General features: G+C 37.0%; 7 protein-coding genes and 1 non-coding gene across 11 annotated transcripts; 5 read left to right on the top strand and 3 right to left on the bottom strand.

The window, feature by feature from the left end:
* The first annotated feature begins 24,884 nt into the window (after positions 1 to 24,884).
* Positions 24,885 to 32,736, top strand: LOC120423519 (connectin-like). 4 transcript variants are annotated; one of them, XM_039587362.2, is made up of 5 exons: positions 24,888 to 25,197; positions 25,268 to 25,393; positions 28,427 to 28,528; positions 30,669 to 30,731; positions 30,857 to 32,736. In XM_039587362.2, the coding sequence occupies exons 1-5, from the start codon at positions 25,169 to 25,171 to the stop codon at positions 32,685 to 32,687; spliced, it is 2,151 nt and encodes a 716-aa protein (XP_039443296.1). In that variant the 5' UTR covers positions 24,888 to 25,168; the 3' UTR covers positions 32,688 to 32,736. The 4 variants fall into 4 exon arrangements, with proteins under 4 accessions (XP_039443298.1, XP_039443300.1, XP_039443299.1 ...); XM_039587364.2 differs by lacking the exon at positions 30,669 to 30,731 and having other exon boundaries at positions 24,885 to 25,197; XM_039587365.2 differs by lacking the exon at positions 28,427 to 28,528 and having other exon boundaries at positions 24,887 to 25,197.
* Positions 32,737 to 39,313: 6,577 nt separating this feature from the next.
* LOC120423517 (leucine-rich repeat-containing G-protein coupled receptor 4-like) lies at positions 39,314 to 45,225 on the top strand. The gene is made up of 3 exons (XM_039587360.2): positions 39,314 to 39,605; positions 39,662 to 39,787; positions 43,299 to 45,225. Exons 1-3 carry the CDS (start codon positions 39,550 to 39,552, stop codon positions 45,136 to 45,138), a joined length of 2,022 nt encoding a protein of 673 aa, XP_039443294.1. The 5' UTR covers positions 39,314 to 39,549; the 3' UTR covers positions 45,139 to 45,225.
* Positions 45,226 to 45,262: 37 nt separating this feature from the next.
* LOC120423515 (zinc finger protein 1-like) lies at positions 45,263 to 52,380 on the bottom strand. Its single transcript, XM_039587359.2, has 5 exons — positions 52,213 to 52,380; positions 51,355 to 52,150; positions 51,182 to 51,294; positions 50,288 to 51,117; positions 45,263 to 45,551 (listed from the first exon to the last, which is right to left on the bottom strand). The coding sequence occupies exons 1-5, from the start codon at positions 52,284 to 52,286 to the stop codon at positions 45,310 to 45,312; spliced, it is 2,055 nt and encodes a 684-aa protein (XP_039443293.1). The 5' UTR covers positions 52,287 to 52,380; the 3' UTR covers positions 45,263 to 45,309.
* Positions 52,381 to 59,040: 6,660 nt separating this feature from the next.
* On the top strand, positions 59,041 to 64,520 carry LOC120423507 (uncharacterized). The gene is made up of 3 exons (XM_039587348.2): positions 59,041 to 59,552; positions 63,658 to 63,948; positions 64,125 to 64,520. Exons 2-3 carry the CDS (start codon positions 63,673 to 63,675, stop codon positions 64,431 to 64,433), a joined length of 585 nt encoding a protein of 194 aa, XP_039443282.1. The 5' UTR covers positions 59,041 to 59,552; positions 63,658 to 63,672; the 3' UTR covers positions 64,434 to 64,520.
* A 468-nt stretch (positions 64,521 to 64,988) lies between these two features.
* On the bottom strand, positions 64,989 to 83,962 carry LOC120423506 (2-aminoadipate transaminase). Its single transcript, XM_039587347.2, has 7 exons — positions 83,792 to 83,962; positions 75,479 to 75,652; positions 66,744 to 66,862; positions 66,524 to 66,678; positions 66,309 to 66,458; positions 65,653 to 65,932; positions 64,989 to 65,434 (listed from the first exon to the last, which is right to left on the bottom strand). The coding sequence occupies exons 1-7, from the start codon at positions 83,945 to 83,947 to the stop codon at positions 65,005 to 65,007; spliced, it is 1,464 nt and encodes a 487-aa protein (XP_039443281.2). The 5' UTR covers positions 83,948 to 83,962; the 3' UTR covers positions 64,989 to 65,004.
* LOC120423505 (cactin) lies at positions 69,902 to 71,682 on the top strand. Its single transcript, XM_039587346.2, has one exon. The coding sequence runs from the start codon at positions 69,952 to 69,954 to the stop codon at positions 71,590 to 71,592; it is 1,641 nt and encodes a 546-aa protein (XP_039443280.1). The 5' UTR covers positions 69,902 to 69,951; the 3' UTR covers positions 71,593 to 71,682.
* Positions 83,963 to 92,630: 8,668 nt separating the features above from the next.
* On the bottom strand, positions 92,631 to 143,630 carry LOC120423504 (LIM/homeobox protein Awh-like). The gene is made up of 6 exons (XM_039587345.2): positions 143,145 to 143,630; positions 113,564 to 113,745; positions 93,603 to 93,817; positions 93,311 to 93,532; positions 93,029 to 93,250; positions 92,631 to 92,964 (listed from the first exon to the last, which is right to left on the bottom strand). The coding sequence occupies exons 1-6, from the start codon at positions 143,199 to 143,201 to the stop codon at positions 92,903 to 92,905; spliced, it is 960 nt and encodes a 319-aa protein (XP_039443279.1). The 5' UTR covers positions 143,202 to 143,630; the 3' UTR covers positions 92,631 to 92,902.
* Positions 123,278 to 123,349, top strand: Trnac-gca (transfer RNA cysteine (anticodon GCA)). Its single transcript has one exon. It is a non-coding gene; the product is annotated as a tRNA-Cys (tRNA).
* Positions 143,631 to 144,179: the final 549 nt, after the last annotated feature.

Raw genomic sequence — 144,179 nt, 5'->3', positions numbered from 1 at the left:
ACATTTTAACAACTATCCCCATATAAACTTCAACGATAAAAAGCTACCCCTTAACATTAACCAATCTGGCTCAAAATTGGCACAGATCAGGATTGGAATAATCGCATAAACAATCATTCTCACTTGCGAACTTTCTTCACCCGCGAAAGAGAATCGCAAAGAAAATCGCTTCCGAAATTCTCCAAGAAAATCAATCTGCTGATGATTTTTGTGAACCACTTTAAAACATTTATTTCACTTTGTTTACACACATTTGACGTGTGACATTACACTTGTAAGTGTTGTAGTGAAAAAAGATGTAACGCCGAATAATCAAGATGATAGATGAGCAATTCTCTACCAAAACCGGAAATGGATTTTATTTGTATTTTTTGATTTGGCTCAAACTTTGTGGGGGCCTTCACTATGACCAAATATGCTATTTTGTGTCATTGGTTCACCCATACAAGTCTCCATACAATTTTGGCTGCTGTCCATACAAAAATGGTATGTAAATATTCAAACAGCTGTAACTTTTGAGTGAATTTTCTGATCAATTTGGTGTCTTCGGCAAAGTTGTAGGTATTGTTGAGGACTTTTGAGAAAAAAATAGGCACGCGGAAAAAAAATTTGCAAATTTTTTTATCAACTTTTTTTTCACTAAAACTCAATTTCCCAAAACAGGTATTTTTTGATTTTCGAGATTTTTTGATATGTTTTAGGGGACAAAAATCTGCAACTTTTGAGCCATAGAGAAACATGGTCAAAAAATCTGCCGCCGAGTTATGAATTTTTGAAAAAATAGTGATTTTTGGAAAAAAAATCGAAGTTTTATGCAAAAACAAGTTTGACATTACTTTTTAATGCAAAATTGAATTTGCAATCGAAAAGTACTTTACAGATGTTTTGATAAAGGGCGCCGTTTTCAAGATATAGCCACCGAAAGTTTGATTTTAGCGAATTATTTGCAGTTTTTCAATTTTTAAAAATAGTGACCATGACTGACAATTTCTAATTTTTTTTTTTTTTTGAAAAGTTCAGAAAATTTGCTATAAAATTGTCTAAGAGACATTGAAGATTAGACCACTGGTTGCTGAAATACAGCGGCTTAAAGAAAAAGAAACACGAAAATTGAAGTTTTCTAAGTCTCACCCAATCAGCCCACCATTTTTTAATGACGATATCTCAGCAATTAATGGTCCGATTTTCTATGTTAATCTAATCTAATCTAATCTAATCAGACCCTAGCGCAGCCAATCTTTCGAAGGGATCCTGGAGAGTGCCTTAGGTTAGATGACGCCTAGCACTCTTCTTGTCATTTATTAACATTTGTAGTGCGCCATTGCATCGGAATGCATTGAAACAACACAAGCGTTAAAGCGGCCAGGCCTACTGCGTAAAGCCGTATCGCAGAGATGACTCGTAATTGGGTTGAGTTTGAGCACGGAGTGTTCGAACAACAACACAATTCTGAATCGACAGGGGAGGAAGAAGCGTGGGGACACACCACCATACGCTCCGAGATTTGGTTGTATTCGTTGGGAGCACCATGCTAAGAAGGTTTGGTACTCCGGGACCCTCTGGGATGGGACATTGTATTTCCACGAATGCCCTGGACACTATTTGCCGTGGTTATAGCGCCACAACCCGCTCTCTGTAATAGTATTCCTAATTCCAGTCCAAGCTCACCAAGTCGTCATGGCCTAGTGGTTAGCATTTTTGCTTACCAATCCATAGGACGGGGGTTCGAACCCCGCCTAGAGCGACTATGATATTTCGTTCAATTTCAAATTTTATGTGTTCTTAACTTTCTCGTTGGGAGCAGATGGGCATCGAACCCAGATCCATTCGCTTACAAAGCGAACACCGTAACCAGTCAGCCACAGCCGCTCCCAATGGTCCGATTTTCTATGTTAATATATGAAACATTCGTGAGATTTGGGCGTAATATTCAATATTTGGCCCTTTTAAAATGTTAGTCTTGATTTAAAGATTTTCAAAATATTTTTTTCGAAAAGATCGGAAAATTTCACGAATGTTTTATATATTAACATTGAAAATCGGACCATTTATTGCTGAGATATCGTCATTAGAAAAAGGTGGGTTGTTTTGGTGAGATTAAGAAAACTTCAATTTTCGTGTTTCTTTTTCTTAAAGCGGCTCTATCTCAGCAACCCGAGGTCCAATCTTCAATGTCTCTCAGACAATTTTATAGCAGATTTTCTGAACCTTCAAAAAAAAACATTTTTAGAAATGGTCACTCATGGTCACTATTTTTAAAAATTGAAAAACTGCAAATATTTCTCTAAAATTAAACTTTCGGTGGCTTTATCTTGAAAACGGGGCCCTTTATCAAAAAATCTGTTGAGTACTTTTCGATTGCAAATTCAATTTTGCATTAAAAAGTAATGTCAAACCTGTTTTTGCGTGAAACTTAAATTTTTTCCAAAAATCACTATTTTTGCAAAAAATCATAACTCGGCGGCAGATTTTTGACCATGTTTCTCTATGGCTCAAAAGTTTCGGATTTTTTTAAAACATATCAAAAAATCTCGAAAATCAAAAAATACGTATTTTGGGAAATTGAATGTTAGTAAAAAAATGTTGATAAAAAAATCTGCAATTTTTTTCCATTTACCTATTTTTTCTCAAAAGTCCTCAACAATACCTACAACTTTGCCGAAGACACCAAATTGATCAGAAAATTCACTCAAAAGTTACAGCTGTTTGAATATTTACATACCATTTTTGTATGGACAGCAGCCAAAATTGTATGGAGACTTGTATGGGTGAACCAATGACGCAAAATAGCTTATTTGGTCATAGGGAAGGCCCCCACAAAGTTTGAGTCAAATAAAAAAATACAAAAAATAAAAATGGTCGAAATCGGCCGATTTCGTAGAGAGTTAGTTGCTCAGATTCCTTTTAACGATCATTCGTGCGCGAGAGAGGAGAGCCAAGCACCCTTCGGATTTTTTCTCTTGATTTTCTTTTGATTATTTCATCACTGGCACAGATACTTATTATTGCCTAAAGAATCGAGTCACCCTAATCCACATGAATAAAGAGTATACAAAGCAAAAACTATTTATAAGACGCTTTAAAAAAATCCAGAAGTTAAGAATATTTATCCGGAATTGCTAAAAGTGTTGAATTCAACTCGTTGCAAAACATGTTTTTTCAACACATGCCATGTTTATTCAACTTGGTAAATCTTGTTAGAATCGTGCTCAAAAAAAAATCTTCTTTTTGCATATTTTTGCAAAAAATACTATTAAAGCAGCAATTCGTTACGAAATCGGCCAATTTTGTGCATTTTTTTCATTTAGTATTCCTGTTTGTTTTTCTTTAAGCCGCTGTATCTCAACAACCATAGGTTTAATCTACAATTTTATCTTAAACAAAATTTTAGGAAATTTTCTGAACCTAAAAAAAATGTTTTCAGAAATGGTCAATCTTGGGTATTACTTAAAAAATCGAAAAATTGCAAAGTAGGGGAAATTCTCGTATGTTTGGCAGGTTAAGCACTCGCTCCCAATTCCATCCAATTTGCTGATTTTCACTATTTAAACAACTAATTTTGCAAAACTTTTGATAGAAACTTGCTTGCTCACTTGTTATTGAGCTATTTATCATTCGATTTCAGTTGAGAACGCTTTTAATTAGCTTTAATTGAATGTCAAAGTTCTGACCTGCCAAAATTAGAGGCACGCTGGAATTAGATGCTGTTCCCCTACTCTAGTACTTTTCAATTGCAAATTCAATTTTTAATTTGGAATTGCAGCCAAAATTTTGTTGTCCTCTAAACAAATGAAAAAAAATCACAACAAAATTAATATATTAAGATTTTAGGACATAGAATTAATGTAAAAAAACTAAGAATATATTAGCAAAAATGAAGCAGTCTATCCCCCTCTTACTTGACGTGAACTGTCCCTTGAGCGAAAGGGATAGACTGTTTGTTTACAAACGCAGATACGCCCTATTGAACTGCTGCTACGGAAATACAATTGCATTTTTTCCTGAACTTATTTTAAAATTCCATTTATATTTTTTTCTAAAATCTATGACGTGTTGCGTTTTGGGATATTTTATCAAAATTGTCCTGATTTAAATAAGGATAATAAGGAAAGGAATCATAAATATGGCTGATACAATTTAAAAAAAAATTCTGCAAATTTCAACTAATCAAAATAAACTAATGGCAATGAACAATTGTGTGCCAGAAGAAGATTTAAGAGTGCCATGAAAAACCTGTGATTTTTTTTGGAATTTGCATGTCACGATTTTAATTTGCTGATGATAAAACATCTTTTGCAAATAAGACGAGTTTCCGATAAAATAAAACATAGCAGAAGAAAAAACAATTATGTATTCGTAAAAATACCATGGTCGATATAGTTAATCTATTTTAGCGATACAATTGGTTAGTGAGATTCAATTTATTGAGCAATGACTTAAAGTATCTTAATTATAAAAAAAAAACAATTACATAGTAACAAGTTTGTGAAAAAAATTATCATCATTCGTATTTGGGTGAAAATTCTTAAATCTTTAAACACTATCTGAAGAACATATTTTGTAATGATTCGTTTCCAATTCTCGCGTCTAAATTTTTGAATTTATACTCTTCACCAAAGAAACTGATTCCATGCGATATCTTCTCCCCTTATCAACACAAAGAAAACAAATTGTCCTTGTCCACTCTAGAATTGTTATCGTAGAAGGAATAAAGAAAATATATCAACCTTGTATCACTTTCCCCACAACGTTCCTTCCCTAGCGCTACTTTTACTAAAATAACAAAACAGAACCCTACTCGTTCGGCCTATTCACTTTCCCCATATTTGTAACACTATAAAATGCAGAACTTTGCGTTCCCAGCCCGAGCCCGTAGGGCTATTCTACGACGTATTTTTAGTGCCGCCGTAAATATCGAACGCAGACCTTCCATGTTTTTTTCTTGACGAAGCAAAAGAAACACACAAAGTCCAGCCAAATTAACTTTTGCTTTCACCCCGTGGCTGCTGCACCCACGTGGAAAGATGCACATAAAACACACGTGTGCAAACACGATTCGATTGCCGGTTGATGAGGCGTGGAGTCGTCATTTTTTGGGAGGGAACGACCTGCCTCTGACCTTATCCAACATGGGAATTGAGATTTCGTTCGTTCGCAATACTCTTTCAATAAGATTTCGTTTTGTCATCTTTCATATCTTAAGGAGGGGGATCATATTGGGAAAGCCACTCGCGCTGTAGCTGTCAGCCGTGGGTAGAATTTCATTTCTCAACGGCAAACAGTCGAAAAAAGAGAAGAAGCAGTATTCAAAGCTATCAAATCCATGATTGAATTTGTCCCGCAGTGTGCTTTCGAAGTGCTGCTGCTGCTTCTAAAGAACAAAATCCACAAGAGTTCCCAGAGTCAAGAAGCCATATTTTCACACGTTTGCGCGCCTATTTTGTCCTCCCCCCTGGGTGGCACCGTAAGCATTTTTGCGTAGGGGACATTGGGGAAAATTGATACAGGGGAAGAAAAATGTTGCACGACTATGTATAGTATAGGTTTACTTTTGACTTTAAAATTGATTTAATTTTTTCTTAGAACTTTACTTAAATGTCATTTTCAAAGACATTTTTTTTTAAATTGGTTTTGAAAAGATTTAAAGGAAATAAATAGATTATTAACAGAAACCGGGAATGGATCCCATTTCTATTTCACTAGCCACCAAAGACAATATACGATTGGCATTTTTTTTTTTGTTTTTTTTTTTAATTTTTTGGCTTAAACTTTGTACGGGCCCTCCCTATGACCAAAGAAGCCATTTTGTGCCATTGGTTTACCCATACAAGCCACGAAAACTAGGGGAAATATACCCATTTTAAGCCTAATAAGCGGTTGTGTTTGAATGATGCTGGATAATCTGGAGTGTTGCTTGAAATTTACTCAAACCAAGTACACCAACGAGTAGCGCAACTTTTGTGAACATTTCTGTTTATTTTCACTTTTATTAAAAGTTATGCTTTTTCTTTTACAAGCATTTATAAAAAATATTTCCCAAATGCATTCTAATCAGTCGAGTGCCACGCCCATTTTTGTATTTTCAGCTTAGTTCTTTTTTTCTTCCAGCGCTCTTTTGGGTCTGCTTCGTGCTGCCAAAATTGATGGCTCAATCCAACAGGCGCTGCACCAGCATGTTGGTGGTGTTGGTGGCCACCCTTTGTTCCTTATTTGCCTTCGCTTCTCGCTCGGTTTTTTTCAGCCTTCGATTGGAATGGGTAGTCAAAATTGAAACGTCAAAAAACTTGGCGCGTTTGTTTTGTGGATGGCGCTTGCTGATTATTTACATGTTTTGGGATTATTTTTCAAGTGAGTGACTAAAGAATGTGCAAAAGAACATGTTGCCGGTAGTTGGAAGCAATTTTATATCTTAAGCGCTTTGAAATCGTTAGCGCAAGTGAAAAGATATTGATGGCAACTTTCGTTAAGCAGTTAACCTCTCATCTTGCGTGTGGATGTGTGTGCCACCAAAATGATGAGAAATAGTCTCGCAAAATACAAATTATGATCAAAAGTGCATTAAATTTGATCTTTTCGGCCAGTAAATGGCATAAATTTGCATGCTTATTCTAGGCGGTGCCGTTTGCTGGTATGTTTATATTCTAAATAGTTTTTTTGGAGCTTTAGTCGAGCATCAAACTCTTCATATGACGAAGATAGGTGTTTGATTAGAAAGGGTATATTTCCCCTACTAATTAAAAAAATGATACGTAAATATTCGAAAATCTGAAACTTTTGAAGGAATTTCAGATCAATTTGGTGTCTTCGGCAAAATTTTAGGTAGTAATGAAAATTATTCATGAAAATTAAAACACGGAAAACAAGTATTTGCCGACTTGTAAATGAAGTTTTTTTCACAAAAAACATATTTCCCAACATCAATGTTTTTTATTATTTTTTTTATTTTTTTAGGGGACCAAAATCCGCAATTATTGAGCCATTGAAAAGTATGGACACAAATTTTCCTCCGAGAAGAAATTATTTTGAGAAAAAATTCTCGTCTTTCAAAAAGTCACATTTCATTCCAAAATGTCAATTTAAACATCAACAAAAAAAATTCGTTCGCTCAATTTTCGAATAGTCCTCAACAATACCTACAACTTTGCCAAATCAGAAAAAAAATCTCTCAAAAACTACATATTTTCGAATATTTACGTATCATTTTTGTACGGCCAGCTGTTAGAATTGTATGGAGACTTGTATGGGTAAATAAATAACACAAAATAGCTTCTTTTTTCATACAGTTTTAGCCAAATCAAAACATAGAGATAAAATCCATTTCCGGTTTTGGTGGAGAATTGCTCTATACTATATGGGCAACTATCCTAAGAAAATGTAGGTTCAAATTCAAAAATCAAAAATCTTTATCTCTGAAAGGGATTTTCTGTTCGATATGATAAGGTTCTAATAGATGATGATAACAATATAGAAAAAATAATTTGTTTTAACAAAATTTTGATGTTTAAATTTAATAACAATAAAAAGTGTCAAATAACTTTAAATTGCAAAAAAATCTATGTTTTGGCGATGAAAAATTATTTTCCATTTTTTTAATAGCCATGGATGTAAGGGTGCCCAGAATATAGGACTTTTGCCAGTAGGTGACGCTGTTTCCATTGAAGTATTGAGATTCTCATTTGAATTTTAATGCTCTACATTTTTGTCCAACAAACTAAAATTGTACAATTTGACCCTGACAAGTAATAAGCGAATTAGAAAAAAGTCAATTTTATATGGATATCATTTTTCATATCATCATTATTTTGCCTTCCTCACTGAGGTAAGGCTATAATCCTGCTCTAAAATTGAAATTTTTATTAAAAGCTCGAAAACCCACCTTGATTTATACATATCGACTCAGATTCTAAAACTGAACAAATGTCTGTGTGTATGTGTGTGTGTATGTGTGTGTGTATGTGTGTGTGTATGTGACCAATAATGTCACGCAGTTTTCTCAGCACTGGCTGAACCGATTTTGACCAAAGCAGTTGCATTCAACTTGGTTTAGGGTCCCATACGGTGCTTTTGAATTGTTTGAAGTTTCGATAAGTAGTTCAAAAGTTATGTATAAAAATGTGTTTTCGCATATTTTCGGAAGTTGAATAAATGGCAGTAAACTGAACCAAACATCATCATGTTATACATCGTTAGTTAGGTAATTGAAAGACCTTTCCAAAGAGTCTAAAACATTGACGATCTGGCAACCCTGTCTCGAGTTCTGACCACTTAAGTGATATTTATGTACTTTTTTTGTAGCCGGATCTCACTTAAATGTATGTTAATAATGTCCGGATCCACCATCCGACCCATTGTTGGTTAGGTAATCGAAAGACCTTTCCAGCGAGTCTAAAACATTGAAGATCTGGCAACCCTGTTTCGGGTTCTGACCACTTAAGTGATATTTATGTACTTTTTTTGTAGCCGGATCTCACTTAAATGTATGTTAATAATGTCCGGATCCACCATCCGACCCATCGTTGGTAAGGTAATCTAAAGACGTTTCCAACGAGTCTGAAACAATGACGATCTGGCAACCCTGTCTCGAGTTCTGACCACTTAAGTGATATTTATGTACTTTTTTTGTAGCCGGATCTCACTTAAATGTATGTTAATAATGTCCGGATCCACCATCCGACCCATTGTTGGTTAGGTAATCGAAAGACCTTTCCAACGAGTCTAAAACATTGACGATCTGGCAACCCTGTCTCGAGTTCTGACCACTTAAGTGATATTTATGTACTTTTTTTGTAGCCGGATCTCACTTAAATGTATGTTAATAATGTCCGGATCCACCATCCGACCCATCGTTGGTAAGGTAATCGAAAGACGTTTCCAACGAGTCTGAAATAATGACGATCTGGCAACCCTGTCTCGAGTTCTGACCACTTAAGTGATATTTATGTACTTTTTTGTAGCCGGATCTCACTTAAATGTATGTAAACAACGTCCGGATCCATCATCCGACCCATTGTTGGTTAGGTAATCGAAAGACCTTTCCAACGAGTCTAAAACATTGACGATCTGGCAACCCTGTCTCGAGTTCTGACCACTTAAGTGATATTTATGTACTTTTTTTGTAGCCGGATCTCACTTAAATGTATGTTAATAATGTCCGGATCCACCATCCGACCCATTGTTGGTTAGGTAATCGAAAGACCTTTCCAGCGAGTCTAAAACATTGAAGATCTGGCAACCCTGTTTCGGGTTCTGACCACTTAAGTGATTTTTATGTACTTTTTTTGTAGCCGGATCTCACTTAAATGTATGTAAACAACGTCCGGATCCATCATCCGACCCATCGTTGGTAAGGTAATCGAAAGACGTTTTCAACGAGTCTGAAACAATGACGATCTGGCAACCCTGTCTCGAGTTCTGACCACTTAAGTGATTTTTATGTACTTTTTTGTAGCCGGATCTCACTTAAATGTATGTAAACAACGTCCGGATCCATCATCCGACCCATCATTGGTAAGGTAATCGAAAGACCTTTCCAACGAGTCTAAAACATTGACGATCTTGCAACCCTGTTTCGGGTTCTGACCACTTAAGTGATATTTATGTACTTTTTTTGTAGCCGGATCTCACTTAAATGTACGTAAACAACGTCCGGATCCATCATCCGACCCATCGTTGGTAAGATAATCGAAAGACGTTTCCAACGAGTCTGAAACAATGACGATCTGGCAACCCTGTCTCGAGTTCTGACCACTTAAGTGATATTTATGTACTTTTTTGTAGCCGGATCTCACTTAAATGTATGTAAACAACGTCCGGATCCATCATCCAACCCATTGTTGGTTAGGTAATCGAAAGACCTTTCCAACGAGTCTAAAACATTGACGATCTGGCAATCCTGTCTCGAGTTCTGACCACTTAAGTGATATTTATGTACTTTTTTTGTAGCCGGATCTCACTTAAATGTATGTTAATAATGTCCGGATCCACCATCCGACCAATTGTTGGTTAGGTAATCGAAAGACCTTTCCAGCGAGTCTAAAACATTGAAGATCTGGCAACCCTGTTTCGGGTTCTGACCACTTAAGTGATTTTTATGTACTTTTTTTGTAGCCGGATCTCACTTAAATGTATGTAAACAACGTCCGGATCCATCATCCGACCCATCGTTGGTAAGGTAATCGAAAGACGTTTCCAACGAGTCTGAAACAATGACGATCTGGCAACCCTGTCTCGAGTTCTGACCACTTAAGTGATATTTATGTACTTTTTTGTAGCCGGATCTCACTTAAATGTATGTAAATAATGTCCGGATCCACCATCCGACCCATTGTTGGTTAGGTAATCGAAAGACCTTTCCAACGAGTCTAAAACATTGACGATCTGGCAACCCTGTCTCGAGTTCTGACCACTTAAGTGATATTTGTGTACTTTTTTTGTAGCCGGATCTCACTTAAATGTATGTAAATAATGTCCGAATCCATCATCCGACCCATCGTTGGTAAGGTAATCGAAAGACGTTTCCAACGAGTCTGAAACAATGACGATCTGGCAACCTTTTCTCAAGCTATGACCACTTAATATGCCACTTATGAGCCCTTGAGTGATATGTGTGTTTTTTTTTTTTTGTATTCCGGAACTTAATGAAATCAGACGAAATTTGTATCCAAACTCATCATATCACATATCACCCATTGTTGGAAAAGAGTGAGGAAGGCACCAACCACATAGGTGGATTAAGTTAGTTTTTTATTGGATCATTGGAAAAAAGCATCAGCAGTTGGCTGAATTTGGCTAATTTGAAAACACAAAAAAATATCATAATTTTAATTGTTTGCAAAGTTCAACATCGGCATTTATTTTTCAAATTTGCTGGAATTTAGGGTACATTTTGAATGAAATCAAGATTTTTCTAAATACCATAATCCGTGAAAATGTTTGGATTTTTAAAATGTCATAACATCTTTATTAAAATATATTATAAAACTAAGTCTAATTCCTCTTCGTCGTATTGAAAGAACTGTCACTCTCATAAGCTATTTTTAAATACAGGACTTCAATAAACATATTTTGAATGTTTTCTTTAGAACCTTATGAATCATTTTAAAGGATAACACGGAGAAAAAAGAGTTCCCAAAATCGTGAACAAGGGTTCATGAAAATGGGAACTACGAACAAAGCGTTCAAATGCCATGGTACGTTTTTCAAAGTCGTACCATGAGATTTGAACGATTTTGGGATCTCTTTTTTCTCAGTGAAATAAGGAGACAATTTTTCAAGTTTTGTCGAACATGATACAAATACCGAATCAAACACAGCGCCCACTCTCCCCCTACAGAGGTGTCAGTCTCTGTCAAGAATTTCCCCTCTCCCACTCCCTCAGATGTTTCACCACCATTTTCCGCGCCATTTTCACACTCCTTACAAGGTATTGTGTGCGACGACTTTTCACTAAAAGTGTCACGCGGGAACGAGCACATACATCCACTCTCTCTCTCTTTCTCTCCCTTGGCGCCAAATAAGATTTCCACTTAATCCCTCGGTACCAATTCAATTTGCAAGATTTTTCCGCCGTTTGCAATCTGTTTGGCTGCCACCGGATTTGACTTTTCCCTCCTTCCCTTCCATCAAGGACCCCACTCTTGGGCCAAGTTTGTTCTTTGAACACTGTTTGAGTCACAGTGTTCACTCGACAGCTTTTACGACCCCACAGACGACGAAACTCGGTCGTGGGGTGTAATGATTATCACACTAATTAACACTGATTACAGGTAAACTTCGTCAGTATAATAAAACGCGTGTGGTTAGTCTTCTATCAATCAAGTTAATAACATTTATTTCAACCACATGACAACACACAGTAAACAATGACGCGCTGTCAATGACAGTCGAGGCTCGGCATTCGGGCCGAGTTCGAGTCCAGCGCCGAATGCACAGTGGGCACATTCGCAATTCCAGTCGTCACAATACCAGCAAAAGCAGCACCCCTCAACGAAGTTTCCTTCTTGGCAGGTTTCGGAAGCTGTTTGTAAGGGCACAAGCATCGTGAAAAAGAAGAAACCTGCTGACTGCCTGTTGTCAATCACGCGGTGTCAAAGCCATACTTTATTGCCATCGATGGGATTCTCGATACGGTTGTTAGTGGGTGGTGTAAGATACTTTGCCGAGCAAACTTTTTTTGTAAAAAAGGTATTTGATTGGATTAAAATTAAAGCAATTATGAGAAAGAATAGTTTACCATTAGTTCAAACATAAAAAATATTCTTTTCAATAAAAAAAAATTAAACTTCAAGATCAAGCCAAACACTCCTTAAAAAATTAAATTTTGTTTCATTTAATTAGTGAAATAGTGCAGAACTAAACATATTTTTTTCGATCAACTTATTCACATACTAATTCAGAATAATGTATTCCAAAACAAACTTTAAAGCCCCTCGAAAAAGTAATTATAATCGCTTTTCGACGCACAAAGTCTATTTCAACAACAAGCAATATTTGCAAATTTTCCCGGCACCACACTCGACAAACTTTGCATCCGAGTCGCAAATTTTCACACAGTTTCCAGGGGCAACTCAAAATTTCCACTTTCCATACCGGAACAGTTTCCACCGCACACCGCTCAACGGGGCTTCACCACCATCTGCCAGATTTGCTTGGGGAGGGGACCACTAGCATGGAATGTGATATCAATTCAACAAATAAAAAAAAATTCAAAATGAGGTTTCTTAAAATGCTCCGAAAGATGATGAAATCTCACAATTCCTAAAAATAACAAGATTTTTAAATAAAACACAATTCAATGCTCACAATTTATCAAAATGGTGCGGCTTCGTCCCGTGCTGGCCGTTTTGGAGTGCCTTCTTCCGGCTTCACCACAATAAAATGATGAAAACTCCGGAGCAGAAGAGCGCGAAGTTTGGTGCCAATTTGGGCAGTCGGGCGAATAGTTTGCTTTTGCCGCCCGGCTGGTCGCAATTATTCAGTTTGAATAAATTGTTTCAAATTTTGCATTGATAATGTGGGCGTTTTCGTGACTATGGGCATTGCTGCAACTGGATGAAATTTTAGGAATGATTTTTATATTGCATATTTGTAAGTTGTTTGAAAAACATTTATTCTACTGCATGAATAATTCAACTATAAGAAGTTGTTTCAATCAGATTTTGTTCAGAAAGATAATTTACATATAGATTAATCCATCTCAATTGCACTCAAAATAATGCAAAATTATAATCAGCGTTATTATTAAACTTAATCATAGTTGATAAGATATTTTGTAATTTTATCTTAGGGTAATTCTTCGCCAACTCACACAGCAGTTGCCTCGAACCCTCTTCGATTTGCGTGAAACTTTGTCCTAAGGGGTAACTTTTGTCCCTGATCATGAATCCGAGGTTCGTTTTTTGATATCTCGTGACGGAGGGGCGGTACGACCCCTTCCATTTTTGAACATGCGAAAAAAGAGGTGTTTTTCAATAATTTGCAGCCTGAAACGGTGATGAGATAGAAATTCGTTGTCAAATGAACTTTTATGTAAAATTAGACGCCCAATTTGATGGCGTACTCAGAATTCCGAAAAAACGTATTTTTCATCGAAAAAAACACTAAAAAAGTTTTAAAAATTCTCCCATTTTCCGTTACTCGCCTGTAAAAAAATTTGGAACATGTCATTTTATTGGAAATTTAATGTACTTTTCGAATCTACATTGACCCAGAGGGGTCATTTTTTCATTTAGAACAAAATTTTTCATTTTAAAATTTCGTGTTTTTTCTAACTTTGCAGGGTTATTTTTTAGAGTGTAACAATGTTCTACAAAGATGTAGAGCAGACAATTACAAAAATTTTGATATATAGACATAAGGGGTTTGCTTATAAACATCACGAGTTATTGCGATTTTACGAAAAAAAGTTTTGAAAATGCTGGTCGTCGTTGATCATGGCCGTTCATGGTCACCCGCGACAGACACGGACGACGAAACAAAAAGAAACGCAAAAAGTAACATTTTCAAAACTTTTTTTCGTTAAATCGTTCCATGTTTATAAGCGAACCCCTTATGTCTATACATGAAAATTTTGGTAATTGTCTGCTATATAACTTTGTAGAACATTGTTACACTCTAAAAAATAACACTGCAAAGCTAGAAAAAACCCGAAATTTTAAAATGAAAATTTTTGTTTTAAATGAAAAAATGACTCTTCTGGGTCAATGTAGATACGAAAAGTACATTAAATTTCCCATAAAATGACATGTTACAAAATTTTTTACAGTCGAGTAACGGAAAATGGGAGAATTTTTAAAACTTTTTTACGGTTTTTTTTGATGAAAAATATGTTTTTTCGGAATTCTGAGTACGCCATCAAATCGGGCGTCTAATTTTACATAAAAGTCCCTTTGACACCAAATTTCTATCTCATCACCGTTTCAGGCTGCAAATTATTGAAAAACACCTCTTTTTTCGCATGTTCAAAAATGGAAGGGGTCGTACCGCCCCTCCATCACGAGATATCAAAAAACGAACCTCGGATTCGTGATCAGGGACAAAAGTTACCCCTTAGGACAAAGTTTCACGCAAATCGAAGAGGGGTCGGGGCAACTTTTCCCGATTTCGTGTGAGTTGGTAGAGAATTACCCCTTAACTCTGCTGGCTGAGTCAAATTCAACTAGCGATACGTAGACTTCATTGATCGTTGCTTGATTTCTAGGATTTTTATTAGGGTGGTACTTTTCTCTTGAATATCAGGCATTTTCAACACAGTAAAAAAGTTTGATTTTTGAGGGTTGAAAACTTACTGGTTTGTATAATTTTTCAGAAATTCAACAAGCACTGATGAAAATATCGCTAGTTCCAGATGTTAAATTACCCGTTTCTTTGGTTACAAATCTTTTATGAAAGATTTCTGATCAAATCAAATGTGTTATTTTCCATCAAAATTTAAAAAAAATTAACTAGTTTCAGCAGAATTTGTCTTTTTTACAAATATTTTAGAAAAAATATACAAACATAGAGAGAATATTTAGTCAACAAATTTCCAACCTTCCAAATTAAACATTTTTCACTGAGAATACAGATGCGAGTGGGGAGTAGGACATCCCTAATAAATGAAAAGTTATCAAATCTTTGGTGCCTCCAGAAAGATTGATTAGGATGTCAGAAACAATGTTTTCATGCAACAAAAAATTCCCAAAAATGGTTTACATCTCGCGCGCGGAACTTGAATGAAAATTGTGCATTTTTCGAGTATTTTTCAGAAACTCGCTTAACAATCATGCTAAAGTCATTCAAATTTGGTCACCTTGGGCTTCAAGTTATAGTTTAATGTCTCCTGAATAAATTCCTGTACAAACATAGTCCATAAAAACTTGTGTTAGGACATAGCAGGGCATTTCAGGGAGAAAAATATGTATTTTTTGGCTAAAAAATTTCAAAAATCGCTCCCCGAAACAAGGCAAAAAAATTGCAGCCAAAACTAATGCATTCAGCTTAAAGGAAATTTCACGGAGATCAATTAGCATTTTTTAATATTCAATTTATGTTCACGCAAAGAAATATTTGCATTTCAGAATTTTTTTTTTTTGAAGAATTTTCAAAATTCTTTGAATATAAGCATTTTTAGCCTTTTAGCATACAAATGGGCTACTATGATTACAAACAAGATGGCTTATATTTTGGATATTTTTATTTTGCTCGCTTGAAAAAAGATAATTGAGCAATTCTCTGAGATTTCGGTTATTCGACCTTTTTTGTATTTTTTATCCGGCTGAAACTTTTTTGGTGCCTTCGGTATGCCCAAAGAAGCCACTTTGCATCATTAATTTGTCCATATAATTTTCCATACAAATTTGGCAGCTGTCCATACAAAAATGAAATGTGAAAATTCAAAATTCTGTAACTTTTGATGGAATTTTCTGATCGATTTGGTGTCTTCGGCAAAGTTGTAGGTATGGATATGGACCACACTGAAAAAAAATGATACACGGTAAAAAATTGGTGATTTTTAATTTAGCTTTTTGTCACTAAAACTTGATTTGCAAAAAAACAATATTTTTATTTTTTTTTATTTGTTGGTATGTTTAAGAGGACATCAAATGCCAACTTTTCAGAAATTTACAGAATGGGCAAAAAATCTTTGACCGAGTTATGATTTTTTGAATTAATACAGATTTTTTTCTAAAAATCGAATATTGGTCGCAGAAATTTTTCAACTGCATTTTTCGATGTAAAATCAAATTTGCAATCAAAAAGTACATTAGTGAATTTTTGATAAAGTGCACCGTTTTCAAGTTACAACCCTTTTTAGGTAACTTTTTTGAAAATTGTCGCAGTTTTCCATATTTTAAAATAAGTGCACATGTTTGCCCACTTTTGAAAAAAATAATTTTGAAAAGCTGAGAAAATTCTCTATATTTTGCTTGATTGAACTATGTTGATACGATCCATAGTTGCTGAGATATTGCCATGCAAAGGTTAAAAAACAGTTAAATTGATGTTTTCTAAGTCTTACCCAAACAACCCACCACTTTCTAATGTCGATATCTCAGATTTTTTTTTCTGTCTGAGTAATCTACCACTGAAACCTGATTATAGGTCTATTGTAGGATTGCCCAATTTACTGTTGTTGGGCCTTTCTGTTGACTTCGCACGCAAACACCGTTGTATTGGGTGAACGCGTGTGTCGACCAGCCGAAAAGCCGTAAAGCTAAGAACAAGATAGTCCGTTCGACGCAGTGGTGAACGCAGAACGCTGTGCCAGTTCGATTTTTCCATCAACTGTCAGTCGAACAATCTGCAGGGGTTGCTTTGTTCAATGGTCGATGACTGGCAGGCTATGATGACAGGCGCAAAATTTTGCGTTTGCGTTCAGGCTTGACGGACAATCTTGTTCTTACCTTAACTCTTGTAGACCACCTTCCATGCGTTCTTCTTTATATTGTGCATCGCTAGAACCAGAGCAGTATTGTATTTCTATATAAGCTCTTCTCAGCGCGCGGCCAAGCTTCTTACACAGCACTGCTAGGTTCTGAGCACAACCTTTGCACCGGGTGATAAATGCTAGGCGATTATTTGCACTCGAAAAACGCTTGGAAGGTTGGGCCGGGGAGCCAAGGATTTGAACCCGAGTTTTTTCACAAGCAGGAATTTGCGTTGTAAAGCAACCGCCTTACTCGCACGGCTGTGGCTCCCTCTGATATCTCAGATACTATAAATCCGATTTACAATGTTAAAACATGAAACATTCGTAAAATTTTCCGATCTTTTCGAATACAATATTTTCATTTTTGTTTATCAAAACAAAGTATATGAACGTTATGACTAATCAAAAAAGGCAAAACATTCTTATTGAACTAATGGTTTAATTATTTTCCTTAATTTTAAAGAAAATTGTTGTTTGTGAGCAATTTGTGAGTATTAAAAATCAAAGAAATCTGAAAATGCAGAAATTTTTAGAATTTTATTTCATACTTCCAAAACATGATTTTATACGGAAGAAAACGTGGTTTCAAACACATTTCGAAGCATTTTCAAACAACTGTACCAATAGATTTGAAGAAAACGAGTTTTTGTGTTTTCAAAAAATTGCTCATCTTCCTGGTGGTGCTCTGGTGCACCACTTCAAATTCAACTTTTTGCACAGATTCGATTATTGTGGGTAAAAGGAAAGTATTTTCTTTTTGTACCAAAATTTAACCATTACCCATTTTTACGCAAACTGCCCTGGGCTTTAGGGGGTATGTTAATTTAATATGCTTGTATTTTGTAATTTGAAAATTTATTTATGTAGCATCGTATCGAAAAGTGCATAGTCAAAAAGTTCGTCTTTTAAGTTTGAAAGTTGTATTTTAAAATGATGTCACGATTTTTCTTGTTCAAATTTCATTAAAAAATAGCCTAAGATGTTACAAAGAGACTCACGAAAAATGCAGGATATCTCTCCTTATAACAATTTAAAAATCATTAAATAAAAATTGTTTTTTTTATTGGTATATACGTAATAAAAAACCAATGATGAGAATCGATTTTCCAGGCAATTTTACATCAAAGTCTCCATATTGACCATTGTCCTTAGTCCAATCCTTGTTAAGATACAGCGGTTTTAAAAAATAAAAACTAACTTAATCCACCTATGTGGATGGTGCCTTCCTCACTCTTTTCCAACAATGGGTGATATGTGATATGAAGGGTTTGGACGCAAATTTCGTCTAATTTCGTTAAGTTCCGGAATACAAAAAACACACATATCACTCAAAGGCTCATAAGTGCCATCATAAGTGGTCATATCTTGAGACAGGGTTGCCAGATCTTCAATGTTTTAAACTCGTTAGAAAGGTCTTTCGATTACCTTACCAACGGTCGGATGATGGATCCGGATATTGTTTACATACATTTAAGTGAGATCCGGCTACAAAAAAGTACATAAATATCATTTAAGTGGTTATAACTCGAGACAGGGTTGCCAGATTATCTATGTTTTGGACTCGTTGGAAAGGTTCAATTACCTAACTAACGATGTATAACATGATGATGTTTGGTTTAGTTTACTGCCATTTATTTAACTTCCGAAAATATGCGAAAATACATTTTTATACATAACTTTTGAACTACTCATGGAAACTTCAAACAGAAAAGAAAACTGAGTGACATTTATGATCACATACACACACACACACATACAGACATTTGTTCAGTTTTCGATTCTGAGTCGATATGTATACATCAAGGTGGGTTTTCGAGCTTTAAATAAAAAGTTCAATTTTAGATCAGAATTATATGCCTTACCTCAGTGAGGAAGGCGAAATGGGTTTCGGCAATTATTTGACCTTTTCTATATGACAGAATTGTTTTTTCAGTCTCGTAACTATCTTTACCGGTAAGTTCGTCCAATTTCACACAAGTTTGTTCGTCGAAAAAAAAATTAAACTTAATAAAAAATCGTAGAAATGGCGAGTACTTTTCTTTCAGTGTATTTTTTTAAAGACCGTCCAATTTCCTATTAGTTGGTCTTTGACCACTTTTTGATACGATGCAACGCCTTCGAGATACAGTAATTTTTAAATTGCAAAATACAAAAAATGTTTAAATAATTGAGAAGGGCGTATGTCATTTTCGAGAACAATTCTCTCCATATACACAAATATGGCTTATAAAACCCTACGATAACATGTCTACAAAGTTACATTGAAATCGGAGAGGGTCGAGTAAAACGAACCAGAATCATGCCTGATTTGAGCTAGGAATTGTTCACATGATGCAAAATGTATTGTCCTTCTATTTATCAAATCAATTGTTACAAAAAGTACCTTTTTGCAATTTCGTCGTGAAACTACTTACTTTTCCTGTCATTCTTGAACGACGAAACAGCCTGCTCTTCTGTACCAAAAATAACAGAATCGAATAGTAACCCTTTTCAAAACAAATGAAGAAAAGTTCTACTTTTCAGCACAGAAATGGATGCTGAAAAGTTGAACTTTTCAGCACTTGTTAGGAAAAGTTATACTTTTCAAAAAAAATTGATTTGAACGATTCATCGACTCAATGCATGGACATTTGTCCTATAATTCTGTCCAAAGGGTGTTTTTCGGAATTGCAAAAAATGTTGCATGGAACTCGTTGCAAAACTTGATTTTTCATCACTCGTCGTGTTTTTGTACGACTCGTGCTGAAAAAATCCTCTTTTTGCAACTTGTTGCATAAACTACTATTATGAAGACACAACCCCTGCATTTTTACAGTCACTGGTCGGTTTAGTTTTCAACTCATGCTAAAAGTTTATAGTTTTGTGATAAATTGAGAATGATGCTTGATACAAAAAGCACAAAGTCTCCCCACCCTTTTCTTAAATGTCTCAAATTTAAAGAAAAACAATCCGAGATTTTTTTTTTGGCGTTTATAGTGTTCAATCTTTCCTATGAAACCAAATAGACTAAAGCTTTTTTTAAATTAATTTTTACTTGAAATGTTTTGTTTTACCAATTAGTTTAAAATTGTTTTTTCACAATCGTCATGCTCGTTTTTCAGAGCTCTGAAAATTCTCCCAGCATAACTTTTCTATAAAACTTAACCCTAAAATGCTATGCTAAATACTAAGTTTTGAGAATTTCTGATGCTTTTGATATGATTAGTCGTAAAAGGTGAGATGGCGAGTTAAAATATAGTGTCTTTGACAAATTTGCTTGAATTGACATCCAACTATCAAACGAGAGATAAAATCCCAAAAATATTGCTGAAAAGATACACTTTTTAAAATACCTTTAAAGCTAAAAGTTGCCCCTTTCCATTTGCAACAACGCTTTCCAAGCCACCAAAGTTCCAAAATTGCACAATTTTTCGAAAAATCCCATTTCCACTTTACTTTGACCACTGTGCAATGGCTGCTCAAGTTTGAGTGTGCAAACGACGGAACAATCAATTTGCGAAAATATAACGAGGAACAATTTTCGAGTATGATTCTCCTCAACTTCTAACACATTTTTTCATCATTTCATTTTCTAATGGTGCAGAATCAATCAATAATAACAAAAAATAATAATTTTTGATGCTAGCAATACTTGTTGTATGGACGACACCACAATTTTCCAGAAAATATGATTGAAAAATAAAAAAAACGCAATAAATTGTCGGATAGTTGAATTATTTAAATCTAAGTCCACCAAACAAAAAACAGTTCAATTTAGATAAACACAATTAAAATCACTACTTTTTGAAACAAGTAATTTTCAATAACAGCGTATTTCATTGACCAACAAATGGTGGCAATTAACGATTTTTCAATATTCAATTTCCCTCCCGTCATTAAAACGGTTACGATGGATACCAACACCCTGTGCTGGGACGAGCTAACGAGCATATGACATAATTGTAATTACTGTAACGTATGGAAGAAAGAAACGCTGTGATAATGATATTTTACCGATAATGACGTTGTATTTTGTTTCGATGGGCGATTGCATTCTGATTTAAATAAATCATTTGAAAGGAATTTAAAAAAAAATTCACGCATTTAAATTGACAAAAATGTTTTGGTAAAAATGTAATAATACTTCAACTACTAATTTTGCTATGAAATATCTCCTTAATTAACAATTTTCTCACCTGCTCATACAAAAAAAAATCCCCTCACCGGACACGATGCTCGTTCACGTGTCATTCGGTGCCACTTCTGGGAAGCATTAATCTTGCTCACATCATCCAGCCTTCAAGGACCTCCCCCTCCCCCGCCGGACAAGGACATACCATCAGGACAACGGATGTCACTCGCGCGCTGAACATCGTTCGGCTCGCGACATCCGAGACAACATTTATTATCGCCGTGTGTAAAGTGACGTCCCATGAAAGATTTATACTCACTTTGAAGAGGTCCCTTGTAGTGAGTGTTAACTCTCAGCTGCCTTATTTCGTCTTATTTTTTTAGTTTAATTGTTAAACTTCTATCAAATATATGACTATTAAGTTATTATCATAACTCAAACTAGGGGAAATAATTTTAATTCTAAAACACATATCTTCATCATATGGAGAGTTTAATGCTCGATTAAAGCTCCAAAAATATTATTTTGGATATAAACTTACCAGCAACAGCACCGCCTCAAGTAAGCACGCAAATTTATGCCATTTACTGGCCAAAAAGATCAAATTAAATGCACTTTTGATCATAATTCCTATTTTGCGTGACCATTTCTCATCATTTTGGTGGCACACACATCCACACGCAAGAAGAGAGGTTAACTGCTTAACGAAAGCCGCCATCAATATCTTTTCACTTGCGCTAACGATTTCAAAGCGCTTAAGATATAAAATTGCTTCCAACTACCGGCAACATGTTCTTTTACACATTAGTTAGTCACTCACTTAAAAAATAATCCCGAAACATGTTAATAATTAGCAAGCGCCATCAAAAAAACAAACCCGCCAAGTCTTTTGACGTTTCAATTTTAACTAGGGGAAAGTGGGGCTAGTGTAACAAGCTCAGGAATGCTTGTTAAAATCCATTAAAAACGTTAAAACATCTGTCGGATTTTTTCATAATCATCTTATTTCAGGTCTTGACTAAGACTTTGATAGAACAAATTTTAAAAAAATCCTGTTTTTTAATGTAAAAGAATGATTTTAAAATTTTTGATTTCCGTACTTTCTACTCAACTAGTGGGGCAAGACGAACAACCCGTTGGGGCAAGAAGAACGATGCATGAAACAACATGTTAATTTGCTAATAATTGAACTGCTATCACTTTGAAACATAAGATTAGAATGTATTTGAAACGTTTCTTTCATGTTTAGATTAAATAATAATATTTTACTAAAAATTTGATCGTTTTTACAAAAAAAAATTACTTAGATGATTAAAAGTAAATTTCCATAATATCACTTAACTTGGTATGGACAATTTTTTTACAACCGTTTATCAATTTTTTAGATCTTTTATGTATTTATTTCCCAATAAAATATGTTGTTGGAGCAATTTGTAACTTATTCCATACTAAAAATCCATATGGTACACTTGCCCCACCTGAACAAGATTTTTAAAAAGCTCTCAACAAAAATAACCAAAAATTAAATCATACTTTATAATAGGTGCAAATCATTGGTTAGGACACTATTGATCTGGGAAAAATAGCAGCTTGATAAAATGAGCCTTAAAACGAAACCAAAGCCTTATTTTGTACATTCCAAATATTATAAAGAAACAAAGGTTGTGAAAAAAAACTTCATCAAATCTTATGGCCCGTGGCGTTTACGTCAATTTGGCGGTTATGTGGTAGTAGAATCAGCTAATTGCACTGCTAGCAACAATCCCTTATACTGGAAATAATCAAAATTGTAAAAATTGCGGTCGTACGAGCGATTGTTCCTCTTGCCCCATATGGTCGTCTTGCCCCACCTTCCCCTACCCATTCCAATCGAAGGGTGAAGAAAACTGAGCGAGAAGCTAAGGCAAATAAAGAATAAAGGGTGGCCACCAACACCACCACGGCGCCTGTTGGAGTGAGCCATTGATGCCTGAAAATTTTCTCTATAAATGCTACTTTGCGTGAGTGTTTGCTTAAAATTTCATCAATTTTGGCAGATCCAAAAGAGCGCTGGAAGAAAAAAAGAACTAAGCTTAAAATAGGAAAATGGGCATGGCCCAATGCACTCGACTGATTAGAATGCGTTTGGGAAATATTTTTTTTTAATGCTTGTAAAAGGAACAGCATTACTAGAGCGTCCAATTTTCCCGAGTTCTGAATTTCCCGGGATCCCTGGAATTTTTTGTAGCAGTCCTAAAATCTATGTTTTCATTATATTTGTTATCTTTTTCATAGAATAAGCTCAAAACTGTTAACAGCAGTTTTAGATAGTTTGAGACACATTAAAAAAAAGTTCTTTGATGTGCTTTGGAATTTTAAAAATGAATCACATTTTTTTTATATTTCTGTTATTTATATAACATGACTACAAAAGCTTAAACAATTTCATTGAAACTGTCTACAACTTCAAGAAATTAAATTATGGCAGGCAATGTAACACTTTGGATAAGTTTTGAATTTTATGTTTTATATTTAAAACATATTTGAAAAGGTACAGGAGATTTTAGAGCTATAAATTTGGAAATCGGAGTACTAATTGTTTTGTTCTTTTCCTGTTGTAACCGAAATTAATCAAAACAATCAGAACAGCTATCTTAATTCATTATTTTTGTCCTGATTTGCTCCAGAAGCTGGTTTTTGACGAAAAGTTATTTTTTTAATATAATAGTTTTTTATGTTTAAAGTCATAACTTTACGTGAATATAATACTAAGTCTTTTTTTATAAATAAAATTTCCATTGAAAATACTTAAGCCGCAAAGCATTAAGCGGCTCTGTAAACTAAAATTTTAACAATTTTCCCCAAAAAGCCAAATTAATGCTAGTATATGCCGAATACAAATTTTAATGCTTTAAAATTCGTATGGATTACTAAGTAGTCAATTGTTGATCTTTTTCCACAACCAAATCTGAATTTCTAGACCAAAATTTGATTTGCTTCGAATTTCGGGAATTCCCGGGACAAAATATGAAAAAAAAATCCCGGAATTCGGCAATTCCCGGTTTTGGAAAAATCCCGGGATTTTTGTCCCGGGAATTCCCGGGATGGACGCACTAAGCATAATAAAAGTGAAAATGCTCTACTCGTTGGTGTACTTGGTTTAACAAAATTTCAAGGAACACTTCAGATTATCCAGCATCATTCAAACACGACCGCTTATTGAGCTTAAAATGGGTATATTTCCCCTATAATGATTTTCAAATTAAATTTAAAAAAACAAATATGATACGAAAACTGTTCTTATCAACTATTACAACTTTTAAGTTTATATTTCAGCAACAAAAAATGCTCAAGCTGAGATCGGATATTCGAAGGTTAAGGAGGTTGGTCCACGAAGCAACGTGACGCCATACAGGTTTGCAGCATCAATACACCTCCGGTAGACCGTCAGTAATGTGCTAAGAGAGCAGGTAAGACAAGTGGAATGTCACTTTATCACGTGAAAGAGGTTTAATTGTAGTCACAAGTTATTGCCGTTACATTTTTTAACATAACATATTATTAGTGGCTCAATTAAAACACTAAATTTCAAAAAATATTTCAACACTCAAATAAATAAAGCCCTTATATTATAAGTTTTATAATAAAAATCGAAATCATGCTAAAACAAGGAACTATTTAATGCCAAAATCAACACAAAATGTAACAACACGAATTCGAACCAACAATCTGACGAGAGGGGAATTCCCAGCTCGAGAGATAGAGGCAGCGCTTTCGTTGGTTGTTCTGTTACGATCAGCGGCTTCTTTTTGCACTCTTCAACGTAGAGTCGCGGCGTTCAGAGTTCACGCGATCTTTCCCGGGGATTCCCTCGAGTTGAGTGTTCGAATGGTTCACAAAATGTGTTTTTGAATGCGAACAAAAAAGTACAATAATTTAAATATTTGTTTCAATTAAAATTAAATACAAAGTTATTGTTATTTGCCACCTAATGTTTAAAATATGTTTCAACACCATTTTCCATGAAGTCGCCTCCTTATCGCACCGGCTTTGCCGGCTCATGAAGCATGATTGAAGCAGAGGATCGTTTAGTCTGGTCCGAGCGGTTTGATTGAACACATCCTCGGATGTGTCTCGTCCAGTGAAACAGTTTAAAACAAAATTACAAGATGCGTCACAAGTGGTTGCTGCTTATGTGGTATTATGATCTATCGTGGAATAAGACGAAGAACAAACTAATTATGTGATTGTTTGGTTCTGTGTTTTAGTGTTGGTGTGATCTTAGTACAGGCAACGTTGGCCAATGCTGAGGATGGTTCAAACAGCCAGAATGAATCTGAAGAAGGAGCAAATCAAGCTGAAGTTTCGGACCAGCAATCAACTCAATCCCCAAGGTAGGGGATTCCCTAGATTTAAAAAAGTTGAATTGCCTGAGTTTTGATTTCAAAAGAGTAATCGGTTTAGGAGAACAGAATGTAATTCAATCTAAAATCAAGTAATGAAGAGCAAGTAGAATTCACTCAAAACAAGTTGATTGAACAGTGGTAATCGGCGAACTGGATGGACCTTATTGGAATTGGGACCGAATCCTTAACCTGTCAAACCTATGAGAAATATGCTTACATTTGAATCGTGCTCGTGCAATCTTGTCGAAAGCACTTGTTTAACATTCCGAGAAAAAGGCGTTTCAATGTTTGCCCTTAAATAATTTCTGAAAAAAAAACGAAAACACATAGTGTAAACAATCATTAGAAAAATCTGTTGTAAATATTAGACGTGCATTAGGGTGCCCAGATTATGAGACTTTTTCTCAAAACCTCGCTCCACAAGTTGACTATTGTTTCTTGGACTATTTTAGGACTCTGGGTCAAATAAGAGCAAAATCGGTCAACATTTACCCATTGATACACGGAGATGAAATTTGTATCCGGGAAAAATCGAAAAAAAATATGGGAAACCCAATTTTCTTACGGTTTGGTCTGAACGGTGCGCTCCTTGTGTGTGTGTGGTCCAATCCAATACCCGCTGGCCGGCAGCGAAATTATGGGAAAGTATAGTTTGTATCAGACTTGATTATGCTGATACAGCTTATCTCAGTACCGGGTGTTAGGTGGTGTCAGCCCTCGCGCTGCTTCCAGCGACCCTGCCGTAATTTTTACAATTTTGATTATTTCCAGTATTAGGGATTGTTGCTAGCAATGCAATTAGCTGATTCTACTACCCCATAACCGTCAAAACGACGTAAACGCCACTGTGCATAAGATTCAATGAAATTTTTTTCAATACCTTTGTTTTCTTATAATATTTGGAAAGTACAAAATAAGGCTTAGGGTTCGTTTTAAGGCTCATTTTATCAAAATGCTATTTTTCCTAGATCAGTAGTGTCACTACCAATGACTTGCACATATTATGAAGAATGATTAAACTTTTGGTTATTTTTGTTGAGAGCTTTTAAAAAATCTTGTTCAGGTGGGGCAAGTGTACCATATGGAAAACGAATTGCTGCAGCAACATATATTATTGAGAAATAAATTCATAAAAGTACTTTAAAACTGAAAAACAATTGTTAAAAAAATGTCCATGCAAAATATTATTATGAAAATTTTCTTTTTTTTATCGAAGTTATATTTTTTTGTAAAAACGATCAAATTTTTAGTAAAATATTATTATTTAATCTAAAAATGCAAGATACGTTTCAAATACATTCTAATCTGATGTATCTAAGTGATAACAGTTCAATTGTTAGCAAATTAACATGTTGTTTCATGCATTGTTCCTCTTGCCCCAACGGGTTGTTCGTCTTGCCCCACTAGTTGAGTAGAACGTACGGAAATCAAAATTTTTAAAATCATTTTTTTACATAAAAACAGGATTTTTTAAAAACTTGTTCTATCAAAGTCTCAGTCAAGACCAGGAATAAGATGATTATAAAAGAATCCGACAGATTTTTTAAACGTTTTTGATGGGTTATAACGAGTATTTCCTTAGCACTTGCCCCACTTTCCTCTACCATAATCAAAACAAGCACTCATATTTCCGAGAGAAAGGTGAGTGTCATGATCGTGAGAGCTCAAAATTGCCCACGCAGCAAAACTGACGTTTCAACGAAATATGCCAAGGAAAGCTACACGAAGCACAATAGACAAATCCAACGAAAGCTCAACGCTACTTTTTGATGGTGAGAGATTTGACAGCTCCCATACTAAATGTCTCGATTTTCATACTTTTTGTTAATTTTCTTCTAAAATAAAACACTTAACATATGAAAACTATATATTTTTGGTGCCCAAAATTCCTGCTGAATCGAATGGTGTACTTATCTCAATTGCAAATTTTTTGAACAGTTTTTACTTTAATAATATTCTAGACACATTTTGTGCACCTAATCAATCAATACTTTTATCATAAATAATCATTTTATTGCTTAAAAATTGAGTTTTCCTGAGCTCCCATATTCATACATGGAAGCTGTCATTTCTAACACCATTGGCCACCTAGCGGCCATTTCAAACTGGATACGTCTATAGCAAAACAAACAGTAAGAAGAAAAAATTGCATTAAATTGATTAAAATGTTTAAAATTGTCTACAATTTGCACTAGATTTCATTGAATATCTCTTCTTTATGTCAGTTTTGATCGTTTCCCCACAACGGAAACTGATAAATCCACTGAAAACACGCCTAAAATTCAAATTATCGAGGACCGACCGAACGACGAACTTCTTCCTTACACAGACAAACAGACTCTCTTCTAGTCTGAACGGTGCGCTCCTTCCATCAAAATATTACCAAAAGTGAGATTCTCATTGGAAATTTAATGCTCTACAACTTTGTACAACATACCAATGCTGTAAAACTCAATCCTGAAAAGTTATTAGCGATTAAAAAATGACATTTTGTATGAAAAACATTTTTTTCGCCTCGGGTATCAATGGGTTAATCTCAGATGCTAAAAATAACCCAAAAACCGTTTTCCGCTTGTGGAGCAGGGGGTCATTTTTGCTGGGCACCCTAACATGCATGCGACTTTGACACAGTTGCCACGTGTGGCAAAGCAGCAAATCTGACAGTTCAAGTAAAACAATGCAAATGGGCCAAAGACGAAGTGTAAACATTTGTTTTAAACTTACCTATTATTATTGATTTTCATAAAACGGAATCGACGTGGCCCTCTTAAACCTTGCGGTTTCGTCAACGGATCCACAGGCGTGTATCGTTCTTTTTGCGACAAGACTCCGCCTCCCGGGTCTCCTAAGTGTGAAGGTATGGCACGGGGAGAGGGCACCGAATGCCTACATTATTAACACATAGATTTGATTTTCATAAAGATTGGTGTAAAAATGTATTTATCAACTAAGTTTTTCATTATTTCATCTTTTCAAAACAAACCTTTCAAAGTTTAAACCGACTGTTGATATTCATTCTAGCGTTGATGAACAAAATGCAGATAAAGACTTTGAAAATGATTCCATGAACCCAGAAAACAATTCAACTGATACTGATACAGCTACTGCAAAGCCCCAGAAAGAGTGAGTTTAGAATAGTTATTCTGCATGTTTGCATGTTTAAATTGATCAGATAGTGACAATCAGTTAATCGGGTGGAAATAGGACCGCATATTTAATCCGTCTAACAACACAGAATTCCCCAAATATTTTGAAACACGGCCGAAGCTAAACGTAGAGAGTATTGTTATCAATCTTTTTTTTCAAGAATAAAAAATGTGTGGCTTTTGAGGACCTGGAGTTGCAGTCAAGTAATCTTAAGAAAGTTGAAGGCGAGATCGTCATTTTTTATAATTATGAATGGAAGTTGTTAATGGTCGATGCGGTTGTATCCATCCAGAACTGTTTTATTGAAAATCTTCTCTGTTTGTTGAATCAGCTTCGCTAAAATTAGCGATGTTTTTTCGCTAAACCAGGAAAAGCTTCAGGATTTCAAAATCAGCTTGAGAATTTATCCACGGCATCGCAAAATGACACTCTCGCAGCAGTTTTTCGTCACCCGTAAAAAGAAAAACCTCTTCAAACTTTAAAACACACACAATTTTCCAATCAAAAATGACAAAAACTATACAAAATGAAACACACACTACTGATAATAAAAAAAAACTCATTTACAAGTAAGAAAAAAGTCATGCTTGTGCTTGAACAGACTCCTACTTTGTAGATGTAAACAAAGTGGGATCATTCTAAAATCACGTCACGCATTCTCTATATTCATCATCCAGGGCCGAAGTTGACGACAAAAAAATATTTCCCTTTTCAAAACATTGACATAATCGCATTGAAGAAGTAAATTTACAAAACCAAAGATTGAAAAAAAGAGTTCTAATATCAATGCTTTTTGAAGATAAAAAAATTACAATTTTTTTATGAACTGTTGGATCGAAGCCCTTGTATGGACCCCAATGCATAGTAACAATAGGAACTTGTTTATGGGCGCTTCCCTAGAAGTCGTCAAAAGCCTCACACTATTTTATAAAGTTAATTTGACATATCGTTAGCTGTGTGATACCTTGTGACAACGACCATTTAGTACTTTTCGAGAAAATCGATTTTAAAAGTTTGATGATAAATATTTTCAATACTATGAATGATAGAGCCAACATTTTTGAAGCAATCGGTTCGTATACTATCGCTTAACAAACGCTCCAAGTTTCAACTAATTTGGTTACACCAGTTAAAAGATACAATAAATTAGTAGTATTAGTAGTAAATCTGAAAAGCACGTGTCACAAGAGTGTTTCGAAACTAAAATTGTACTACGTCATCATTAACTCGTTTTCGACCAAAATGCTCTATGTCACAAGATAGAACACAGCTGAAGATATTGAGCTCATTCAACAAACAAATGCTGTAAAACCAAAAACGAACGGACATGACACGGGGTTTCAAAAAGTGAAGCAGGGTTTCTTTTACTTCTTCTTGGCGAAAACCTGAGCAAGCGAGATCGCTTATGTCAAGATCTTCGCGCAACGTAAACAAAGCCAGCTGATGACACAAACTCAACGGCATTTTTTGAAATGGTCGTATGAATTTATATTAAAAAAAACCATTTCTATCAATTTTTCGGCAATTTTAGTATCCATGATAAATTACAGAGACTCATAAAGACAAACTTAATGCAAAAAAAAACTGTTTCTGGCACCATACTAATGCTGATTGTTTTAATTAATTATTGCATACGACATTTTGAAAAGTCATGCGTAATCGCGCGATGCTACTTCGACAACTTGAATGTAGATGGTGCAAGTGATAGTATGCTTCGGAAATTTGAAGAAAATTTGTTCCTGGTGTCATGTCCGTTCGTCTGTGGTAAAACTAAGCAATGGTAAAACCACTTTGATAAAGCGATATGATTTTGCTCTCGATCACACAGATTTCTCTGGAAACAAAAACATAATTCAATCATTTAAAAGCAATTTGCTCAATACGAATAAATTGTTTTATACATGTTTGAATTTAGTTTTCTTTTTTCCAAAAATTCAGCGAAATAGAAACCATTATGCTATCGGATTTAAAAAAGCTTTTACTATACTTGGATCAATCTAAATATTACAATGCAGCTCACTAACATCAAAATTTAATTATGCAAGTTAGACTCAATAAATCATTGAGAAATGAAACAATTGATTAATTATATGATTATATGTTTTTATTTCATTAGGACTGCCTACGATGAGCATGTTCATTCAAACAGGGAATCTAAAGCCGTTATACCAGCAGTTGGGTGAGAAAATGTTACTAATAAGAAATAATTTGATATATTTATCCGTTTAAAAGAACATTAAAAAACAAAAACTTTATAGCAGAATAAAGAATATACCTTTTCTTTATTTTTATGATTTCTTTCAGACGAACCACAACCAAGAAGCCATCCTACATCTGTACCAAATCAAATCTCAACTACGATTGCATACTGCAAAACGTCCAGCTAAACCACAACGAACCCAATATTTTTGGTCTCGATTGGAAAAACAATCTTCAAAAGAAAGTCACTTTCACTAACTCCAGATTGCAGTTTTTGCCAAAACGATTATTTGAAGCATTTCCGGAGATGGAATTGTTGAATGCTGAAGACCTTCAGATAGAAGAAATTGAATATCAGGCTTTTAAACATGCCAAAAAGTTAAAAACGTTATACCTTAAAAGAAATTTAATCTCAAACATAGAAACCTTTAAAGGAGTACCCTTGTTAGTTCACCTGGATCTGTCTCATAACAGAATTACTCATTTTAATAAAGATGCTTTTGCAAAAAACAGAGAACTTGAACGGCTCTTGATGAATCATAACCACATTTCAGAGCTGCCAGGCTTCCAAAACATTGATAATCTTGAAGAGCTAAATTTGTCAAATAATGATCTTCAAGAAATATCTGACAACCAGTTTAGGGGCAATCCCAAACTGAATAGTTTAGATGCATCTTTCAACCTACTTAGACACTTTAATTTGAACCAACTCAATGATAAGCCAAATCTGTCTTTCATATCTGTAAGCTTTAACAATCTTGAAAGCCTTTACATTCCAGGACAAGTTCAAAAATTGGATGCTCGAAATAATTCTATTAGTAACATCAATGCCAATATCTGTTCACTTCAAAATTTATACTTATCAAACAACCAAATTACAGACATATCAGCATTGCGCAACTGTAGAAGCATGAAAATTTTAAATTTGTCACATAACAAACTCCAAAGCATTGATTTGATTGAATCTATGCCTGAATTAAGCAATTTAAATGTTGCACACAATCAATTATTTGAAATAAATTTTCCAGCAAAGGTGGCACATCCTCTACAAATTTTAGATTTATCATATAATCAGCTTAGCTTTGGGCCCACTAACAAATTTGATCAAATGAAAACCCTCAAGTTGAATAACAACAATTTTATTGAATTTAAATTTGGTGAAATGATGAAGAGTCTCAATTACGTACAACTAAGCAACAATGAGTGGAGTTGTGAGAAAATTACGCAAATTATGCAAGAAAAGAGAGAAATAATTTTCGATAAAAATGAAATCTGCGTCAATTCTCAAGCTAGATCACAAAATGGGATTTGCTGCAAGGACTACAAGCGTGCTTTTAATGATCGCCTAAAAGAGATGATTCAAGAAATTTATGTTCATGAAAATGTAAACAAAAAAGATCAAGAAAAATGTAAACCAACAAAACCAAAGATTGGAGTAAATAAACCTAACGTCCAAACGATGCATAACAAAATTGCTGAACTGGACAGTTCTACAAGAGAAATTCTCAATGAACTGGAGGGCGTGAAAAGTCAAATTACACATATCGAACAGGAAATCATAAGTAACACAACAAGGCAACATAAACTTCAGACAGCGAATCAAAACATTAAACAGTTAGTTGAAAAATATAGTGGAAATTACGGAATACCCAAAGAAGGCCTCATCAGTCCTTCCAAGACGCTCGAGAAAGTAGTAAAGTACACCCAGGATAGAAAAAGTAACAGCGAAAATCTGTTAGCACGTCGGACAAAAGAAGTTGAAGCCACTAATGCTCGCATGGAAAGTAAGAATTCGGAGAAGTTCACCTCACAGAGTGAAAATGAAGGACTCGAAGCAGTGCTGAAAAATATAAAAGCAGACGAATCTAAGCTAAAGAAGGAGAAACAACTTTTGGAGAAAACATTGAACAGAAACTCCCCAAGTGTACATGGTTAGCGAGGAAAGAGAATCTTGCAAAAACTAATAAATACTGATGTTTTTTTTTTTTTTGTAAAATTCCTTTGTGTATTTAATTTGGTGCACGGAGAAAAAAGTGTTCTCAAAATCGTGAACAAGCGTTCGTGAAATTGGGAACCACGAACAAAGTGTTCAAATTTCATGGTACGTTTTTCAGAATCGTACCTAGAATTTGAACACTTTGTTCGTGGTTCTGAATTTCATGAACGCTTGTTCACGATTTTGGGAACTCTTTTTTCTCCGTGTGATGACCAATTCCAATTGACTGAACGAGTAAGTTTGTTTTTTTATTGGTTTATATAGAAACATCTTCAATACTGACTACACTCTTCTCTTTAAATTGAATTGAATTAAAAAAAAAGTAAAAACAAATAATTGTCAAGCCACGGTTTCAACATTTTAGTGAAAAAAAGTGTTTTAAATGCATTATGCGCTTGTTCATTTGTTTTGCAATCATAAGTCTCCAAAGTATCTATGTACCGACGTACCATGGAAATTTAATTTAAAAAAAATCAAAATATTTGCCAACGAGCTAAACTAGCTTACCCCGACAAACTTCGTCTTGTCATTTTTCGTTTGTTGACGTTTTTTGATTTTTGGCTTATTCAGCCTCCTGTGATCAAAATATGATTATACGTAACTTTCTCCATACAAATTGCCGATGCTCCGGAATCGGCTCCAGAGTGTCAAGTGGTTAGCGTAAGAACCTTCCTTGGGCTTTTACGAACCCAAAACAACAAACACCTCGATCCGACGCTCCGTATTGAACTGATTCGCGTTCAAACAAAACCGTCAAAATTTTATATATATATAGATATGTTAAACAATACTGAAAAATGCATTCCTGATTGTTTTGAGTTTAAAGTCTCTATTAAAAAAAAATTTACCCCTCGGTTTTTTCGTGTTATTTTCCGTTTCTTTTGTGTCGCTGTTCGAGTGCATGTGGTGATTGGTCATTATAATTAAATAATGGCATCAGTAGTGCGGTGCCTGTGTGGACGCGCAGTCCTGTTTTTTTTTTTCGTTTTTTTCCGTCTCTTTTGTGTCGCTATTTGTGTACATGGGGTGATTGGATTTCTTCTTCTTCTTTTTTCATTTATTTTTTGTTCGCGCGTTCGTTGGCCGATGAATTTTATTTTTGTTCTCTTTATATAGTTTTCGATAGAAACGATCCGATTTTTGTTTTTTGAGACAAGCAAGTCGTATTGCTGGATTAAGTCCTTTCCATATCATCGAGGATCGGAAGGCACGTCGACGGATATGTTTTAAGGCTTATGATATAAAATAATTTTAATGAATGAAGCCCTTCCTACATCACCGTTGATCGGAAGGCACGCCGACGGAGAATTTCCGGAGAATCGCGGTCGAATTAATACTATATTTAAATCCCTAGATAGGTATCTTTCCGCAGCCGGCTGCCTAAGATTTTTAAAATTTCAACCGATAAACAAATTGCTCATGGTCGCATCACCTACCACAGTGAATCCTGACCTCATACCCATCTTACTAACCCCTCAAAACTCATGTGATACTTTGTCGGAGACGCAGTCGATTTGGCGGTCCCATCACTCAAGTATCGGCTAACATTCCCATCCACTTTCCCGTGTCTTACCACTGGTCGTGGCCGGCGTCGGTATTGATCAGCACGATAGGGACCTTTGAAAATTGCGAAGGGGTGATGATTGGTTCCTACTTTTCATCTGTGGTCCACGGAGCAATGTTTGGGGGTCCTGGTCAATAACGAAGTAGCAGCTACGGGTAGACACCAATGCTATGCTATGCTATGCATTATGCAAAATGGATTTTTCAAGAAGATTCCATAACACATTCTGTTATTTTAACAGTATTTGTTATTGATATGGCATGAATTCAGGTATTACCGTCTGTTCGGGTTATGCATGAATATTTGGTATGAAATTTTGTTTTTGTAAAGATTTGGTTTGTGCCGGTACAGGTACAAAAGTTCCTTATCTTCCTCGTAGAGCACTGGTGCACCACTTCAAATTTCAAAATTTTGCATGGATTCAATGTTCCCGGGCAGGGGTAAATAACACGAGAATACCAAATTTTTGTATTACTTGGGCAAATAACAGGGACCAAAATGTGCCCTTGGTTGCCCAGTAATAGATGGTAAAATAAAAATAACAAGATTGAAAAATTCAATCCTCATTTTCAATCTTGTTATTTTTCAGAATCTTCAAGTGAGTTCGATTTGCGATGCCTTTTCGTCGGGTCGCAAAATTTTTCGCGTCCGTCGCAGTGTGTTTTTCGTTCTTCCTTTCGCGTGCGTGTGAAGGTGCGGCTGGCTTTGACTGTTCCGATGACAGCTAGCCAGTTCGATTTGCGATGCCTTTTCGTTGGGTCGCAAAATTTTTTGCGTCCGTTGTCGGTGTGCAACAACAACAAAACCCTATCATACCATTTCAGTTCGATAAACATTGTAACTTGTCGTTCGCAACGTTAACCAGTACCTCACTAAACATCAATCATTTAAAACTCGTAAAATCATCTCAAGTTAAAAATTGCACTGTTCAATCCTTCATTCATTAATTTCAAATGATTTTGGTTCTATCTTTCCACAGCCGGCTGTCTAAGACTAAACCATTTCATTTAAAATTTAACAACAGATAAACGGGAAATGTCTCATCCGCAGCATCCGATTGCTTGCCTTGAGAATAATACAAAATACCGTTAAACAAACACTATGATTTTGGGTCGCATCATCATCTTCTATGATGAATCCTGACCAAACACCCTATCCTACTAACAAGTTTTCAGGTTCCTGGCGCTCGTGGGGTGTAAGCACAGAGTAAATCAGCTGCCCTAGTAGCAACCTGCGCTAACTAACATTCCCGTCCCTTAAAATCGAGGTCTACAAACTGACATGGCGGGCGCCGTTGGTGGCCAATGACTGTTACCTATTCGCAACTGATCTAGCTTTAGCAATCATGGTGTTTTTTCTTTTCAGCGCATTCATACATGCTGTTGATAAGGGAAACACCACTAGATCGTCGAAGCCTATAATCAGTAGTGCTGAAAGGATATTACGGTTCTGTTCAGCAACGGAGGGGCAACCATGGGTGATCTCTCATGCTCATGCTCTATTAAAAAAAAAATTTACCCCTCGATTTTTCGAACTAATTGTGGAAAGTACGACATTGCTCTTACGTCTATTTAGTTATCATCATACGCGTTCAAATCGGAAGACAGGCCGTAAGAGCAATGTCGTACCGCCCTTTCAAATGTTTCTCCAAAATTGGGCACAAAAATTAATCAAAAAATAATAAATAATTGATTGTAATGTGTTAAGTTGAAAGAATTTTTTTTTAATTTCCAAAAGCAATATTTTTTTTATATTTGTTAAAATGTTTGATAGCTTTTTATCTCTCATTGCGATTTTGATACAAATATGTTTAAACTTTTAATTTAAATTTCCTCAACATTCAAAATGCTTTTTTACAGTCCTAACTCGATTATCCGAATCCGAAAGGATAAAAGGTCGAACTCGGACAATTATCGAAAAGACTAGAATATTATGAGATATGTTTGGTTCGGGGATATTTTAATATTATATTACAATAATTTATTCTTGCTTCTGAAATATTTTTGTAAGTTTCCATATTCATTCAAATATATGCTGTTATCTAAAAGGATTTATGAGAGAATCTCAACATATTGTAGTTATTTTTGTTTATTCTTTCTAAAAAATATATATTCATATTTCATTTATAATTTTATTAATTAATTGTATGATACTTGAATAATACTCAAAATTTGTGGTTTGATTGAGCGTTTTACCAGCATGCATTACTATGAATACAAAGATACGAGTTGTTCTGTTCTGTTCAGTCGAGAACAGAACACTGATGAAGTCTGCAAGTAATAGACGAAATACGTATCTGTCAAGATATTAAAAATATATAGCGGAATTAAAAGGAACAACTCGTCTTTTTGTATTCATACTCAAAATTTGTTTTTGAAACATTGAGAGGTTTTTTGAGTTTTTCCTTTCGACAAACAATTTAGAGGTGAGCAAAACCGCTCTTTTTTTAGGAGCCGCTCATTTTCGTTCGCTCATTAAAAAGAGCCGCTCTTTTGAACGGCTCTTTCGCTCTTTTTACAAATTTTGTGATGCAATTTGTTCGAAATTCGTAAATTATATTTATAACGAGTCTAAAAATCATTCTATCTTGGAATGGTTCTTTCAAAAAACCGGAGTTTAAAAAAGAACCGCGGTTCTTTTTTGTGAGCCTTGGTTCGTTCGCTCTTTTTAGTGAACCGGATCTTTGAGCGGCTCGCTCTTTGTTTGCCCACCTCTAACAAACATGATGAGTAGGGCTAGTGATTTCCTCGCGATTCCACGGAAGCCGCGTAATCCGTGAAATTTGGAAAATTCCGTGAATGCCGCGAAATTTCACATATTCAATTGATAAATGGTTACTCAGTGCATTTAAGCTTATTTTTTTAAATTCAAGCATTTTACAAGATTTCTTACAAGTATTTTAAAAGCAGTTTGCAAATAAAAAAAGTTTTTCATACCATATCTAACACTGTTCGGCCAGGGGGGCGACTCAGAAAACTGCGGACGACCCACCGTTTCTTTTCAGGTTCCAGGATCCCATCGATGCAGCAGCGGACAACTCCAGCGGACGGTAAGTAGCGGCGGACCAGACTTCCAGGTAAGTAAAACTCAAGGGTTTCAGGTGCTCCGAGAGAGGCAACTTGCCTTCTCGGAGGTTGGATTAGAAGAGATCGTTTATTTTCACTTTTGCTTACAGGTTAATTATCACAGATTGAATTCGTAACAAATAACAATACTTCCCTACGTTGTGTTTGTTTTGTGTGTGGTGACAATGAGTTATTCACCACACTGCTTTGGCGAGGGGTTCTTTGTTTACTTAGAATTAGACCGTGGAACACTAGAGACGTTAGGGTTCCAACAAACACTATTCTTTGAAAATATTGTTCATTAGAATATTCAAAAAATGCAAATAGTTGCTTTATTCTACCAAATTCCAAACAAATTTTAAATGAACATTAATCAGCACTCCTCTGAAAGAAAACGCAAAAAAATGCCTTTTTATTTATTTTTTGTAATTTTTTTTTATTTATCAACTATATTAAACAACGATGAACAAATTGCAGTTTAATATTTTAATATAAATTGTGTGTTTTAATCAAATTGATTCGTAAAATATCTGGAGTTTTTTTTTTTTTTTGAAAATGTCCAATTAACCAAATTTCCAGTTTTTGAAACCGCCTTGAGTCAGAGGTATTAAAAAACACCCAAAAAGCAAAAACTGAAAATTTGGTTTGTTGGACCTTTTAAAAAAAACTCCAGATTTATTTGTTAACCATTTTGCAATGTATTACATTTTTTCTTGAATTTATCAATAAATGTAAAAAACTGCCTTTAATGCAGTTTTGCTTGAACCTTATTAAAATACTGCGATTTTTCCATTGTTGAAATTAAGGAAAGCAAAAAAACCCTTTCTTGCACTTATTTTAATGTTTCTAAGTATGATGAGGTTCGGGACGTACTTTTTTTTGAGGTATTTGAGCAAATTAATTCTATAAAATCTCAATAAAATTAAAACAGCTGAATCATAAATTCTTGACTTTTTTTTATTAGGTCCTATAAGCAAATGTTAACGTTGTTAACATACACACTTTATAATTTTGCTAAAAGAATACATTTTTACGTTTGTTTTGAGTAGTTTTTAAAGTGCCGTGAAAAATCACTAGCCCTAATGATGAGTTCTTTGAATAATTTGATGATTTTCTTTTTCATTGAAACACATTTCAATACTTTTCAGTAACTTCTTATTTCAATAAAAGTTTTGTTTGTTTCACTATTCCTATAAACAAGAACTCTTCTTTTAAAAGTTTAAAGTTCAATGTGGATAATTCTCTACCAACTCACACGAAATCGGGAAAAGTTGATACATCAAAATTTTTGTAATTGTCTGCTCTACAACTTTCTTGAACATTGTTACACTCTAAAAAATAACCCTGCAATGTTAGAAAAAACACGAAATTTTAAAATGAAAAAAAAATGTTCTAAATGAGAAAAATACCCTTCTAGGTCAATGTAGATTCGAAAAGAACATTAAATTTTCCTTAAAATAACATGTTCCAAAAAAAATATGGAAGAAAAGAAATTTGAAAAATAATTAAAAAAATATTCATGGCTAAAAAATAGGACCATTTCATGTATTCCATATATAAATGAAAAAAAAATATCATGGTTATTAATTGTGATAGGTATCAATTTTTCAGCTCAATTTTAAAAATTACTTTCATTGGTTTTGATAAGAAAAGAATTATAATAGTGTAATGAGCAATCCTATTTCCAAATTTAAAAATGTCCCAACCTTAACTGCATGACGATTCGACACCTTTAAAAATATAAAGAAAGGATTATTTATTCATAACGTTTCGAATTGATGTAACTATTTGAGCGCAGTCCGGACAGGCACAATTATCCTTTTTTTTTCTATGGTTATATGGTTTCATTCATTTTAACCAAAGCTTTTTAATGATGCCGTATGCAACACCAAACGATTCGTAACACGAACGACGATTACGGCGAGGGAATCCCACCGAACCAGTTTATGTTGATGCCATCGTTTAGGGTGATTTACCCTATTTATGATGCTTCACTTTACTTATTCCATTTTGTTTAAAAATTCCAATGCAAGCATACCAAAACAGGCCCAACAACCATAGTCCCGTGCTGATTGGTTTGAATCTTCTTATCAAGAGTTTTTTAAAACAGCATTTAGCTTCATTGGTCAGGGAGAAGTTCGCGGGATCTGTTCTTTAGAAAATAAGCTGTGCAATGGGTTCATTATTGAGAATCACAGGAGAGTTTAGAAAACTACAATTGATATTATGGTAAGCCTGATACCACCGACACTTTGTGCGTAGCTAATAAAAGTTAAAATGTTTAGCCTCTGGGTGCTCGTAACTCGAAATATAACACTGGCACAATACGATTTCGTAAATGGTTATAATAATCCAGGGCACAATGGTCAACAAAGCTGGGCACCAAATCACGCACAACAATCGCAACCTCGGTAAGATTGGAAATATTTTTCAACATTTCGTCACTTGTCCGCAATCTTGTGACACGTTTTATCGTTTTATAGCAGACGTGTCACAAGATAGCACACAAGCGACGATTCACCTATTTCTAGGTCTCGGACTGGGCTAACACGGTTATTTACCGTAAAATCTTATTCAAAAAATTCAAACTCAATTCAATTGCCTCGCACTTACCATAATACAGTCGACTCTCTGGCTGTCGATATTCTCGATATCAATATTGCTCCAGCTGTCAATAAATTTTTCAGTCCCTTCTAGAAGCATGCTTTGAATTTTTGTTCTCTAATTTGATAACTCCCTCTCTCGACGGTCGCTTCAATATCGACAACGAGAGAGTTCACTGTATCTTTATGTGTAAAATTGTATCAGGGTGTCAAGCGGGCCTAAAAATCAAAATAACAGGTCATCATTTCAAAATTATTCATTTCTATGACAACAGTTGTTTTTGGTACAATTGCAATGCATACTATACCCTATAATTTCATCTTTTTTTTGAATTTTATGTATTTTATTTGCAATAACTTCAAAACCATGTTCCATTGTAAAACAGGAAAAATATATTATAAAAAAATTTCATCGTTTTAAACTTATTTTTTAGAACAGCACACAATGGTGTCAAGAATCAGAGTTTTAATATATGTTTGAAAAAAAAATCGTCAAATTACTGATAAAAATTAATTTTTTTTTTTTTAGAAGGCCCGTCCAATTTCCTACAAGTTTGTCTTTGACCACTTAATTTATTTATTAAATATTTCATGAACAGCCTTAAGGGCCGGTCATAGAACTATTTTGAAAAGCCGTCGCGGGCCGGATGAAATGGCTTCACGGGCCGGATCCCGCCCGCTCTGACATGAGGCGTCGTAATTTTCAGCTAGCCGTCATAGCATACTAAGGACAATGCGTACATTTGAAGGGTGAATCGTTGATTCTGGAGACACCGGACATCGATCCAATGCGCCCCTTGGGGACAGAATGGGCAACCCTAATTCCGAGTGAATCCATGTTGTCCCCAGACTTGTAGGAACGATTGAACAAAAAGCATAAAAATCCCATAGTAATTTACATGTAAACTTTGAATTGCTGGGGACAGGCCAATTCTCAACCAAATGGGCTGATATTTGGCATGAGAGTCCATATGGGTATCCTCTACTAGGGGAACCTCTGTTTGCCTGATTCTGAGAACTTTTTTGTTTGGATTGAACACCCTAATGTCTATACAGGATTTTATTCAGGGGACATTAAACTATGACTTGAAGCCCAAGGCGACCAAATTTGAATGACTTTAGTATGGAAACATTGTTCCTGACATCCTTATCTATCATTCTAGGGGTGAGCACCGAAGTTTTGAACATTTTTCATGTTTTTTGGGACGGCTTAATGTAACCCCTTAATTAAAACACGGCATTTTTAGATCTTAGAAGAACAAGAGCAGTATGCTTGCTGTGTCGATGCACCTCTGCCTTGAAAAGGTACCGTAAACTGGGGTGACTTTGATATTTTTTTTTTCTTAACTTATTTTTATTAGGTCCTTTTAGGTGCTGTGACCAGGTTGGGCCCGAGGATCAGTAAAACAATATATAATAACAAAAAAAAAACACCTTAAATTCCATACTTCGAGATCATGTAACTGACGAGGGTTACTTGGTCCAAGCGGGTCTTGCAGGTCTTGAACCTGCCGATGTACTCGGAGAAAATCCCCCACAGCTCAGCCGAACTGTAGAGACCCTCCCCGGCTTCCTTCTTCGTGGCTCCACCGTCTCGGGGGCCACCTTGGCTGCTTCCTGCGGGACGAGGGCGATCCTTGGATTTTCCGTCCGGAACTGCGCCCGGCAGCGGAGGGAACTCCGCCGGCGTAAACGCCGGAACTGCTGGACTCTGCTTCTCCGCCTTCCTTGTCGGTGGTTTCGGTTTCGACGCCTGCTGGCGCCTCCGGATGAAGTCCGCACGCTTAGGGCAGCTGCGGTCCGTGGCTTCGTGGGCTCCAGAGCAGTTGGCACACCGCTTTGGCTGGGCTTCCTGGACTTCGCACTCGTCCGTCTTGTGGGGACCCCCACAGTTGTTGCACCTCCCCTTGAGGTGACAGTTCCTGGTTCCATGACCCAGCTGCAAGCAGTTCCTGCACTGGGTCACGTTCGGCCGCTTGTTCCGGTAGGCCTCCCACCGGATGATAGTGCTTGCCACAACTTTCATTGCAGAGAGCTTCTTCAGATTGGTGTATCCCTTGGGGAAGACCACAATGTACGGAGTTTCGTCCACGGTGGACTTTTCCTTCCGCTTGATGATATGCACCTCCAGCGCGTCCAGCTTGAGATCCCTCTTCAGAAGGTACTTGACCTCGTCCGGTTTCAGTTCATCAGGAAAACCACGAAGAACCACCCGATGATTTCGTTCGCTCCGCCGATCGTGGGTGTAGAATTCCACTTTCTTCTTCTTGAGTAGCTTTTGCAACTTGTCAAAATCTTTGACAGAGAAGCAGGTCATCTTGGTTCCAAATCGGGTTAGTTTGTAAATCGGTTTGAAACCTAATTTACAACTTTCCACTATCGCCACGAGCTTGTAAAAATCCGTGGTGTTCTTCACCACCAAAGGTGGTTGCTTTTGTTTACCTGCCGACTGGCCGTGTGGTGGAACCGCCGGGGCGACCCCTCCTATTGCTGGGCTGGCATTGTTGTTGTTTTTGTTATCCGCTAGCGGGCTGAACTTGTTGTTGTTGAGCAGGGTCTTCTCAACTTTTTCTCCTTCGATGCCGATTCCAGTGACCTCGCTGGACTTCTTGCGCTTCCGATTCCCGCGGACGGGACGAAAATCTTCCTCCTCGGAGGATTCCTCTACCTCCATCTGTCAAAAACTTCCAAGCACGCGAGATGACAACACGAGCAAAACACGTCTTGGGGTGACTTTGATAGCCCGGGGTGACATTGATAGAAATTTGATTATGCCACTAATTTTGATACATCCAATGTAACAGTCATATTTTTGCATATATGTTCGATAATAAGCTATCCCTTAATGCTTGCATACTCAAAATTCTCAAAAATGTTTAGATATTAATTTGACGGGCATTTGAAAAACCTATCAAAGTAAATATTTTAAAAACTATGAAGAATGAAGTTAAAAATTTTGACGCAATTGGTTCGTTGCTATCAATCGACGCACCAAGTTTCGACTGATTTGGTTACACCAGTTAAATGATACAGTAAATAATGTTAACAAAAAGCACTTGTTTATGTAAAACTTTACAACAAAAATCTGTCAAATATAATATAACAGTAAGCTGAGAAAAGCGCAATGCAAGTTTGTGCGGGGCAAGGCTCCATTTAAGTTTTCGCGAAAATAATATCGGATTTCCTCCAGATTTATTGAAAAAAAAAATACCAAATATGTTTGGACTTTTTGAAAGAGAACACGATGTTTAACCAAAATGCATCAATAAATGACCCTGTTAAACCGTTTGACTAATTCTAATATTTTATTCTATTTTAGGCCATTTTACTGCTTTTCACAAACCCGTAATTATGACTGCACCTTTCGGGGCGTTGTTCTAGATTACAACTCTGTGGCTCCCATTTTCGGCAACCCACAGAACACACAATACAAGAAAAGTGTAACGTTCGTTAACTCGCGCATGGAATATCTCCCGAAAAGCTTAATGGACGCTTTCCCGAACATGGACACTTTGGACGCAACATCTCTCCAAATTCGTTCCCTGCAATCAGCGGCATTTGAATTTTCAAACAAACTAGAAAGGCTGTATTTAGCGGATAATTTTATCGAGCAAATTGCGCGAGAATCATTCTACGGAGCACCTAGCGTTACCGTACTAGCTCTGGACCGGAACAGAATCAACTATTTTGAATATTATGCCTTAGGTTATATGCAAAATCTTAGAGCCTTGTTCATAAGTTCAAACGCGATCCCCAGCTTGCCCGGTTTGAGCAACAGTCCCAAACTAGAAATTGTCAACGCTTCCCACAACTCACTCACTCAAATCGATGATAATCACTTTTCTGACAATTCCGAGTTGCGACAACTCGACTTGTCCTTCAACCAACTAACATTTTTTAACATGCGGCAGCTTCATACCAAAACCAAACTAATTTCAGTTGATGTTAGTTCGAATCAATTAAGAGAGTTGGTTATTCCAATCCACGTGTTTAAAGTATTTGCCAAAAATAACTCAATCGATCACGTGATAACACACCAACAGCATTGTTTCATACGGGAACTAAGTCTTGCACAAAACAAGTTGCGTCAACAACCTGATCTTAGCGTTTGTGGAAGGTTGAATATGTTGGATTTATCTTACAATTTGTTGGAAAGTTTCAACTTTGGTTTACTGCAATCGATGCCCTATTTAACTCATGTTAACTTGAGAAACAATCACTTACTTCAAATTGATCTTCCCACTGAGTTTTACTATCCATCACCGATAACATCTCTTGATTTATCATCCAACATGCTAAGCATCGTTTCCAACACCAATATTCTTAGGAAATTAGACGAACTTTACTTACATAACAACAAATTGGAAAGGTTTGATTTTCTCAACAAGCCCAACTTGAAATCTCTAACTTTATCATACAATCAATGGGATTGTGCTGCGTTGGATGGAATTGTATTAAATGTAATGGATAGCCAGCAAGAACAATGCGGGACAGGCTCTCAAAGTCGTGGTATTTGCTGCCAAAGTAGTGGTGCACAAGATTCGCAAAATTTGCATAAAATTAAAGATTTGATCAGAGAAGCTACGATTCATGAGCTGCAAAATAAAAAATCAATCGACGAGCACTGTCGACCTCAAATTCAGCAGCAACTCGCCATGAACGAAATGAACAACAGACAAGCGACTATTTCGAGCTTGGAAGCATCCAAAGAGCCTCTTCTACACGAAATGTCTCAAGTTCAAGATGATTTAACCCAACTCGATAATCAGATCGCCGCTAGCCAAAGGGAAACACTCGCGAAAAACGATCAAATTGCACTGCTCGCCAAAGAAGTTGACCGATGGAGGGCCACCTACGGCATCGAAAAGGAAGGGCTTGTCGATGCTAGGGTGGTTCTGCGGAGAATCGTAACATTTCTAGAAGCTAGGAAAGGAAACAGCAATGATTTGATTAAACGTCGCCAACAAGAAGTGCATGCACGCAAAGGTGAAAAAGAAAACAAACAAAATTTGGCCATCGCAGGAAGCGTTGATTCAGACAAACTTAAGCAATTGCTCAACGATCTTAAAGTTAAAGAGCAAGCTCTGAAAACGCAACGAAATGCTCTGGCGGCTCAAGTTAACAAAAATTCGGCCTCGATTAGAGGTTCTTCAAACTGATTTGAACGTTTAAATGATCGAAAATCAATTACCAAATATACATATATACAAAAAAAAATATAAACAAAAATTACCAATAAATAATTCAAGAGCAAAAAGAAATCCTAATGAACACCTTATAAAATCCAATTATACTAACTCTTTATTATACAAACACAGTTGACCCCTCCACTAACTCAGCATCCCTTCCCCACCACCGTCATCGCCCTGCTCCGACGGCGTGATAAACTGTATCGAGTACTGGATCACGTTCACGTTGTCGTCCTCGCCGGAAAGCACGCTGACCACGTCCTCCTGCCGCCCGCTGGCGGCAATGAACTCTTCCGGCACGATTAGCCGGACGTCACCGTCGTCCACGCTGCTGCAGCTGCCGCTGACCGCCATCGGTGGCCGCTTGGTCGGGTTGATGAGGACTGCAAAAAATGAGTTTTTTGAAAAATTGTTCGCTTGTTAAAAGTGTTTATCATTTTTAATGTTTCTTTACTTTGAAAAATAATACACTCAAACCCCGATGGTTTGACACCAACTGTTGTCAAACGAACGGGGTCACTTTTTAGTTTGACACCCCTTTTACACGGAGTTCACACGCACTACCAAACGTTTGTTTTGATAGTGTGCGTGAGCGCTGTGTAAAAAGTGACAGTTTGTCACTTTTTAGTTTGACTTTGACCAACCAACGGGGTACAAACTAAAAAAGTGTCAAACGAAAAAGTGACCATCCACCGGGGGTTGAGTGTATCGAATATCTACTGCAAAAGCTTGTATTAGTTTAACCCTTCTTAAGAAGGTATTAGACAATGACAAACAAACAAACTCGCACTTTTTGACAATTGGCCTACTTTGTTTGTTTGTAGAAATCTGGAGTTTTTTTTTTTTTTTTTGAAAAGGTCCAATAAACCAAATTTTCAGTTTTTGCTTTTTGGGTGTTTTTTAATACTCCTGACTCAAGGCGGTTTCAAAAACACCCAAAAAGCAAAAACTGGAAATTTGGTTTATTGGACCTTTTCAAAAAAAACTCCAGAAATGCTTTCGAGTTTGCCGCAGATAAATTTGCGAGTTTGACAAACTGTCAAACTGATTGTTATTACAGTCTAATAACCGCTTTTAAAGCCACTGAAAGATTTTTAAATCAAAATTTTAACCTTTACCGTCCATTACAGAGATTAATTGGGTCCTAAAATGAAGCTTAGATTGCTGATATTATTGTTTACAGCGATAAAGCTTATTTTTCTGAGTACAATGACCCTTTGTACGACCACAAAGAGTTTAAAATGGATTTTTAAATCAATTTTGAAAAATTATCCTCGCGGTCCTTCTTGACAGAAATGCTCCTACTTGACAGCTTGTTCCAAGGGGACCTCGAAGGGGACCATAGTTGATCTATCGAAAAAATGTTGTCTTGCCAATATGTTTTGCATTAAAATGAAAAAAGTGATCAGAAGGGGTTTTAATCGTGTTTTTTACCGCTGTACATAAAAATTGACATAGGGCTTTAGTACCCAATTGTATGGATGGACTGAGCCTTTATCCTTAAATATAATTTGACGAAAAAAAAATGAATTTTCAGTGTAAAATGCTCGTTTTTTAACTATCGTAGGCTTTCTTACACGGAGGAAAATGAGTTCCGAAAATCGTGAACAAGCGTCCATGAATTTCAGGGGGTAGCGAAGAAGCCGCCATCTTGGAAGTTCAGATAACAAACACTCAGAATCAGTATTATTTATATTACTTTGGTAACACGAAGTGTGTTATCCTGGTTAAACTCAAAAGTCCCATGCAAATGTGTAAAACCAAACTAAAAAATGTGTAATGCCGATTCACAGTGTACGAGCGCACTGTTTGATCGACCAAAAGAAAAAAAGCAAAAAAAGGTAAACAGAAAAATCACTTTTTTCGACATGAATTTTCAGCCAATATTGGGATGGAATCTCCAAGGATATGATAGAATTTGCCATCAGCAACACAATTCACTTGTTTTTTCAGGTATTTATCGTTTGAATGGCGGGAAATTTTAAAATCAAAAACCCAAACAATGGTTTGTTATGGGCTACCATTTGACAGCTAGTGCTTTTGTTGTGGGCTCTCATTTGACAACCGTACTAATGTCGACTGTTGTCAGTTTGCTTTGGTCGGAATAGGGTTGCCATCCCCCCGATGAATTTACAGACCACGAACAAAGTGTTCAAATTTCATGTTGCCGTTAACTGGGGCGAATGGGGCCTACAGTCTGAATAAAGACAGCAGTTTTTAGAGCACTTGTAAAATTGAAATTTAGAAAACTATGCACTATTTTCTTAGTTCTATATCTATCGGAAACCAATCAAAAACATCCGAATGTTTTGCAGTGACAAGTCTAAAACAGCTGTCCCAATTCGCCTCATGTGTCCCAATTTTATTATTTTTAACATCAAATTCGAGTTCTGCGACCGTGTTTCACTCTAATTTGAATAGTTGATTGCCTATGTAATTACAAATTGCATTTTTTCAATATTTAATCACCGCCATTTTTGCCGACATCTTTCTTTATCTTTTATCTATCAAAAATAATACAACACCAAAAAAGTTTGTGATATGATTTTATTCCGATGCCTTCGGATATTCGAGTCTGGACTGTAGTTTATTAAATGTAGGTAACATGCAAAATATGAAAATTTTAGTAATAAAAAACCATATTTTGTAGAAATTGAATCATCTGATACAAAAAAAAACTAATCTAGTAAAAATATATTAAAAATTGCGTCGTTTGATAAGGGATCATTCACAAACCACGTGGACACTATTTCGGAAATTACTTATTTTTACCTAAAGAACCGAGCCTTGGCATTATAGTGGACAACCACCAACCAACCCTAATGAAATGTTTGGCTCGAAATAACCCTGCAAAGTTAGGGTATTTTAACCATTAGTGGACCCCCTAGTAGAACCGACGCGCATTTTTCACAATTTTTCAATATTTTAAGCACTTTTTCATAACCCTTTGTTCAAAACAATGAAATCTGAAGTCTTTTGAACAATTTTGACTATTTGTTTCATCAGTAATTTGTTTTTGAGCAGAAAAATAGCCATTTGAAAAAAAAAAGTTTTTTTGCCTGTTATGGACCCCTTTTTCCTATAGTGGACCCGGGTCCATAATCCGATAGTGGACCCGGGTCCACTATAGGAAAACTGTTATTTTTATACCAAATTTAACCGATATTTGGTGTTTTGATGCATGGTGGAGGTCTTATGATACATATAATGAATAAAAGATGGATTTTCCATCATAAACAAATATAATTTCTTAACAAATTTTACTTAAAACAACAAAAAACCTAACAGACATTTAAAAACATTTTTTTTTTTCCAAAAAAGATCAAAGAAAATGTTTCAAAAACAACTGTAAACATTAAAATGATCAAAACAAGTAATTTTGATGCACATTTTCCATATTAATTACATAAATAGTTGACCGAAACAAAACAATAGATTTGTTTACGATTGCTGATAAAACTACGCATGTTTATTTTCAAAAAATATTTTGTTATTGATTTATACTTATAAAATAACATTTCAAACATTAATTATGATGCTTCAATTAAGTACAATTAACTATAGTTTTTTAATAATCAGCATTTTTGATACTTTTAACATGAAAACAGCTGTATTTATACTCATAATTGAAAAAAATATGCAATTAGGTTGACTACAACAAGCATTTATTGTATGTTTAAGAGAAATTTTTGCTTAAATACACAGTTTTCTTGATTTTTGAAGGTTAAATTAACAGGGGTCCACTTTTGGAAAAGTTAGGGTTTTCGTTGTCCTATATTTGACCCCCAGCTCTTCGCTTTATTTTAGTATAGTTCCTTAAACTTACATTATTATGACTTACTGAAGTTAAATAACCAGTCAAAAAATGAGTGGATAGTTAATTCAATCATAAAATAGAAAAGCTGTTTTGTTGTGAAAATGCTAGTGGCCATGTCGGATTTCAGATGTCGAACTCAAAACACTGATTTTGGCAAAAAGGACAATTCAATGTCAGTCAACAAATAAAAGATTTGCAGACAAAAGCACGTTTGAAATTGGGATTTTATTAAATTTTTCATCAAAAACCCTTCAGAGGGTCCACTATAGGAAAGGGGTCCACTAATGGATAACGTACCCTACAAAACACGACATTAAAAAATGATTTTTTGAAAAAATGATACTGGGTTATTGCGGATTCGCAAAGTACATTAAATTTCACATAAAATGTGTCAGAATCTTAAAAAACGAAAAACGGCAGAATTTTTGAAACAATTTTTGTGTTTTTTTTTCGAATAAAAAATACGTTTTTCGGAATTCTGAATCAAGCGTCCAATTATTTTACAAAAAAGTCCCTTTGACACAAATTATCCAAACTATCACCATGCAAATTATTGAAAAAACACGTATTTTTCCGCATGTTCAAAAATAGAAGGGGTCGTACAACCCCGCCGTAACGAGATATCGAAACATGGACCTCGGATTCGTGTTCAGGGACCAAAATTAGCCCTTAGGACTAAGTTTCACGCAAATTGAAGAGAAGTCGGAGCAACTTTTCCCGATTTCGTGTGAGCTGGCAGCTACAGATTTTGACCCGGACATCATTTTCATCACAATGTTTGAGATCTAGCCTTCTGATAAGCGTTAAATTAACACTTAAGTGCTCATAACTTTTGATAGGGTTGTCAGATCTTCAATCTTTTGATCTCGTTGGAAAGGTCTTTCTAAAAATGTTTAACAAAACCACCCTCTTTACAATCTTCCGGACTTTTGCTAAAATCGTTTTTTTGGCATAACTTTTGAAATACTTAACTAAAATTTATAATTTTCAATATCGACTTATGGGGCCCCAAGACGGATCGAATGAGACCAAAACGGTCCAAAGCGGTGCAGCCAGTGCCGAGATAATCCAGTGCATTTTTTTTATCGACATCCCACACAGACATTTGCTCAGAATTTGATTCTGAGTCGATATGTATATATGAAGGTGGGTCTAGGAAGTCAAATTGAGAATTTCGCTTTTCGAGTAATTTTATAGCCTTTCCTCAGTAAGGTGAGGAAGGAAAAAATGTTTAAAAATTCAGGAATCACGTCTAACATTTCATTCGATATTACGGAAAAATATATGTGCAACAATACTCACTTGACTCCCCCCTGTGATGCGTCCGAATGTGCGTCGCCAGCGAGCTGTTCGACGCGAACGTCTTGGCACAATCCTGACACGCGAACGGCCGCTCCCGGGTGTGCGTCCGCAGGTGGTTGTTCAACGACGACGGCCTGTCAAACATCTTCGCACAGTGCGGACACGGCAGGTGCTTCTGCGCGAGCATCTTCCCGCCCCCAACGGTCGCGTTGTGCCGCTTCACCAGGTGCACTTCCAGGTTGATCTTTTGCGAAAACGACGCCTGACAATACTCACAGAAGAAGGGCTTCTCCTGGGTGTGCACGCGGGAATGTTTCTCCAGGAGACTTTTGTACAGAAACTGCTTCGGACAATGCAGACAAACAAACACCTTCGGGTGCATCTTCCGCTTGTGCTTGCGCAGTAACCGCTCCGTCCGGAACGTCCTCACGCAAACCGTGCACGTGTAAAAGCCCTCGTCCAGCATGGCCGCGTCCGGTTGCGCCTGTCCGCGCACGGCCTCGTCCTCCTCCTGCTTCTGCTTCTCCCCCTCGCCCGGCACAATCAGCTCGGCGTTTTCGTTCTGCGCAATCATGTCGATCGCCTCCTGCAGCGTCAGCTCGTCCTTGTGGACCGACTTGATGTGGTCGTAAAAGTTCGTCACGTCCCGGAAGCGTTCCGTGCAGATCGGGCAGGCGTGCGGCTGCTTGCGCCAGTGCGACTTGATGTGCTGCTTCAGCTCGCTCAGCCGGATGCACTTTTTCTCGCACACCGGACACGAGAACTTGCGCAGCGGTTCCACGCCCGTGTGCTTGCGCAGGTGGATGTCCAGGTTGACCTTTTGGGAGAAGCTGGAAGGGAAGGTTATTTTGTGGCGGTGAATTATTTTGGAGTTTGAACAATCAATCTCATTACCTTTTCCCACACGTTTCGCACTTGTGCGGTTTCAACCCGTTATGGACCAGCAGGTGCTTGCTGAGGCCACTTTTGTACTGGAAGCCCTTGTAACAATGCCCGCAAAAATGTTTCTAAAAGAAAAGAGAAATATTTTGAACTCAAATAAAACATCAATTTTGCACAAAACTTACAAACACTTTCATTCCCTTAATTTTAGCAGTTCCATCCACTTCCATCAATTCCTCCGTTTCCGGTTCTTCAGTTGGCGACAGGTCGACGAAATATTCGCTCTCGCCTTCCTGCTTCAACGTGACCCGTTCCCCATGCTCCTCGACAAACTCCGACGTCGTAATTAAGCTGTCCAGTTCCGTCAACACGTCCGGATCGGCGACCTCCGCTTCCTGAGTCTTCCGTTCATACTCTTCCTTGTCCTGACCAACGACCGCTTCCTCCAGCAATAAGTCACCGACGCCGGCTTCCCCCTGCTCCTCTTCCGGCAGGACTCCCAGCAATTTTGTTGGACTTGCAACCCGCTCCCCATCGCTTTCATCGTCCGACTGCAAAAAGTAGTACTGCCCGTTGGCGAACTCAATCCCAATGGTTTCCGCAATCTCCCCTGGCGCTTCCTCTACCAAACCGTCCTCCTGCTCCGGATCAAACTCAATAATCTCCGGTGGAATCTCCTGCTCCTCCTCCTCCTGAAACGTTATCAGCTCGTCTTCCTCAACGAGTCCCTCCACCAGTTGGGTCAAATCATCACCCACCACCGCCGTTGGTTCCGGAAGCAACGCCTCCAACGACACCGGAAACACGGACGGAATCGCGTCCGGCAGCAGGAACCGGTAGCCGTGCACCGGATGCTTCCCGAAGGCGTCCTCCGCAAAGTGGCAGCTGCATATTTTGGTGGGCGCGTCGCCGTGCTCGTCCCGCAGACTGCCGGCCAGCACGTCGAGCCATTGGGCGCGCAGGGAATCGTTCGATGGGAAGCTGCAAGGGGACGACACAATTTATGAAACAATCCCAGCGAATTACTCGATTGAGAAACCTACCCGACAAAGAAGACCGAGGTGCAGTTGACGACGTTTTCGTCTGTGTCGCAGTTTTTCACGCAGCAGCGGATCATCCTGGCAGCTACCGGGACATTGGAATTTACAGGAAATTACACGAAAACTTGATAAAAATCACTCAAAATCGCAAAAGGAACGACAATGTTTACCAATATTTTGGAACTGTCAAAACTTACAGCACATAAAACAATTGCCAGTGTGGAATGCTGTCAGTTTCAAGCACCGACCGAGGGGTAACCGGATGAAAAAATAATTATTTGTCAAGGAAAAAGGCGACATCTGTGTTTGAAAGTGCGAAGCAAAAATGCAAACGCGCATCGTGCGGTTTGAAATTTTTTGTGCATCGGTAAAAAACACGATAAAAACCCATTTCTAATCATTTATTATTATTATTTATTTTTTTTTCATTTTAAGGCAAAAAATAAATTGCCGAGACAACATTTTGTCGATGGATCAACTATGGTCCCCTTGGAGCGAGCTGTCAAGTAAGACCTTTGCTGTCACCCAGTCACGAAATATTCTAGCAGAGTTGGTTCTGTCAGAATCCTGCTAGAACGGTGGAACATTTCTGCTAGAATGCTCTAAGAATATCCAGCTCTCTAAGAATTCTGCTAGAATTTTGCTAGAATTTTAAATAAATTATTAAAAAATCCCACTTGAATCCTTTGCGGTACAGTCATCCCTCATATTCGGAACAGTTTACAGTGCGGCCAACGTTCTAAAAATCATAGGAAATCGATAATAATAATTTATTGAACATAATGATTTGCCACAGAGAGCAGATGTATATCATTGAACAAACAGCATTGAAAAACGTGTGTAAAAATTCAAACCAAAATACGTTGAAAAGAGCTAGGGTGTGCACCATCCGCCTAGATAGCGCCACTTCCAAAATCATGATGGCCTACAGTAGCAGAACGTTGGACCATCTAATCACTGCATAAAACATTCCGTACGAACGACATCAGACCAATGTCTGACTGCCCTTCATCAGAGGGTTGCAATTTTACGCGCCAAAGAAGGTAAACAAAACGAAATCGGACATAACATGTGTAAAGGGACTATTTTAAGTTGTCGCTTGAAAAATCATTTTTGAATGATTTTTTTTGTTATGTTTTTGTTTATGTTATTGCATTTTTGCATTATTTTTAGTCAACTGGAATTATACAGAAGTGAATTTTATATTTAAACAAGGTTAACATTTATTTTCTTTCGAAATTATAGAGTTATCTAAGCCCGCTCTCACGCACACTAGCACGCCATTTGTTTTGCTGGCTGGTACAAAATTTAACCTCAATCTTTTTCGTGTACATACACGCAATACATGCGCACGTAGATAACTCTATTGAGCCTTTTTCATTGTTAGGTCAAGTATTCTCAGCCGCGACGGTGGCGCCGCCAAGCGTATCCTGCACACTCTAATTTCTTTGATGCAAGATTGTATGCAACGCATTTTTTTAGTTTACACGGTTTACACACAAGTTAGAACCAAGATGTACATCTGTTCTCTGTGGATTTGCTTTTACCTTCATATGATATGACTGTAATTTTTTACGTTTTATATCAAATTTTCAAAGAAAAACATTGACTCTTGATATCCACAAATTCGGAACACTTTTTTCTTACAGATGTATACAAACTTTGGTTCACTCCAGGAGTAAACATTTTTTGTTAAAGGCTACTAGTACGCTGATCGGAAGGAAAGGGGTCAAGAAATGGCTGGGTCAAGAAATGGCTACGAACAGCAGATCAAAGGAGAGGGAGTGATTTCTTGGGGCTTTTCTTCATCCTCTCTGGCTTGCTTTAGCTGCCGCTGCTGCCCATTTGATTTTTTTCTTGACCGGTTTCTTCCGAAGTGCGTATACCGCTTAAATAATGACTTCACACACTGAAATCAAAAACTCAGGCTTAGTAATGTTTTATGAGTGGTCTGATAACTTTATTTGTGAAAATATTAAATTCAGGTGTTCCACAATTGGGTCCTAAAATGAAGCTTAGATTGCTGATATTATTGTTTACAGCGATAAAGCTTATTTTTCTGAGTACAATGACCTTTTGTACGACCACAAAGAGTTTAAAATGGATTTTTAAATCAATTTTGAAAAATTAACCTCGCGGTCCTTCTTGACAGAAAAGCTCCTACTTGACAGCTCGTTCCAAGGGGACCATAGTTAATCCATCGGAAAAATGTTGTCCCGCCAAAAAAAAATTTTGCATTAAAATGAAAAAAAGTGATCAGAAATGGTTTTTAATTGTGTTTTTAACCGTTGTACATAAAAATTGACATAGGGCTTTAGTACCCAATTGTGGAACAGGCAATTTGCAGGCAGTGTTTTGCTGCTCTGCATAAAATGGTCTCGAAATGCAGGTTTATGTTTTAATTAAAAGAACTACTTTTACAAGTGAAATAGCTAAAGAACAAATTATTACAAAAGTGTTCCAAATTTGTGGGTGTTCCGAATATGTGGGATGACTGTAGTACCGTAAACTGGGGTCAATCGGGACACATGGGGCGAATTGGGACAGCAGTTTTAACCATGTTGGAGCACATTATTTTGATTTTTCTGGTTGGTTTCGGTTAGAACAGACTCAGGCCAACAAAATGTGTACATCCATTTCCAAATTTAAAAGCTTTAAGTGCTCTAAAAACTGCTGTCCCTATTCAGACTGTAGTCCCGATTCACCCCAGATTACGGTACAAAGGGTGATTGTACTCAGAAAAAAGGTTCTATCGTTGTGAACAATAATATCAGAAATTTAAATTTAATTTAACCATGGCCTAATTAGTCTATGATTTAACAATAAGTATGCTGTATGCTAAAATGCCCCCAGGTCTTTTGTTGTGTCTATTGCAAGTTTCTGCTCGAACCTTGGAGTCCGAACCAAAGGCTTGAATGGGGAGATCAACCAATCCCCTTTCTACTCCAAGGAACCTTCCACCCCAGGGTTCGAACTGACGACCTTTGGATTGCGAGTCCAACCGCCGCCAGCGATTTTACCGGAGCAGGCTTGGTCTGATGTGTTGTTTGTCTTTTATAGCAGAGAGACGACTCCCACACCTGGAATGACCTAACGGCCTAACAACATCCAAGGCTGTACCGACGTTTCACTTCCCCATCCGATGGAAGGTTGGAGCAGATGGGAACCTTTTTGCCAAGCCTGCTGCTAAAATATAAATTTCATTTAAATAAAAATGAGTACAATCAATAGCAAACATTGTATTTTGCTATATAATTTAGCATGTGCACAAATTGTCGTGCACAAATTGAGTGCACAAATTGTCGCAGGTGGCAGCAAGAATCGTAGGCGAGGAACTTGACCATGGCCGCGGAACAGTTTGTGCTGTGGCAAGTAAGTACAACCTGGTTTATTTTGGCATAGGCTTCTGCCGCCAAAACAAAAAAAAACAAACGTCGGTGATAAAAAACGCTGATCCAGTGCAAAAAAACACTGGTCCAGTGGAAACATTCGCTGAACCAGCGGATTTTTTGCCGGAACCAGTAGAATAATCTCCTGGTTGATTTTGGTACGAGCTGCTGCCGCCGGAAAAAAACCCGGACGTCAGCGATAGAAAACGCTGATCCAGCGTAAAAGAACACTGGTCCAGTGAAGAAATCCGCTGGACCAGCGAATTGTTTCCCAAAACCAGTACAATAATCTCCTGGTTGATTTTGGTGCCCTGCCGCTTTTTCCAAACCAGCGAGAAAATTTTCTGATTCTAGCAAAACTGATCCCCCAAACAGCGACATTTTTCACCAAACCAGTGTTTTTTTTTCACTGGTTTGGTAGAATTTCATCGGTTTCCAAACCAGCGAAAAAAATTAGCGATTCTAGGTAATTTTTGTGCAGGCTGAGAAATTAGCGACATTTTTCGCTAGTTTTAGCGAACTTTATCGCGATTTGGCGATGGATCCCCTTTCCGTGTGGGTCATTCCAGGTAAACTGGGTACACTCTTTGACTCGACCTTCACCGATTTGGTCCAAACTTGGAGGGAACATTCATCTATCGATAGAAGACAGAAATCCCAAGTTTGGTGGCGATTGGACCATTCCTCTTTCTTTGGAACCGTCCTCTTTTTTGAGGATTTTCTAAACAAATATTTATTCTTTTACTCGTGAAATAAAAATAAGGAATGGGTTAAAATCATATTTTAAATCGTTAACTGCAAAGAAACTATATTGGAAAGCATTTGAGGGTTCATATTGATAATTTACTTTATTTTGATTAAACTCCAAGTTTGGTCCAAATCAGTGAAGGTCGAGTCCAAGAGTGTACACTTAAACCCCGATGGTTTGACACCAACTGTTGTCAAGCGAACGGGGTCACTTTTTAGTTTGACACCCCTTTTACACGGAGTTCACACATACTACCAAACGTTTGTTTTGATAGTGTACGTGAGCGCCGTGTGAAAAATGACAGTTCGTCACTTTTTAGTTTGACTTTGACCAACCAACGGGGTACAAACTAAAAAAGTGTCAAACGAAAAAGTGACCAACCACCGGGGGTTGAGTGTACCCAGTTGACCTGGAATGACCCGTAAACACAAATCTTTCCGGTTGTTTAACCAAACATTTTATAGGTCATTTTACAATTTTTAAAGCTCCGTGAAATTGTAGGTTTTCGGATAGTAGTCCTCGTGAAAACTGTATTTTTGAGCGTGAAAAATTACTGTGCCTGGTTTTTTACTCTGCATATCGGATCAATAGATTCCAGCCACATCTTAGCAATCAAAGATAGAATAAAAAATAAAAAAAAAGAAAATTGTGGAAATTAAGAAGAAAGGCACTGCTATTTTAGAGAGAAAAAAAGCCAAACATGGTTTTAACTTAAAAGTATCTTAATCCAATATACTCGGCAGTACTTTTCAAAATAAACTTTACATTTACATTTTCTAGCCAAAATGAACAAGTGGTTTTATTAAACTCCCAAAAATCACTTTTTTATTCATAACGTGGAAAAAATAAAAATGACGGTCATGCATGCACTATAGTTCAAAAGCTGGAGTAAAAATTTTGGCCTCGAGTCGATTTATGCTGAAAAATGAAAAAAATAAGGCGGATAGTTTGCCAAATTAAAATTTTTGCTATAAAATTTAAATAAAAAGTTTGATTTTTTTCTTGGTTCTTGGTAAATTCCCGACCCCGATCCAACTCCCGATTTCATGAAAAAAAAGGTTCGATTTTCAATGTTGAAAAGAAAGAAAACTTCAAAATAATGCAAAACATTTAAAAATATACAAAAAAGTATGTTTATATCTATTGCAGCGACCTCAAATTTAAAACATTAAATTTGTCCATTTTTCGAACCTTATCACAGTTCTGACCATGCGCGCTTACGCAAGCATAAATAATTCTACCCGTCGACTCGCGTTGCGCGTTGTAATCTTTAAAAAGTGTAATAGACAAATAAGTGAAGTTTACTGATCTGTTTTGACTCTGCAAGTAAATATCAAAAACATCCTGAAAGTCTAAACCGCTCGGGCCGTTCACTATATTCGAATTTCGAAAATTAAATGATCAAAACAGAAAACACAAATATTACATTTTTCAACATTTTAAATCGAATCTATAGTTTCCGAGGTATAATGAGCAAAAAATAGTGCTAATTACCTAGGTGACAATGAGGAAAACACAATTTTCAGAAAATTCAAGCTTTAGCAACAGTAAAGTTTAAAAAGGAAATTCATAGAAAATTTGCTCAACTTCTAAAATTATTTTATGCGCTGGTTCTTTTCCTTCATGAAGTATTTTTAAATTGCAACTGAACATTTTTTTCGAAAAAATACTCTAAATGCTTTTAACTTGACCACAGAGCACTTTATCTCAAACATTAATTAATGTTTCTGCAATCGGATAGTAAAATTAAGCTTAAATTTGTGAGACCATAGTTGATCCATCGAAAAAATGCAGTCTTGTCAATTTATTTTTTGCATTAAAAAGAAAAAAAAAGTGATCAGTAATGGTTTTTCATCGTGTTTTTTACTGTTGTACATAAAAAATTGCATAGGGCTTTAGGACCCAATTGCAAATTTGACTTTTGTTTTAAATTTTGTTTGACACTTTTATTTTTTTCCAAAAACTAGAAATTTGATAACATCATATCTCCGACATAAGAAAAAAGAATATAATGGTTAATAGTAATTGGTTACTTTTTAGTTTGACACTTTTTTAGGTTGTTTGTTGGTTGGTCATAGTCATACTAAAAAGTGACGAACTGTCACTTTTTACACGGGGTGAGTGAACTCCGTGTAAAATGGGTGTCAAACTAAAAAGTGACCCCGTTCGTTTGTCCAACCATCGGTCATGGTGTCGAACCATCGGGGTTTGAGTGTATCGGGATTTTTTCCAGGACACAGGGATAAATACAAAATTTAAAAAGCCGAAAACTATTGTATATCTCATTGAAAAAGGAACCCCAAGTTGGGACAAGCCTAGAAACAAAAATAAAAACAATGGAATAGATTCACGAAAACTGTGAAAAGGTATTTCTTTAAATTTTCCACCCCTCAGCTCTTTAAATTTTATCTGAATCTTTTGTTTTGTCCATAGATTAACCCAACAAAAGTATGAAGAATGGCACCTGATAACCACACTCACATCACAGGTGATTACCTCAAGTCTCGAAAGGGGCTGTACGCTATCAGCTCATTACAGGTGATGAAATCACCTACCAATTTGAGCAAATTTTCTCAACTCATCGTTGCACGCCGATAACAAGCCGTTTCTTCTTGCGCGCCAACAGTATAAAAGTACTGTGTGTTGGTTGACTTACGAAAAAAAAACTCAGTCCATGTCGAGCTTTCGCCTCCCATTTCGTGAGTCAGTCGTGATTTGTTCGTTCTAGTGACCGGTTTGTGGCACAGAGTGATTTCTAAACGCAAGAAAGGGCACAACTCCAAAGTGCTTGTCGGTAACCAAAAAAATGTGCTAATTATCTTACGGTTCTCAAGAAGAAGGAAAAAACCCAAACTTATAACATTTCTATAAATTATATCTTTAAACCAACAAACTTTTGTGAATGTACCCATCGAAACGTGGACTTTGGTGGGTGGAACCGGGTTCAAAATCGCCGACAAACGGGTAACAGTGGTCCCAAGTTCGGTACTTGAACTGAAATCCAGTCGAAAGGTGAAGAGTCTGCTGCTGCTGCGGTGGTAAATCCCAGCCTCTTGGAGTCAACAAAGACGTGGGATTGCGTCATATTCTGCGTGCGATTTGTGGACAGAAAAAAAGCTCATCAGAAGCTGCCCAGACAGAGGGAAAATAATTGCTCGAGCCCTATAACTATCGCGCCAGCGCTCTGTACTGTTGGACAAGTTACGGTAGGTTGATAAATAGGGCTTGTTGAGCCACTTCCGGTTGACTCAATAAATGACGCGAAACGATAATTATTGTGCAATTTGAACAGAACAAATAGACACAATACACAATCGCAAATGTTATGCCTTCTTGAATTATGACAACCTTTTAGCTACTGATTTAGGTAAAAATCAATTGCCTCAGAGTCAGTCAAAACATAATTTTGAAAACCGTGGAAAACATGTCCAGTATAAAAATCATTTTAAATTTGTAACATTCCTTAACTCTCTAAAATAAACTCAGAAAACATTAAAATATTAAATTTGAAGGCACTCCCAAATTTCTTTCCCATATCTTACGAGTATGCTTCCATGCAAGTGATGTCATTTGCTGGTTGAAGTTGATTGTTTGTCTATTCAATTGAATTTTCGCGAGTCATATCTTTGGGTTATTCATAAACCGGCTTTTTGAAATGTGCTCAATTCAGGGTACAGGCAACATAATCGACAATAGTGTTTACTTTTGCTTCTGTTTGTATTTGTATTTGAAAAAAAAAAGTATTTTAGAGAAAGTGACATGTTTTTTTTTCATTCGGATTTAGATTTTAAAATTTTTACAGTTTAATTAACTAGGACTTGTTTAGATGCATGGAAATTTTTAAAAATTTATTATAGCTAGTACATATTTTGTTGAAAAAAATTGTCCTTCGACAGTGGTAAATTGAAACCAAATTTGAAGCATGAATTAAAAAAAATACAAAATATCAAAGAATTTATGACATTTTATTTTTACAAAAGCTGTCCTTTCCGGTCTATGCACCTAGAATTCATAATTTGTTAAACCCCTAAAAAGCCATTTTTTATCTGACGTTACACATCTTTTTCTAAATCGATTGCTCATGATTTTCCGATGTAAATGTTTAATTTTTTGCAAGAAAATGTCAGCCCAAGTGAATTTCAATATTTTTTTCAGGGGCCCATCCATAAACTACGTAAATACTTTAGGGGGTGGGTCTACGCTCCAAACAAAAAAGTAAAAAAGTTAAGGGGGTAAAGATTAAAAAAAAGTGTCCACGTGGTTTTTGGAAGGTCTCTAGTTTACTAAATATTATACATTTCAAAACATTAATTTCTTTCTCGAAATAAAAAAAAGCTTTTGATATTTTAAATCAACCGATTTTATAACATTCTTAATTGTATCCTAAAATTAAGCTAAAATTTGTGATATTATTGTTCACAACGATAAAGCTTATTTATTTGAGTACAATGACCCTTTGTACGACCGCAAAGCATTCAAGGTTGATTATAAAATCATTTAAAAAAAATTACTTGGTGGCCCTTCTTGACAGATAAGATCCTACTTGACAGCTAGTTCCGAGGGGACCATAGTTGATCCATCAAAAAAATATTGTCTTGTCATTTTTTTTGCATTAGCAAAGCATATTTTGCTAACTATTGGCAGCAGCACAGCTGCAATCATGGAAAAAACACAGACTAACCGACAATGCTCTCTTTTGCAATCCACAAATCAACGGTGTTATACCGAATGAATGACCAATTGTGAACTCATCACAGCTCAGAAATGAATTTGAAACTTGTATGAAACTTTGGCTTTGGGCTCTAGTGAGAAGTGATGGATGAATTTCAACTAAAAGTGTTCAATGATTGACGTCTGTATGTCTATGTTACTTTAGTATTTTAAGGTACATTTTGCTTCATAGTATTGAAAATAAAAAAAAAAGTTTTTTTTATCTTATAATGCATACCAACAGAGAAAAGTTAAATGCTCAATACGCTTAGATATCAATGTTTTTTTTAATAATTTGCTTGGCCGAAAATAAATGTTCTAATTGTTTCAACAAAAGTTTAATATTTATAAAAATATGTTTCCTTCTTTGACGACTCCACCACGACATTAACAAAATTATTTGAAATACATTCTTTAAAAAGGGTTTTTTACGTAAACCACAAAAAAATTGTTTCAATTGTTTGAACATTTTTATTCAATAATCCTTCTATCACACCTCCCTGAGCCATCTAGTTGTGATCGTGAGCAACACATGGGTTGTATCGTTTAGATGAGCTATGGTGAGTAAACATTTGTTGTGGTGAGTTTTCAGTCATTCAAATTGACAGTTAATTTTTTATTTATTGCATTTTGAATATTTACTTCTATTTATCTGAGGCACAGTATTCACATACTGAAGGAATCCCTTTTAATATTTTGAATGCATTTGAAGCGTCTGCGATAAGACTGCTCTACTATTTTATACAAAGTGGTCAGCACAACTAACACAGTTAAACCAACGCGAACAAAACAATCTGTGCTGATTACAGCGCGCACAGTTTTGCAACTCATGTTTTGTGCACGTACGTAAACTGGTATTTTGTAAACATAGATCTGATTGTGAAATATAGTTTAGATTTGATCTTTTTGGTATTTGGTCTACGGTAATTTGGGATCAACATATTTTTTAGAGAATTTTGTCAGGGAATCTGAAAGCAAAACTATGTATTGTTAACGCAAATAAAAACAATTTCAGAAATTTAGCAAGGGCTCTTCAAGATAGCCACAGCAAAGCAATTTGGACCGCGGCAGGATAAAACACTCTTCAAGCAGTCTTCCAAACTGACCTGTTGTGATTTCACCACAAACATGTCGACGTCGTCGTGCTATCTTGTCGCACCCGCCATTTTGACGTTCCGAGAAAAACGCGTTTTAATGTTTGACCTTGAATATTCAAAAACGAGAGCACGCAATGTAAACAATAACAAACACGTTTTGTTTGGCTCACCATTCGGTGCATTGTCCCAAAGTTTGGTTGAAGTTGGTTGCTGGAGTCCCGAGTTATAATTACAAATGTTTACGGTAGTCTAGCTTGTACGTGCGACAAACGCATCCTGACTTTCCTGGCCTGAAATCCCTTTGGCCATTTGTCGCACTTACATCAATTTTCATGGAGTGACAAGATAGCACGACAAGATTGAAACTACTTTTATATGTAAAGTGACAAAAATGCACGGAGTTTTTTCGGTTTTTGTTGAATATCTCAGGATTGAAATCGAATTTTGGGGATCTGTGAAGGTCAAAAGGTGAGGCATTGTGAGCTGCACAAAATGGCGTTCTTAACTCAATTTGGCCCAAAATGCACGTACGACAAGTTAGCACGATGGCGACGATGTGCTCTTGCCACGCGACCTGGTGCTGTTCTTATTTGCACCTCCCTTTTGATTTGATAGCGCCAGATACGAGCTTGCTCGTTGATATCTCGAGGCTTGTTTCAAAAATAAGCAGCAAAGTATAACGCAAATTGTATTGACCAAAGCGATAACGAAACTTTGCTCGATGTGTGTTGTTCTTTCAACTTGGGTACTTGATCCGCGTTGCCGTAAAAGGCTGGAAACGTGATGAAAATTTATATTGAACTTGATTTTGATGAGTTATATCTGATTAAGGTTTGCTTTTAAAAGGTGATTGTATTTATTTTAAGAACTGCCACTTAACACAGAGTTTTTATTTTTAAGTAGATTTAGTAAACAGTTAATAACTAATTTAAGAGAAAACACTACAAAAATTCCACACATGATATTCTTACAAAATTCTGTTTACCCTCACGATTCAAAAATAGACTGTTTACGAAACACACATTGCATGCCGCGCATGGTACGGCGTTTAAATTTCACGACCTTTGAACTCCCCGGTCTACCCTGGCCGTCGTCGTCGTCGTCTTCGTCCAATTGAATAAATTTGCACCTCTTTCGCGTCGCGTTTTTTACTGAGACAGAGACACGTTGGAAAGCTTGATGCAATGCATCGACGCCGCATGTGTGCACTTCCGACTTTGTATTCAGGGTATCCCTGTGGGTTCTACCGCAGACAAACAGACGTAAATCTCTTGTCACCACGGTGATTTTAATTCACCACAACTGATTCAAACGCGTTTGACAGTTGCTATTTCGTTCAGTTTGCTGGATCATATCAAGATGGCTCTGGCACAGACAAACAGATGTAACTCATTATACAACTTTATCAAGAAATCATCACTTCTACCAGAGCCATCTGGTTGTGAATCCGCACACTCCACAAAATTGATAGTTTAATACAAGTTGTCTTCCTTTTTTGTTACAGACCAGTGCTGCCACCATGCTCAACAAGGAAACGGGCGAGCTGGAGCTGGACCCGTTCCAGGACGGAACGCTGTACCACGACCGGGAAACCGGCGAGAACAGTTCGTACCCGACGTACGAGCTGCGCCGCGAGCGGTCCAAGTTCTCCATCCCGAAGCAGTACCTGCGCAGCGGAGAAGTGTTGCCATCGTCGTCCGGGCACCAGTACCGCCGCAAGCCCGCGTGCTGCGTGGCCAAGGTCAACGCCAGCTACCCGCTGGCCAGCCGCGAGAAGATGATGCACCTGAAGGAGGTATTCGTAAAGCGATAGCCTGAGCAAATGTCAGTCGCATTCACTACCTTTACGTATTTTGCTTGTACGCGGGGATAAGAGAGTCCAAAACGAATCACGTGCTTTCCTTCACTAAAAAATCAACAAAAAGCTAAAATTAACCGGAAACGCGTCTGAAATTGGCAAACCCTTTTCAGGAAATTATCCTCGGCTACAACAAGACCAGCTATCTGCTTCTGCTGATTCCGCCGCTGTTCGTCATGCCCAAGCTCGCCATCATCCTGATCCTGCTGAGCGAAGTTCTGCTTCACCGGTGGGCTCACGCCAAGAACGACCGCAATCGCAGCCCGGACATCTACTACCGGTCACCGCTGCACATCGTGTCGATTCAGTTCTGCGGCATGTGTCGTCACGAGCGCCAGATGGACCGGATCGTGCAGCTGCAGGACAAGCGGATGAGGCAGATGCAGAACTACTTCCGCAAAGTTACGCGGAATATCGCTTAGAAGTGGGGTTTTCCCCCTATTTGGGTACGATTGAAGTCGTAGCGCCGTGGATTCGGAAGTTGAATAAAATCATCAATTGTCAAAGTATTTGGGATTTTCAGTAGAACGAAAGCCATTTTTATCCTATAAAATTAAATCTGTTCTGAAATCCACCAATCAACAATTTAGAGATCACCACAGCTCAATTACACGCATTTGACAGTTGAGTGGTTCGCGGGTTCACAACTAGATGGCTCTTGTCAACAGTAAATAAATAATACCTGTTTGTCTGTGGTTGAAGCTTATGTTTTCAAATATTTTTAACCAAGGGAGCTCAAAATTCGACAAACTTTACATCTTATGCGGAAAGTTTTGTTAAGATAGATGAAACATAATGATAAATATTTGATTATGGGCATAGACGAGCAGACTGGAACATATAAGTCACGGATTATCAAGGTTTCCTGTGCACAATGTTTCACGAGAATCGTGTTGAGTTTCGGATTTTGCAAAACGTGAGACATAGTTTACTTTTCAAGAAAATAAAACAAACCCACATTCATTGCTGGTACTTCAATCGTTTTCAAATCGTTTAATTGCCAACAGACTTTTCCGCCAGATACTGCTCCGCAGCCCGACACAGCTTCTCCACACTTTCCCTCAGATAATCTGCCCCGTGGAAGGCAAACGTGACCCGCACGAAGTTTCGGTGCGTTTCTCCAAAGGCGAACCGTGACCCGGCAATCGCCGTAACACCAAAATGCTTCAAACTGTACTGATTAAAGTCGACGCAATCGACGCCCTCGGGAAAGCGAATCCAAATAAAGTACCCTCCCTTTGGTCTCTCGAACGAACATCCGGCGGGGAGTTTCGCCTCCAGCACGTCCGCGGCCGCCCGCAGCCGTTCCGAGTATTTGGTGGAATATTTTTCCAACTGTTGCTCGGCCAGCCCCAGCTGGATCAGGCTCGACACGATTCCGCCGGTGTAGTTGTTGGCCGCGCCACCGCTTTTCAGGATGCCGCTGGAATTGGGAATACGCATTTTTACTTGTTCCACAACGGTTTCATAATGGTTGCAAATCTCTCTAATGAATTCAAATGATCTAAATTGAATATCGTTGATGATCTTAAATTCGTGTTTGTCTTACAAAGGTAACATAAGCGTTTCAAAGTGATAAAACCTTTGTGCAACATTTATAAAACCTTTGTACAACAACTATGCTACAAAATAATCACAAACCTTGCCCGAAACACCTCCAAGCACCGTGGAGGGCACTCCATCCAGCCAAGGCGAATGCCCGGGGAGAGAATTTTCGAAAAGGATCCATTCGAAATTACATTTCCCTGCCAGTCATCCGTGCCAATGTCCTCTATGTCGTACGCAAACAGACGCTTCGGAGGATACGCTCCAGAACCTTCTTCCGACTTGCCAACGCTGTAGTACAGCAAATTGTAGACATCGTCACACGCCACCAAGATATCGCTGGCGCGAGCCAATCTTATCAGCTGTTTATTAATTTCTGGTCGCCGAAAAAGGAAGAAATTAAAAAATATATATTATCAAGATAAAGAGAGACAAATCACAGACAAATAATCTTGCAAATAATCGTGAATCTCTTTCAGAATCCATCTATAAATCAACAATAAAATTTTAACCGAATGATCTGAAATTAGCCTTGGCAAAACTACATTAGCCACAATTTTTCGACATTTGTGAGTATTTCTGAGTTATGATGAATTTTAAATAACATTGATGAACATTCAAATTGACTGGTGAATAACGGCTGTTTGTCTGTGACTTTCTATAAATTACATTCAAATTGGTCGTTATTTTAGTAACAAAAAAAATCATGACCGCTTGTCTGTACAACACCTGCTTCCATTTATGGAACTCACCTTCACTGAAGAGTATCCCGGTTGGATTATGAAAAGTCGGAATGGTGTAGTACACGCCCCAGAACAGCTTACTTCCGGTCGATTTAAACCTGTACTTGTTGATAAGGGTGCCAAGAGCGTCCAAATTGGGCCCGTCACAGTTTAAGGGAACTAAAACGATAATTGACAATAAAGTTAGACTGTAAGCTTTTCACACCTTGAGATAAGGCACAAACCGGGAACAATCCGCATCGATTCGAACTGCTGGAACGCCTCCAGCGCGATCATGTAAGTAACTTCGTCCACGAAGACGACCCCAGCCAGATCGACGAGCGTCGAAAGGATTAGATGGAGACCGTGCGTTGCGCCGGAAGTCATCACCAGGTCGGATCTTCGGGTGGGAAATAAATCAGTAGGTTTTAAGATCTATTTCTTTCTTTTCGAAAGACAACCTACTTGTTCACCTCGGAATGGTAGCCTTTGGAGAGAAATCCGGCGAGAGTTTCGCGGAACTCGGTCGTTCCTACTGTTGGGCCGTATTGGAAGAGGTAAGAGTTGTTTTCCAGCTCAAATTTCTGCAAAATAGATATGTTCAATATCTTAAGTGTTGATGCTATAAATCTATAAATCTATCTATATAAAAAAATCTTTAAATCTTTAAATCTTTAAATCTTTAAATCTTTAAATCTTTAAATCTTTAAATCTTTAAATCTTTAAATCTTTAAATCTTTAAATCTTTAAATCTTTAAATCTTTAAATCTTTAAATCTTTAAATCTTTAAATCTTTAAATCTTTAAATCTTTAAATCTTTAAATCTTTAAATCTTTAAATCTTTAAATCTTTAAATCTTTAAATCTTTAAATCTTTAAATCTTTAAATCTTTAAATCTTTAAATCTTTAAATCTTTAAATCTTTAAATCTTTAAATTTTTAAGTCTTTAAATCTTTAAATCTTTAAATCTTTAAATCTTTAAATCTTTAAATCTTTAAATCTTTAAATCTTAAATTCTTTAAATCTTTAAATCTTTAAATCTTTAAAGCTTTAAAGCTTTCTTTAAATCTTTAAATCTTTAAATCTTTAAATCTTAAATTCTTAAATCTTTAAATCTTAAATCTTAAATTCTTTAAATCTTTAAATCTTAAATCTTAAATTCTTAAATCTTTAAATTCTTAAATTCTTAAATCTTTAAATTCTTAAATCTTAAAATCTTAAATCTTTAAATCTTAAATCTTTAAATCTTAAATCTTAAATCTTAAATTCTTAAATCTTAAATTCTTAAATCTTAAATCTTAAATTCTTAAATCTTTAAATTCTTAAATCTTAAATTCTTAAATCTTTAAATCTTAAATCTTAAATCTTAAATTCTTAAATCTTTAAATCTTTAAATCTTAAATTCTTAAATTCTTTAAATCTTAAATCTTAAATCTTTAAATCTTTAAATCTTTAAATCTTTAAATCTTTAAATCTTTAAATCTTTAAATCTTTAAATCTTTAAATCTTTAAATCTTTAAATCTTTAAATCTTTAAATCTTTAAATCTTTAAATCTTTAAATCTTTAAATCTTAAAATCTTAAAATCTTAAAATCTTAAAATCTTAAAATCTTAAAATCTTAAAATCTTAAAATCTTAAAATCTTAAAATCTTAAAATCTTAAAATCTTAAAATCTTAAAATCTTAAAATCTTAAAATCTTAAAATCTTAAATTCTTAAATTCTTAAATTCTTAAATTCTTAAATTCTTAAATTCTTAAATTCTTAAATTCTTAAATTCTTAAATTCTTAAATTCTTAAATTCTTAAATTCTTAAATCTTAAATCTTAAATCTTTAAATCTTTAAATCTTTAAATCTTTAAATCTTTAAATCTTTAAATCTTTAAATCTTTAAATCTTTAAATCTTTAAATCTTTAAATCTTTAAATCTTCAAATCTTTAAATCTTTAAATCTTTAAATCTTTAAATCTTTAAATCTATAAATCTTCAAATCATTAAATCTTTAAATCTTTAAATCTTTGAATCTTTAAATCTTTAAATCTTTAAATCTTTAAATCTTTAAATCTTTAAATCTTTAAATCTTTAAATCTTTAAATCTTTAAATCTTTAAATCTTTAAATCTTTAAATCTTTAAATCTTTAAATCTTTAAATCTTTAAATCTTTAAATCTTTAAATCTTTAAATCTTTAAATCTTTAAATCTTTAAATCTTTAAATCTTTAAATCTTTAAATCTTTAAATCTTTAAATCTTTAAATCTTTGAATCTTTAAATCTTTAAATCTTTAAATCTTTAAAGCTTTAAAGCTTTCTTTAAATCTTTAAATCTTTATACCTTTAAATCTTTAAATCTTGATAATGAAAAAGTCTCAAATTTTATATTTTCAAAATCTGTTATCTTTTTTATCTTCGAAATTGTAAATCTAGTTATCACAAAAATTTGAAATTCTTAAATTCTACAATTCTAAAAAATACAAAAATTGTAATAAAAAACTGAAATTAAGAAAATGTCGAAAATCTTAAATTGTAACAATCTCATAATTTTGAAATTTACCTGAAATAAAGAAAATCTGTACAATCTTAAATTGTAAAAATCTCATATGTTTTAAATTTAAAATTAAAAAATCGATACATTCATATTTTGGTCAATTTTCAATAGGCCGTTGCAAATATTTTTCAAACTTTATGTCTCTTGCCTCTAGTTGAGGTCAAGGAGGAAGGGGTGAAAAAAAATGAAAAATTTAAATTACTTGCCATGGTTTTAACATTTTAACACCTAAACTACCAAGCTCCCCATTTTTCTCTAGCTTGGGAGTTTAGGTGTTAACAAGGGTGTTAATGAAAAAAGTGTTTTAAAATGCATGATACAGATGATACATCAGTGCAGTTGTGTTGTGGGTTTAATCGTGTTTTTACCATTGTACATAAAAATTGACAGGTCTTTATGAGTTTAATCCGAAAGTTGTGAAAACATAGTGATTCATTTTAATTTTAAAACAAAAAGATAGGGAGCGTTAGGTTTAGTTTTTTTTACATTAACTCCGAAATTAAACATTACCCAAATTATCAAATTTCACAAACAGTCATTCGAGCAATACTTGGGCATAAACTCAACCCCCGGTGGTTGGTCACTTTTTCGTTTGACACTTTTTTAGTATGTACCCCGTTGGTTGGTCAAAGTCAAACTAAAAAGTGACGAACTGTCACTTTTTACACGGCGCTCACTTACACTATCAAAACAAACGTTTGGTAGTGTGTGTGAACTCAGTGTAAAAGTGGTGTCAAACTAAAAAGTGACCCCGTTCGTTTGACAACAGTTGGTGTCAAACCATCGGGGTATGCGTGTAATATTTATTCAAAAATGAATTGATTGAAGTAAATTAATTTTTAGCACTTTTCGCAACATTAGATAAAAAAAATCAAGTGCCTCATCTGTAACCCAGGACCTGTGCAAGTTTTGATTCACCCCTCGCGAAACTGCCACGCAGCAGCGCCATCTAGCTGTCATTTTTGAAAGTAAAACTGACAGCATTGTGTCAAGTTATTTTTTTTTCCAGAAAGTTTGTTGTTTGTTTGAGTTTTTACAAGTGGGAAACGTTTTGTGGTATTTTTCGTTGATTTTGCGACTTTTCCTGCAAATTTGACGCTGAAAATTTTTCCAGCGCGCACCCGGCACGATGTGGGAAGAACCGGACCAGCCGACGTCCACGTTCGTGTGGCAAAAGAAGCTGGAGAAGCACGGGTTGAAGAACCTGTCGCGGAAGGAGCTGGAAGCGCTGAACCGTCGCAAGCAGCAGGAGAACATGATCGAGCTGGAAAAGCTGAAGAAGCGGCGCCAGGAGCGGGAACACGCCCGCCAGCAGCACGAGGACGACATGTGTCTGATGCAGCGCTCGAAGGAGGCGGCCCAGTTTGACGAGTGGCAACGGCAGGAGGAGTGCTTCCACCTGGAGCAGGCCAAGCTGCGGAGCAAGATCCGGATCCAGGATGGGCGGGCCAAGCCGATCGATTTGCTGGCGCAGTACATCTCGGAGAAGAGTCTGGAGGAGTCGATTGAGATGCAGATGCACGAACCGTACCATTATTTGAACGGGTTGGGGTTGGACGACTTTGAGGACTTGCTGGCGGACATTCGGGTTTATAATGAGCTGGAGAAGTGCCAGAACGCGGATTATTGGAGCGATTTGACGATTATCGTGGAGGACGAGTTGCAGAAGCTGCGAAAGGCCGAGGCGGAGAAGCAACGGATGGCCCCGGGAAGGCGCGAGGGGATCCATCAGAGTGTGGCCAAGGACGTGACGCAGATCTTCAAGGGGAAGAGCTCTTCGCAGTTGGAGGAGTTGAAGCGAAAGATTGAGGACAAGATTGCCAGTCCTCAGGATGGGTTGGACATTGGCTACTGGGAGAGTTTGCTGTCACAGCTGAAGGCGCACATGGCCCGGGCCAGACTGCGGGATCGTCATCAGGAGAATCTAAGGAATAAGCTGGAACTGCTGAAACAAGAGCAGGAAATGAACGTCAAGAAGGAGGAACTCGACGAGCAGGAAGCGGGTCCGAGTGGAGCTGGTCCAAGCAGAAAGGACGAGCCGGTCGACGAAACCTCACGCGACAGCAGCAGTCATTCCGGAAACGAGCAGGTCAAAGACGAAGAAAATGCCGAAAATGATCTGCTGCACGAATGCTTCGAGCTGTACCTCAAGGGAGGCTACGAACCCAAACTATTCTCCGATAAAGACCTGGATCCATCCGTCGAGCTCACCACCGAAGAAAAGGTCGAAGAAGACCTGGACCAACTGCGCCAGAAAGTGCTCGGAATCAACCAGGAGGACGACACGCTCTCCAAAGACGAACTCATCCTGCGCAAGGAGGCCAAACGCGGCATGAACGACGACGAGGCGGAATTCTCCGTCGAGTCCCGCGTCGACTCGCAAGTTTACCTCTGGTCGGACAAGTACCGGCCCCGAAAGCCCCGCTACTTCAACCGCGTCCACACCGGCTTCGAGTGGAACAAGTACAACCAAACGCATTACGACATGGACAATCCGCCCCCGAAGATCGTGCAAGGCTACAAGTTCAACATCTTCTATCCGGACCTGATCAACAAAAACACGACGCCGCAGTACTTTTTGACGCCGTGTGCGGACAATCCGGACTTTGCGACGTTGCGCTTCCATGCGGGGCCGCCGTACGAGGACATTGCGTTTAAGATCGTTAACCGCGAGTGGGAGTTTAGCTACAAGCGCGGATTTCGCTGTCAGTTTCATAACAACATCTTTCAGCTGTGGTTCCACTTTAAACGCTATCGGTACAGGAGATAGAGAGTTGTGCTCAAAGTTTATTTTTTTGTGCGTGTAATAATTCTTTTTGTATGAATAAATAAAAGTAATCGACATTACCTACAGCATTCAGTCTGTTATTTCTTTTTTTTAACGGGTAGGGTAAATATACCTATTCTAATCAAACACCTAACTTCGCCACATGGAGAGTTTGTTGCTTGATTAAGCTCCAAAATAACAGTTTAGGGTACGTTATCCATTAGTGGACCCCTTTCCTATAGTGGACCATCTGAAGGGTTTTTGATGAAAAATTCAATAAAATCACAATTTCAAGCGTGTTTTTGTCTACAAATCTTTTATTTGGCATGTTCAGCATCATTTAAAACAATGTTGACTGACATTGAATTGTCCTTTTCACCAAAATAAGTGTTTTGAGTTCGACATCTGAAATCAGCCATGGCCACTAGCATTTTCACAACAAAACTGCATTTATATTTTATGATTGAATTAACCATCCAATCATTTTTTGACTGATTATTTAACTTCAGCAAGTCGAAATAATGTAAGTTTAAGGATCTTTACTAAAATATAGCGAAGAACTGCCATTTTCGAGCAAAAATTAGGGGGGTCCAATATAGGACAACTAAAATCCAAACTTTTCCAAAAGTGGACCCCTGTTAATTTAACCTTCAAAAATGAAGAAAACTGTGTATCCAAGCAAAAAATTTTCTGAAACATACAATAAATGCTTGTTTTTATCAACCTAAACGCATATTTTTTCAATTATGAGTATAAATATAGCTGTTTTCATGTTAAAAGTACCAAAAAAGCTGAAGCCGTAAGAATTTATAATTAATCAAAACTATAGTTAATTGTACTTAACTGAAGCATCATAATTGCAGTTTGAAATGATATTTTATAATAATAAATCAATAAAAAAAAACATTTTTTTAAATAAACATGCGTGGTTTTATCAGCAACTGTAAACAAATCTAATGTTTAGTTTCGGTCAACCATTTATGTAATAATTTTGGAAAAAATTGCATCAAGATTACTTTTTTTATAATTTTTATGTTTACAGTGGTTTTTGAAACGTTTTCTCTGATCTTTTTCGGAAATAAATGTGTTTAAATGTCTGTTAGGTTTTTTTGTTGTTTAAAGCCATTGTTGTTAACAAATCATATTTGTTTATGATGAAAAGTGAGCAAAATCCATCTTTCATTCATTATATCTATCATTAGACCTACACCATGCATCAAAGCATCAAATATCGGTTAAATTTGGTATAAAAATAACAGTTTGCCTATAGTGGACCCGGGTCCACAATCGGATTATGGACCCGGGTCCACTATAGGAAAAGGGGGTCCACAACAGGAAATTTTTTTTTTCAATTGGCTATTTTTCTGTTCAAAAACAAATAACTGATGAAACAAATAGTCAAAATTGTTCAAAAGACTTCAGTTTTCATTGTTTTGTACAAAGGGTTCTGAAAAAGTGCTTAAAATATTGAAAATTTGTGAAAAATGTGCTTCGGCTCTACTAGGGGGTCCACTAATGGTTAAAATACCCTAATTAATTAGCAAGCGCGATCAAAAACCAAACGCCCTAAGTCACATGACGTTTTACCTATTCTCGTCGAATGCTGACGAAACCCGAGCGAGAAGCGAAGGCAAATAAAGAACAAAGGCTTGCCACCAACACCATCAGCAGCGCGTGTAACAGTGAGCCAAAGATGCCAGGAGACTTCCTCTGGAAACGCTACTTTTTGTCAGTTTAATCTTAATGTTTGTTTCAAACAACATAAACTGAGAAGAGAAGTGACTTTGAAAATAATTTTGTAATATACTTGGAAAACAAATAGAAACGATTTTTTTTGTAAAAGTCAAACATAACGGAAAGTTCACAAAACGCTGCTCTACTGATGATTGTGCTTCAGTAGCTCTAAACCTTTTTCTTGGTCAGATACTCCTTTTATCCATGAAATTTTTCGTCTAAAAAGTTGTTTTTAATAATCTAAATTTTAGAATTTTTATAAGAAGATTTAGGTGACACTGATAAACTTTTAAATTCAAATGTTGTTGAACCGGTTTGGCTTGTTCCTAGAGTTAATTGAAAACATGTTTAGGAATCCAGTTTTTCGAATCATTTGCGTTTAAATCTGTTTTTGAAAAAAAATGCTGACATTGTGTAATTTAGGAAGAATGCGTTTAATGTTTCATTCAAAAATCCTCAAATTTTAATTGTTTTACGATTAAAAGGCAGTTAAAACATTTGTAAACAAAACATACTTGATTCAGAATTTTGAAAAAATAAAGATTGAAATTACTTGCCATGGTTTCAATGTTTCAATGAAAAAAGTGTTGAAAAATTCATTGTAGATCAGTACAATTTTTGCAACCAAAACTAATGGATGCTGCTTGTTGGAAATTTTACGGTGATCATTTTTCACTTTTTAACATTCAATTTATGTCCACGCAAAGCATTTAGCATTTTATATTTTGTTTGCTCGAAAACGATATTTTTAAAGATTAATTCGATATTAACAACTTGTGATATTTTCACATGCAAAAAAATGTAATTATTGTCTTTATTCTTTGAATAGGGTATTTGACCCTATTTTAGATCTAGTACTTATTTTTGGCCTATTTCCACGAATTGAGTTAAATCAGGTGAATATAATGTTCTTTGGATTCCAAAAATGTTAACAATTTTTATTGATTCTGCTTTTCAGCCACATTTTCCAATGCTATTCGTATTTCCTGACATTTTCCTAGCACATCGATTAGGTCCAAAACATCCGGCCTCGTTGCTTATCACATTTGGCTTGCGACACCGTGTAGAATTTTCTGTTTTGCACTGACACCAAGCTTTGTTATCCAATTTTTCTTACATTTCATACTTAAGATCCTTTGTTATTCCTCTAAGCTTTAGGAAAACTGTAATAATAATTTTTTGAGAAAACTCTTTTTCTATGTCTATGTTTCAATGTTTTAATGCTTGAAAAATATCACCGACCAAAAACAAATTTCTGAAATATTTTTTTCAGATATATAATCCTTTGGTTTATCAAACCGAGATTTGATTTGACCGCACGCCACATTCCGAGTTGTCAAAATTTCAAATAATCAGAGTGTGGGTCCAAAAGAGGTACAGCGATGTCTCTAAAATACATTCAATATGTCCACAATGCATCAAAAAAAAATGTTTTCCTGACATTTTTTATAATATTGAAATGGATAATTTATTTTCAATTTTTAATAGTATACCGTGTAGTATACTTTGTTGAGCATAAATTATGCTACAAGGCGAAATATGTTGATGATTTGCATAGTAGGTCCAAATAGGGTAATATACCCTAGTTGATGTTTGGATTTTCTAAGTTTTGAAAAAAAAAACGATTAGGACGTTGCAAATATTTTTTCAAGTTCCCCTTCAAAATCGGTTCGAAAAATCAGAGGGCAAAAAAATATTTTTTTTCAAAAAACTAAAACATTTTAAGGGAAATAGAAGTCTAACAAACTGAAAACAATTAGAAATGCATTTTCCTGCGTTTAAAATCTTATTAAGCATGTCTATACTGTAACTGAAAATCGCACTTTGCTGAGTTCGTTTTCGCACTTTTTCATACGATTTTTTCAGTTGGACTGCGATTACACTTTTTCGTGTAATCGCAGTCGAACTGAAAAAATCGTATGAAAAAGTGCGAAAACGAACTCAGCAAAGTGCGATTTTCAGTTACAGTGTAGGATCGATCAAAAATTTTTAAATTTTTGTGTAATTCCTATACAGCACCGCAAAAAGTTTTTTTTTCGGCGAAAAAAAAAATCTGCAAAACAACTGGGCAGGAGTAAAATGCACTTTGAAACAATTTTTTCATTCAAATGGTTTGTTATTTCATTATATTTTTTTAACGAGCTGATAAACTCACCATCCGATGCTCGGTGGCAGCGCGAAATATCTGGCAGCACTCGGCCAGCAAGTCCGGCCCTGGTGCCCCGGCGGAAAGATTCGCAATCTGTTGATCGTACACATTGAGCTCACTGCCGTCGAACAGGTGCCGCATCGGAACTTCGTTTCGCGTGGCCATTTCACTGCCAATTTGCTACAAAACGAACGCGTTATCAGCTATTTAGTCACTCTAGCAGCACCGATCGAAAGATACAGACTGACTATGTTGGGTTGGTCCTTACCGGTCGACGATAGCTCAGTGGGGGTTGGATCGGGGTTGTCCGGAGTTGCTTGGGGCGCCTTTCTTCCTGGGAGGTTCCGTCCTTTTGGGGGTTTTGGGGGGTTTTCCGGGGTCCAAAAAACAACACGTACACACAAATTCACATAAAACACTCAGCTACTCAAACTACATTTATTAAACTACACAAACTACATATATTAAACGAAAAGGTACAAATTTAGAAAACGGCCCACTTGGCCAGCTATTCTCGCTGCTGTTCAGCTTTGGGGTTCGCACAATTATATTTTAATTATTCTAGTCATTGGCCGGGCCGGCCAGTCCGCGTATTGGTGCCCTCGATCGATCAGCTGGTCCAGCACACGCACACAGCGGCCGCCGCCGTGTGGATCGTGAGATGCACCGGTGAGTTGGGATGAGCTGCAGTTGGTGAGAAGCGAGATCGTCTGCGCTACCGTACTCGTAGACATTCCCGCCCACCCTGAAATTCCGGGAATTTCTGAAAAGAAAGAAAAAAAGAAACCACCTCTCGGACACGAAATGTTGCGCACGGAACCGTTCAGTTCTCCGGGGTTTTGGGGTCCTCGGAAGGTTCAGGTGAGGGTTCGTCTGGCTCGGTAGGCAATGGTAGCACGCAAATCTTCTTAACAGGTCTCGTCAGGAAGTTCGTGGCGGTCTTCAGGGTGACGACCCGCACCACGCCATCGGCTCCAGGATGAAGTTCGACGATCCGGCCCATCTTCCAGCGAATAGGCGGTTGATTTTCATCCCGGATCACGACGAGTTGGCCGATCTTGATCGGCACCGGTGGTTTCCAGCGCTTTGATCGCCCCTGCAGCTGCGCCAGATATTCGGTCCTCCATCTCCTCCAGAAATCCTGCAGCTTCCTCTGCGTCGTCTGCCATTGATTCAGGCGGTTCATCGGCACGGCGGTGATGTCCAGATCCGAAAGTTCGTGCAAGGACGAACCGATCAGGAAGTGCCCTGGTGTGAGCGGCTCCAGATCGTTCGGATCGTCCGACATCTGCGTCAGCGGCCTGGAGTTGAGGCACGCTTCCACTTGCACCAGCAACGTGTCCATGTCCTCGTAGGACACCGGGTTGTCGCCGAGAACCTTCAGGAGATGGGTTTTGGCCGATCGTACCGCGGCCTCCCATAGTCCTCCGAAATGGGGAGCGCCCGGTGGGTTGAAATGCCACTGAATCCCCTGATCAGCGCACTCCTTGGACACCTTCTCGCTGTGATCCTTGCTGCGAAGCAGTTCAAACAGCTCTTGAAGTCGGTTACGGGCGCCAACGAAGTTGGTCCCGTTGTCTGAGAAGATTTCTGCGGGCAGGCCTCTTCTCCCGATGAACCTTCGCAGGGCTTGGATGAAGCGGTCGGTAGAAAGGTCCGTTACCAGTTCCAGATGCGCCGCTTTCGTGCACATGCACACGAATACGGCTACGTATGCTTTGATGGCTACTCTACGCGGACCGGGACGAATGTAGACCGGTCCAAAGTAATCCACGCCGACCTTGGAAAATGGACGCGCCACCGTGACGCGTGCCGAAGGCAGTTCTCCCATGAACTGCTGGATTTGAGTGGGTTTCGTCCGGAAGCAACGCTGGCAGTTGTGCACGATCTGGCGTGCTACGCTTCGACCTCCAAGCGGCCAGTACTTGAGTCGAACTGTCGCGAGCATCAGCTGCGGTCCCGCGTGAAGTAAACGTTCGTGGTAGTCCTCGAACAGCATCTTGGTCAGCGGGTGCCGAGCGGGTAAAACTATCGGATGCTTCGTGCTGTCGGTTTCCTGTGAGTGACCTAACCGTCCACCGACTCGGATCAGGTTGTCGTCCGCTAACTTCGGGTTGAACCACCGCAGCGGTGAGTTCCTTCCTACAGATTCGCCGTTGGACAGCGCTTGCCACTCCGCCTTGAATTCTTCCTTCTGCACGAGACGAATCATGGTGTGTTCCGCTTCCTTCAGCTCCCGTGCTGTTGGAAGACCTCGCTGATCTACGCCTTCTTCGTGCCGCAGGATCTTCATCAGCCTCGACCAGTACGCTACGCTTCGAATCAGGCTCCGGTAGTTGGAAAACTTGCTGATGATGAAACTCGGGAAATCTATCTGCTGTCCGCCAGCTAGGTTCGCTGCCACGTGACGTCTTTCTTGGTCTGCTTCCTCGTCACGATCCAGCACCGGTTGAGACGGCCAGTGTTGAGGTGATAGCTTGAGCCATGGAGGACCTTCCCACCACAGCAGTAGATCTGCGATATCCGCCGGTGCGACACCTCGGGAAATGAGGTCCGCAGGATTCTGGACTCCCGGCACGTGGTTCCATCCCCCGCGCTCCGTCAGCGCTTGGATTTTCGCCACCCTGTTGGCGACGAAGGTGTTCCACGTCGTAGGTACGTGCCGTAACCACTGCAGTACACAGGTAGAATCCGTCCAATAGTAGTACTTGACGTCCAGTTTGGTTGCCTTGAAGATCTGTTCACCCAGAAGAGCAGCCAGCTCCGCTCCGCAGAGCTCTAACCTTGGAATCGACTGGCATTTGAGTGGAGCGACCTTGGATTTGGAGCTAAGCAGCGCCACGCGTACTTCTCCAGCCTGGTTTACGCTTCTCACATACGAGCAAGCTCCGTATGCATCCTGGGAAGCGTCGCAAAATGTATGGATCTCGATGTTGACCGCCTTGGGAATGATCACACATCTTGGGAATGTCAGGTCGTTCAATGCCGGAATTTGTTCATAGAACTTCAGCCATTTTTGAACGATTGCGGGTGGAAGCTCGTCATCCCAGTCCAGCTTCTTGCCGTTCTTGTCCTCCAGCGTCCACAGCTTCTGCATCAGGATTTTAGCTGCTGCGATAACTGGACCGACGAAACCAATCGGGTCAAATAGGGTTGCAATCGTTGACATTATCCTCCGCCGTGTCCACGGCTGGTTTGGGTTTGGGGTTGGGTGATCAAACTGGAACTTTAGAACGTCGGTGGTTGGTCGCCAAACCAATCCCAGAGTCCGTACGGATGGATCTGGATCCAGGAGCACATCGCCAGTCCTTGACAGTGCTAGGTTCTCGTCTGGTATGCCCTGCAGTACCAGAGGGCTGTTGGATGCCCACTTCCTAAGCCGAAAACCGCCGCTCTCCAGCAGAGCGTCCAGTTGGGTTCGTAGTTCCACCGCTTGATCCTCGTCGTCCGCGCCGGTCAAAACGTCGTCCATGTAGACGTCTTCGAGCGCGACCTTGGCTGCCATCGGGTAACGGCTTTGCTCATCCATAGCGAGTTGCTTGAGCGTCCGGGTTGCCAGGAAAGGTGCTGGCTTGGTACCGTACGTGACCGTCGCAAGTTCGTAGATTTTGACCTCCTTGTTGGGGTCATCCCGCCACATGATGCTTTGGAGCTTCATGTCTTCCTCGGTGACTAGAACTTGTCGGAACATTTTTTCCATGTCAGACACGAGCATGAACTGCTTTGTCCGACTCCGTAGGATTATTGACCGTAGATCGTCCTGAATCGACGGTCCCACCAGTAGGGCATCGTTGAGCGACACTCCCGTTGAGCTCGCACAAGACGCATCGAATACCACTCGCACCTTGGTCGTAGTACTCGATTCCCTCACCACCGGGTGATGTGGTAGGAACACGCGCTTGACCTCTCCGAGGTCGGTAGCCTCGCGCATGTGTCCTAGTTCCAGGTATTCCTCCATGAATTGGTTGTATTGCCGGCGCAGTTCCGGTTCCTTGGCTAACCTGCGCTCCAGCCCTTGAAGACGTCGGAATGCGATGTCCCGTGACTCGCCCATCCGTGCCAGTGCGTCTTCGTCCTTGGTGTATGAGACCGTGTACCTTCCGTCAGGACCTCTCTTGACGGTACGCGAATACAGCTCCTCGCATCGCGTTTCTACCGGGGAATAGTTGTGCGGCGTTGCGACCTCCTCGCAAGCCCAAAACCGGGTGAGCAGCTCCTCTAGGGTTGACGAGACTGCTACATTGCATTGGGTAACCGAATTGGAGTCTTGGTTCTCCACGTTTCCGGTCACAATCCATCCAAATACCGTTTCGGTCAGTGTTGGTAGACCGACTCCGAGTTCCAGCTCCTTCCCGGAATTGAAGAAAGCAAAGAAGTGGTGGATTCCAAGCACGATGTCCACCGTCTTGGAGTTAAAGAATGCGGGATCGGCTAATTCCACATCCGGAGGAAATTCCCAGCCGGCCACACTGACATCCGATGTCGGGAGATTGGCCGTTACCTTGGGTAGTAGGAGAAATTCCATCCTGCGCGAGAACCCTGTCACTCGCGACTTGATTGTAGCTTGGATTTTGTGCTTGACCTTGGTGTTCGCTTGTCCGATGCCGTACACCGCGACATTCGAGCGTTTCCGTTGGACCTTCAACCGCTGACAGAGCCGCTCTGTCATGAAATTGCATTCCGAGCCCGAATCCAGCAGCGCTCGAGCAGGAAACTTGACGCCTTCGTCGTCCTCCACCAGGACAACAGCTGTGGCCAGCAGAACTGTAGAAGTACGATGCGCTGCCACGTTGGATGTTACTGTTTCCGTTTGCGTCGAAGACTGTGCTGCTTGGTTCGAACTTCCACCATTTGGACCATTGTTTCCACCTCGGTTGAAGTCCTGTCCAGATGACGTTGGTTTTGGTCTGTCGCTTCTCTTGGGTTTGAAGCAAACCAAAGTGTGGTGCTTGGCCGAACAGTTCTGGCAGACAAAACGTGAGGTACATTGTGTCGCTTGGTGTCCACGCCGGAAGCAGTTCAAGCACATAGAGTTCGTTCGCACCACCTTGTCCCTTGCTGCAACTGACATGCCTTGGAATGTCGGACATCTGTACAACAGATGGGGCTCCGAGCAGACTACACAGCTGATCCCAGATGACTGCACCGCATTGTAGCTTGATCGGGTGAAGGGAGCCTTCCGCTGCTTGGATGGTTTGGTATCCGCCTTGGTTCCTGCAGTCATAGTTTTGAGCGAACTAAGAACTCTAATCCGGGTGTACAAGAAATCAGTCAAGTCCTTGACCGTTTCTTTCTCCTTTGGCTCGTTGGATTCCTTGTTCTCCTTGTTCGCCTGTGCCGCTGTGACTTCTTCCCAGCTTCGCTTTGTGACAGGATCAAGTCTCGAAGAGAGAAGGTGCAGCAACAACAGGTCCTTGTAGTCTTCCGGACTCACAAACTGATCGAGCGTCCGAACGGCCCGTTCGAAACCCTCCAGAAGTTCTTGAAGATCAGTTACCGACTCCTCGGTCAATGTCGGAAGATTGAACAGCGTTTCAACCTGACTTCGCTTCAGCAGATTGTTGTCGTTGTAGTATTTCGTCAGGATCTCCCACGCGACCTGGTAATTCTTGGCGCTCATGTAGAGGCCGTCGACCATTGTTCGCGGCTTGCCCAGCAGACATCCTTTGAGGTACTGGAACTTCTCAATGTCCGGAAGATCCTTCTTCCAGTGGATCAACGACGTGTACAAGTCCCGGAAACTCAACCATTCGTCCAGCTTGCCGTCAAATTTCTGCAGCTGGATTTGTGGCAGTCGCACGTGGTCGTGGATTGGATGCTGCGTCGCGTTGAGATCGCGTTGGGTCGTGTTCAACTCTGGGTAGGTTTCCAACTCCTTGACCTTGTCCACCAACAGCGTCTTGGTGTCGTAGTAACACTGTAGGCAGTCCTTCCTCTTCTTGCTGTACGCGTCGTCCGTGCCGGCGTAGTCCTCGTGCATCTCGATGTCCAGAATGGTATCGTTGACTTTCTCCCAAAGTCCGTCAAGCTTTTCCAAGCGAACCTTCACTTGACTCAACGTGGTCGTGTTGTTCATCTCGCTGGCGAACGCGTACACCGCATGAAACAACTCATCGGACGACCTCAGCTTCGCCTCAAGCTGCTTCAGCGTAGGAGACGCCTTCTTGGTTGTCGGCGCCATCGTAGTTAAACTCACAGTTCACGAAAAAACACGAAAAGGTGTGGTGTAGTATTCCGTCACGGTCTAAGCCTCGGCGTAGACATACACTGTAGAGTATTTTTTATGTATTTACCTTCACAAGAAGTACAATCCACCTGCTCTACAGGTACGCGCAACGGTGAAACGGTGACAGCGGTTGATAAATACTTCCAATTCCCCACAAAAACGTCCTCAAATCGTGAATTTCGTGCCAGATGATCGTGCAAAATGGTGGGAGAATATTTGTAATACCCAAAATGTGCTTCGGCAAGACATATACGACGTATATTATACGTGCTTAACTGACCTTTGCAAAAGAATCAGCCTCCAAAAAGTTCCAAATTCCCAGCTGGACAGTGTTCCGTACAGTGACGGTAGCACTGCAGCAACTCTTCGGTGAGATGAACGATGAGCAAGTTTCTCACTAGTGAGTTCACGGTCGTAAATAATCCTCGTGTGTTGTCAACATAAAGTGTGCGAGAAGTGAAATTGGTGGTGTAGTAAGCTGACGTGTCCCAGGCTTCGGCTGGACATATACATTTGATTTTAGTAGTTTACCTTAGGAAAGGGTGAATGATGCCGATGTCCAGTCAGCCGATCGCGGTTTGCCAGCAGCCGACGCAGTACGGATGGTCATCAAAGGTAAGGCAGCATAAATGCATTCATACGATCCTTCTCACCATATGATGATTCCAGAAGATGGCCTCTCTCGGTGCAGCGGTATTGGTGGTGATCGTCGCCGACGGTGGTATTGGTGTCGTCGAGCCTCGATCGTCCAACTTGGTGTGCGTGACCTCGATCGACGATGATGATCGTCAATGATGGTGATGATTGTTTACACTCGATCGTTGGGTGGATTTTTGGAGAAAAGTGGGTGTTAGCAGGAGTTCAACGTTTCGCTTCGGCGGTGACATATACTTTGTATGTGTTTATTTACCTGGCCAAACCAGGGCACCTTGCCCAACGGATGGTGATCCAGCGAAGCGACGTCCAGGTGATCTTCGGTGATTGGCGATAATTGCTGCTGATTCCGGTTGGTTCGCAGAAGTGCAGCGGTGGAACACGAAGATCGACGAGCCAGCGACCGTTCACTGGGCTCTCCGGGTGCTGCGAAGACGAAGAACGATCCGAGCAGGGTGTAGTTTTCTCCGGTGAGTACTCCAGTTGTACTCAAGCTGAGTGTGAGTGGTCGCGATATCCGATCGCGATGGCGGAGCCCTTTGCTCGCCCGCGGAATTGAAGACCGGTAGCACAGTTCCCAAACTGTGATGGCGCACGGTGTGTGTGCGTGTAAAAGGCGCAAACCGATGTACTTGGTGGGGGCCAACCTGGCCTGAGGTCCTTCCGAATCCTTCCCGATCCGGTTCGAAGGACCAATAATGTTGGGTTGGTCCTTACCGGTCGTCGATAGCTCAGGGGGGTTGGATCGGGGTTGTCCGGATTGCTGGGGGCGCCTTTATTTCCTGGGAGATTCCGTCCGTTTGGTGGGGTTTTGGGGGGTTTTCCGGGGTCCAAAAAAGCAACACGTACACACAAATTCACATAAAACACTCAGCTACTCAAACTACATTTATTAAAACTACAAAACTACATATATTAAACACAAAATACAGATTAAAAATCGGCCTCTTGGCCAGCTAGTTTTCGCTGCTGTTCAGCTTTGGGGTTCGCACAATTATCATTTAATTATTCTAATCATTGGCCGGGCCGGCCAGTCCTCGTATTGGTGCCCTCGATCGATCAGCTGGTCCAGCACACGCACACAGCGGCCGCCGCCGTGTGGATCGCGAGATGCACCGGTGAGTTGGGATGAGCTGCAGACGGTGAGGAGCGAGATCGTTTGAGCTACCGTACTCGTAGACAGACTAAACTTTGTTTACCAAGGGGAATCGTCAGTCACAATGTGGATGAAATTACACTCAAACGCGAGTACGCGTACGCGAGAGAGATAAGGAAAATTTGAACAAGAATGAGCGTATGAAAGGAATCTTCCCATGTGATCTGTAGCGTAAATTTTGAGGCACTGTAAAGTGGCGTAGATCTGATTGATCTAACTTTAGGCGAAATTCAATTATGTATCATGTATCATGTTTCGTGAAAACAAAGCAACAAAATCTTACCATCCTGTGATCGGTTGCGGCTTGGAAAGTGTCGCAACATTCGGCCAGCAAGTCCGGTCCTGGGGCTCCGGCTCCTAGATCCGCAATCCGTAGATCGTACACGTTGATGTCTTCCTCGTAAAAGTGGCGCATCGGAATTTCTCTTCTGGTGTTCATTTCAAGATGTTTGATTTGTTTTTAAATTGAAACTTTCAATCAATTGAAGCAAACTTTAAGAACAAACTTTGAGTGTTAAATTTGCGTCCTGACTCAAAAACAGAAACTATCGACTGAACTGAGTTTATCAAATCAGCGGCCCGATAATGATAAAAAGGTAAAGTGCTGCGATCAAACTAGTCAAGCATGGTTGAGCACAGGTAACAGGAAGGCATTTGTTCAGATAAACCTTCGGCTGTTTTGTTGTACTGAGTTATTGAGCATCAAGCAGAGCCTAACAGTAGCTTCCTTGAAAATATAATCAGTTTACAACAGTTCTTTTGGTTTTGAATTGATATCTTCGGCAAAGTTGTAGATATTTATATGAACAAGTAAGAAAAATGTTAACCCTCTACTGCCCATATTTTTCGTTTTTTTTTTTATTTTACAGTCGACTCTCTGGCTGTCGATCTTCTTGATATCAATAATTCTCTATCTATCGAAGAATTCTTCAGTCCCTTCAATCTGCCTACTTCAATTATCTTCATTCCTCGATATTTTCCCTTGCTTGAAGGATCTCTTCCTCGACGGTCCCTTGTGTTCGCTTTAAAAATCTCCTTCCGGTTGTCAATAATTTCATTTTCTCATGGCTTGCATAGACATTTTTCTTGGCGAAACAAAGCCTTGAAGGGTGTTTGACATTAGTTTGTTTTTGTTTGATGGACGTTGCCATGATTCTCTCCCATAGCTGGGTATCAAGAAAAAATATTTTCAATCGAGTCTTCATTTCACATCGTTCCGTAAACTGATGATTCGCTTCCTCGACGGTCCCTTGGATATTGACAACCAGAGAGTCGACTGTACTCAGGGCCGTGCACAGGATTTTCGAAAGGGGAGGGTTTTCTCGAAAGGGGCGCATGGGGTGCTTGTTTAGATTGCGAAAGGGCGCTAACAGTCAATCTTTAAACTCAATAAATAATACTTTGGTATATTTTACATATATTTTGCTGGTTCGAATCCCGCGGCGGACGCTCTAAAATTCTAAGTGTAAATATGGGTATCCGGCGCCGTCGCTCTGTGCCTTACTCAAATAGGGCGGCGAAGTCCTTGTAGTTAAAAGGAAGACAGTGGTTGGTCTAGTACCGGCCGACAGATATAAAGTCAACTTCGTTTTTATATATTTTATATTGGTGCAACAGGAGACTACACTTTTTGAATTGGTGCTGCAAATCGTGTTGAATAGCACCATGAAGAGGGGGCGTTAATTCGGAGTTTGTGCGAATTTGAGATTTTTGCGCAAATGAGAGTTTTGGCGTAAATCGGAAGAGGCATGGGCCGTTCACTTGTGGAGCGTAAAACGGGGTTTTAGTGAAGAAGTGTTGCGGTAATTGCTCAAAACAAGTTTTCATAAGTTTTTTTTTTAAATATTAAGAGTAGTTCTCAACGATTTCGCAAATTTTTTTCACGATTTTTAGCTTTTCATTTTTTTGATTTGGATGAAACTTTGCCATGCACCATGCATTCCATATGTCAAAAGAAGCACAATTGCATAATTCGTTTTTCTATACAAATGTCCATACAATTCTGGGGCCGGTCATATTATTCATCTGGTTTAGGAGATATGATTTTTTTGAAGAAAAAAAAACGTAAAAGTGGACAAAAATTGTTGAAGCAATTTTGTTAACAAAATGTACCGTTTTCAGGTTAAAGCTAATTTTAGGACTGCATTTTCAATTTATTTTGGTTTCTTTTCAAGAAAATTTTGTACAATTTTCTCTCTGAAACTTTCAAATCGAGCAATTTGTTTCTGAGATACACAATCTCAAAGAAATCAAATCGATGAACTTGATTTTTTCTAAGAGTTAACCCTTTGCTGCCCAATTTTTTTCGATTTTTTTTAAATTTTTCCCTTGACATTTTGAGCAACTTTTGTTCTACGAAAAAGTTTACGTCTCTTGTTTTTTGTTGTTTTTGTTTCATTTATAGTTTTAATATTTGCATTTATCTTGTTTAGTTGATATTTGTTTTTGGTAGTATTTGGCCTATTCTAGCACCTAATTTGTCATGTTTTTACAGCCAATTTTTCATTATTTTTTTGTATGTTTTTAATTTTTTTACTCTAGAACAAACCATTATCATTTAAATTGTTAAAAAATGCTTAGAGGTATAGTCTGAAACAATAGAAAAAAAAGTACAGAAAATATTAGTGAAAAACACAGCCAAGAAAAATTTACATTGGTAAAGTCAAATAAAACAAGTCACACGTTCAACCCTAAAAAAAACAAATTTTAAGAGTTCACCTTTCCAATGCTTTTTAAAGGTCGAAAATTGGTAAAAAAAAGATTTTTGGCTAATTATTAGATCGAACCCCGCCTAGAGGTGGGATTGGGTTGTAGCTGGATAAACTGAAAGTGTTCAACTGATCATAACTCGGAAACTACTGGTTTTCAATCGACTTTTCTGTGCATTCCCTATGTCAAAAGAAGCAATTTTGCATCATTTGTTTTTTCATGCAAGTCTCCATACAATTTTGAGGGCTGGAATGGGTATGTAAACGTATGAAATTTTGTATCTTTGGACGGAATTTTCTAAAAATCTGAAAATTAGATAAGAAACTTCATTTTTGGGTCAAACATTTGTAACAGATTTTTTGAGTATAAAAAATTAAAAAAGATAATTTTGAATATATTTCTATCGATTCCTTGACTTTTCTGAAGAAACGTCCTAGAAAATCGATAAAAAGTAACAAAGTTGCTACAGGAAACAAAGATATATTTCGATCTACCCCAGAAAATGTTCCGAAAAGGCACCTCTCTCATAAACAAAATTTAAAAAATGATAAAATAATTAACATATTAAAAAAAATACTATCAACGCCTGAATAGCACCATAGAAATGATGAAAATATTTTGAAAATTAGATTTCAAAGAAAGTTTCACAACACGTAAAAAAAATAATCAAAAAAAAGTTAGCTTAAGCAACATAAAAATGATAAAAAGTTGCGCCTTGTGATGAAATAATTTTTTTAAATAAAACAATTTGACTACCTTTTTGAAAATAAAATTTCACTAGAGGTGGCCTCATGACAAAATAAAAAAAATGAAAAAAGTAGAGCAACATAAAAAAAGATCAAAGATAAATATTTTAAAAATAGGATTTTACCAGCGGCGTTTTGTTGATAAAATTATTTGACTATCGGCGCTCCTCAAGCTATAAAGACTATTCAAAATAAGTCAAACAAAGTTTGCCAACCGGCGCAAAAAGTTGTTGTAGCTAGAACGCTAAACAGAATTTTTATTTATGTTACCGTACGCCAAACTTTGTTTTGCTCTTATTAAACAGTCTTTATGTTGCTAGAGGGGCGTCGATAGTCAAACTTTTTTTTGTTGAATGTTTTAATTTTGTCATAATAGCGGTTCCAGTAAAATCTTATGTTTAAAATATTTTTATCATTTTTAAGCTGATTTGGGCACTGATTATTCAACTTTTTTTTCAATACTTTTACCAATTTTTTTCCCCACTCATAAGGGCGCCTCCAGTAAAACTTACATATTGAGAATTTACATAAAAATGTTTACCCATTCCATTTTCCATATCGAGAATTTGCATGATTTTTTTAAGTCGTAGGGGCGCCTCAAATCAAAATGTTCATATCGAGAATTTGCATGATTTTTTTTTAGTCATAAGGGCGCCTCCAGTCAAATTTTCATAAAAAATTTGTATGATTTTTTAAAAGTCGTAGTGGCGCCTCCAATTAAATTTTCATAATTTTCATAAAAAAGTTTTAGTCATAGGGGCGCCTCCAGTCAATTTTCATAATAAGAAATTGTATGATTTTTTTAAAGTCGTAGTCACGCATCCATTAAATTTTTCATAGCGAAAATCATCATGATTCATGATGAAGTCGTAGGGGCGCCTTCTGTCAAATTTTTGGTATTGAAGATTTGTTCTAAAAAATTTAAGTCACAAGTTGAATTTTCATAATAAGAATTTGTATGATTTTTTTAAGTCATAAGGGCGCCTCAGTCCAAGTTGCCATATCGAGAATATGCCTTTAAAGTCGTAGAGGCGTCTTCAGTCATATTTTTTACATTAACATTATTTTTTTTAAACACATATTTAAAAAAAATAATTCATAGGGGTGCTTCCAGTCAATTTTTCATATCCAAAATTTGCATGATATTTTTAAGTCGTAGGGGCGCCTCCAGTCAAATTTTCATAATAAAATTTATATGATGTTTTTAAAGTCGTAGTGGAGCCTCCAATCAATTTTTCATTTCGAGAATTTGCATGATTTTGTTAGGTCGTAGGGGCGCCTTCAATTCAATTTTCATATCGAGAATTTTCATAAAAATGTTTAAGTCATAGGGCGCCTCCAGTCATTTTTTCATAATAAGAAATTGTATGATTTTTTCAAAGTCGTAGGGACGCATTCATTAAATTTTTCATAGCGAAAATTTTCATGATTTTTTAAGTCGCCTCCTGTCAAATTTTCAATATTGAGAATTTGTTTAAAAAAATTAAGTCGTAGGGGCGGCACCAAATAAATTTTCATAATAAGAATTTGTATGATTTTTTTAAGTCATAAGGGCGCCTCAATCCAAGTTGCCATATCGAGCATATGCCTTTAAAGTCGTAGGGGCGTCTTCAGTCATATTTTTACATTGGGAATTTGTATTTAAAAAAAATAATTCATAGGGGCGCTTTCAGTCAATTTTTCATATCAAGAATTCGCATGATTTTTTTAATTCTAAGGGGCGCCTCCAGTCTAATCTTTAATGTTGAGAATATGTTTAAAAAAATTAGGTTGTAGGGGCGCCTCCAGTTAAATTTTCATATTGAGAATTTTCATAAAAATGTTTCATTCATAGTCATAGGTCAAATTTTCAATATAAGAATTGGTATGATTTTTTTAAGTCATAAGAGCGCCTCTAGTCAAATTTTCATTACAAAATTTGTATGTTTTTTTAAGTCGTAGGGGCGCCTCTAGTCAAATTTTTATATGGCATATTCGTACTGAAAAAAATTAAGTTTTAGGGGCGCCTCCAATTAAATTTTCATAATTTTCATGAAAAGGTTTTAGTCATAGGGGCGCCTGCAGTCAAATTTTTCATATCGATAATTTGCAAGATTTTTTTAAGTCATAAGGGTGCCTCCAGTCTAATTTTCATAACAAAATTTGTATGATTTTTTAAAGTCGTATGGGCGCCTATATTTAATTTTTCAAAACGAGAATTTGCATGATTTTTTTAAGTCGTAAGGGCGCTTCCAGTCAATTTTTTATATTGCATATTCGTATTGAAAAAAAATAAGTCTTAGGGGCGCTTCCAGTTAAATTTTCATAATTTTCATAAAAATGTTTTAGTCATAGGGGCGCCTTCAGTCAAATTTTTTACATATCGAGAATTTGCATGATTTTTTTTAAGTAATAAGGGCGCCTCCAGTCAAATTTTCATAACAAAATTTGTATGATTTTTTTTACAGTCGTAGGGGCGCCTGCAGTCAAATTTTTATATTGCATATGCGTATTGAAAGAAATTAAGTCTAAGGGGCGCGTTCAGTTAAATTTTCATAAAAATGTGGTAGTCATAGGGGCGCCTCCAGTCAATTTTTTTATATCGAGAATTTTCATGGTTTTTTCAAGTCATAAGGGCGCCTCCAGTCAATTATAATAAAATTAATATGATTTTTTTAAAGTCGTAGGGGCGCCTCCATTCAATATTTCATTTCGAGAATTTGCATGATTTTTTTAAGACGTAGGGGCGCCTCCAGTCATATTTTTATATTGCATATTCGTATTGAAAATAATTAAGTCTAAGGGACGCGTCCAGTTAAACTTTCATAAAAATGTGGTAGTCATAGGGGCGCCTCAAGTCAATTTTTTTATATCGAGAATTTTCATGTTTTTTCAAGTCATAAGGGCGCCTTCAGTCAATTTTTATAAAAAAGTTAATATGATTTTTTTTAAGTCGTAGGGGCGCCTCCATTCAATATTTCATTTCGAGAATTTGCATGATTTTTTTAAGACGTAGAGGCGCCTCCAGTCAAATTTTTATATTGCATATTCGTATTGAAAAAAAAATAAGTCTTAGGGGCGCGTCCAGTTAAATTTTCATAAAAATGTGGTAGTCATAGGGACGCCTCCAGTCAAATTTTTTATATCGAGAATTTTCATGTTTTTTTCAAGTCATAAGGGCGCCTCCAGTCAATTTTTATAAAAAAAATTAATATGATTTGTTTTAAGTCGTAGGGGCGCCTCCATTCAATATTTCATTTCGAGAATTTGCATGATTTTTTTAAGACGTAGGGGCGCCTCCAGTCAAATTTTTATATTGCATATTCGTATTGAAAATAATTAAGTCTAAGGGGCGCGTCTAGTTAAATTTTCATAAAAATGTGGTAGTCATAGGGGCGCCTCCAGTCAATTTTTTTATATCAAGAATTTTCATGTTTTTTTCAAGTCATAAGGGAGCCTCCAGTCAATTTTTATAAAAAAAATTAATATGATTTGTTTTAAGTCGTAGGGGCGCCTCCATTCAATATTTCATTTCGAGAATTTGCATGATTTTTTTAAGACGTAGAGGCGCCTCCAGTCAAATTTTTATATTGCATATTCGTATTGAAAAAAAATAAGTCTTAGGGGCGCCTCCAGTTAAATTATCATAATTTTCATAAAAATGTTTTAGTCATAGGGGCGCCTCCAGTCAATTTTTTTATATCAAGAATTTTCATGTTTTTTCAAGTCATAAGGGCGCCTTCAGTCAATTTTTATAAAAAAGTTAATATGATTTTTTTTAAGTCGTAGGGGCGCCTCCATTCAATATTTCATTTCGAGAATTTGCATGATTTTTTTAAGACGTAGAGGCGCCTCCAGTCAAATTTTTATATTGCATATTCGTATTGAAAAAAAATAAGTCTTAGGGGCGCGTCCAGTTAAATTTTCATAAAAATGTGGTAGTCATAGGGACGCCTCCAGTCAAATTTTTTATATCGAGAATTTTCATGTTTTTTTCAAGTCATAAGGGCGCCTCCAGTCAATTTTTATAAAAAAAATTAATATGATTTGTTTTAAGTCGTAGGGGCGCCTCCATTCAATATTTCATTTCGAGAATTTGCATGATTTTTTTAAGACGTAGGGGCGCCTCCAGTCAAATTTTTATATTGCATATTCGTATTGAAAATAATTAAGTCTAAGGGGCGCGTCTAGTTAAATTTTCATAAAAATGTGGTAGTCATAGGGGCGCCTCCAGTCAATTTTTTTATATCAAGAATTTTCATGTTTTTTCAAATCATAAGGGAGCCTCCAGTCAATTTTTATAAAAAAAAATTAATATGATTTGTTTTAAGTCGTAGGGGCGCCTCCATTCAATATTTCATTTCGAGAATTTGCATGATTTTTTTAAGACGTAGAGGCGCCTCCAGTCAAATTTTTATATTGCATATTCGTATTGAAAAAAAATAAGTCTTAGGGGCGCCTCCAGTTAAATTATCATAATTTTCATAAAAATGTTTTAGTCATAGGGGCGCCTCCAGTCAAATTTTTCATATCGATTTGAAAAAAAAATCTCTTTGGCATTTTAGCAACATAGCTAAAAAAAAATCGGCCCTTCGGGCCGAGGGGCGCATGGGATGTAAATAACTTAATTTGCCAGGGGGGGGGGTTAAACCCCTAAAACCCCCCCCTTGTACACGGCCCTGACTGTACTAGGAGGTAGGAGGCAACTTTTGTTCTAGGAAAATTGTTACTTATCTTGTTTTATATTTTTCTTGTTTTATTTTCAGTATTTTAATTAGCATTTATCTAGTTTATGTTTGTTTCTGATTGAATTTGGCTTAAGGACGTATTAGACTATCACAAACAAACAAGCTTTTTGACAGTTTGGCAATTTGCCTATTTGGTTTGTTTGCCTGCATTTGTTTGCAGAAACGTCATCCTGAACACATTTTGCTTTGTTTGCGAGTTGGCAAACTGTCAAACACAAAAAGTGCGCGTTTGTTTGTTTGCTATGGTCTAATAGCTCCTTTACTCTACCACCTCCTTGTGGCATCCTGAACATTAACCTATGTTAGACAGTTAGCGATAAGCGTGTAGAGCTGTGTATGTGTGAGTGTAAAGGGAGCGTTATTTTATTACGTAACGCAAAATTTGAAATTTTTGACCCCCTCCCTCCCCTTCGTAACAAATCGTAACAGATGAGCGATACCCCCTAACCCCCCTGTAACGCGTAACACAAGGTCTTTGTATATTTTTTTATAAGTGTCTATATGAAAATTTTGCGTTACGTCAAATAATTTTTCATCACACACCCCCCCCCCCCCTCCCCCAATTTTCGTAACATTTCGTTACAAACGCAGACACCCCCTACCCCCCCTAACTGCGTTACGTAATAAAAGAACGCTCCCTTAAAGCTAGCGTGGATCAGGAGTCTGTCTGGTAGAGGAAGCCGAATAATAAAGATGGAGCTCAGCTCCCGTGTAAATGATAAATAGTGTTTAGTTTAATATCAATAAATAGGAAAATATCACACTCCTATCATTTCCTTTTTGTCTATCTAGTGTTTTCATGGTTTTGTATTTTATTTGATAGTAGCATACATTTCAAAAATCACGCTTCTAATTTTGAGTTTTTAGTTTTTAGGTTTTAGTTTTTAGTTGTTTCGAATTTTCTCTAGTTCAAATCAAGTAATAATAATCTGACGCATCGTTGTGTTCAATAATTTCGTTTATTTCAACAAATCAATAATTTAAAATCGTGTACAATTCTCAAGGTGCAAATTTGATTTGCATTTATCGCTACTATGCAGACCTACTGGTTTATCAAGTCTCTTATCAAAATGTGTCCCTATATTTAAATATAATAGATTAAATTAGCTACCGAATAGAACTAACAATTTTGAAAAATAATCTATTTACAAAAAATAAATATCTTAAATACTGTCATTTCAAAGAATCAGAGGACCATTTTCTTATTTCCTGCTAAATTTCGCTCTGCATGCAGTGAATCGCCGAATCCTCCGATAGTTCATCAAATGAAGATTCTGAAAATGAGATTGAATTACTTAAATACCAAAATGCTTAGTTATTTTTATCTGATCAACTTACCATGCCTGCTGTACGGAGACGATTTAGAGGACACAATTGTATTGTTGTTGTTATGATTGATGCTACTGAACCCGGAGCTACTCGAACCGCCCGAATTTCCGTGCATCGGCGGTCCCGGCCCCATATGCATCGGTCCGTGACTTACGCTGGCCTGCTGGAACGTGTACGACAGCTGCAGGTTGATGTGTCGGGCGAACGGATTCATGTCACCGTTGGAAGGAACTGTCGAGAGGAAGCTTAGTTGAAGAACTGTTCATAGCACCCTGTGCTAAACTACTTTACCTTGAACGTGCTTCTTCTGGCGAGCTCTCGAGTTCTGGAACCAAACCTGGGTGACCCGTTTGCTCAGACCCGTCACCGAAGCTATCCGCTCCAGATCCTGTCCGTCGGGATTGCTGTCGATGTTGAAGTTGGCCTGCAGAATCTGCAGCTGCTCCTCGGTGAAGGTCGTCCGGACACGTTTGCTTTTGTTGCTCTTCTGTAAGCCATCCGCTTCACAGCCATCTAGAAGAAAGGTCATTTCGAAGGTTCAGAACTTGATATCCTGGTAGACCTTCCCCCTCGAAATCCTCACCATCGCTGGACGTTCCGCAGTCGAAGAACTCCGAGTAGTGCTTCTTGCACAGCACCTTGTCGTCGGCCAGCGCAAACTGCTCCCCAGTGGACAACTGGCGGCCGCAGCTGTCGCACGCGAAGCACGCCAGGTGGAAGATCATCTTCCGGGCCCGCCGGACCCAGTCCGAGGCGGAGATGCTGCGGCTGCAGCGGGCACACTTGGCGCCAAACGTGCTGGAAATTAAAGACCAGATTACTATCATTCTGTACTGGAATCAATTTAATATCAATCTCAAAAGTGTTTATTCAATAAATTTGTTCAATATATTTTCAAAATTCTTCCAACAGAGGAATTCATTTAATAATGTAGGTACTTAATTAATCATTCAAACTACTCCTGCTTCTGACACTTGATACGACAAAGCTTTCATCGCTGCCATCAACTTGCTCCCTCTATCAGAACCACGCGATCTGGACAAGCTCCCTGTTGTTGCTGAACATGCTTGCTGGGCCTTGTCTTGGTGGCTCATGTCGCGAGGATCGCGAGCATGCGATCAAGATCTTCGACGCTTCATCTCACACGTCACATCTTCATTGCTTCACTGCTTCTAGCATGCAACCTTCTGTCTTTCTCTCTGGACCATGTCGTCACATGCAGCGATTCACCACCGGATCCATCGCGGGATCAGCCTCTGGACCAGGGTTGCCAGATCAACATTGTATTGAACATCAGTTATTTTCGCTAAAGTATCAAACAAATCCTCCAATATTCCTAATGAGAAGAACACATTACAATATGTTACCAATTAAATAAAAATCTGGCAACCCTGGCCCCGGACAGACAGTGGGAATGATAAATTTCGAGATATTCGCCAGATTATGTGCATAATTTGTCCGCTCATGTTACGCGCGCGCGGATTCTTCTTCCCGCATCGCTTTCAGCTTCTTTTCTCATACTGTGCAACATTTCGTTGCATGCTTCCGTGTGTTCCCAGGGAGCAGCAGGTCCGGCCAGGTGACGACAGTCCCCAGAGAAGACAAAACGTTCCACCAAGTGTTCGGTCCATTAGAATGTGGAGGGAAGAAGGGAGAGGGCGATATCTCTTAAATGTCCAGGGTAGGAAGTAATATATAAGTCATTCCACTTCAATTGTACACAAAAAAGTGCAAAACTATAATCAAAATAATCTTATCAAGCTTCAATTTGGTGGAGCTGTTTTTATATCACAAAAAGCAAGCATCCCGCATCATAAACAAAAATTTATCCCGATTTTCACTTCAAGAATTTTTTTTATTGATTTGGTGTCTTCGGCAATGTACAAACTATTCAGTACAATGTACTATGTACAATGTACAACCGGGAGGGAACGCTGGGTTGGTCGATGGAACCGCTCCGCCGCCAGCTGCTGCAGCGGTCGAGCTCGAAGTCTTCGGAGGTGGGCGGGACGCTGGCGCTTTCTTCTTCTTGTCCTGCTCCTCGATGTACTTTTTCCGCGCGGCGCAGCCACGGAAATTCGCCGTGTGGTTTCCACCACAATTGGCGCACTTGACACGCGCTTTGTGCTGCTGGGCGTTTTCCCCCAGCTGGTCTTTCCGCGGAAGACTGCACCTTTCGGTGAAGTGGGTCTCACCGCACTTTACGCACCGGGGTGGGAGATTGCAGTTTCTTGAGCCGTGTCCGAATTTCTGACAGCGGTGGCATTGGGCTGCGTCGGCCGGATTCTTCGTGTAGAATCGCCACGTCACAAAGAAGCCAAAGAATTGTAAATTTTACTCCAAAATTATTTTTGACTTCAGTTTTTATTTGTAATGAATCATAAAATTTGCAATTGAAAAGTTTACAGATTTTTTGATAAAGTGCAGTGAATTTACAATATTGTTCAATTTGTTATACAATGCTTTTTTTTTATTTGAACGCATTCCATATGGCAAAAAACCATTATGCATCTTAGTTTGATGTCTTCGGTTTTTGTCACACCCCCCCCCCCCCGCCATGCAAAAAAATTGCCTGGAAATTCATGTGGGGTACTTTCAAATATTATGTCTTGTCAAGCACTTTTCCTAGGACGTAATATTGAATGTTTAGCCCTTTTGAAATGTTATTCTTGATTTGAAAATTTTGAATATATTGTTTTCGAAAAGATCGGAAAATTTCACGAATGTTTCATATTTTAACATTAAAAATCGGACCATTAGTTGCTGAGATATCGACATTAAAAAATGGTGGGCTGTTTGGGTGAGACTTAGAAAACATCAATTTTCCTGTTTTTAAACCTTTGCATTGCAATATCTCAGCAAATAAAGGTCGTATCAACAAAGTCCGAAGAAGCAAAATATAGAGAATTTTCTCAGCTTTTCAGAAATATGTTTTCCACAAGTGTGCAAACATGTGCACTAATTTAAAAAAAAATGAAAAACTGCGACTATTTTCAAAAAAGTCACCTAAATATGGATTTAACTTGAAAACGGTGCACTTTATCAAAATTTCTCTAAAGTACTTTTTGATTGCAAATTGGATGTTACATCGAAAAATGAAGTTGAAAAAATTTTGCGAGCAATATTTCGATTTTTTGAAAAAATAAGTATTGATTAAAAAATTCATAACTCGGTCAATGATTTTTTGCACAACCTGGAAATTTCTGAAAAGTTGGCATTTTATGTCCTTTAAAACATATCAAAAAATAAAAAAAATTAAAAATAGTGTTTTTTTTGCAAATCAAATTTTAGTGATAATAAGTTAAATAAAAAAATCACCAAATTTTTTTTACCGTGTATCATTTTTTTTCAGTGTAGTCCGTATCCACACCTACAACTTTGCCGAAGACACCAAATCGATCAAAAAATTCCTTCAAAAGATACAGATTTTTGAATTTTCATACATCATTTTTGTATGGACAGCTGCGAAATTTGTATGGAAAATTATATGGACAAAATAATGATGCAAAATGGCTTCTTTGGGCATACCGAAGGCACCAAAAAAGTTTCAGTCGGATTAAAAAATACAAAAATTAAAATTGAAGAAAAAAGACCGATTTCGTAGAGAATTGCTCATGTGTAAAGTCACAAGTCGAAAAATAAACATTCACTTTTTGTAGATGTTCATTGCGTGTAAACAAAGTGAAATAAATAATTTTAAGTGGTGCTAACAAGGAAATTCACAAAAAAATCATCAACAGATTGATTTTTTGGAGAAGTTCAGGAGTGATTTTCTTTTGCGTGATTTGCCTCCTCTCTTTTTCGCGGGTGAAGAATGTTCGCAAGCGAAATTGTTTTTTTTGTTGCGATTATTCCATCCCTGCATCGGCCTGAAGTTTAAATTCCATTTTTTTTTATTTTCAAAATGTATCAGGGGAAAATGGCATCTTTTGCGCTAGAGTTTAGGATCTGAAAATATGATTTTTGAATAAAAATAAAATCAAACAAAATTTAAAAAATCAGTTTCAAATGAAAACCGAATTTGCAATTAAAAATGACGCTATAACTGTTTGATACAGTGCACCGTTTTGAAGATCTAAGCATTTTTCGGTATTTTTTTTAGAAAAAATACCTTTTTCAATTTAAAAATATTGTATGAAGGAAAGCATCCCAGCAAAGATCAGACTGCTGGTTGGTGAAACAAATCATTTTGAAATTTGACGTTTTGAAAAATAGGTTGTGTTTCATGTGGTTTCATTGTCACACAACTAGCCTTGAATTTTTCATTCACTTTATCGCGGAAACTATTGGGTCGATTTTCAATATTTAAAAATATTTTTTGTGAAATGTTCTTCACAGAAAAATGCTGATTCCCGAAATCGTGAATTGTGTTATGATTTTTAGAACCAAGAAGAATATATTCACATTAAAAGTGCAAATGCACCCTACTTATGAAAACACTGAAAACACTGATTTTTCACAAAATTTAAACTTAAAGAGGTTGGTTGTGTCTCAGCAACCAGGCCAACCAGAAATTTTCTGAGCCGGAGGTATTAGTTCATAGAATAGCTATAATTTCAGAAGGGTGTACTTTATTTTAAAATTCAAGAATCTTATGAATTGAACATGAATTTGCATCTAAAAATGATTGTTAAAAATTGGATTGGTAACATTTTCGATTTTTTTAATATCTCTCCGGTACAGTCCAGACTCGATTATCCGAAGGCCTCGGAAAAAAATAACTTCGGATAATCGAATCACGAAAAAATATTTGTTTTTTCGTTGTCTAATTATTCTTTGTCGAGCTTAGGTATGACCCCTAAACTACGCTAAAATGATTTAGAATTTTTAAATCCTAGATGGCGGCCAAATGGCGGTGATTTAATATTGAAAAAATGCATTTTATTTTTTAATAGGCAATCAATTACTCAAAATTGACCTAAATGGGGTCTTAGAACTCAAATATTATGTTAAAAACTAGAAAATTATAAAATAGGAAAACATATTTTTTTGTTCGTGATTCGATTATCCTGGATCCCATACAAACCTTCGGATAATCGAACTTCGGATAGAGAATTTGCAGCAAAGCTAAAAGACACTTGTCGCCACCTTTGGACAAATAGCGTAAACCTAAGATTTTTCGAAAAAATGTGTTTTTACCTTCAAAATCAACATTTTTATTAAACTTATGCCGGATTCGGATGTGAAAAATCATTTCCAAAAAATTGGTGTGCAACTTTCCAATATTCGTTTGATTTTTCTATGAGAAAATTGTAAATTTAGTAAAAGATAGTTATTCGAACTTTTTGGCAACAAAGTCTGTCAAAAATCAATAAAAATTGTTGAATATACGTTAACACATCTGTTATCAACTATATCACTGTTTATTTCATTGATATATATGGGGAAACTATTTTTTTCGTGTTTTGAAACATGTTTTTTAAAGAAAAAGTTCACAAATTTTCGCGCGCCCAAAAATTGATGTTCATTATTCTAAAGCAAAAAAAATTTCTCGTCTTTTGCAACCAGTTTCATTAATATTGGTGCAGGGAATCATGGGAAATAAGCGATTTTGTTCTTCAATCCAGCAGAAAGGAATACGATTTTTGGCAAGTAACCTAATTTTGGCGCCACCTACATTTGAAACACAGGTGCGCTGCAAAACCTCAATAATCGAAACGTCGAATAATCGAGTCTGTTCTGTATGAGATTTTGCATCATCCTAAACCATTGTGGAAAAGATGCATTTTTAAGGCTTCCTGATAACATCACGAAAAAGGGTATAGATTTTTTTAAAGCCGTTGCAAATATATTTAAAATAATATTACACCTCCTTAAGTCTCAAAAATCAAGGCAAATTTAAAATTCCAAAGATATTATAAGTCTAATCAATTGAATTAATTCAAAATACATTTTATGGAGTTAGAGTCTTAGATGATAATGCAATGATGTTTTAGTTCCATTGAATTTTAAATAAAACCCTGAATATAGAGCATAGGAATTCTTGAACGCTAAACAAGTTAAAAAAAATGGTTCTTCACAGCTGTAAATTAGCCTCGTCCGAGCAATTTTAGGAATTATCATAAAATTTTTCTCACCCTTTGCTCACCAAAAAGGGTCAGTTTTCCCTTTTCAAACCAACAAGCCAAATAACTCAAGTGTCGAGCTGCAATAGTCCGAGCCCCAGCACAATCGAACGGGAACAACCTCGATGTGAATTCCGCAGTTTTTTTTTCGAACCAGCTCACACTTATTAATAAAACATTTTTCGCGTTCGGAAATGTGCACTGACATGATTTTGACAGTAATTTTCACATGTCGCCAGTGAACGCCCATGGAATTTTAATTACTCGCGTACACCTCTCTCGTTCTGTCCGCTGGTCAAAAGTTGAACACAAGAAGCAAGCCACTGTGCACCTAAATATTCGGCTCCCATGTGGTGTTGATGGCTGGCTGTTCCAGGTTCTGGGCCAGGGTCTACACACAGCCAGGCCAGCTTCCCATTGAGCTGACCAGCTTCAAAACCATTCTGAGAGAGGGATAAAAAGGGGAAAAATAATAAATATCGACATATTTTTTCACGCGCGCCACAAGAACGTTAACATGCAATAACCATGTAACCATGCGCCTTACAATGCATTGCAATCGCTGGCGCGGGAACCGGGGTCCGGGCCCAGTATCGACAGCAATGCAGAACATTGCAGAACGCAGCAGCAACATTTCTCGAATTGCTGTTATCGTTCCGTGCTGTTAGACAAGGTTGGAGCTTTAGGGTACTTGTAGCTAATTTTAACTTTCCTTAAACTTGAATTTAAATTTTCTTTCGTTAATCACATAAAATTTACATTTAACCACATCCAAATTGATGACCCCTTGATCAGCTAAATTTGACCATTATTGACGATCGACCCTCGTAAAAGCCTTCCCTTCTTCGCACGGTAAAAGTTTTGCCCCATTCTCACTGATTCCGTGATTCAGTAATTCCAGCATCCCATTGATCACATCTGACCGGGGCCGGTTGGGATGGCTGGAGTAAACCGGTAGCGCTCAGCAGCCAAATGGGCGAGCAATAAAATTCATTATCTCCGACGGAGAAGAAGACGCTTCGACGTGGACACGATTTTTGTTCTCACCACACCATAGCCACTGCAGTGCATTGTAGGGGTATTGAATGAACGACCAAGCCGAACAACACGATGGCCAACGAATTGGATTTTAACAAACACTTGAATGGTTGCGAAATTTTTGTCAATGAAGAACTTTTTGAAAAATAAAACACATTTAAACAAAATAACATATAAAATCAAAAAGAAAAACTTAAATTTTTGAAGGAAAATGTAGAATTTATTGTCAAGACATAAAATATATACTTAAAAATAATAACCAATGGCATGGCATTTTTCATATTTACTTGAACATTTTTCAACAAATTTCACCTTAAAATACCAGTATCTTGAAAGCAGTGTCCTTCACAAACAAAGTATAAAATCATTGTAGACTGTAAATTTGATAATGCATAATATTTTTTCGAATTTTGTTTACCTTATTTTCGATTTTGTCCATAGGAAAGTGCTACGAAAACTTTCAATAATCTGTTTATTTATATAGAAGGGATTTTCTGTTTGATATGGTCTCTTGGGCAAAGTTGTAAGTAATAATAAGGAATTTCCAGGGGGATGCTAAAAGCAGCAGGATTTTTCGGATAAAAATTGTTACACCTTAAAAAAATTGCCCATAATTATTTATTTATCAAAAAAAAAAAACTCGATTTTGAAAAACTTTACCCTGCCCATGTTCGCATAAACGTCCCATATGCAAAAATAGCAAGCTGAGAAAAACGCATTTGAAGTTTGTCCCACACATAAGGTTACGTGTTAAGTTTTCGCGAAAAAACTAGATTTCCTCCTGATTTCTAGAACAAAGTATTGGATGTTATATGCTTTTCTGAAAGATCTCAAAATTTTGAACAAAACGGCATTAATAACTCAAAAACGATGAAAATGCATATGGGACATTTATGCGATCAGGGGCAGTACCTCCCTTTAAAAAATTTGAAAGCATGCCTTACAATTCAATAAGGCTAAATAAAATGATAATGAAATGTAGGTCGTGATTTAAAAAATCTGAAGATTTTCGAGGAATTGAAAAAATCACGTAAGTTTCTCTTTTTAACATAAGAAATCAGATCAATGGTTTCCAATATATCGTCGTTTTTCGGTAATTTCGTAAAGGAGGTTTTGGGTGACTCACCACACATAACCTTCGGACGCCTAGAAATGAGCAGAAACTTTCAACAGAGCCCACAAAAGACCCGGGGGTTGTTACAGTGGATTGCTTTGCTTTTTTTATTACTTGCAAGGCTACATCTCAGCAACCAAAGGTCGGATCAACAATGTCCAAAAAGAAAATTGCAAATAGAACTTTCCCAGCTTTTTGAATATATTTTTTAATGATGGACACTATTTTTTCTAACTAATTAAAACCAGTTTTTTTTAATAATTTGGACTGAAAATGGCTATAACTCAAAAACGGTTCTCTTTTTCAAAATTCTTTGAAAGTACATTTGATTAACAATTTAATTTCACATCTATAAATGTTCATTTTAATTTTTTTGTGAGCTTTTTCGATACAATCTAAAATATTTTTTTTCAAAAAAAAAATCTTAGCTTGTCCAAAAACAAAACGTTCATCATACCCTATAGCTTAAAAGTTAGCGAATTTTGTCTACAAAAACACAAGGTTTGTTGTTTATAAAAAGATGATTTTTTAGAGTGTAGCTTATTTTCTCATTAGTCCTAATCATAACCTGATTGAGTCGTTGAAAATTGTTTAATTTAAGAAGGTTTTTTTTTTGTGTTAAGGGAATTCTGATTCTTGTTGTCGTTGGAAGTGAATTTCGTTCGAATCTGCCAAGAATCAGGAAGTAAGTGAAAAGTAAGTGGAGGATACGGAGGATGCTGTTTCAAGAGATTGTGAAAGAGTCTGGATGTGAAATTCGATTCAACACCAGCGAAACATCCGGATATATTTGTTTGGAGTGGAGATATTCGGTGCTAGGAACACTTCCACTTCATCCGATCGGCCTGTTTCTTGTCAAGAACCTGGGGCTGACGATCGGGGCACCACCTGGCTGTGTCTTTTGAAGATTTGCTGTTCCTTGGTGAGAGCTTTCCATCTTTTTTTTTAATTTGACTATCATAATATTATAAATTTAATAACCCTCCTACCCCTTCCCCACTTTCCCATTCCTTAATCCCAATTTCTCCAAACCCAATTTCCCCATATCCACTTCCCCCCTAAAAATATAAATAATTGCCAATTCACACTAACACACCACACCCAACTAATTCGGAGCGTTTGGTACGGTATGTCCACGCATCCTTCCTCCCCTGTTGATTCTGTGAAATGTGATCCGTTCACAGAATCTGTCTCTGCGGTTAATGCAACGCAGTAGGCCTGGCCGCCTTTTATTTTTGCTATACATTTTCAGGGTAACTCGAATGTACTGTAATTATTAATATTTCTTCGGACTGGCTGCGCTTGTGTTCGATTAGACTAAGTTAGATTAGATTAGATTAGTCCTAATCATAACCTACTATTTTGCCGAATACACCAAATCAATCAAAAAATCCATTCTCCAAATACTGTTTTTACGATGTAAGCACTTTCTATTGACAGCCCCCAAATTTGCATGGAGATCTGTATGAAGACAAAAGAATGCAAAATGGCTTATGTGGACATAAAAAAAACTGATCAACAAATTTTCACACAAATAAATATAAACTATGGTAATCGAACTGTTTATAATAAAAAATCAAATGAAAAAATCGGGAATTTTGTTTCCGTGTATCTAATTTTTCGAAAATATCCAAATATTAACCTAAAATTTTGCCGAAGACACCAGATCGATTAGAAAATCCTTTCTCAAGCTACTTTACGTATGGACAAAGTTTCTTCCAAATAAAAAAATACAAAATTCTAAATCTTGACACCAAATTTAGACAAATTGGCATATTTTCCTATCTGTTTTGCATTTTTGATTTGTTTTGGATGAAAACATTAAGAAAATATTTTTGTAAGTAAGTCCAAATTGATCCAACAGTAAATAAAATATGAATGAATAATTTTCAAAAACACGAAAAAAATCACTAATTTTCAAAACAAAATGTACCCAGAGAAGCAAATTTTTCATTATACATGTTTCACTCAAATTGGAAGTGTTCAAAAATCTGTATCTAAAGAAGCAAATAATCGATTTGGTGTCTTCGGTAAAGTTCCAGATATACATACACAGAAAATTAAGTTGAATTTTGCAAAGATGAAAAGTTGGTGTTTGAATATTACCTTTTTTGGGTAATTATGCCTACAAAATGTGGAAAAAAGATAAACTGATGAAAAATCAACAGAATCTGATGAAAATCCACCAGTTTCTGATGTAAAATTACACATTTTTTGTCACAAAATTTGTCACCAATCCCAGATGTATTATAACCATAATTATTATTTTCATTTAAAGGTGTAGGCAAGGGGTTTCCAGCATCGTGTCAGACTGGTCACTAATCCGGAATTACTTGGAACTTGATCAAATAATTCTGTGATTTCGGATTTACTGAGTAATTCAAGAGTAATCCTGGTAATTCCAAATAATTTCAGTAATTCTAGTAATTCTATGATTTTTTTTTGTGGAAACATACTTCAGAAAATAATAAAATAATAAAAAATAACTGTTAAAAAGAGAATTTCGATTAACCTTTTATGATTCTATTTGTTGCCTACAGTCATCCCACATATTCGGAACACTTTTATGATAATTTGTCAATAGCATGCCAAAAGTAGCTTTTCTGTCGACCTTATTATTTTTAGAAACTTCATTTGGACATCATCTTGCTATTTTACTAGTGAAAGTAGTACTTTTTGAACAAAAACTTCATTCCAAGACTATTTTGTCCAGAGCAGCAAAACACTGCCTCCAAATGGCCTGTTTCATAATTGTGGGATGTTATTGTGCCTCCCACTATTGTGGAACACCTGAATTTAACTGATATTTTCACAAAAAAGTTATCAAACCACGTATAAAACATTACTAAGCTTGAGTTTCATTGGTTTCAGTGTGAGAAGTCATTATTTGGTAATAATTATGTACTCCTGGAGGGATCCAAAATTTGTTTACATTCGTAAGAAAAAAATGTTCCGAATTTGTGGATTTCAAGGGTCAAAGTAATTCTTCAAAAACTTCATATAAAAGTTAAAATTTGCAGATGTTTGATACAGCATTCGAAAGATCGCAAGAAAAGCTTTCAAATGAAGGTAAAAGCGAATCATTAAGTTCAATTATCGATTTGCTATGATTTTTTAAACATTGGTCGATCTGGAAACCGTTCCGAATATGTGGGATGACTGTATTAGTTTTCATGTAAGAAACCAAAGTTATATCTAGTACGGGATCATTCGGTAATTCCAGTATTACTCCGCAATTCTGCAGTAATTCCTGCAGTTCTCGAATTACCTAGTAAGTAAGTAAATCTTTCCCAGTTCCTGAGGGGAACACCCTTGAAGAGTATCGGGGCCGGCATTTACAAAGCGGATTCAGTGGCAGTTTCATTCTCAACTTAATGTTAACATGTTAAGGTTAATGTTAACATTCCATAGGTCGCCTCCCTAAGGTGTCGTGATAAGGTCCAGTTTGTGACGATACACTACCTTCCCTTTACTAAGCAATCGATTCCAGAAGGGAAAAGATCACCAGTTGTGTTAGTCCGAGCCGGGATTTGAACCCCGATCTACCGCTTACGAGGCGGAAGCGTTACCACTGGGCTACGTGGCTCGGTCTTGAATTACCTAGTAATTCCGTAGTAATTCGCGTATTTCCCATTAATTCAAGTAACTAACGTCATGATTCGAAATCCGGACACTTAGTACCATATTATTTTTGTTATAGCTGGCAAAAAATCATGTAATCAGTTGGAAATGTAGAAATATCATCAGGATTTAGTATAAACAGTCAGTTTTAAGAGAATGCATGCAAAATATGTCTTTTCTAACAATTTTTCATCAGAATTTGAAAATTAAAATGACTTGTTGTGCTTCGAATTCCGGACACTGTTAAAAGCTGATTCGAAATCCGGACACTTTTGCTTCGAATTCCGGACACTCGATTTTGCTTATGAATCGCACAAATTTAGACTGAAATGTTAGTGAATGGCATTCTTTAAGTCTCAAATAAGCTGTTAACATCAAAACAATCGATAGTTTATATTAAAATTTGCTAGAGTTTAAAGAAATCAAAAACATAAATTTCTGCTTTGCCTTCCCGGTGCTTCGGACGCCTATGAAATATTTCCGTTGAAATGTTTCGCATTTTTGGTAAACGTATAATTTTATTTTATTTAATTGTTTTGGCATTAACTACAGCGTTCAAACAAACTTTAATTGAAAGTTGATGTTAGAATTTATCAAATACCAAAGTTTTGACATTCATAATGCGAACTTTTATCCAAATAATTGATAAAACAAGTTGAAGTGTCCGGGTTTCGAAGCGTCCGGGAATTCAAATCATGACGTTACTAGTAATTCTTCAAAGGGAATTCGGCAGAATGCATTTTGCTTTTGCTTGAGGCCTTTTATGGTTGTAAGAAGTTCAAAGCGGATTCGGAATGTCCGCTAATTTGGATGCTCTCTAATTCAAATGTATTCGGATGAAAAATCACTCAAACGTCAAAATCCCGGATTTTGAGTTTTCCGGAAAACGGGAAAAATATTTATTCCCAGGAAGTTTTTGAAAAAGTCACAAAATCTATGATTATGTTATTCAAGCTTTAAAGTTATAGAGTTAGCTTAATACTATGAATATCAATCTAAACAAGGATAGCAGTTTTTAGATAGCTTGAACTAATTTTTGTTGTTCTCTGTTGTGCTTTGAATTTTATATGCACCACATTTATAATTCAAATTGAATAAGTATCTTATAAATATTTATTTTTAATTTATTTCTATATGACATGACAAAAACAGCTTAAAAAATTGGTTTAAGATGTCTACACCCAAAGGAAAAATATATCTCAAAATCTGCAACAGTGGATTTGCTGCAAAAAATGTCACATTTTATAACATTTTTTGCAGCAAGCCCGTAGATCATTTTTGCCCGCGTGTAAACATTTCTGCGATCTGCAGTTCTCACCAACACATATAATGCTGGCCCGTCCCTGAGAAACACTTCAGAGAGAAGATTATATTGGTGCTCTTTCAATATCATTTCATCAAGCGTCCATGGCGCAGTGGTAGCGTGTCGGATTAATAATCAAGAAGTTGGTGGTTCAATCCTCGTTCTGTTAAGGTTTTTTTTTGTGAAATACAATCAAAAAGCTGTCGATAATGTCGATAATTGTCGGTAACGGGCAAAAATGTCATATCCCTATATCGCAAAAAATGCATGAGGACAGATTTCATGCAGATTCTGATATACTTTCATGCCGCCATGCATCACAATCATGCGACTGCCAGTTGGGTGTATAAAACAAGAATGACAACAAATAAAATGGTTCCAATTTATGTAAAATTTTAGAAAAGTATAAATTGTATATATTATAAATTGTAATGCCAACGTATTTTCCAGGCCAAAATTAGATTTTTGTTTAATTCCGGGAATTCCCGTACAAAATATAAAAATTGTCGGAATTCGGGAAATCCCGGTTTTTGAAAAAATCCCGGTAATTTTGAGCTGGAGATTTCCGGGATGGACGCATTATTGCCAAGCACGTGGTTGTGTGCATTTGACAGCTGTCAGTCGATCCAATTCCAAAGACTATTCTCGATATACTGGAAGCTAGGCAGTAATTCCAAGTTATTTTTATAAATTTTAGCAATTCTGCGTGGTTTCCGGTAATCCCAAGCAATTCTGGGAAATCAAAGTAATTCGTGACATATTGCCAGTAATCCTGGTAATTCCATTTAGACTGGTCAGTAATCCTTGATGCTGGAAAACCCTTGGGTGTAGGGTCATACATTAAGTACGTGTACACAATTTTCTAAAATTGATTTATTTTTTTAATTTTTGCCAAACTTGAGAAAAACAAAAACAAATGGAATTTTAACTATAAAGAAATTACCATAGCAAAAACTGAAAGCATCCTAAACCAACCAACGAATCCATATTTTGAAAATTAGCACAGAGATAAAAAAAACACCGTATATTGAATATGTTTGGTTATAGTCTAAAAAGTTTATTGAAATGTTTCCATTAATTAACAAATTCAAATTGATGAATGTTGCATACATAAACAAATCACGATTTGTTGAAATTTTAAACATATTCAAAATCGTCAGACCAGAAATTCTTTGCAGCTGATTCCATTTTTCGCGCACAAATTCAACAATTTGTTGAATCTAAACTAGTCATTTGCATTGATTTGCAAAAAGAGAGAAAAAAAATGCAAACACCTTTCAACACAAATGCTGAACTCTGTTCTGTTCTGCGCGTGAAAAACAGTTCTTGGGCAACAACAACACCACCATTTTATGCATCACTCGTCGTCACCCATCGTGGGGCTGCTGCCACTGCAGAGAAAGAGCTGTTTATCATGTTGCCCCCACCCCAAATGCCAACCTAATTGAGTTAAATTGTGCATGTAAAACGTGTTATTTATGTCAGTGTGTGTGTGAGTCTGTGCGTACCTTATTTATTCATTTTCACTTGTCCAATCCAGGTGCGAGTCAGTTCCAATGTTGGTGGGGCGTTTGCTGCTGTTTGGCATAATTTTTCCCGGCTAGCAGTTCATTTTTTCATACATAATTGCCAGCTATCATCAGCTTCGGATCTTCCCCCGCGCGGGGTAAAAAAAAAACAAACGCCTCCCCTCCGGGGTGGTTGGCGTACCTGTTCTAATCATGGACCCAAATCACGCACACACTCCCGCCTAAATTAATTAGCCAAATTAGCCTCCGCTGTGGCTGGTGGTTGTGGTTTGAGAATGCGTTTTGTTTTTTTTTGAATCCGTTATGTTCAGTTATGATTTGGGTTTCAAATGCTGGAATACTGAGAAAATATCAAATAATCACTTTTTTTCAAACAATTGAACATGGAAATCGTCTTTGTACATTTAAGCAATTTTTTGATATTTTCCATCCCACTATACCAATCAGGATTAGTGAATTTTCACGATTTTGCGGACTGTGTGAAATTCGTAAAGTTTCCGTAAAATTTGACAATTTCTAAAACCAAAACTAAAAATTACAAAATTCAACAAACATTTTACACACAAACCATTTTTATGTAAATTATACAAGACTGAAAATTTCACACAAAACATTCCTTCGAATATATGCATGATTTAATCATATGTTCATTCCTTAGCTTAGCTTGGTTGACCGTAATGTGTATTAATCACTTTGACTAGATAAGACTGTTAATTATTTTTTTATTTGGAATTCAATACAATGTAAAATAGTTGAAAAAAAAGTGAATCAGAAAATACTTACATAAATCGAATAAAAGTTGAAAAAAAAATATTTATTGAACAAATTTTAAAAAAAGATTTGCTTTCAGTGATACTTTAAAAATTGGTGAATAAATTTTAGTTGACTGAAGACTAACACAAAGTGAAGTATATAGAGTACCGTAAAACGGGGTGACTTTAATAGCCGGGGTGACTTTGATAGGTTTGAGATTTTTCCGCAAACTGAAGAGTACAAATTAAATACGTACGGAATGATATGGAATCATTCTGACCGTGGTAGAGAACTGTTCAAAGTACGTCTAGAAGCAGTTTTCATATTTTTTTTAAAGTTGTTTAACTATATTTAAGAAAATGTTGATAAATAGCATTATTTTAATATTCTCATATCCCGAGCATGGGTAAATAACAAGGGAAATGCGTAATAATACCTTTCTCTAGTATCAATACCAAATTTTGGTATTCCAGGACCCTTTAAAATTTGTCTTAAGGATTTTGCAAGAACAAAACGTGCTATCATACCAATTAAAGGGATTGTTTTGATATTGCAAAATTTCAGAATTTGTCAATGGTCGAACACCACATATTGGTATTTTTTTTGGTATTAAAGTGTTTTATCAAATTCCTCTGAAACTATGGGAAAATTTTGACCAATTTTGACAAAATAATTAATTTTGCGCTGAAATGATGTCTCAAAGCGAATGCTTTCATTGAAAACCGGAAATTTCAAACTTGATTTTAAAATTTTTTGATATACCCCCTAAAGAAATGACTTGTCGTTGTGGTAAAATTTCTAAGTCAGGATGCCACATTGTTTTTATTTTGGTATTGAAAGGTTTCATCAAATTCCTCTGAAACTATGGGAATTTTTTTTATGAATTTTGATGAGATAATTTATTTTGCGCTAAAATGACTTGAAACCCAAAAATGTTAAAGCTGATTTTCTTTTTTTTTTATATAACCACTAAGATTTTTTTTAAAACGTTGAAATTTCTTTAAGTTGGGATAACCAAATACTTTGAAAAACGAGTTAATCGACAGATTATAGAATTTTGGTGAATTTCAATCCAGTTTAATTTTAATAACACTTATTTTTCAATCTTGTTATTTTTCAGAATCTTCAAGAACTTCAAGTATAGGCCGTTCATCAATGACAAATGCATTCAATGTGGTGAAGAATATCACTAAGAACAATAGGGAAACATCAGGTGAGTAGATTTGGCTGTTGCATATGGATCATTTCCGTTTTTTCACTAACTGCAACTGTTGCCCTAAAAATGGTATGAAAATACCAAATTAAGGTATTTCTTGTGCAAATACCAGCGACGTAAATGTGCTCTTGGTTACCCAGTAATAGATGAGCAATTCTCGCTGAAACCGTCCCACTAGATGCACATGTTCTCAAATCGTTACGGCAATGTTCTCATTCGATTCAGCGCACCAAAAAACCATTAAAACAACCTTCGAACCAATGAAAATGTCAGCCGTTAGCCACCTGTAAATAAAAACTTGTATTGAACTATGGATTTTTTCGAAAAAATGCCCTAATTTGGAGAAATGATATCTCCCAAAATACATTACCAAACATCAAAAAGTTATTTATCGTTGGAAAGGTAATCGCGAGGACTTTCTATCGCACTTTTAAAAACATTTCAAAAATTATTTTTTCAAGTGTAATTTTAAGGGTTTTTGAGAAACTTACTCTTAATTTTGAATTTTGACCGTGTTCGCAACCACTTATCATTACGCAACCATTTTCATTCGAAAGATTGGAAGATTTTGCATAAAATCAACTTGAGAAAAGTAGTGTAATGAAATAGTTTTCGTATAGTTTTTAACGGATGAAAGAAATTGGTAAAATTTCAGTTAAAAATAACCAAAGCTCAGACTTCAGAAATGAACCTAATTTACAGTCAAAACAAAGCAGAATTGTATTTGAGCCGAATGTACAGTCATATGAGGCAAATCTGGACATATAGGATGAATAGGGACAGCTATTTCAACTATACTTTCACTCATCAGATCATATTTTTAAATTGTTTATGTAAAAACATACATAAACAAACAAGTTTCTAAATTTTAAACTTTTAAGCACTATGAAAACTAATGTCCTTACTTAGACTGTAGTCTCGATTCGCCACATTTCACTGAAGTAATATTTTATGTACAGAATTTGTTTTGGGAAGATCTGCTTTATTTGTATAACCTCAATCGTGCACAAAAAAGTGCAAAGTTGAAATCAATATTTTATGATCAAGTTAAAATTGTATGGGGCTGTTGATACCATAAAACAAGCAAAAAACTCGATTTCGTCCAAATCGGACTAGGTCCTTTTATTTGACACCACCCCAAATTTTCACTTTTCTGCAAACAATGTTAAAAACCTTCATTGACAAACTGCGATATCTCTGAAACCGCAAGCCGTACAATGTCGAGTCAGAACTCACTAGAAAGATAATTAGACGTGGAATTAATAAGTGTAGTCAGTTTTTCAATTAAAACTTTTTTCAATGTATTTATTTTGCACAAATGAAAATTTTAAATTTGGTTTTTATATTGAGAGTAATTAAAAATTAAAGTTAAATGAATCCCATTTTTTTACATAGAATAGAGAAGAGCGGGGCAAAGGTACGCACCTAGTGACAATCATTCTGTCACCGATGACCATAACATATTTTTGATTATATACCAAATTGTACCCTTATCACTTGCTTTCAAAACGTTGTACTAGAATTCACCTCAAATTGCTTTTATGTCGAGAACCAGGCAATTACTCTTAAAAAATAAGTGCGTAGCTTTGCCCCGTGTGTGGTGTAAAGGGATTTTTAACTTTTTTTTTGTTTTAATTTTAGTTAATTTTTCATTCAGTTTTCAATTGGGGGTGGCTTTTAATATCAAATTAAGGTAAATTTATCGTAAATTGACTTGTGTCTAATCAAAGGGCGTAGTCCAATTAGGACGAAAATCGAGTTTTTTGCTTGTTTTTATGGTATCAACAGCCCCATACAGTTTTAACTTGATCAAAAAATATTGATTTCAACTTTGCAGATCTTCCCAAAACAAATTCTGTACATAAAATATTACTTCAGTTAAAAGTGGTGAATCGAGTATACAGTCTAAGTAAGGACATTAGTTTTCCGAGTACTTAAAAGCTTAAAATTTAGAAACTTGTTTGTTTATGTATGTTTTTACATAAACAATTTAAAAATATGATCTGATAAGTGAAAGTATAGTTGAAATAGCTGTCCCTATTCATCCTATATGTCCAGATTTGCCTCATATGACTGTACATTCGGCTCAAATACAATCCTGCTTTGTTTTGACTGTAAATTAGGTTCATTTCTGAAGTCTGAGCTTTGGTTATTTTTAACTGAAATTTTACCAATTTCTTTCATCCGTTAAAAACTATACGAAAACTATTTCATTACACTACTTTTCTCAAGTTGATTTTATGCAAAATCTTCCAATCTTTCGAATGAAAATGGTTGCGTAATGATAAGTGGTTGCGAACACGGTCAAAATTCAAAATTAAGAGTAAGTTTCTCAAAAACCCTTAAAATTACACTTGAAAAAATAATTTTTGAAATGTTTTTAAAAGTGCGATAGAAAGCCCTCGCGATTACCTTTCCAACGATATATAACTTTTTGATGTTTGGTAATGTATTTTGGTAGATATCATTTCTCCAAATAAGGGCATTTTTTCGAAAAAATCCATAGTTCAATACAAGTTTTTATTTACAGGTGGCTAACGGCTGACATTTTCATTGGTTCGAAGGTTGTTTTAATGGTTTTTTGGTGCGCTGAATCGAATGAGAACATTGCCGTAACGATTTGAGAACATGTGCATCTAGTGGGACGGTTTCAGCGAGAATTGCTCAGATGGTAAAATACCATGAAATCATACCAAAATCATGTATTTGAAAGACCACAGGAATACCAAAATCTGATTTTCCAAGGGCGCGGGAATACCTAAAAATTAAACCATGGCAATACCAAGTTTTGGTATTCAAGCAATGTTCAAAAATCCAGAAGACCTCAACTTGGTATTGAAATGGTTTTATTTTGAGGTATTATTTTACCCTTGGAATAACATGGTTTGGTATTGTTGTGCCCTTCCACATACTAGACTTTGGTATGATTTCATGGTATTTTACCATCTATTACTGGGCAACCAAGGGCACATTTTGGTCCCTGTTATTTGCCCAAGTAATACCAAAATTTGGTATTCCCGTGTTATTTACCCCTGCTCGGGTAGTGTCATGATTTTCTTATTAAACCTGATTTCGAATGAAAAAATAAAATGCATTTTCGGTTATTTGGACAATTTTCCTCTGGAAGAAGGTAAAAAAAGTTTGTAAATAATTGATATTATGTGTTTTTGAAACATAATTAAAAAAAAAATCCCAATTTATAGGCATTTTCAGTAGAACAAATTTCATATTAAATGTGAAAACTTATGATTCTTGCTTCGATTTCAGTTTAAAGTGCAATATGATTCGATGATTTTATAAACAAAACAATTTTACCTGAAATTCATTTGTATTTTGTTAAAAAGCTTATAAACTTAGTAAACTAATTATAAACATTGATTTTTTTCTCTTAAAAACTGTATCAGCGATCTTAGTTATAGTACATTTGACTTAAAATTAAATTTGAATACATTAAATCTGATTTTAGCAAGAATAACTATGACTATCATAGTCACCCCGGAATTCAATTGAACAATTTTCAATTCATCTATTTTTTTAAACACAATTGAAAAAACTTTTTATCAAACATAGTGCATGCAACTTGTGTGGTCTACCTCAGCACATGTTTTAAAAATAATAATCTTAAGATAAATCTTACCAGTTGAAAAATATTTCAAAAATAAATCAAAATTTTATCAATGTCACCCCGGTTTACGGTACTTTCTGTAATTTTAACATAAGACTTTCGAAGCATTTTTTTCGCATTCCGTGAAATTTGATGCTTTAGAAGTATGGTTCCCCTGAAATTTGCTATATTTGAGCGTGAAAAATTACTAAGCTTACCAATCAATATCATAAAAAGCCACATTTAAAACAAAACTTTATGAACTATTTTTACACGCCAATACACCCACTCTCGCTCTCACCTCGCGTAGTCCGCTTTGCAGTAGATCTGGCGGTCCCGCAGGAAGCACGACGGCTGCTGGTCCAGCGGGGTGTGGCAGATGCAGCACCGGAGGCAGGCCGAGTGCCACGAGCAGCCGCCAACGTCGAGCAGGTACTGGTCGGAGATCGGTTCGCCGCACGCGGTGCAGGAGCGGAGTTCCTTCTGGAATGAGAAGAATAAACATTTAAAAGAATTAGAAGTTTAAAAATATTCATTTTTATTCCTCCGAATATCACTGCAAAAAGTCATAAAACCCTTGAATGCACAAACGCACTTTGGGACCTCCTGGGGTGACCAATTCCATTCAATGAGCATCAGCCGCTACATCATCTCGAGTGCGGATTTCTTTCCATTCAATTTCCACTCAAAATCAAATCTCCTGAAAGCGCAGCAGCACCTTTTAGCCCACAACAAAGCCAACCCCGGAATGATGAATGGAAAGAACGTCCTAACCACAACCCGGAATGGTATCTTTGGTCGGTCGTACAATACCCGTTTAGCTCGGTTAATGGGGAGGGAGGAGGAGGAGGCAGAGGACACTGCGCATTGTCAGAGGGGAAATTGTAAAAGGGCTGGAACGTGTTACACAATCGCCACATTTTGTAGCCAAAATGTCCTAGCACTTGAGGGTCTCTACAATTGGCAGACAATTCCGGGAAGTCCTCCAAGAGTACAAGGGGCATTTGTGCTACAATAGCCAATTCGAGAAAAAAAAAGTCAAAAGAAGGGAAGGTTAAATCTGGCGCTTAGCAAAAGTAGCTTCTTGATTTATAGGCTTTGGTGTGGTCATTGAATTTTGGGCATGTGCCCTCGGCTAGAATTAGCACCTGGACACACGATATGAGTGGCTAATTGGGAAGGAATACTGGTTTGGAAGACTTCAATGATTTATATTGAAGGTTTTATATTCTATAGACACGAGCCTCCAACTATTTGAGGGAGGATACACATTAATATTTACATAAGTTAAGCCAGTGGTCCTTAGCCAGCTGAACATCGCGGGCCATTTTTGAAATGAGTCGTAGTATCGCGGCCCGCGTGTGAAAAACAAATAAAAATTACTAAAATTTGTTAAATTTCAATAGTAAGAAAGCTGAATTTTGATAAACTAACATTTTGCACAACTTTTTCATATGATTTTTGAATGTATTTTAATGTTTCAATTTTTTTCAGTAAAAATTGCTTCCGTGTCAATCCTTGCTAATACATTTCTTGTGCAAAAACAATATTTTCATTCTATTCGAAACTTTTATACTATTAAGTTTAAGTTAAATAATGTTTCACCAAAATTAGGATAATTGGAAAGTTTTTTTTTCAATTCATAAACATGTTTGGACTGAAAACTCTTTTTGGCTTGAAAAAATTTTGTACTTTTTTCAAATATTTTATTATAATTTTAATGAATTTTGAAACAAACATTTTTAGAATAAAATAAGTCAAAAACACATTTTTTTTAATTTAATTAAAAATTACCTACACAATTGAAATTTATTTTTTGCAAAATAATAAATGAATTTTGAAACATAAAAATAGATTCAAATATTTTGTTCTGAATCTTATAGACCTGACTGGAAGAAAACAAAAGCTTAAACAAAAATTCTAGCTAAATCTTCACTAAGCAATAGTGAGAGATAAAAACGCTCATAACATAAACATTTTTTTGAAATTATGATTGCTTGCCTTCGGACACTTAGTTTCGAGTAGGAATCTCGCAATCTCTTGCATACGACTTAAAAATGTATTTAATGATATTCTTGATTTGTTTTGTACATTTCATAATTTTAATTCCAAGATTTTTGGTTCGAATAATAAATAAAATTTTACTTGAAATATTGATTTTTAAAAACCTTTATTTCATTCGTTCAAAATCCGAAATTTCTATGCAATTTGAGGTTAAGCAAATATAAAAAACGCATAAATTTAAACATTAGGTGAATTCTTTGAACCACTTGGTCTTTCTGCAAAATTTCAGAACCATGCTTTTCTTAGTTTATATTTAACTCCGTTTCAAAATTCAAAGTAATTTTAGATTCAAATTTATTGAAATATTTTTTTTAACGGAACCCGATTCATTTCTAAAAAGAAAACTTATTCGTCATTTTCTTAAATAACTTGATACGAGGAATCCTAAATGGGCCGGATTCCATAATCATTTCAAGACCAGCCCGCGGGCCGCACAAAAGACCTCGGTGGGCCGCATGCAGTCCGCGGGCCTCAGTTTGGTGACCACTGAGTTAAGCCGACAAAAGGTTTAACTAAAAATGGTTATAATTTGAAAACGATGCACTTTATCGAAATTTCACAAAAGAAGTAGTTCATCGACGTTGTCGTGCTATCTTGGTGCAGGTCGTATTCCGAGAAAAACGTATTTTAATGTAAACAATAACAAACACGTTTTGATTGGTTGACCATTCTGTACATTGTCCCGAAGTTTAGATGAATGTGGTTGCCGGAGATCCGAGTTATAATTACAAATATTTTCGGTAGTACTTGTGTCAAAAGCGTTCTGACCTGAAATCCCTTTGGCCAGTTGTCGCACTTACACAATTTTTAGGGTGTGTCAAGATAGCACGACAAGATTTGAAAATTCTCTCATATGAAAAGTGACAACAATGCACGGAGTTTTTTTTCGGTTTTTATTGAATATCTGTAGATTGAAGTCGAATTTTGGGGATCTGTGATGGTCAAAAGGTGAACCATTGTGAGCTACACCAAATGACTATCTATAAATATATCTTAAATATACATAATGTTACGCCTATATAAACTGCGCGTTTGAAAATACAGTACTTGTTCGGTAACATGGCTGAGAACGTAGCATAGTCACCGTATGCTGTTCGTTAACTGAACTAAACAAAATCTATAAATATAAAAAAAATTCGACGGTTTTGTTCGAACGCGAATCAATTCAACACGGAACGTCGGATCGAGGTGCTCTTTGTTGCGTTGGGTTCGTATAAGTCCAAGGAAGGTTCTTACGCCAAAAAGTTACAACTTTGGCAACTCTGGAACCGATTCCGGAAAATCTGCAGATTGTATGGGAAAAGTTACGTAAAATCAAATTTTGATCACAGGAGGCTGAATAAGCAAAATAGTTAAAAACGTCAACAAACGAAAAGGCAGAACGAAGTTTGTCGGGTAAGGCTTGTATAAAATAAAAAATAAAATATCTTCAAACACATCAACATAACGGTTAAGAACAAGTATAAATAAGTTATTATAAGTTATCTTAAAATGTATTTCAAAACATGCCGATGCAAAAACACAGCGACTCTATTAATCATTTTGCTTTCATAAAAACAAATAGCAGAAGCCAGCAGATCTACAGATTCCGGCTTTGGCAGACACCGCGCGGTCACTCGATGCCTTCATCGAACCGCCCCGCAACCGTGAATAATGGCGTTACTCTTTTCACCGAAATTGAAGCGTCGCGAATCGCTAATCGCACTCACACACACATACTCGCTAATCGCTCACTCAGCTACAACTCTATCAATCGTCCAGCTACCAGCACTAATGGTGGACCTGTATCTCGTGCGCCAAAGGTTAAATTGCACTGTTAAAAGTTTGTTAATGATTTTTTTGCAATTCCGTCGTGAAACTACTTACTTTTCCTGTCATTCTTGAACGACGAAATAGCCTACTTTTCTGTACCAATAATAACAGAATCGAATAGCAACACTTTTCAAAATAAATGCTGAAAAGTTCTACTTTTCAGCACTGAAATGGGTGCTGCAAAGTTGAACTTTTCAGCACTTGTTTTGAAAAGTAACACTTTTCAACATTTTTTGATTTAAACGTTTTATAGACAAAATACATTAAAATTTGACTTAAAATTTCACTCAATGGGTGTTTTTCGGAATTGCAAAAAATGTTGTATGGAACTCGTTGCAAAACTTGATTTTTTCAGCACTCGTCGTATTTATCCAACTCGGTGAACCTCGTTGGATAAATGTACGACTCGTGCTGAAAAAATCCTCTTTTTGCAACTTGTTGCATAAACTACTATTAGTAGTTTATGCAACAAGTTGCAAAAAGAAGATTTTTTCAGCACGAGTTGTACATTTATCCAACGAGGTTTACCGAGTTGGATAAATACGACGAGTGCTGAAAAAATCAAGTTTTGCAACGAGTTGCTTACAACATTTTTTGCAATTCCGAAAAAACGCTTCTTAAATGAAATTTTATGTCAAACATTCATGTGTTTAGTAAATTCATTGTTTAAAACAAAACAATATTGAAAAATGTTACTTTTCAATACTAGTGCTGAAAAAATCAACTTTTCAACACCCATTTCAGTGCTGAAAAGTAGAACTTTTCAGCACTGTTATTGAAAGGTATTAATTTTCCATTCTGTTATTTTTGGTAGGGAAAAGTAGGCCGTTTCGTTTCTCCAGAAGGGCAGGAAAAGTTGACAGTTTCACAGTGGAATTGCAAAAATTTATTTTTATGTCGAAATATAAAATAAAACGTTTTTAGTTAGTAAGGAATTTTATTTTAATACTGTGCCTTCAAAAGTGAGACAGTTAATAAAATATAATAATCCAAATTACCGCAAACCGATCGAAGCATCATCATCGACGACGCCTAATGGCGCAAGAAAGTGGCGTTGAAAGTCGGGGACGACCTGAACCTACCCTTCAAACCTTCTCCTCCAAACAGTGTTGCTCGTGCGCGGAACCAATTCATCCGGAGCTCCACGGTTTTGGATTTTCCTTCACGCCCATCAAAGGCTCTGCTCTCATCGCTCCGTAGCACATCCATCAGGGCCTAGGGGAACAGCATCTAATTCCAGCGTGCCTCTAATGTTGGCAGGTCAGAACTTTGACATTCAATTAAAACTAATTAAAAGCGTTTTCAGCTGAAATCGAGTGATAAATATCTCAATAAGAAGTGAGCAAGCAAGTTTCTATCAAAAGTTTTGCAAAATTAGTTGTTTAAATAGTGAAAATCAGCAAATTGGATGGAGTTAGGAGCGAGTGCTTAACCTGCCAAACATACGAGAATTTCCCCTAGCTATGTCTGGCGGAGAAGGATTTTGAAAAACGAGCAGGGGGAAATGGCCACCACCGCCGCCATGGACACACAATCGATCCGATGATCCGTGAAATCATGTTTAACGGTAGCGCTGTGCTTTTGGTATTTTTTTCTCCCTCTTTCTGTTCAATGAATGTATAAAACAACAACACTAAAATAGCGACAGAGAAAGGGTTTTAGCAAAACGAAATACTAATAAGTGTCGAAAACTTGAGTCAAATTGCTCAATTTTTGAGACAAGCAGGTACAGTAAAAATGACTTTAGTAAATCTGACTTGTCAAAACTTTTGAAACTACTGATTCAGAACCTTTCCAAAAACCCATTGATTTTAATTTGAATGAATTATTATAAATATTTGTTTCTAAGGGATTTGCATGAAAATTTTATTTAAACCCCAAAATTGTTTACACATTATGACATTCTCAAGTGACTATATTAAAACCATTTTAAGATAACTCAAGCCATCCATAAACCAAATGGACACTTTTCATATTTCAGAACACACTACCTTCTCCGTCTCACCTGGGGATTTATGTTTGTCCGACTTGCTTCCAACATCAGCAATTTTATTTTGATTTATTTGTGTACCATTTAAGACTTCAGTGCAATTTTGGTAGCTGCCTATCCAAGCAGCAATTTCCTCAAGAATGAGCAAATGATTTTAAAATTTAATTGAAACTTTATTTGTACCTTTTGAAATGTTGATTTAAAAAATGTAAATATTGTTATCAAAAAGATCGGAAAATTTCACGAATATTTCAAATTTAAACATTGAAATTGTTTGGGTGACACTTAGAAAACATCAATTTTCCTGTTTTTAATCACTTGCAGCAACTAATGGTCGTATCAACAAAGTTCAAAAAAGCAAAATATAGAAAATTTTCTCAACTTTTCAAAAATATTTTTTTCAAAAGTGAGCAAACATGTGCACTAATTTAGAAAAAATGAAAAACTTCGACTATTTTAAAAAAAGTGGTGGTGCACTTTGGATAATTCTCCAAAAATTAAAAATAGTTTTAAAATCGCTGCCATTTCCCGTTATCCAACTGTCAAAAATCGTGAGACATGTCATTTTATGGGAAATTTAACGTTCTTTTCGAATCTGAAATAACCCAGATAGCTCATTTTTTCATTTAGAACAATTTTTTTCATTTTAAAATTACGTTGTAGAGCAGACAAAAACAAAAATATATAGACATAAGGGGTTTGCATGTATTCTTCACGAGTTATCATAATACACAGCTAAAAATGTAGTAATCCAGCTGCGTGTAAAAGGCCTGGGTGTAAAATAAAAATTGCATTATTTTATGCAATTTAATGTGATTTTACACTCTGAAATATGTAGCCCATTAGTATGGGAAACCTACTTGACCGAAATGTCAAGCTCATATATGCGTTTATCCATATTGGTTTACATCGGTCTGATGGCCGTGTGGGCTAAGGCGCCAGTCCTTACAGTTGGTGCTGGGTTTGAATCCCGTCGGTTGCAACCTTTTTTTGAGTTTGCAAAAATTGTACATGCAGTGTGTAATATTAAGTGTTTATTTTGACGAAGGTGATGTGCATGCTATTGCATGCGATTTTACCATCGGATTTTTTGCTGTGTATAACATAATTGATGATTATGACCATTTTTGACCAGTTTTTCGAATTTTTAACCCCAAAAACTCAATTGTGTGCTTTTGAAAGTATTTTTTTCGGTATTTTCAGCTAATTTTGCATAATAATGACCCATTAGACGATTGTTGTGACTTGTGTCCTTTCTAGGTTATTTCAGATTCGAAAAGTACATTAAATTTCCCATAAAATGGCATGTCTCACGATTTTTGACAGTTGAGTTACGGGAAATGGCAGCGATTTTAAAACTATTTTTTGACTTTTTATGATGAAAAATACGTTTTTTTTGGAATTTTGAGTACGCCATCAAATCGGGCGTCTAATTTTACACAAAAGTTCCTTTGACACCAAATTTCTATCTCTTAACGATTGCGAGCTACAAATCACTAAAAACGTGTCTCAGTAAAAAACCCGAAAAATGAAAGGGGTCGTACCGAACCACCGTCACGAAATATCGAAAAATGGACCTCGGATTCGTGATCAGGAGCCAAAATAACCCCTTGAAGCAAAGTTTCACGCAAATCGAAGAGGGATCGGGGCAACTGCTGCCCTTTATAAAAAATTCACTTAAGTACTTTTTGATCGCAAATTTGAGTTTACACCGGAAAATTAAGTTGAAACATTTTTGCGACCAATATTTTGATTTTTTGAAGAAAGCAGTATTGATTAAACAAATCATAACTTGGTCAACGATTTTTTGCACAACCTCTAAAACATATCAAAAAATGAAAAAAAAAATAAAAATAGTGTTTTTTGCAAATCAAGTTTTAGTTACTTGTATTATTTTTTTTCAGTATATTCCTTATCCATACCTACAACTTTGCCGAAGAAACCAAATCGATCAAAAAATTCCTTCGAAAGATACAGAATTTTGAATTTTCATACATGAATTTTTGTATGGACAGCTGCCAAATTTGTATGGAATATTATATGGACAAACTTAAGATGCAAAATGGCTTCTTTGGGCATACCAAAGGCACCAAAAATGTTTCAGCCGTTTTAAAATTCTTTAAAAACGACCGATTTCATAGAGAATTGCTCAAAAGCCAAAAAAAAAGAAGCATATGAATGGTTCCCGAAAAAGCATAGAGACAAAATTACTTCCTTGTTAGAATAGAAAAAGTACACATAAAGTTCAATCCAAATTAAAAAATGCTAAAAAAGAACAGAAAATTACTCTGCTATGAAAAAAACAATAGAACCTGGTTTCAGACAAAGTTTCAGCTCGATTGTTATAATCGGCCATGTTGAATGTTGGTCCCCTAGGAACAACCCTGGATGTGACCCTGGATGAGCGACACTTGTCGTCATCCTGTTGACATCCATGACCGGAAACCGGTTGTCATAAGCCGCGAGCACAGGAAGACACACGCATAACTTTTTAATAAATTTACTTATTCGCAATAAATGCTTAATTATTTGTCTCCACTCGCGTGTATCATTCGTTGTTTGCACATTGCACAATCATGAATTCCAGAAATCATTATTTTTTATTTGTAATGTAATGATTATTTTTTATTTGTTTTATTAATATAATTATAATAATTCCATTTTTTTTTCTGACGATGCCAACTGTTTTCGTCAAATTAATAATTACAAATTTAATCGATGTCCAGTTTTCGTGGTAATTGCTGTTATTCCTGAAAATCGTAAGGAAAAACAAGCTTTCTGTTTCAAGTGTATAATAACAAAATTTACTTTTTTTAAGGTCTCCGCCAACAACTCTTTTAAAATAAAAATATCGTAGCTTTGACTTTTAATTTTTGAGCTTCATTTTCAAACTAATATTTGGATAACGACACAGTTGTTGATGCTTTTGTACGGTATTTCATGTAAATGCATTTTATTTTTTAATATAGTTTTATATTTTTTGGTACGAACTTCTAGTCAAAAATTTTAACATACAAAAATTATATTTTATAGTTGAGCAAATTTCGTTAATTTTTTTGATTTATGTACCTTCAATTTAAAGTAGCTATTACAGCAAGTATTTGTTAACGAAAAACACTATTAAAAAGGATTGTGTAGTGAAACTTGCTTTAGGTCGGCTACCAAAACAGTATCAAAAATTGTTACTTTTCGGCACAATGAACTTATCAGCACTGTTATTTTTGGTCAGTATAGAATACCAGGAAAAGTAAATATTTTGGCTTTGTCCAGCTGCTCGTTAGAGAAAGTTCTTCATTCATCGATCTCTCACCTGCGAAACCTTGGCCCGCACACGTAAAGATGCCAATTTTATGAGGCGTGCCTGGTTCAGAGCAGCCTCTTTTATCACTGCTGTCGTCGCTGCACCGTCGTTGAGGTTTCATACTTTAGAACCGGACGCCGCTGTGCTGCTGCTGCCTGCCCGAGCTGTAAACTTATCTTAATGAGGACCTATAATATTATAAGCAAAACGGTTCGCTCCCTGGACAGCGTTCTGGTTCCTCGAGTTGTCTCGATTCGTGTGGGCGTTTTTCTTCATTGACAGGCTCTTCGATTTCGCCAAATTATATTTACTAAAGTGAGGTTAAAACCGGTAGCAGCGTGTTCACATTCAAATTTTGAGACGTTCGCTTCATTGATTGGGATTCGGTTCCGCACATCGGACTTCTCAGGAACTTGTGCGTACATGTTGAACACCAACTAGCTTGACGCTTACTAGACGAGGCGTCGCGAGCATCGCGTCAAGTCATCAAGTTGAACACCATAGGGAGATGGCGTCGCTATTTTTAGACCACATTTTCCACTTTTTCTCATCGAAACCGACTACTTTATCGACTTCATTTTGCTGGGCGAGATAGGACGCCGTCTATTTTTAGACGATGACTCAGCACTTTTACACTCTTGCGCTTAAAAAAACCAGGTGGCAGCACGATGTAACGCCACGTCCCTATGCAGTAGAACTCCACGCAATTGCTATTTATAGATAAGGTTTACAAAACAAAAAATCAAGTAGGCTAGGCTTGTGGACACTGTGCGTTGTCAGCGGAAGAGTTGTTGGCCAACAAACGAAGTAATTTTTCAACGCTTGCTTCGACCATCAAATCATCCCACGGGGGTATAGCTCAGTGGTAGAGCATTCGACTGCAGATCGAGAGGTCCCCGGTTCAAACCCGGGTGCCCCCTCAGGATAATATTTTTAATCATTTTTTCTTTCAAATGTGAAGAACTTTGAGTTCATAATTTGTTGTATCTTAGTTCAGAAATGTAGCCAAGATGAGGTTTCGCAATGTGGAGAAATCATTTACGAAGCAAATTTCTTCCCACGTTCCATTCCAGAAACCACTTTCTAGCACTCTGCGTGTGCCAAACGAAGACAATTAGCAACTTTAAGAGGAGAAAAGAATGGCAGCCAAGTCAAACAAGACAACCCTATTTCGGTTATTTTCACTGACAAAATTAATGATGAACCTCGGTTCGATACCCGCGATGCGGGGTCCCACGGACAATTCAGATCTTCTCCGCAGGTCTCGCGAGCAGGCTGAAAGTGTAACTTTCCATGTCCAGAGCCTAAACAGCAATCAGCAGAGTCCTACGATGATGAACGATCCATTTCCGGTACGACGATGTGGAGTCTCCAGTTTGCCAATTGGATGATCTTTACGACCTTTCGACACGCATTACTGCTCCTTCTGTTGTTGCTGCTGGTTTTGGGCTCTCCACCGAGTTCAGATAGTTTTGAGCAATTACGTACGACGATCTTGGCGCACTAATTCCGGAGTTGTCCCCAAGAAAGGGCGGGGAACCGCCTCAATCGGAAGCGCCAACGGACAGCACAATGGATCGTTTCTTAGAACATTTTACGAGCTTTTTCTCGCTTGAGACTGGGGTGTTGGTAAAGTGCTCGTGTGTCGCAAATGTTATTTGGTAAAATGTTGAGTTTAAGGTGTCGTTGTTTGCTTTTATTCATACCTGTTTTTTTTTAAATATATGAATTTAACTACGATCTTCTGATGTTTGAATTAAGAACCAACAACATGTGGTGCACTACACTGCCCATGTTCGCATAAATGTCCCATATGCAAAAACAGCAAGCTGAGAAAAACGCATTTGAAGTTTGTCCCACACATAAGGTTACGTGTTAAGTTTTCGCGAAAACGCTTGATTTTCTCCTGATTTCTAGAACAAAGTACTGGATGTTATAGGCTTTTCTGAAAGAGCACACGAACCAAAACTAAACTAAACTAAAACTTTTTTTCGTAAAATCGCGATAACGTGATGTTTATGAGCAAACCCCTTATGTCCATAAATTATTTTTTTTGTAATTGTCTGCTCTACAACTTTGTAGAACATTGTTACACTCTAAAAAATAACCCTGCAAAGTTAGAAAAAACATAAAATTTTAAAATGAAAAATTTTGTACTTTATGAAAAAATGACCTTTCTGGGTCAATGTAGATTCGAAAAGAACATTAAATTTCTCATAAAATGACATGTTCCAAATTTTTTACAGTCGAGTAACGGAAAATGGGAGAATTTTTAAAACGTTTTTAGTGTTTTTTTCGATGAAAAATACGTTTTTCCGGAATTCTGAGTACGCCATCAAATCGGGCGTCTAATTTTACATAAAAGTCCCTTTGACACCAAATTTCTATCTCATCACCGTTTCAGGCTGCAAATTATTGAAAAACACCTCTTTGTTCGCATGCTCAAAATGGAAGGGGTCGTACCGCCCCTCCGTCACGAGATATCAAAAAACGGACCTCGGATTCCTGATCAGGGACAAAAGTTACCCCTTAGGACAAAGTTTCACGCAAATCGAAGAGGGGTCGGGGCAACTTTTTCCGATTTCGTTTGAGTTGGTAGAGAATGACCCATGAACATTTTCATCGAGATGACATCAACACTGCGTGGTTGCAAAACTCGTGCAGAACAAGTGAGAACGCTTGGAGGATTTATCTCGAAATATACAGTTTGTAGTTTTGTCGTTTTATTGATTTTGAATAATTCAAAGAATTTTTTATTTTAGTTTTAAGTTAGGATTAGTTGTTAAAATAATTTTTCTTTTTTACCGAAATGTATTCAATTCAATGCAAAAATGTAAAAAAAATCGAAGTTAATAAATGAATGTGAACATTTAATAATAAAACGATAAATACAACAAAGATGAAGAGCACTAAGCCATACCACTTAGCATGTAAAAGAAATGTAATTATTATATGAATGTTCAATAAAGACATATTTAATTTCAAAAATACTCAAATTTTCAGATTCGCAATAAGGGTATCAAACGATGTGACATTTTGAATGCATTATTAATTTATTAAAGTTTTTTAGTAAAATACTAAAAATCAAATCAAATTATTTGCTCTATAGCATTGCCTTGGCGTTCCCGATTACGAGATTCCTACTCGAAACTTGATGTCTGAAGGTTTGATTGTTGAGGCAATTGCAAACCTCTTTTTACACCTAAGCTTCCATCCACCTCGGGATTCGAACTGACGACCTTTGGATTTTGAGTCCAACTGCCTACCAGCGACTCCACCGAGGCAGGACCCAGGGAGACGACTCCTACACCTGGACTGAGGTATCGACCTAACCTCTAGGTTAGACCGGGGCCAACATTTACTTCCCCATCCGACGGAAGGCGTGATCAGACAAATCTCGTCTCAGAATTTGCCACCGGGACCTTCTGGGATCGAACCCAGGCCGACTGGGTAGTAAAATACTATTTGTTACAAATTATCGTACTTGTTCGAAAACACAAAAAAAAATATATAAATTGCAATAGGGGTATCAAACGAAGTAAAATTTTGCAAGTATTTTCACTAAATTAAAGTTTTTTTTTTAAATACTCATGTTTTTATGAACTGCCATATTTTGAAAATACTGAATGTTTATTTAAAAATTTTAAGTATTTTTGAAAAAAAAAACGGTATTTTGTGAATAATTTTATGTCTTACAAAAAAACCGGTATTTTGCGGAAACTTTTATGTTTTGCAAAAAACCTAAAAATCTAGAAATTTATACCAAATTTTGGTTCGTTTGATACCCATATTGCGAATTTTAGTATTTTCTTTAAGAGCGAGTCCAAAAACAGGGCATACCCCTTTGTATGGGACGTCGATTGGACCTCACCAAAAGTTGTTTGTACATATTAAACTAGCATCTGGCCAAAATATGAGCACTCTAGGCCAACGGAAAGTGGGGCAAATCGGGACAGAAAGTTTAATGGTTTAAAAACGTCAAAGTTTTTAAAAAGGCTGTAACTTGGGCAAACCTTAACCGTATTTCAAAATTCAAATGCATCTGAAAGGGCTTAAAAAAGCAACAAAGTGCAGGGAGAAGCATCCCAATGGAGCACCGGATTCGAGTGGTAGAAATGACAGTTATCCCATAAGGAATACATTGTAGAAAAAAGCAAAAACTGCTCGAATGGAAGTGCTCCATTGGTTAAATTAAGAAGCTGCTTTTTTGGTGTCATCTAGTTTTCTAGTATCCTTGGAAAAGAAATTGATTTTCAATAAATGTGAATCGAAGAATTTTTTTAGCTATCATTTTTAAAAGGGTTAAAATGGATGAAAATAAACATTTTTATGCATGTTCCTATTGTGAAATTGTCTCAGGAACACGAATATGATAAAATTATCGCCAGAAAATGGGATCTAAGGGGTCCCGAGAAAAAATTTACACCCAAAAAAATCACAAAAAGTGTCTCTTTAATATTTTAAACTGCCTTACCCAAAGCGTTATCAGTCTCAGATGGTAGTCCCAGATGTCCCCTACAAGTTGCATGTCAATAACTCCCTTTAGATTTAACCAATTGGGATGCTTCTCCCTGTATTTTATCGCATTTTTTAAGCCCTTTCAGATACATTTTTAATTTTGAAAATGAATTGAATTTTGCCTAAGTTATAGTCTTTTTAAGATGTTTGACGTTTTTGAACCTTCAAATTTTGTGTCTCGATTTGACCCACTTCCTGTTCCTCAGCAAGTTGCTAAGATATTAAGATATTAAGGAAATCTTCTTGTGAAGATAAAGCTGTAACAGCACCAACTTGTCTAAAAATGAAAAATAGTAGAGATTTATTTAGGTGGATTTTTTTTTTCCAGAAAATAACCCTCATATGGCTTTAATTTTTAAACGGTGCATTTAATCGAACAAAAAGTTTAGTCAAATCATTTTTTTGATATCCCCGTGAAAATTTAGTTGTCCATACAATGCAGCCTTTTTTGGTCTCCTGAACAATTTTAGAAAGAACTGCTCAGAATAAGTATAACAAATAAAAAATGTGTCAACAGAGTATGACGTCATTCAAGTTTGTTGTATGAATGAAGTTTGCCACTGCCTTGGTCCGGAGACTTGCGTCGAAGTCGTGGAGAAGCTCCAGCAGAGTGAGTAGATTGCAGATAACAGATTCTACGTTCCAGCACACGACCCTCTGCCTGGCCTTCTCATTTCCCATCCGAGACCCAAGTTTAGTGTGCAACTCGACACGATATAAAACAACCTTAGCGCGCCACAGATGATTTGTACATTTTCGTTTGAAACAAATTTCTTTGATGTAGGTACTGCCCGATCGAAACGATGTGATATCCTCCTCTCTTTTCGTAGTGATTTGCGATATCACCTTCCAATCAAAACAATCGAATCACACACGAACCCCTTTTGCAGTTTCATGACGGTGCTGAAGAATAGTGGTGTTCCGTACTCGGGTATAGCAGAAGGTTGACGCGCACAGCTGTACGGAACGGATGCTTTGCATTTTACGACCTCTCAACCGAGGGCCATATTGGCTGGATATTATGGGAAGATTGTTGGAAGTTAATAGAAATCAAACTGTTTCCCCCCATATCGTGTTTGTTTTGAGCGAGAAAACAGTTGGATGCTGGTTATCGGGTTGAAACCATATGCACATTAACCGAAAACCTTCGACTCATTGTGGGCTTGATGGGCGTTTGGTGGTTGCTTATCGTAGATATAATTAACAAAATTTACCTTGTTAACAGGTGTGTGAATTGGCTTTGGCTGAGGTCACCAACAAACGAGCTCTCTAGGTCATACTGAAACAAACTAACCAGTTCAAATAGATACATCACTTTTTAAGTATAAATTGCCCAGATTATCGTTCCAGATCGTCCAACATCAAAGCCAACGACTCGCTCGTAATCTCAACGACCCGCGCGAGCAGGATAGACATAAAGTTATCAAGTTATGACCCCGAACTAAATAATTAATAATTCAATGGCCCGTCTTAGGCGCACATAAAAGGCAGCACGACCACGAGTCAGAGTGATCACACGTCGTCATCATAATCGTCACAGCACAAGCCGCCCTGGACTGGCCAAGGGGATGGGGTTTAGAGCCGCCTCCTCTGGGAGTCCTGAGTCTACTTTATGGGACGTGAAGTCTGTGTGCTTGAGCCCTCCCGTCGTTTTAATTGTCCCCACGCTAGGGCAGTGATGGGGGATTCCATCGTCGATATGATTGTTTCAAGTCATCCTCAAGCTCAAAAGCATATCTAAGGAGGTAAGAAATTCTTGTGTGTACAGAAATTCCAATTTTTCGAATGCTATTTTTCCACACATTTTCATGGAAAACAGATGACTTTCCCATCCCTGTCCCCCACCGCTCGCAGCCTTGCCGCTTCATGGGACCCCCTCCGGCGAACCATCGGTCGTCGCCTTTTACCATGTCACCGCCCAGAACCGATCCGCGGACGATACTTTACTCACGGCTCCATCAACACCTGACAGCTATACGAGCCCATTTGGCGCACAGGATTACGGGACGACGGGTTCCTCCGGCAGCAACCTCGCCATGTTCTGCCGCGACTTGGTCGTGTCTTCGCCGGCCGTTGAGGACGGTAATTAACGCGCGCGCGCACACACTCCTTTCCGAAACCTCGGCCGCCAGGAGACCGCGGATCATCGAACCGTGCCGAGAGAGAGAGAGAGACCGTATTTGGTACTTTGATGGCTAATTAAAAAGCAGCAAACCTCCCGGGCGGGCCACGCAACCGGGATCCAGCGCCAAAATATGGAGGTCATTTACTCTCCCGAACTCGAGCATCAAAGTCCCATTAAGTGACACGGTGTTATTTTTTTGTGCATAAAAATAAAAACAAGGAACCTCTGCGACGGCGGGGGACGTTCTCTTTCACCAACACGAAAATTTGCATTTTGCACAGTTTTGTTTTCGTTTCAGCCGAGAACCACCAGTGTTACGTACGAGCGAACTATTGAGGACCGCAATGTGTGGACCGTCGTTGCTGGGTTTGGCGAGACCTTAAGGAGAGAGTGCCGCTCCGGCCATCCGGAATCGGAACCAGGCAGGCAGCCAGAAGGCAATGAAAACAAATTAAATTAGCATACGAAAACGTTCCTTGCTTTTTATTGATCTCGCGAGCAACGACATGCTTTTGGTAGAATTTGGAACGGGGTGATCCGTTGTGGAAATCGGGATCAGTAGGATCAGTGGTACTGATCACGTTTCAAATAAGTGTTAAAGTTTTTTACAAAGGTAGCAGGCAAACTAGTCCAAACACAGTTTTTTAGAAGATTTGGTCAGAAAAATGGTTTCCTAATATCGTGAACAAGCGTTCATGTAATTCGGAACCACGAACAAGGGGTTCAAAATGCTTGGTACATTGACTGAAAGCGTACCATTTTGAATACTTTGTGGTTCCGAAATTCACGATTTTATCAACGGAGTTTTAATTCCGCTATAATATATAGCGGAATTAAAAGGAACAACTCGTCTCTTTGTATTCATAGTAATGCATTCTGCTAAAACGCTCAACCAAACCACAACAACGGAGTTTCTACGGGTATTGGCTCAAAATCGAGCATCCCAACACTGCCCAATATTGAAAATTCGGTTGTTATTCCAAATCAAGTATTCCGAGAAAAACTCGTTTAGTGTTTGTCACAAAATCTCCGTCAAGGAAATTTCCTATAAGAGTGGCATATTTAGTGCGTCCATCCCGGGAATTCCCGGGACAAAAATCCCGGGATTTTTCCTAAACCGGGAATTCCTGAATCCCGGGATTTTCTATAATTTGTCCCGGGAATTCCCGAAATTGAAAAAAAAAATCATATTTTGGTCTGGAAATTCAGATTTGGTTGTGAAAATAGTAGAACAATAAAATGAATTAAAATTTGTATTCAGCAAATCTCAGCATTAAATTGGCATTTAAGGAAAAAATATTATAATTTGAATTACCAGGTCCGCAAAATGCCTAGTGCTTTACATTTTTTTCTCTATTATTTTATTTTTTTGAAAAACTGGATATATTTACGTATATTTTCGATTTTAAATTAAAAAAAACAATCTCATATCAAATTATTTATAATCAAACACCGGCATCCAGGGCAAATACGTACAAATGTAACGAATAAATACAGCTATTAAAGCAAAAAATATTTGCATGACGTTTTGGATTACTTCGGTTGAAACAGTAACAGAACAAAACAATTTGTACTTCCAAATGTATTGCTCTAAAATCTCCTGTACCTATTTAGACTGTAGTTCTGATTTTCCCTCGGTTGGCGGTAGTAACTTGAAGATAATTTGTAAAATATGTTTTATATAAAACAATGAATTCAAAACTTATCTAAAATTTTACATTGACTGGTATCATTTTATTTATTGTCGTTGTTTGTTATCTAGCTGTTTTAGTCATGTCATATAAAATATATATAAAAGGAAAAAAAATATGAAAGAATTCCAAAGTTTTTTTGAATAGGTCCTATAAACATATGGAAAACAAAAGCTTATTGGACCTTTTCAAAAAAAAAGAATTATGTAATTTGATTCGCAAATAAAAAAATGATTAATCATACTGGAATTAAAAATAGTAGTTGATATAAAATCCTAAACACCACAAAGACAAAAAAAAATCTTTTAGGCTATTTTAAAACTGTCGTCTTTGTTTAGATTGAAGTGAGGATTATAACCATTTGATATTATTAAGCTAATTCAATGATTTTAAGCTTAAAAACATAACAAATATAATGAAACATAGATTTTATTACTGATTCAAAAATTTCCCGGGATCCCGGGAATTCCCGGGATTCCAAAAATATTTTTCCCGTTTCCCGGGAAATTCAAAACCCGGGAAAATTGGACGCCCTAGGCATATTAGCCGTTTGGTTTTTCGCATCGGCAGCCAAGTCTAAACACTATTTCAGTGAAATTCAAGCTCCAGAAGATGGGTTGGAACCAACGATGCCAGATTATTTTATGGGAGATCTTTATTTTCTTTAAAATAAATCTGTATTTTATCTCATGTCAAATTCGAAGCCATAGAGGATTTTTTAGACTTTTAACAACAGATTTAAGCTTTTTAATCATATTAAAGCATAATTCAATTATCAAATTGTTGAAATTTTTAAATAAAATCATTTTTAAAAAATCTGTATATGCAGATTTTTCGGATTTTTGGGATCGATAAATCTGTATAATACAGATTTATCTGTATATCTAGCATGGCTGGTTGTAACATCCTTTACCACCTAGTGCTAATATCTCGTTTTTGCCAAAAGTGGATATTAGCCGATTTTTCAATCGTGGGCATAACACAAATTTAGAGCATGAAGGTGGATTAAGGTGGAATCGAGTTTCATATATGATAAAAATGAAAATGATAAAAATCCAACCAGCAACACATTTTTAAGATCCTTTTTAGAGTCCCAAACAATCTCCCAAAATTTGGAAGAGGTTGGTCAAGCCCAAGTTTGACGCAAAGCATGCAATTTGTATGGAAATTACCATGTGGAAACTTGCATTTTAATTTTTTTAATTTACAAAATTCATGTTTTATTATTTAACAAAACTAACGCCGTAGAAGTATAGCCCTAGATGTCCAAAACAACTATCCCCAAAACAGTGTTGTGCTAAATTGCTTCTAACAAAAGTTTCAGAGCGTTTGCAGCAGCATTTTGCAGCACGAGTCGTACATTTATCCAACGAGGTTCACCGAGTTGGATAAATACGAAAAGTGCTGAAAAAATCAAGTTTTGCAACAAGTTCCATATATCATTTTTTGCAATTCCAAAAAACACACACTGAGTGAAATTTTATTCCAAATTTTCATGTATTTTGTCAATAAGTAGTTTAAATCAAAAAATGTTGAAAAGTGTTACTTTTCGAAACAAGTGCTGAAAACTTTTTTGAGTGCTGAAAAGTAGAACTTTTCACCATTTATTTTGAAAAGTGTTGCTATTCGATTCTGTTATGTTTGGTACAGAAAAGTAGGCTATTTCGTCGTTCAACAATGACAGGAAAAGTAAGTAGTTTCACGACGGAATTGCAAAAAGAGACTTTTCGAAATACTCGGCAAATATCATGCTTTACACATTCAAGTAACATTTTTAAACCAACTAGCCACCACTTAGTTTTATTAAGGTTTTATGGTAGCATCTTGATTGCTTAATAGTTTTATTTGGGCATTCACCGCAACCAATAAGCAAGAGCTAATTTATAGGTTCTGACAGGGTTTATGCCTCGGACATAAAACCTTGTGACAATAAAAGCTAAATGGCTTTCAATAAGGGTTTAAGAAAGTTTTAAGAGAGCCTTGAACACCCAATGGAAATGTAATGCCAAACAGTTTTATCGCATGCTTCTTTAAAACCAAGGGTGTTTTAGCTGTCAAGTGCCATTAGGCATGCAAAAAGCTTAATTAAAACCACAAGCTCCTGAAAAAGCTTTTAACGCGGCCAATTAGCAGTGCATAAATATGGCGCTAAACGCGTGTTCTGATTGAATGTGATTGACCGCCATCTTGGTTGAAAAAATATAGAACTGAGATATTTTTTATAAATTTGACGAAAACACTCATTTATGCAGAATTTCAGATATAATTAATATAGTAATAGATGTTTATAAATAACATGAACATTTTTTTCAGAAAATTGCAATAAAATATTTTTTAACATTAAAAACTGTGATTAAAAATAATGATTTTTTTATGAAGCGAGTTGATTTTTTTGGCTCTATCTCCCCTACATTTATCAATAAAATTTCAACCGCAGCTGAATTTGAGCCACCAATTGCGAGAAATAAGCTTTCAAATTATTTTGATTACCTCCAATATATATTATTTATCATCGCCATTTTAGCAAACCATCTCCATTTTGTAAGACAAAGACTTTTTTTGCCTATTTAGCATAATTGGTTTGAGGACGTATGAAATGTCGTTTTTCCTTAACTCCTGACTAAGTTTTAGAAACATCTCAATTTAAAAGTTACACTGTTTAATCCTTCATTCTATAATTATAAATGATTTTGGTTCTATCTTTCCACAGTCGGCTGTCTAAGATTAAACCATTTCATTTAAAATTTAACAACCAATAAACGGGAAATGTCTCATCCGCCGCATCCGATTGCTTGCCTTGAGAATAATATATAATACCTTTCAATAAACACTATGATTTTGGGTCGCATCATCATCTTCTATGGTGAATCCTGACCAAACACCCTATCCTACTAACAAGTTTTCAGGTTCCTGGCGCTCGTGGGGTGTAAGCACAGAGTAAATCAGCTGCCCTAGTAGCAACCTGCGCTAACTAACATTCCTGTCCCTTAAAATCGAGGTCTACAAACTGACATGGCGGGCGCCGTTGGTGGCCAATGACTGTTACCTATTCGCAACTGATCTAGTTTTAGCAATCATGGTGTTTTATCTTTTCGGCGCATTAATACATGCTGTTGATAAGGGAAACACCACTAGATCGTCGAAGCCTATGATCAGTAGTGCTGAAAGGATATTACGGTTCTGTTCAGCAACGGAGGGGCAACCATGGGTGATCTCTCATGCTCATGCTGCTCATGCTCATGCTCATGCTCAACTCCTGACTAAGTTTTATCAAAGATTTCATCAAGGCTTTGAGAATGTTGTTAGGATTCAGTTGTAAAGCCTTGAACTCCTATGTATGCTTTATAAATAGGGGGGGTCAAAGACTTCAAATAAAATGTCCAATAGCTTTTTACACCTACAGTATGTAAAAAAAAATTACATCCCTTGAACCAAGCTTTCCATGCGCCAGTGCCAACGCACACCGCGGGTTTGATTTTCTAGCTTCGGTACGTGCCTGAACCCATTTGTGTATTGGTATCTTGGTACATCGTACCAGCGCACCACGACACTCTCGGCTCGCCCCATCGGTTTTGTGTCTGGCACTCACCCATGGCATGAACCCAGCGTGCCGTGGTACGTGTCGTGGTATTGAACCCGTTTTGTACCGCCAGCGCGTACCACGGCACGTACCTCGGCTCGTAACGAGTGAAGCACCTTGGCTCATATACTGGGTTCATGCCATGGGTGAGTGCCAGACACAAAACCGACGCGGCGAACCGAGAGTGTCGTGGTGCGCTGGTACGATGAACCAAAATACCCTCGGTTCGTGTGAGTCGGGTACGGGTGTAAACCGAACAAAGCAGGCGCAAAGCAAACCCGAGGTACAAGCGAACCGCGTGTACCGCACGGTGCAGGGAAGCTTGCCTTGAACAATTCAAAGTTTGACAGAAACCTAGTACTACGTTTTTTTCAGAAACTCATGCCGAACATTGAGCTACAAAAAGCTCATGAAAGGATTATTTCTATGAAAAGTTATATAACAGATACTAATAGAAAAATAAAAAAAGTTGAAAAGAAGTTGAACACCTTTGGAAGAATTAACATAAATAAAGTTATTTGTTGACATAAAACCGTTTTGGAGATCCTTGTATCGAAAGAATTGATTTTTCGTTTGAATTTGGTGTCAACCCGGAAATACGTCGTCGGAAAATCCGCCAGCATCCGAACCGGTCCACGATTCACAAGTCAACCTATACGCCATCGGAATTCGATCTATTGATACCCAAACATCTAGGTTTTCTATAAAACCCACGTTTTTAAAGGGGATCTAACTAACATTTTAAATATTTACGTGCCATTTTTGTACAGACATCTGCCAAAATTGTATGGAGACTTTTATGAGTAAGCCAATGACAAAAAATATGACCAAAAATCGATTTTTTTTACACTTTGGCTCAATTCTGAGGGCAGACTCAGATTCAGTGGGCAAAATTATATGGAAAAATAGTTGGACAATTTTTGAATTTCGTTAGGGGGGGTCCCATTCCTTTGAAAATTAGACATTTTCAAATGAAGATATCTTTAGTTTAAAAAAATCCCTTGGGATTTTTTCAGCGTTCACAGTGCTAGATCTCATCTTTCGAATGCAACCTGGCGCATTAAATTTGGCCTGTGATTTTTAGAGTTATTTGAGTTCTAAATTTGCTTCTTTTTTACCCTAAAATAGCTGTAACTTAAAACCCTTAAGTCTAAATTGACTTGTCAAAAGCTCTAAAGTGCCTCAAATATTGGTTTGCTCAGATGCTTTCTCTAAATTTGGTCATAGAAAACGTAGATTGCGAGATAAAATGTGGTGTCTTCGACAAAGTTGCTTGAGTTGACGAGTTCAACAACTTTGGCTTCATCCATAAAGTACGTCACGCTAAAATCAGCCAAAATTTACCCCCCTCCCCCCCTTTGTCACGCTTTTCCTATACTTACAACACGCAATGTCACACCCCCCCTCCCTCCTTAGAGCGTGACATACTTTATGGATGACGCCTTTCTAGAAGACAACAAAAAAAATCCCGAAAATATTCCTGAAAAGTTAGATTTCCAAAATCACCCTAATCTTGAAACACCCTAATTTTCAACCAAACCAAAAGTTGCCCTTTTTTCCACTTGTAACAACTCTTCTGAAGCCACCAAAGCAACAAAACTTCACAATTTTTCGAAAAATACATTTTAAACTTAATTTTGCGATCTGGACAACTGTGCACTGGTGGCATACATAAACTTTGAAAAATATTTGCAACGGCCCCAACGGCCTAACAATAGCTAGCCTCCCCAGCTGCCTCGGTAGAGTCGCTGGTCGGCAGTTGAACTCACAATCCAAAGGTCGTTAGTTCAAATCCTAGGGTGGATAGGAGCTTAGATGTAAAATTAGGTTTTGGATTACCACACCGACTTCGGACACCCAGTTACGAGTAGAAATCTCGCAATAGGGAACGCCAAGGTAATGCTGTGTAGCACATAATTTAATTTTTTAATCAAATGTCCATTTTAATTAGCAAGACATTTAAAAATAGCGTTGTACTTATGTTTTCTTAAAATATTACAATAGATGGAACAAGTTTCATAACTGACGGGTCTTTATTTCATTTTCTTACTGTGTTCTCCTCAAAATCTCTACCATAAATTTTGGCAAAGAAATTCGATTGATTGATTTCTCTGCAGTTTTGCTCCTCATGAGTGATCGATGGCTCATGCTCCCAAAGCCGTCGTCTTCATACTTTTCTTCCTCAACGATGAAATTGAGACACGCTCATCTTTCCGAACAACACCGTACATGAGTGTCCGATTTGTTAATCATTCACCGAGTTCGAATCTCGATGTGTTTTCTGGAGGTTTTTTTTGCCAACATGACACATGATTAATGATCCACAACCGATTCCGTTTGCACCGATCAGTTGTGGGAACAATCTCTCCCTCTCCGCGATGATGTCGAGATGCCACCCCGGTAGTTGAGTGTGTGTACGGAAGAAGTTTCTGCTGTTATCTGCCGGCCGAGAACATGCGACTCAGCGATAAAGCCGCACAATAAACAACATAATATGTTAATATCAATAAAACTGTTGAAATACTACCGATTTCTTCTTTTTCCCTTCTTTTGTATCTTCTTTTCGGCAGTTATCGAGGTTAATCCATTGGACGGAATGGGATGTGCTGGGCGATCGGTGCCAGGCTTTGAACCCCGAAAAGAAGCAATTTCCCAGGGGCCACTCGGGTTGCACACCGGGCTCCGAGAGCGGAGGGAATTCCGCTTTAATAAAGTTAAACGTCACATAACTTATCCTAAAGATGCTGGATTGGATCGGCCAGCGCAGGCCAGCGAGCGAGCGATTTTCTTTTTTCTCTTGACATTTTGGGCTTTTTTTTTGTTTTCTGTCGGTGGTGGCCCCACTCGGGTCGAATACATTCTTTCATTCTCCGCGTTTCATTTTTTATGTGCGTAAGCCATTCTTCGAATTTCTTATCAGCGAGTAGGTTGGCAGAGTTGTGGTGGCAATATCGAATTTCATTCGTGATTGAGCAAAGCATTTAGGGCTTCCGTTTCCCAGCCTCATGATTATGTTATGGAAGATTTCTTTGGTTGCATCAGCGAAGTTTTCCCATCACTAATATGAGGAGAAATGAAAGAATTCAATTTTTCTGCATCTTCTGTTTTCTACATTTTTTTTGTGCACGCTTAGGAGGTCATTTTGAGCAACTTTTGTTCAACGAAAAAAACATAGTGGTCCAGATCGCAAAATTAAGTGGAAAATGTATTTTCCGAAAAATGGTTAATTTTTAGGGCTTTGTTGTCTCCAGAAGAGTTGTTTAAAATGAAAAGAGCATCTTTTTTACCTTAAGGGTGCACAGCAACGAAGGAAGTTGTTATCTTATTATTCCAAAATTGTCAAACTTATGGACCCAATCCTGCATCAATATGATTGTAAAAATAGTCAAATAGTTGTTGTTAATTACTTTGTGGCAGTCATGCAATTTGAACGGAACCCGTTCTGCGTTCGTTCTCTTTCTTCAAAACAAACTGAACCCACCGCGCAGGAGCCATTGGTTTTCGTTCCAAAAACAGAACGTCACTTTTTCGTGCCGTTCTCTTCAAAGTTTGGAACGCGTTCTGTGAACCCGCCTGTAGCCAGAGGCTGGACAATACTTTGGGAGATGAATAAAAAAATATTTCGATAGTACCCGTAGTTTTGAAGATACTAAAATGTCTGTAACAAAAATCTGGGTGCAAAAGCTCTGATTGATGTGCACCGTTAAAATGGTTGTAACTTTTGACCTTAACGATACACATCAACCATAGCTTTTGCACCCAGATTTCTGTTACAGACATTTTAGTATCTTCAAAACTACGGGAAAATCGTTATATTTTTTTATTCATCCCCTAAACTACTATTTTCATTTTTGACAATTTTGGAATAAGAAGAAAACAGAAAACAGAAACAGGTTAATTTTTTTAGAGCTCTAAAAGTGCCCCAAATATAACTTTTCTCCAAAACTTAACCCTGAATTACCACGTTCAAAAAACTGTTTTTCAAAGATTTGATCAGATGTTTTTTATAAATATGGTTGTAGAAGGCGTTGATTACTAGATAAAATGTTGGTGTCTTGGACAAAGTTGCTTGAATTGGCAAGCCCAACCCTAATCGTGAACCACCCTAATTTTCAACAAACACAAATGTTACCCTTTTCAACTCTTCACCATTTTCGGAAAATCCACTGTGCAATGTAAAAAAATAAACAAAAATCGGTAATTGAACGTCATGATTCACTTGTATTTTTAAGCTTGATGCATCTATTAATCGTCTGCAAATTCATTGATCCCTGAAATCCACAAATTAAGAAAAAAAATTTTTTTTACAGATGTAAACAAATTTTGGATCATACCACTATTTCATATTTTTTCCACCAAATAATTAGTTCAAATGCTTAAACTGATAATACTTAAGCTGAATTACTGTGTCGTAATTGTTGGATCATTTTTCCGTGGTATTAGAAGCTAAATTTTGCTGTTTCAGAGTTTCGGGAGGTACAATAATATCCCACATTCGTGGAACAAGACATAAATGCTAAATAAGACAAGAAACAACTTTGTAGAAAGTTGCAAATCGCTTAAAAAATTTGCTGAAAAAATTTTTTCAACAAACTTTTTGGATTTGTGGGATTTGTGTAAAAAGAAAAATCATAAAACCTTATTAAACCATAAATTTAAAAAGAAAAAAAAAATCAACAAATGTGTTGTGCACAAATTCTCCAGTGTGCTCCGATTTAGCTGATACAACTGAAATTTTAGCAGGTTTGAGATTGTTAAGGGCTTAATGGATTTTTATAAATACATACCATATTTCCTTAACCAAACATCAAACAGTTACATGGCTACAAAACATGTTTTGTAATTGAACATAAACTAAAAATAAATGTTGCAAGCATCAGGCGAAATATTTTTCATAAGCATGAAATTATCAAAGAATCAGCAATATTATAGCAGTCTCATAAATCTCACCTTTTTAAAAACATTTATGAATTACATTGATTTTTTGTTCATATAGTTTGATGTGGATGTTTTGTTTTTTCTTTGTTTAAATATTGAAAAAGTATTTAATTTTTGGTTTGACATAAAACTATATGACGGTGTTTTGATCATTCTGAATTGAAAACAAACGAATTTTATTGCAATTTTAACCTTTGCAACAGTTAAACGTTTTATAACACTTTATCTTTACTTTATACTTATGAAAAATATGACTTTTGAAGCTTGCAACAGTAATGTGTAACGTCATGATTCGAATTCCCGGACGCTTCGAAACCCGGACACTTCAACTTGTTTTATCAATTATTTGGTTACAAGTTCGCATTATGAATGTCAAAACTGTGTTATTTGATGAACTCCAACATCAACTTTCATTTAAAGTTAGTTTGAACGCTGTAAATAATGCCAAAACAATTAAATAAAATAAAAGTATAAGTTTACCAAAAATGCGAAACATTTCAACTGAAATATTTCATAGGCGTCCGAAGCACCGGGAAGGCAAAGCAGAAATTTATGTTTTTGATTTTCTTAAATTCTAGCCATTTTTTATATAAACTATCGATTGTTTTGATGTTAACAGCATATTTGAGACCTAAAGAATGCCATTCACTAACATTTAAGTCCAAATTTGTGCGATTCATAAGCAAAATCGAGTGTCCGGAATTCGAAGCAAAAGTGTCCGGATTTCGAATCAGTTTTAACAGTGTCCGGGTTTCGAAGCACAACAAGTCATTTTAATTATCAAATTCTGATGAAAAATTATTAGAAAAGACATATTTTGCATACATTCTCTTAAAACTGACTGTTTATACTAAATCCTGATGAAATTTCTTCATTTCCAACTAATTACATGATTTTTTGCCAGCTATAACAAAAATAATATGGTACTAAGTGTCCGGATTTCGAATCATGACGTTAGTCTGTTTTCGAATTTTAATTTTTTTTTTGTATCCATGCACCTGGTTGATGCTTGCATGAGGAAATAGTAGTTTATGCAACAAGTTGCAAAAAGCAGATCTTTTCAGCACGAGTCGTACATATAAGACGAGTGCAGGAAAAAATATCGGTTTGCAACAAGTTGCTTACATCATTTTTTGCAATTCCGAAAAACACTTTTTGATTGGAATTTTATATTTATCATCCATGTGTGAATTTGCCGTTCAAAACAAAAAATATTGAAAAAAATTACTTTTCGAAAGAAGTGTTGAAGAGTTATTTTTTTAGAACTTTTCAGCTCTGGTATTGAAAGGTATTAATTTTCTATTCTGTTATTTTTGGTAGAGAAAGTAGGCCGTTTCGTTTCTTCAGAAGGACAGAAAAAGTTGACATTTAGCGGAATAGCAGAAATAATATTTATTGATTAAAACCAATGAGTAATTCCATTGGTAATCTAAAAACTGTGAACATTTTTGTTATATCAAAATTTGTTGTACCGTATATCATTTTTTTCAGTGTAGTCCGTATCCATACCTACAACTTTGCCGAAGACACCAAATCGATCAAAAATTCCTTCAAAAGATACAGATGTTTCAATTTTCACATGTCATTTTTGTATGGACAGCTGCCAAATTTGAATGGAAAATTATATAAATAAATTAATGATGCAAAATGTCTTCTTTGGGCATACCGAAGGCGCCAAAAAAATCAGTCGGATAAAAAAATACAAAAAAAAATCGAATGACCGAAATCTGAGAGAACTGCTCTCATGTTTGTTGATTTTATTAGGTTTTATGATTTTTGTTTCTAAACAAATCCCACATATACAAAAACTCAGTTAAACAAAGTTGTTTCTTGTCTTCTTTTGCATATGTTGATAAGTAAGTGAGACATGGAACACATTATTTGACAAGTTTCCTGAACAGGTCTTTAACCGTTTCCAATAAATAATGAAATTGAAACGATGTGATTTGTTTAAAAAAAACGTTACTAAATCCACCTTTAGGTGGTTGGTGCCTTTCTCACATTCATATGGTTAATACATTCAGTAAAAATAGCAACATTCCCCCTCACAATATCTGAAATCCGGCCTCCAAAAAGTGTATACATAACACTTAAGTGATAATAACTTTTGATATGGTTGTCCTATCCTTGATGTGTTAGGCTCATTTGAAAGGTCTTTCGATTATTTAACTAACGACGGTTTGCAATAGGGATCTGGACATTTGCTCAGAACATGATCCTGAGTCGATATGTTTCGATATGTTTCATTTTTCGAGTGATTTTATAGCCTTTCCTCAGTAAAGTGAGGAAGGCAAAACCTAAAAAATAGATTTCTTAGCTTTTTCTCGATTAAACATTTTCCACTTGGAAGCATCGAAAAGCTGAGAGCATTTACTATAACACTATAAGAAAGTTTTGATGGTAGGATGACTATTTTTTCCTCAAAAGTTTGTTCTAGAAAACACGCCGTATAAATACCTTCTTTAAAAAAAAAAAATATGACTTGGTCAAACAAGTTTACATCATCTTAAGCAACAGTGTGCTTCTAGCAGATGCAGAATGCGTAATATTTTAGTCTAGAAATATTGTTTTGTAAGTAAAATTCCTGGTAGAAACGTTTATGGTACTCGAAACACCTTAGTGCATCATTTATATGAGTAAACCAACGCTGCGATGATGAATATCCGATTAGAGGCGTGAACCTTTTGGTGCAATAAATTTCAGGAACCTCGTGCGTACTGTCAAACAAACCGCCCAGCTTCCGAAAACATACTCTCGAAGAGTAGCAGAGAGGGAGAGAGCATTAAAACAGACTCCGGTGCGGGATGTTGGCACAATTTATCATACTTTGGGGTCAGATTTATCACATCACTAATCCAGACAGATGATGTGCGCAAAACTTCAGTAGTTGCTTGCCCCGCTCTTGACTTAATAGCTTCTTAATTATTTCTTCCCTCGACCCCACTTTAGAGTAATCTGGTGGTGGTTTTTGGTAATAATAATAATCATCATCATCGGGTTCCCGTGGGTTGGCCAAAACCTGGTGCCTGGTCAAGGAGGGGTGGAACCCAAAAAGAAACAAGATAAAGTTTCGCCGCCAAAGTTCTTTCACGGCTCATAATTCATATTTTGCTGCATAATGGTGGGTTATGAATTATGATGGCAAACACACACACACGCACACAGAGTGTCGGAGTGTTTCGTGTTAAGAATACAGATTGTACCTGTCTGTATTGCATTGGAATGGAAGGGGAAAAAAGTTCAAAAACTTGCTGCATCGCGATCGGCTTATGCATATTCCACCCGGTAAAGCACCGTGAAAAGAATGGCTGAGATTTCAATGGACGCGTTTATTTTTCAATGTTTGCGCTGTCATTCTACACGCCCTCGGAATTTTGACGGAGATGAAGGTGTACTTTAGAAGGTGCATCGATTGTTGAAGCTCTGGGAGGTCTTGAACCGGGGTTTATATTGAGAATAAATTCATTTAATTTTAACAAATGTTCAAACATATTTATTTTAAAAAATATATTTTTTTAATTTAAAAAATATATCTTATTAGTGCAATACAATGCTAAACTACTAATAGTAATCCAACTTAAAGTTCTTGAAATATTGTTTATTTTTACTGCCATGCCATGCCATGTTTTTACTGCCATGTTTTCAAAATTTTTAAGCAAAAAGTATCACAAAGTGCCTTATGCTTGATTACAGTTAAATTAAATTAATATTAGCAAAAGCAATTTTTAGTTTATGTCTGCCCTTCTGCAATCAAATTTTTCACAAAAAATCATAGGTTGAAAAAAGTTTTTTTTTATCAAAACGTTAAACCATATTTCCGCAAAAACAGAAACACCGTCGGCATTCCGCAGTGTTTCTCTCACCTTCATCTTCTGTTGCTCTACCGACGCTGTTGTCACTGCTCCTGCTATCGCACACATGAGACGTAGCTGCTTGTTCCGCCAATTCCAATCCACCGATGCCGGTTCAATTCTCGTTGCTGTCTGCACAATTTACCACCACTGACCATAATTGTTTTATCACTGCACATTTCCCCGGTCAAACGACGACAAGTTAGTAATTAAAATCCTCCCATAATCTGTAATGTGCGCTCACTCAGCTCCGAGCGCCACCAGTGAGCAACTCTTGCGTGAGAATTTTTCCATTTTCATCAGCTCGGGACTTTTCCTCATTTTCACATTCGCGCGATTTTCCCATGCCGGCCGATCAGCCGGTTTCTTCGTCATCGATCTTTTCTAATCGTCATGGTTGTGTTTGTACGAAATTATCGATACAGAAAAAAAGATCGCGCCAAAAATCGTCGCTCCTAACGAGCTGCTCGCGAGCACACTCACACGTCTAATCGCGACCGTTACTCGTACGGAACTGGAGCTGCGAATGATTGGTGATTGTGCGAGGACTTTTGCTTCTTCCTCGCAGCATCCCCGAGTTCTTCTCGCACGTGATCTTGCGAGCGAGCGAGCGCCAAACAAAAGATCAGCTGGCTGAAAAAAAGGTTGAGCCGATTTTTGTTGTTGTTGTTGTGCTCTCAAGTAGAGACCCTAAATAGGGAGACTGGTCTAAGCTTGCTAAATCGATCTGGCAACGTATGTTTTGAGCTTGCCAACACTGCCAAGTTTTGCTGGGCGTAAAGGCAAATGCTCGTTTGGATACGTCAAACTCGTGTCTGTTTGGGTACGTCAAATTCACTTCGACCAGTCTCCCTATTTAGGATCTCTACTCTCAAGCAGATTGACTTTTGTTGCATTTTTGTTGATTTTATGTTTTGCAATTGTTTGCTCATGAGCGCGCTCGAGTTTGCCCGGAGAGCGAGCTTTTTCTCACCAGCGAAGAGAGAGCGAATCATTTGTACATACAGCGCTTGCTCACGTCTGAGAGAGAGAGAGCGCGCGCGGTGA

Source organism: Culex pipiens, chromosome 3, assembly GCF_016801865.2.
Source record: "Culex pipiens pallens isolate TS chromosome 3, TS_CPP_V2, whole genome shotgun sequence".
In the NCBI taxonomy this organism is placed as follows: domain Eukaryota; kingdom Metazoa; phylum Arthropoda; class Insecta; order Diptera; family Culicidae; genus Culex; species Culex pipiens.
Note: the sequence above shows the minus strand (reverse complement) of the source record. Positions and strands in the feature narration are given on the sequence as shown.

What these genes read in the sequence shown, in the direction of transcription:
- LOC120423517 (XM_039587360.2), top strand. Translation starts at nt 39,550, where the DNA reads ATGGGTTCATTATTGAGAATCACAGGAGAGTTTAGAAAACTACAATTG. An exon ending in AAACTACAATTGATATTATG is followed by an intron (nt 39,606 to 39,661) that starts GTAAGCCTGATA and finishes TAAAATGTTTAG; the next exon opens with CCTCTGGGTGCTCGTAACTC. An exon ending in GCACAACAATCGCAACCTCG is followed by an intron (nt 39,788 to 43,298) that starts GTAAGATTGGAA and finishes ATTCTATTTTAG; the next exon opens with GCCATTTTACTGCTTTTCAC.
- LOC120423519 (XM_039587362.2), top strand. Translation starts at nt 25,169, where the DNA reads ATGCGTCACAAGTGGTTGCTGCTTATGTG. An exon ending in CAATCAACTCAATCCCCAAG is followed by an intron (nt 25,394 to 28,426) that starts GTAGGGGATTCC and finishes TATTCATTCTAG; the next exon opens with CGTTGATGAACAAAATGCAG. An exon ending in GCCGTTATACCAGCAGTTGG is followed by an intron (nt 30,732 to 30,856) that starts GTGAGAAAATGT and finishes GATTTCTTTCAG; the next exon opens with ACGAACCACAACCAAGAAGC.
- LOC120423504 (XM_039587345.2), bottom strand. Translation starts at nt 143,201, where the DNA reads ATGTGTGCGATAGCAGGAGCAGTGACAACAGCGTCGGTAGAGCAACAG. An exon ending in TGCAAAGCGGACTACGCGAG is followed by an intron (nt 93,818 to 113,563) that starts GTGAGAGCGAGA and finishes TTTAATTTCCAG; the next exon opens with CACGTTTGGCGCCAAGTGTG. An exon ending in CCAGAAGAAGCACGTTCAAG is followed by an intron (nt 93,251 to 93,310) that starts GTAAAGTAGTTT and finishes TCCTCTCGACAG; the next exon opens with TTCCTTCCAACGGTGACATG.
- LOC120423505 (XM_039587346.2), top strand. Translation starts at nt 69,952, where the DNA reads ATGTGGGAAGAACCGGACCAGCCGACGTCCACGTTCGTGTGGCAAAAG.
- LOC120423506 (XM_039587347.2), bottom strand. Translation starts at nt 83,947, where the DNA reads ATGAACACCAGAAGAGAAATTCCGATGCGCCACTTTTACGAGGAAGAC. An exon ending in CTGCCACCGAGCATCGGATG is followed by an intron (nt 66,863 to 75,478) that starts GTGAGTTTATCA and finishes TCTATTTTGCAG; the next exon opens with AAATTTGAGCTGGAAAACAA. An exon ending in ATCGATGCGGATTGTTCCCG is followed by an intron (nt 66,459 to 66,523) that starts GTTTGTGCCTTA and finishes TTATCGTTTTAG; the next exon opens with TTCCCTTAAACTGTGACGGG.
- LOC120423507 (XM_039587348.2), top strand. Translation starts at nt 63,673, where the DNA reads ATGCTCAACAAGGAAACGGGCGAGCTGGAGCTGGACCCGTTCCAGGAC. An exon ending in AGATGATGCACCTGAAGGAG is followed by an intron (nt 63,949 to 64,124) that starts GTATTCGTAAAG and finishes AACCCTTTTCAG; the next exon opens with GAAATTATCCTCGGCTACAA.
- LOC120423515 (XM_039587359.2), bottom strand. Translation starts at nt 52,286, where the DNA reads ATGATCCGCTGCTGCGTGAAAAACTGCGACACAGACGAAAACGTCGTC. An exon ending in TTAAGGGAATGAAAGTGTTT is followed by an intron (nt 51,295 to 51,354) that starts GTAAGTTTTGTG and finishes CTTTTCTTTTAG; the next exon opens with AAACATTTTTGCGGGCATTG. An exon ending in TGCGAAACGTGTGGGAAAAG is followed by an intron (nt 51,118 to 51,181) that starts GTAATGAGATTG and finishes CTTCCCTTCCAG; the next exon opens with CTTCTCCCAAAAGGTCAACC.